The 121,896-nt window shown below is 43.6% G+C and overlaps 3 protein-coding genes across 3 annotated transcripts; all 3 read right to left on the bottom strand.

Annotated features, from left to right (window-relative positions):
* Positions 1 to 289: 289 nt before the first annotated feature.
* On the bottom strand, positions 290 to 5,133 carry LOC129863848 (collagen alpha-2(V) chain-like). Its single transcript, XM_055936179.1, has 5 exons — positions 4,972 to 5,133; positions 4,514 to 4,623; positions 3,724 to 3,804; positions 3,348 to 3,530; positions 290 to 3,138 (listed from the first exon to the last, which is right to left on the bottom strand). The coding sequence occupies exons 1-5, from the start codon at positions 5,129 to 5,131 to the stop codon at positions 2,986 to 2,988; spliced, it is 687 nt and encodes a 228-aa protein (XP_055792154.1). The 5' UTR covers positions 5,132 to 5,133; the 3' UTR covers positions 290 to 2,985.
* A 33-nt stretch (positions 5,134 to 5,166) lies between these two features.
* LOC129863255 (collagen alpha-1(I) chain-like) lies at positions 5,167 to 15,959 on the bottom strand. The gene is made up of 33 exons (XM_055935159.1): positions 15,951 to 15,959; positions 15,541 to 15,594; positions 15,248 to 15,301; positions 15,006 to 15,059; positions 14,801 to 14,854; positions 14,605 to 14,658; positions 14,427 to 14,471; positions 13,047 to 13,091; positions 12,767 to 12,874; positions 12,413 to 12,466; positions 12,122 to 12,175; positions 11,983 to 12,036; positions 11,778 to 11,885; positions 11,546 to 11,599; positions 11,011 to 11,118; positions 10,785 to 10,838; positions 10,315 to 10,368; positions 10,107 to 10,160; positions 9,944 to 9,997; positions 9,736 to 9,843; positions 9,479 to 9,532; positions 9,246 to 9,299; positions 8,935 to 8,988; positions 8,702 to 8,755; positions 8,432 to 8,485; positions 8,241 to 8,294; positions 7,977 to 8,030; positions 7,835 to 7,888; positions 6,821 to 6,874; positions 6,550 to 6,603; positions 5,941 to 5,958; positions 5,626 to 5,679; positions 5,167 to 5,307 (listed from the first exon to the last, which is right to left on the bottom strand). Exons 1-33 carry the CDS (start codon positions 15,957 to 15,959, stop codon positions 5,167 to 5,169), a joined length of 1,986 nt encoding a protein of 661 aa, XP_055791134.1.
* A 1,671-nt stretch (positions 15,960 to 17,630) lies between these two features.
* LOC129863254 (collagen alpha-2(XI) chain-like) lies at positions 17,631 to 109,967 on the bottom strand. The gene is made up of 30 exons (XM_055935158.1): positions 109,874 to 109,967; positions 96,129 to 96,276; positions 95,793 to 95,951; positions 95,137 to 95,329; positions 92,125 to 92,259; positions 88,746 to 88,832; positions 44,064 to 44,762; positions 39,481 to 39,525; positions 39,001 to 39,120; positions 37,995 to 38,033; positions 37,685 to 37,738; positions 37,310 to 37,363; positions 33,669 to 33,776; positions 30,214 to 30,267; positions 23,778 to 23,831; positions 23,437 to 23,481; positions 23,275 to 23,328; positions 23,114 to 23,158; positions 22,905 to 22,958; positions 22,279 to 22,323; positions 22,107 to 22,160; positions 21,911 to 21,955; positions 21,746 to 21,799; positions 19,473 to 19,517; positions 19,236 to 19,289; positions 18,993 to 19,100; positions 18,846 to 18,899; positions 18,550 to 18,603; positions 18,286 to 18,330; positions 17,631 to 17,772 (listed from the first exon to the last, which is right to left on the bottom strand). The coding sequence occupies exons 1-30, from the start codon at positions 109,965 to 109,967 to the stop codon at positions 17,686 to 17,688; spliced, it is 2,886 nt and encodes a 961-aa protein (XP_055791133.1). The 3' UTR covers positions 17,631 to 17,685.
* Positions 109,968 to 121,896: the final 11,929 nt, after the last annotated feature.

The raw sequence follows: 121,896 nt of genomic DNA, 5'->3' as shown, positions 1-121,896 counted from the left end.
TCATATTTCCTGTTGCTGCAGGATTATTTTCCTTCTGTAGCAACCTGGTTCAAATTAAGATTCTACATCTCTATGGCAACTGAAACATTGTTTACATTGTGGGAGGCAACATGTCTGCCCAGGGAGACTAAGCACTTGGTTCCATAATAAACTGCTTTACTACAAGAAACCTTTTCTTTTCAAGAAACCTATAGACTTTCGGGCTATAGTTGATCAAATTTGAAACAAAGCAAAGTACAGAATACTGATATGTGATTTTTATTTTATTCATTTTTATTTTATTCAGCTGATACATTTCTTTGAATGAGCTGCTGCATTATACACAGGTATAAAAATGTCCAGCATATCATTTCAAGACAGTAATAACAAAATCTCAAATGATGAGGATTTGTACAAAACAAGAACTAAAAAGCACCAATGATCAGTCTCAGCCAGCTAAGGCAATCATGTTCAATGTTGATGTTAGGCTACTAATTGCATGTGTTTAGGGTTGGATGAACCCCTATACATTGTTTACAAAAATACCAACAGCTGTAGGAGCCTAAGAAATGTCATTACCTATCAGTGATCCAAGTGTGTACAGTGAAAAATAGAATATTTAGCTGATAAAGAATAAGCCCTACAGTATACTAGAAAGGACACTGTTGTCTTCTTGTACTCCACATAGTGATGTCCACCCTTCTATGAAACATTTCTATCTGCCATGCTTGGAATGTTCTTCCTGGAGTTTGGTATGGGAGGTGGCTACTGATTGGAAGTTGAGTACTTATTAGACAGAACATTATACATAGTCCTTAATGCAAGCTACTGCATGCAAAGATACTGTATGTTCCCTGAGACCTTCCTGAATTCCCTGTTCGTTGGTTGGCCATTACACATACACTACATGACCAAAAGTATATGGACACCTGTTCGTCGAACATCTCATTCCAACATCATGAGCATTAATGTGGTGTTGGTCCCCCCTTTGCTGCTAACAGCCTTTACACTAGATGTTGGAACATTGCTGCGGGGACGTGCTTCCATTCAGCCACAATAACATTAGTGAGGTCGGGTACTGATGTTAGGCGATTAGGCCTGGCTCACAGTTGGCGTTCTAATTCATCCCAAATGTGTTCGATGGGGTTTAGGTCAGGGCTATGTGCAGGCCAGTCAAGTTCTTCCACACCAATCTCGACAAACCATTTCTGTATGGACCTCGCATTGCGCACGGGGGCATTGTCATGCTGAAACAGAAAAGTGCCTCTCCAAAACTGTTGCCACAAAGTTGGAAGCACAGAATCGTCTAGAATGTCATTGTATGCTGTAGCGTTAAGATTTCCCTTCACTGGAACAAGGGGCCTAGCCCAAACCATAACAATCAGACCCAGGCAATTATTTTTCCTCCACCAAACTTTACAGTTGGCAATATGCATTGGGGCAGGTAGCGTTTTCCTGGCATCCGCCAAACCTATCAGCAACAGGTGTGGTTGAAATCCACTCATTTTAAGGGGTGTCCACATACTTTTGTCTATATAGTGTACATATGTAGGATCTTAATTTGAGCAAGTTAGCTACAGGAGGAAAATAATCCTGCAGCAACATGAAATGTGAATTGTTATGTGGATTATAATTAATGGACATTAATACACTATAGGTTTGCAAATTTTCAGCAACAAAAGAGTGTTCAAATTAAGATCCTACATCTGTAGAGACAGACGACTACAACAGTGAATTGCTTTATGATGTAAAATATGATGGATTTTTTTTTAAATGCACTGCTCTCAATGGCCCATATCACAAAGAGTCTGAGTAGGAGTGCTGATCTAGGATCAGGTCTCCTGGTCCATATAATTATGATTAAAAGGCAAAACTGATCTGAGATCAGCACTCATAGTCTGAAACACTTTGTGAACACAGGCCAATAATGAACCCCCACCTCTTGAGCAATCCTGGCATTGCTGAGCAGCTGCAGGGACAGGGTATGCTGCTTCTTCACTTAGGCTAATTGATTGAATGAAATGATGACTTGGAAAGCAATTGCTCAGTGCTAAAGTGCTTGGGCGGGAGAGCCAGCAGTCCAACATAATGCCTCTTTATTAGAACACCTGAAATAGATCTATAGCACTTCAATTGAGTTATGTTTTGAATGCACGTAATATACATCACGTAGTGTGCACAGCAGCTTCAGTGCCATGTTGAATATCAAGACTGCACCTGAGACTGTACCACAAGAATGTTTTTTTACAAATAAAAAATAGGCCAGTAACTGTACAAATGTCAAGGATGGCTGAAATATTATTTTTTGTTGCTTCCATCACTCCTAACAGGGAGGGAATCAGTTAATTGCAAGAGATCCGGGTTTTAGAACAGGTTGGTCATTATCTAATCTAAAGAAACAAGTTCAACAACGCAAAAGCGAGTTCCTTGGCTCCTGAAGTACAAGCAGTGGTTTGTCAGTGAGCACCTTTGGGAAGGTCAGGGATGACCTATAGGACAACGTGAGCTGTGTCCAAATGGAACACATTGTTGAGAGGTTGAATCCACTGCATCGGATACAAAACAGACCATTAGGGCATAGGACTGTTCATATACAAAATAGGTTGTTGGCTATTATGGAAAGCTTTACAGCATAATAAACTGTTGCTGTGAAAAATAATGGAAAAAGATTCAAAATAACCATTTTATATAGAAATCAAAACATTATATTATATATTCATTACATAATAAACGTCTCTGTAAACGAAAACACAATTGTCCGAAAGAACTTTGGAAATTGATGCATGCTCAAAGAGAAATTTATGTGGAGACAGTCAATTAGAGAATTGATTGATCTCCACCAAAAATATCAAATGGAAAGAGGAGTGATCACAAAATGCCAGAGGGATTGATTCCCTTTGTCTTCTTGTTCTCTAGCTGTCTTAGGGTCCTGAACACAGTCTCTTATCCTCCCTCGGTGAGTCCAAGGGGGTGGGAAATGAGCCTATAGGCCCCAGGTCTCCCTCTCTAGCTGAAACACACGGGCCCGATGGTGAAGCCAAACTCGCGTGTGACATTTCCGCCCCCGAACACAGCCACATCTCTCACAGGAAGCAGGTTGAGGTCCTCAAATTCAAACACAGACTCCCGCGGCTCCAGCGAGTCCACCTCTTCTCCCGGCTGCCACAGCACAAAGACAGAAAAACAATTACGCAGTTGGCCAATAATATACATCAGCGATCATGAAAAAAAAAAAAATATTTTTCAATCCTATTTCTCCTACTTGATCTTTTGTGACATCCCATTGTCACTCTTAGCAAGGAGTGCATAACTCTAAAGTATTTGTAAGTGAAATACTTAGTCAAATGAAAAAGAAATAAAAAACTTACAATGCAGTCGTTAAGAGCTCCTAAGTAACTCTGTCTCCTTGTGTCTGTCAGGAACTTGACCTCTCTGTCTGTGTGGCCCAGTCTGTGTCCCGGGTGGCAGATGTAGGTGATCTTCTGCAAGGCTCTCCAACTCTGCAACCTCAGGAAACGCATCTGGACCACATTGGCCCCTGGATAATAGAACTGCCAGTGGTGGCAGAAAGGCAGACATTATGCTTTAGAACTCAGCTATGAGAGACTGTGAGACATCAGTACAAATATAATACACTCAATTGATGCAGTTACTATTGAATTAGCTTTCCGTTACTATAAATGGAATAGTTGACACTAGAGAAAGAGAGTATATTTCAGAGGAGAAGTAGAGAGAACAGACAACCTGAAATCCTTGTTCCTGCTTGCTGAGCCATTGGAATGAGCTGTCTGTCTCTGAATCCATAAGCCAGGCCTTCGTGGGCATCTTTATGTAGAAACCAATATTATTATGTACTATCAGTATGGTATTAAGTATGAATATGATTATGAATTATGAGTATGGTATTAAAATATGATTATGTATTATGAGTATGTTATTACGTATGAATATGATTATGCATTAGGAGTATGGCATTAAATATGATTATGTATTATGAGTATGTTATTACGTATGCATATGATTATGTATTATGAGTATGTTATTACGTATGAATATGATTATGCATTATGAGTATGGTATTAAAATATGATTAAATATTATGAGTATGGTATTACGTATGAACAGGATTATGTCTTATGAGTATGGTATTAAGTATGAATAGGATTATGTATTATGTGTATGGTATTAAGTATAAATATGATTGTGGATATTAGCTTGCAGGACCTGCTCAATTGTCAGATACACACTGGTCGATGGCATGAATTCTAAAAAGTTTACACTGATATCTGGAGGCATATTTAAAAATGTGTATGTTGACAGTCTCTGTTCTTGATATTAGCATTTAGCTCAAAGGCAAAAAAAACAAACAAATAAATTGGATTCCCGTTAAAAATTGATTTATTCTCTGCTTGTCCAGACAGCATCTCATTATTCTGTAGCCATTTGTTGCAGGATTATTCCCACTGTTGGTTTGATAGAGAGGTGTGAGGGTGAGAGGTGAGATGTGTGGGATACTGATGATGTTATTGTCTACCTGGGCGTCTCTGGGGTGAAGGCAGGTGTGTGCGGCTGTGCCAGAGAAGTTGCAGTAGGCCAGGAGAGCATCAGCAGGGCTGCCCTGGTTAGGATCAATGTAATACATCCCTGTACAGACAAACAGCAACCATCATCTCAGTGTATCCTCATCCTGACCTGTAACATTCAGGTATATTCACTAGTCGCCATACGCTATGATGTGCAACGACACTCCTAAAGAGCTATGAGATCTTCCTCTGTGAACAAGCCATACAATGGATAACATTGTCTTTCTCTACCATGCTTCTAATTTGCTTTGACAACTTGGGAGCCATGGGATTAGGATGCTGTGGCCACTCTAATGAGTATGGGAGCCATGGGATTAGGATGCTGTGGCCACTCTAATGAGTATTTTCAAGCAGCACCAAGGGCTTTGGCTCATAGATATACAATACAGGTATAGATAGGGTTTCTGACCACTAGTGTAATCAGGGTGGCAGAGCCACAGCTCCAGGCAGGTGGTGGCAGGGTGCTCCTTGCTGCCGTCAGGTGGGTCCAGCAGCAGCCTCAGGTCCTGGTGCAGAGAGTCCAGCAGGGTCTGGATCAGGGGGTAGTTGGGCTTGTCTGACAGGTACATCAGGTCCTACAATGGTGATGAGAATGATATGATCATTATGGAGTTATTCCTTTCACCACTTCATCTAGTGGCTTTTGGGACACAGTCCTACTTGCCGAAGATGAATGACTTGCCTTGAGTTGAGTGAGGGTCATATTCACTGAAGGACCTGGAAGTCCTGGGAGTCCAGGTGCCCCCTGAAACAAACGCAACAAAAAAAGAGTGGGACTAGGGTTGTAAAATTCCAGTAACTTTCTCAAAATCCTCAGGTTTTCCAGAAATCCCAGTTGGAATATTCCTCAAATCAGGTGGGAATAAGCAGGAAATCCGGGAATCCTCCAACAAGTATTTCTAGAAAATCTGGGAATTTTCGGGAACATAATCAGAATTGTGTTACCCTAAGTGGGAGGTTACTGTGTGATGGATGCAATCTTTTTTTGTTGTCTCTGTGGTCAATCTTCAGCATTTGACGAAATGTACTATTGACCATTGCATATGAAATCAGTGTCACTTACCGGCAGGCCCCTCTTACCAGGTTGCCCAGGATATCCCTCAAATCCTTTCAAACCCTATGGACATACAGGCCATATAGTGAGACGAGAGTGGATTTCTACCATTCCATACTTACTACGCCACATTCAAATGTAGTTAGATAAGGAAATGCACACTGTAGTACTATCCCACTACTTTCCCCTCTGTGTTTTCCATTGTGATGACATATGTGATTGTGAAGGTTTGCTTTTACTGTGAGAAAAAGCTAACACGCAGCTCTACATGGGGTTTGGTTTTGAAATGTTGAGAAAACAAGAAACCCATTTGTTATATCATACCTTTTCTCCAAACAAACCCTACAGATCGAGAGAAGAAAAAGGAGATGAGTTTGACTCTCAGGTCGGAAGCACACCGCTCTGCACTAACAGCTGTTGCAACCTTGCGATGCCTTGACTCACTGCATTATGATCACATTAGCTACAGCTTCAATGCTTTTAAGAGCCGAGGCAATGGCGAGTTGAACAGAGTAATAATCTACAGCTAAACTCAGAGAGAACGGCAGAATGGCAGGACAGTCTGGTGATAACAAAGAAATTAACTTATATAAGACAGTCTGCAATTTAAAAGGAATTCTAGACATTATCATAATCATCATAATAACTCACTTTTAGGCATTCACAGAGTCTTCGTCTTGATGGTTAATAGACATGGGGGTTGTCAAGCTATGTGGCTGAATGATGGACTTAGTGTTCTAGCGCTCGTTTGTCCTTGCAAAAGAACTATGATTTTACATTCCCTGTGCACCCAAATGGAACATAGATTCCATATATAGTGCACAACTTTTGACCAGGGTCCGTAGTGCACTACTTAAGTAATAGGGAGCCATTTGGGAGGATTGAAAGGGCTTGGGAAGATATTTCTGAGATGATCCAGGAAGGGTTACTTACAGGTAGTCCTGGCATCCCAGGTGTTCCTCTTGGCCCAGAAGGTCCAATATTCCCCTGGTGGGAAATAATAGATCATGAAACGTTGATAAACAGTTATCAATGAATCTTTTCAGAAAGAAAAAGAAAGCAAAAAAAACTTGGATAGATCACTATTGGTTCAATGAGCCTCATGGCTTTTGGTAACTGTCACTAATGGCTATGGTGCTATCATTGAGAGTTCTTGCTATAGATGGTTTAAAAGGAAGAGTGTGTTGAGATAATGTTGTTTCACCTGATCTCCCTTAGGACCTGTCTGTCCTGGCACCCCAACAGGACCCTGACTACCCTGTAAAACATACAGTTAGCCAGTCTGTTTGTCACGGCCCATCTCCTACTTACAGCATAGTATTTTAGGCAACGTCCTATTTCTGGAATGTTGCCAAACCTGTCTGTATGTCATTTTTCTATGGTGTTAAAACTGACACCAAGGCTTGTTTGTAGTGTCTCAGAGTAGGAGTGTTGACCTAGGATACGTTTTACATTCTAGATTGAAGTTGATGGTGTTCCTTACGTCCTTCTTTGTCAATCATTGGTTCATTGGTGAAATTAGCATTATTACAATATCTTTAATTAAAATCATTTTCAAATGCAATGCATTTTCAAATGCAATTGCAGACAGAAGTTGACAAACAGGAACATAGCACGCATGTTTCTGAGTAAGTCCTGCATCCAACAAAAGGTCTCCAGTGGTTTCATTAAACCCTAAGTCGCGCCCTGGTGATGTCACTGCCTACGTCATCATCCTCTACTCCTGGGACCAGAACCATGCCTACAAAGCTGTATAAACAGGGCCTTTATTGTTAGCTAAACACTTAGCAGTAAATGTCCCCTCCCCCCAAAGTTGATTTATTGTGGAATGTTTGCCTAGTCTTATCTCCTTCACTCCGCTGCAGAGTTCTGTCTAAGTCACACATTTCTAAGAGGGGCCTCTTTATAATGAGGCAGAAAGAGAAAGAACTAAAATACAACTGTAGAACAATACTAAACTTCTATAATGAATATATATATTGTTAATCCCTAAAACCCTATAAATGTAAGGAGGGACGGGTCTTATAACCCCCCCCCCCCCTTCTATTAATAAAACATAAGCATAATCAATTATTCATATACATCAAACATTTGTACAGCCCCAAATCATGACCGCTAGGTGAATCCTGACAATGGACAGGTGGGGACCTGATCCTAGATCAGCACTCCTACTCTGAGACGTTTTATGAATACCAGACGTTTTTCAATCAAAACGTACCTTTAGGCCATCACCCCCTGGTGGACCGAGCGGCCCTATGTCCCCTTTCTCTCCCTGTAGGGGGGAACATATATGGTAAATAAGGCTTCACAATGCAACTCTCTCTGATTCACTAGTATCAATAATTCAATTATATTCATACCTTGCTCCCTATATCACCCTGATCCCCTCCGTCTCCTCGCAAGCCTGGGATTCCCTGAGAGAGAAAAGACGTCAGCTGTATATCAATCATCAGTCGACCTAAAGCATTATCACGTAACAATGCTTTACTCTAATGAAACAATACTGTTCACAGTGAAGTACATCAGATACTATCTCTGCCTGGGATTGAATGAAGAAATGGTGAAACAGAGCGTTGATGATGACAGTCGTAATTGATGAGACAGTATCAATCTGTTGGACTTACTATAGACCCTGCCCATCCTGGAGGACCAATCAATCCCACATTTCCCCTTTTCCCCTGTAGGAATGACAGGCCACAACGTTCGTGCACACCATGATATGTATAATATACAGCATGGTTAAGAGATTGGAATGTGGGTGTGTGTGTGTGTGTGCATGTGCGTGTGTGACCCTTCACATCACCCGACCTCTGACCTTTGGTCCTCTCTCTCCTCTTGTGCCCCTGATTCCAGCCTTGCCTCTTTTCCCCTGTAAATGTTTACATTGTTGGTGAACGAGGCAAGGGTAAAACACACTGACAGATCTTGGTCGTGTCCCAAATGACACCCTATTCCCTTTGTAGTGAGCTACTTTTGAGTGCATCCCTCATCTTTCATTCATGAACCTGGATAATCTATTTTCCTAAAATACAACCCCTTTTATTCACACTGTGAAATTGAATGGATTGAAGGAGGGAGCCCTTACCCTCCTTCCGATGTGACCTGTCTTTCCAGGTGATCCATCTCTGCCGTCATCTCCCTGTTGAGCAAACACAGCATCAACAAACAGGAGGATATAATCTAGCCTCTGTGTGCACAAGTGCCCCAGAGAGGTGAGCTGAATGCAGGCCAGTGCCAGACTTGAGATTGGGTTTCACAGTACAAAGAGGAGAAGGAATGAGAAAAGGATAATAGAGAGATGGAGCATCTTGATCTCACCTTCTCTCCTTTCAGTCCCTGTTGTCCCTCAGGTCCTTGGCTTCCCCTGACACCCTGCAACATTCAACACAATAGAATGACTTTAAGAAAGATCCACGATGTCAGAGAAAGCTTATCAGGTTGAAAAAATATATGTGACCTTCTGGTAGTGCTGTTAGTTTTACATACTGAAGATGACCATTTGATACTGCTTGAGGTCATCATTATCGGCTAGACAACAAACCCAGAAGGAAACCCGCTGCTGTAGGAGCCTAATGCAGTTACATCATCCATGGCATCCCTGTGCCCCACCCTTGTGTCTGTGTACTCACCAGCACCCCAACGGGACCTTCTGGCCCCTGGGCTCCCACCTCACCCTGTAGCCCCTGTGGTGGGAGAGGAGACAATAACAAACAAGGAAGAATGAAGCCAAAGCAAATAGTATGTCTTTGAGGAAAGATTTTTCTAGCCTGAGTGCCAGACATGTTTGACTTGACAATGAGCAACAGAGTTGGCAAGTGCACAAACAGATCTGGGACCAGACTAAGATGTCGCTGCTCTTTACCTCTAAACCAGGAAGTGCTGGTGGCCCTCTGATGCCTGGCAGACCGTCGAGCCCCTAGAGAGACCAATACAAAATCAAATAGCTTGAAGACTTATCTATTTCTGATTTATTGCACGGTAGAGTATATTATGAAAATTATATTTATAATAAAACCAGACATTGAAATGGGGTTAAATGGGGCACTGTCTATTTCACCTGAACTGATGTGTTGCTTTAGGGGCCTAAGGGCCAAACTGGCAGCAACACAATGTGCTCACCTGTTCTCCTGGCTCGCCTGATCCCCCTGGCTCCCCTTTTTCCCCGTCTGGCCCTGGCTCACCTTTATGGCCCAAGTCTCCCTCAGGCCCAACCTTCCCAACTGGACCCTGCAATGTACACCACACCAGCACATGGATAATGCTATTTGTAGGGGAATCACTGGGAATATGGCTGACTTGACTAGACGGTGGTCTAAAAGACACAGACCTGTGCTCTTGGCTTCCCTGGGTCACCTCTGACCCCTGAGACTCCAGCCACCCCCTGAGAATACAACAACAAGACAACATGAAATTATACCAAAAGGACAAATGCCATTAACCCTGCATACAATATCAGTACTGTAGTAATTAGGTCATGAAGCGACTGTTACCGGAGGCCCTGTTCTGCCAGGACGTCCGATGGCTCCGCCAGACCCAGACTGGCCCTAGAGAAGGAGAGAGACAGAGAAAGCAGATGGGAATTACAGGTCTGCTCTGAAGTAATTGCTTGGAATATTTGGGGTAGTGGAAGCGTTTAGCATTTCCCTGTCCTAAATTGCTCCTCCATTTGATGTGCAGGCCAGGGAATCAATTCATTACCTTCTCTCCTTCAGGTCCATCTGGCCCTGGAGGCCCCCTGGGGCCCATGATACCCTGAGAAGAAGCAGAAGAGACCAATGAATCACCGTTACCCTGACAACACTATGTCCAACCGTCTTTCCTCAATTCCTCCCATCCTATCTCCTCGCCTCCTTCTCAACCATATTGGAGGACTAGATTCAAGGTCCCTCCCTTCAGGTCTTCTTCTCCAATCGGTTTTGAGAAAGAAGCAAAAAAATAGGATGTGAGGAATCAAGGAAAGATAAATTGAGAAAGAGCCTAACAGAGCAGAGAAGTCTAATCTATTGGGAAATATATATGCTCATTGGACATGGATCAATTTGAGTTAATGTCAACAAGAAATGTAGAACTTCGAATGACATATACTGTAGTAGTATCTGGTAGTGGTCAATACTTGTCAGAGAAAAACACATACATTTCATTGACATAAATACTGCTTCCTGCCTCACCTGTAGCCCTGACAAGCCTGCAGGTCCTAGTCCTCCCATAAATCCTGGCTGACCCTGGTGGACACAGCACAGAGGTGGAGCACCAGTCATCAAATTGACAACCCAAAGCCACATCTCAAAAATCATATTGAAAATCACTTCAGTTGATTCCATTTGATGGTTTCAATGTGTGTTGAACATAAGCTAGAATGTGCAGCTCACTATGTATTGTCATCTGAGCACTCACCATAAGTCCGATGTGGGCCTTTTCTCCTTTTGGTCCCTTCTCCCCATTCTCCCCCAGCGCCCCCCATGGACCATTCCGCCCTGTTGGCCCCAGAGGCCCCACATCACCCTGCAAATAACAGCCATGTCAGTCAGACATCACCATGATGTAATTTCAACCAGATTTCAACCTGTTTGTAATGACGTTCTTTCAACCAGATTTCAACCTGTTTGTAATTACGTTCTTTCAACCAGATTTCAACCTGTTTGTAATTATGGGTAGGCCGTCATTGTAAATAATAATTTGTTCTTAACTGACTTGCCTAGTTAATTAAAGGTAAAAAAATAAAAAAATAAAAATTCAACAAATCTTCAACCTGTTTGTAATGATGTAATTGTAACCAATTTTCAACCTGTTTGTAACCACTACCCACCCCCTCTATGGCCCTGTCAATAATTTGTGTCCAATGCAATAGATATGAATAGAATAGATATGTAGTACCGTATACGTACAGCACATTCGCATTGATGCTGTGTGCCGAAAAGTCAGTGTTTACCTTCTCCCCTTTGAAACCTGGACCACCAGCATCGCCAGTAGGTCCAACATCACCCTAAAAACCAAATGAGACATCTCAAGAGTTACACTGCAGAGTATATTGTATGGTCTGGTTGTGTGTATGATGCTTGGGTAAAGGGATATGTACTACATACAGTAAGTGCACATGTGAGAATCTACAGGTGATGGTTCAGGTAGGTAGAGTATACATCAACTGACAAAGGCACGCTCACCTCTTTTCCCATTTGTCCACGAGAGCCTTGCAACCCTTTGAGCCCCTGTAGGCCTCGATCTCCAGGCTGCCCTGGAGGACCAAACTTCCCACAAGGCCCTAGGTCCCCCTAGAATACATGCGAAGTAGAAGATGAAGTATTGAGAAGTGAAAAATATATTTAAACCATGTGTTTGTAGAGGCATCATTGTGTCAGTATCACTGACCTGTTCCCCTTTCGTTCCTGGTGGCCCCTCCAACCCTGATTGGCCAGGAGTACCCTGGAAACAGGAAACGGAAGAGAACTATCACAAAACGCACCTGCCCGAAACATTAGACTTCCTATTCAAAGTGTGTTCTACCAACCTGTTCCCCATCCAGTCCAGGAGGACCAAGATCCCCATGAGGTCCCAGCATACCCTGACATGTTCCAAAAACAATGTGGTTAAACACACAGCACATCAAACATTGCTAGATCATACATATTTAGGGTTGCAGAATTCCGGCAACCTTTCCAAATCAGTAGGGAATAAGCAGGAAATCCAGAATTCTCCAACCAGGATATCTTGAAAACCGGAACATTTTGGGGAAAGTTACCGGAATTTTGCATCCCTAGACATAATATTGTCATCATGTCATTATATTTGCTGTACTTACCATTTCTCCTCTTTCCCCTGCTGGTCCTATGAGTCCACCAGCACCTGAAATTCCCTGGGAATTGGACCACATAGAGTTTAAAATGGTGGACAACACAGCATCACACTGAAACATGGCTAAAGGGCTGTGCATGGTATCCCAAACCATGCCAAATAAGCATCCGATGGGTGACGAACCGTAAGCCATCTAATAAATTACTAATACATTGATTGATTTCACCTACTGAACCCTGACAAGAAATCCATCCAACAGGCATCAATGTCCCATACGAGATTATACAGAGGTTCTAGAGGTTACAGTCCTCAGAGGTTGTTTAGAGGAGAAGAGAGCAGCGGCTGGAAAGTACCCACTCACTGAGGTTCCTGCTGGTCCGTCAGGACCTTGTGTCCCCGGAGGCCCTCTGCTTCCCCTGGGCCCCGGCTTCCCTGTCCCTCCATCTGAACCCTGCAGACCCGGGGGTCCCTGGAACACACAGGTGAGGATTGGTCTTGTTCCCATTGTATATTGTGTCTAAACCTTTGGTCTGGCCAAGCAAGACTAACTATACATTGACAGTGTATTATAGAGCATGGATCTGTAAGAACATTTGGACTGTTGATGGAGTGGTGATAAGGCCTGTTCTGCTTTAACTCACCTGTAGGCCCTCTGACCCTGTGGGTCCCAGATCCCCCAGCCGACCCTGACGAGAAAACCAAGAGAGATCATTAAGGAGGAAAAGCATGGACTACAAAATACAGCCAATGACCATCACATTGCGGATTGATTTTTCAAAGGAGATATTTGGGAAATGTAGTTCTGGTATTGGACACTTCTTTGGACACTGTGTTAACTAACCTCCAGACGAGCTTCAATGCCATACATCTTTCCTTCCGTGGCCTCCAACTGCTCTTAAATGCAAGTAAAACTAAATGCATGCTCTTCAACCGATCGCTGCCCGCACCTGCCCGCCGTCCAGCATCACTACTCTGGACGGTCCTGACTTAGAATACGTGGACAACTACGAATACCTAGGTGTCTGGCTAGACTGTAAACTCTCCTTCTAGACTCACATTAAGCATCTCCAATCCAAAATTAAATCTAGTATCGGCTTCCTATTTCGCAAAAAAGCATCCTTCACTCATGCTGCCAAACATACCCTCGTAAAACTGACCATCCTACCGATCCTCGACTTCGGCGATGTCATTTAAATAATAGCCTCCAACACTCACAGTGCCATCCGTTTTGTCACCAAAGCCCAATATACTACCCACCATTGCAACCTGTACGCTCTCGTTGGCTGGCCCTCACTTCATACTCGTCGCCAAATCCACTGGTTCCAGGTAATCTACAAGTCTTTTACAAGTCTTTGCTAGGTAAAGCCCCGCCTTATCTCAGCTCACTGGTCACCATAGCAGCACCCACCCGTAGAACGCGCTCCAGCAGGTATATCTCACTGGTCACCCCCAAAGCCAATTCCTCCTTTGGCCGCCTTTCCTTCCAGTTCTCTGCTGCCAATGATTGGAACGAACTGCAAAAATCACTGAAGCTGGAGACTCATCTCTCTCACTAGCTTTAAGCACCAGCTATTAGAGCAGCTCACAGATCACTGCACCTGTACATAGCCCATCTGTAAATAGCCCATCCAACTACCTCATCCCCATACTGTATTTATCTTGCTCCTTTACACCCCAGTATGTCTACTTGCACATTCATCTTCTGCACATCAATCACTCCAGTGTTTAATTGGTATATTGTAATTATTCCGCCACTATGGCCTATTTATTCCCTTACCTTCCTTATCCTACTTCATTTGGGCACTGTATATAGACCTTTTCTACTGTATTATTGACTGTATGTTTGTTTATTCCATGTGTAACTCTGTGTTGTTGTATGTGTCGAACTGCTTTGCTTTATCTTGGCCAGATCGCAGTTGTAAATGAGAACTTGTTCTCAACTAGCCTACCTGGTTAAATAAAGGTGAAACAAAAAAAATAAATAAAAATTGATTGACCAATGTGATTGAGGTTGATCTCACCTGAGGTCCTGGAGGTCCTCTCTCCCCAGGAGGTCCTGATAAACCCTATAAAATACAGCCCAGTCAGCACAGACTCAATACACCCAGCACCCAAACTAACGCCAGGCTCAATGAAGTTGTCTACAAGGACTTGTCACATACAGTATGTGGACTTGTCAATGACAGCACAGTTACTTACTGGAGGTCCAGGCTTCCCAGAAGGACCAGGCAGGCCTCTCACACCGGTCTCTCCCTGAGACACAAATACACAGTCAGTCGCAATAACGACTAAACATTTCAAAGGAGCTACACATAGAAACACGTGATTCTGGTGCAGGTCTGGTATGGCCGTTTGGAATAATCACTGACTACATAACTCATATGAGTGTCCTTACTCTCTCTCCCATGTGAGCTGTTGTACCACGCATTCCCACGTTACCCGGGAAACCCTGGGGGCAAGAGAGACACGGGAGTGGTAATATAAGGACGTTGCACACACACACGCACACATGCACACGCACACACGAGGACAAAACAGAGACATTCTCAGTGTGCTGATCAAACCCTTTGCCCTATACGCCCTACAGAAGCATCACTTACATACGTGCCTACTGAGCCCTGTGGTCCCTCCACACCTTCCTTCCCAGTGAAGCCCTGATGGAGAGAGACAGCGTTACACACACACACACACACACACACACACACACACACACACACACACACACACACACACACACACACACACACACACACACACACACACACACACACACACACACACGGTTCAAAGTTGTCCTATTGAGAATCACATTAATCACTTTCTTGTTAAATGTGTCACTGACCCTCTCTCCCAGAGGCCCAGGGATACCTGTCGGTCCTATCCGTCCAGGTGGGCCCTGTCAATGAGACAGTAGTCACTCACACTGCACGCTGTGTGCAGATGGCCTCAGTCCCCAACACTAACTCTGTTCATGGCTCATCATTGCAGCTAGTAATTGATTATTTAGGCATGTCTGCCAGATCATTGTGCATGTTTATGATAGTAATATCCACAATCAATGTCCTATGATTGTTGGTGGAACACAATAACTTAAAGTGTCTGATTGGAATAAACTTTGAGGCCTTCTAGACTCACCGGAGGTCCTGAGGGGCCATCTGGACCTGGCTCTCCAGCAATGCCCTGGAATCCCTTGAGCAAGGACAAGGAAGGCGAAAGAGTGATGGAAAGAGTAAGAGGAGAGAGGAGAATGAGAGAATGATGGAGAGAGGAAGAAAGAAGAGAGCTTATCGCATGGGTGTACTCGATTAGAACATTAAAATGCAAATAAAAACGAATTGGAATTGATTACATATAATACAATTAAAATGTTTGCACAATGCTGTGAGTCGATTCAGAGTTTATAAATGTTTTGCTATTCAGCTGTTTAATCTACCGCTTAATGACTTTGTAATCATGAGTTAATTGGACCAACTATATGCAGGCTATTCAGTAATTATGCCTCTGGTTATGTACAGAGGTTAACTGTACCCAATTTAATGGGCTACCTCGTCCATCTTTGTTACCAATAATACCACCTAATAATATAAACATCAACAATGGAGCAATGTCTATGTTCCTGCAAGGAACATTAAATCAAAGAACAACTTTCAGCTATCTAAATTGGAAATCTAACATTTTTATTTTGTGGTTTTTATGGATATGTCAATGATGGCAGTGGCACATAACTTTATCAAATGGATAATCAATTGGTGATAATGCCCACATGCCAAATCATTTATCTTAGCCATCCCTCTTCCTCTGCTTCCTTCTCCTGTCTCCCCTCAGTGTTCTCTCTGCCTGGTGAGGAGTCTATATTTAAGCAATAAGGCCCGGGGGGTGTGGTATATGACCAATATACCACGGCCAAGTTTATAATACAGTATATAGCTGAGGTTGAAGTACAATACACTGGCCAGATCACAGACCCTCTGGAGGTGACTGACTGGGCTAGAAACCACTTTCACGCCTCCTCATATTGTATTATCCACACCCCACACACTCATATGTTTATGTGAGAGTGCGTGTGTGAATGCACATGTGTGTGTGTGTGCGCTCGTGCGTGGGAAACCATCAGTGTGTGTGGCGGTGATGCAATATCACTGACCTACGCCCTCACACTCCTGAACCTTTTACAGCTCCCGTTTACAAGCATGGAGAGACACCTGATATCGTTAACTAGCTCGGTAGCAAGTACTTTTCTGCCCTATTACATTTTTTGGGCCTAGTCTGCGTTTGTTGTGATTGCCTGGTCACAAAATCATATAAAACCCATCATATATTTTAGGGGTGTCCTATAAAATGTGACAAGGTGTTTTTATTTGCTTTCCTTCAGCACCTCGCACTGCCCGGTCAAAAATAGCTGAGCTGGGAGAATTACAGTATATCATTGACCAACCAATGAATTTAAACATAATGAGACTGACTATAAGAAGTTCTTAGAGTTACTAAGTCTCATGGTGACCTTTACTTGAACCACATGTATTGAGTATGAGTCTCTACGATAAGCCTATGTATACTGTTAATTAAAGTATCTTCTTGGTTTTACCTTTAGGCCTTTACTGCCAGCTATTGCCACTGAACCAGAGAGACCCTGCAACACGTGAGAAACGAGTGTCAACTCAATAGACACCAACAGAGGTCATGCACTGTATACACAAGCATTAATGTGAATAAGAGACGTAGCGCTGACCATTAGCAAATACAGTAACTCCATAACTACACATTATAAACAAGGACACAAATGCCATTCATCTTGTTATATTCATGTTAGAATGTAATGAGATGAGGTTGAAATTGAGGAGGGATGAATTAAAGTTGAGAATGCATGTTCCGGTTTGTCTGCCCCACATGCAATGACAATCACTTGTGAATATGTCACACGAAGCAGGGTTGTAAAGACTGCCATCTGCTGTTCAGCACCAGAATGACTACAGTTGTTCACAACTCATTATCTGATACTACAGAAACCCTCAGGAGTAGGGTTGCAAAATTCAGTAACTTCCAGGAATTTTCCATCTGAATTCTGGAAACACAGGACAACCCTACTCAGGAGACATTTTAATATAATCCTTTCTGATTGCACCTATACTTTTCTTCAGCAATACTTTCAAATATCTGCCAATATATGCAGTGCAGACAGAAAAAAATCAGACAAAAGAAAAACTGTTTATTGGCAGTCTATTTTGTGTACATGGCTCAGTGTATGCAGTATATACAAGCGCAGTGTTTTCAGGGGTGTGATCACTGTATTGAAATATGATATAGAATGGGAACCTGTGTACCAGGCTTTCCTTCTGGTCCCTCTGTCCCGGGAGGGCCTGGCAAGCCCTGTTGGAAACAAGTGGAAACACACACACACACAATAATAAGTGTACTGTGATTCCGTCTTTCATATTTGTTTTTAGTCAGCTCCATTAGATAAGCCCGTACAACCTTGATACCCTTTATCACCAAGCAAGTGTTAGCATCTGGAGTTTTAACACTGATATATATATATATATTACTGAGAAGACAGATCTTTGCCTCCACACACACCAGTGGAGGCTGCTGAGGGGAGGAGTCCATGGAATTTTATCAAATGTATGGTTTCCATGTGGTTGATACCATTCCATTCACTCCATTCCAGCTATTACTATGAGCCGTCCTCCCCTCAGCAGCCTCCACTGACACACACACACACACACACACACACACACAGATCTGCTGTTCTGCCAACATAGATATTGCCAATTGAGGCGTACACTTTATTTCTGATTTGTCAAGTATAATGAAGTATTTGCAATGCAAATTGATCAAGTAGATGGCTCCACTAGTGTTTGTCTGTGAATGTTCTGTGCTTACCGGTTGACCAGGCTGGCCAACATTCCCTCTCTGACCCATGCGACCCTGGGTAAAAGAGGGCAGTGCCAATCAGGACACCATTCAAATATCAAGAGCAGAACTTAAATCACGCTTTACTTAATACTAGGGTTTCAAAGTTCCAGAAACGTTCCCATAATTCCCAGAAATTACAAATCCTAGAAATGCTGGATAACCTGGACATTTTGGAAATTTTACTGGAATTTAGCAACCTTTATAAACACATTCAATGGGAGAGTGCCCTACCTTGGTTCCTCTGTGTCCAGGCTTGCCGTTGCGCCCATCGGTTCCTCTATTCCCCTTCAAAGAAACACAGAGATATTTAATACACTACATGTCCCAAATGGCACCCCATAGGACTGGTCAAAAGTAGTGCACTACACAGGCCGGGAATAGGTTGCCATTTGGAAAACACTATTTCAGGACATGAAATCCACAGTTTCATCATCATTTTGACTAATCCTAACAGGCAGACTGATGTTACTGATGTTACAAAATGTTACATTCATTATGATGCATTCCTTTCTGAAGTATTCTCTGACCTTCAGCCCCTCTCTGCCCAGTTTTCCCTGAGGGCCAGTTTCTCCATTCTCCCCCTGAAAGACAAGATCCAAAATCCATCAGTCTTCCACTGGTAAAGTGTCAGTCTATAACTTTAGATAATGTGATAAGGCAGAGAGGCTGCCTACCTCAATGCCTTTAGTGCCAGGTTGACCTTTGAGCCCTGTAAAGCCAGGGGGGCCACTGGGACCCCTCTCTCCCTGAGGCCCTTGGATACCCAAAGCACCCTGAACACCCTGAGAGATAGAAGAGAGAGAGAGAGAGAGAGACAGAAACAGATAACAGGGTAACTCACAATAGACGTAAAAACTATGAATCAACAGCTTTAGTTTTGCGGAATGTGTACAGGTCTCCAGAGACCGGGTTCTTACTCTCTCCCCCTTTGGTCCAGGGTCTCCCTTATCCCCGTCTGGTCCTCTTTTGCCCTGTGGAGGTCAGAGGTGAGGGGTCAGTTGTCAGAGAGGGGTCAGACGAGGGCAAGTAAAGTAAGTAGCTGAAAAGCATGCAACCTGGTCCTTCATAGTGTTTTGAATCACTCCAAGGACAGCACCAAAATGGATTCCATCTAATTCAAAATAAATGTCAGTAAATGCAGTACTAATACTTACAGTAGTACCAGGGAAACCCATTGGACCTTGTGTTCCCAGTGGGCCCTTCAATCAAAGAGTGACAGAGAATGGATTGAAGCGTTCATTCCTTTTAGTTCATTTTTCTCACTTCAAGTAGAGGATGGAGAGAAATCATGGCTCCAACAAATCTTCCCTTCCATGATGATCTTTTGTCTGATCTATAGCCACACTTCGGCCACACTGACTGACAACGTAAACTGACTGACACATTCTTTATGATACACCATCTGATAACAGCATAATATAAGAGATATACAGTGCTTTCGGAAAGTATTCAGACCCCTTGACTTTTTCCATATTTTGTGATGTTACAGCCTATCTAAAATATCTGAAATAAAAAAATAATTACTAATCCGCAGCAATCTACACACAATACCCCATAATGACAAAGCGAAAACAGGTTTCTAGAAATTGAGCTCATGTGCATCCTGTTTCCATTGATCATCCTTGATGTTTCCACAACTTGATTGGTGTCTACCTGTGGTACATTCAATTGATTGGACGTGATTTGGAAATGCACACACCTGTCTATATAAGGTCCCACAGTTGACAGTGCATGTCAGAGCAAAAACCATGCCATGAGGTCGAAGGAATTGTCGGTAGAGCTCCGAGACAGGATTGTGTCGAGGCACAGATCTGGGGAAGGGTAAAAAACATTTCTGCAGCATTGAAGGTCCCCAAGAACACTGTGGTCTCCATCATTCTTAAATGGAAGAAGTTTGGAACCATCAAGATTCTTTCTAGCGCTGGCCGCCCTGCCAAACTGAGCAATCGGGGGAGAAGGGCCTTGGTCATAGAGGTGACCAAGAACCCGATGGTCACTCTGACCAGAGCTCTATAGTTCCTCTGTGGAGATGGGAGAACCTTCCAGAAGGACAACCATCTCTGCAGCACTCCACCAATCAGGCCTTTATTGTAGAGTGTCCGGACAGAAGTCACTCCTCAGTAAAAGGCACATGACAGCCTGCTTGGAGTTTGCCAAAAGGCACCTAAAGGACTCAGACCACGAGAAACAAGATTCTCTGGTCTGATGAAACCAAGATTAAACTCTTTGTCCTGAATGCCAAGAGTCACATCTGGAGGAAACCTGGCACCATCCCTACGGTGAAGCATGGTGTTAGCAGCATCATGCTGTGGGGATGTTTTTCACCAGCAGGGATTGGGTGACTAGTCAGGAGCGAGGCAAAGATGAATGGAGCAAAGTACAGAGAGATTCTTGATGAAAACCTGCTCCAGAGCGCTCAGGACCTTAGACTGGGACGACGGTTCATCTTCCAACAGGACAACAACCCTAAGCACACAGCCAAGACAACACAGGAGTGGCTTCGGAACAAGTCTCTGAATGTCCTTGAGTGGCTCAGCTAGAGCCCAGACTTGAACCCGATCTAACATCACTGGAGAGACCTGAAAATAGCTGTACAGCGACGCTCCACCTCCAACCTGACAGAGCTTGATAGGATCTGCAGAGAAGAATGGGAGAAACTCCCCAAATACATGTGTGCCAAGCTTGTAGCGTCATACAGTAGAAGACTCAAGGCTGTAATCGCTGCCAAAGGTGCTTCAACAAAGTACTGAGTAAAGGGTCTGAATACTTATGTGAATGTTATTGCCGTTTTTTTTAAATTTGTAATATTATTAGCAAAAAAAAGAGAAAAATCAGTTTTTGTTTTGTCATTATGGGGTATTTTATTGTAGATGGATAAGGACTGTAACCTTTAGAATAAGGATGTAACCTACATTAACAACATTTGGAAAAAGTCAAGGGGTCTGAATACTTTCCGAAGGCACCGTAGTCTGTGTAGAATTTAGTGAAAACTGGAGGAGCTGTCAACCTAAACATCGCCTAGAAGATGTCTGGATAACAGCCAGAGTAAAACTCACATGCAAACCGCCTGGGGATGGGATCTATGGCATTCTAGCAGTTTACAACCTCTCCAAATGAGTCATTTGATATCATATGAAGATACAGTGTGGCCATCATCCAGACATAAAAGTGACCTTGACTTGCCCATTTTAAAGTGTGTTTACTTTCTTTAGTTAGAGCCTTTCATCCATTAGCTTAGACCAGCTCTACCACAACCCATCAAAGCTAGAAGATGTAGGACATGGGATACACAACGCGTATTATAATCTGTAGCCTAACACATGAGTTCTGCCACATGGGCGCACTGTGAGGTTGCTGTGTGAGTGTGTGTCTCTGGCAAAAAAAGTGGGGTGAAGGTGGTCAGTCCATTGGGTACTATGCTACTCACCATGGGCCCCTCGAACCCTAGCTCACCCCGGATACCCATCATCCCCATTGGTCCCTGAGGAAGACAGAGAAAGGACGGAAGCAAGGGGGTTGGAGAGAGACAGGTATGGTAGTTTGTTTTACTAGTGTAGAATGAACTTTACCAGTGAAGAGAGGAGCGACTTACAGGGTCACCTTTCGGACCAGCGGCACCACTCATCCCAAGCTGTCCCTGTGAAAATATAAAACCGTACAGATGACCTTTAACCCCAGATATCAGACATTACTGTGGTGAGAAATCCCTACGAAAAACCCGTTTCCAAAGACCATCATCTGGTCCCAAGTCTCTGTTAGGGAAAGTTGTGCAGCTGATTGAGACTGACCTGAATTCCTCTGAGACCTGGAGGCCCACTCTCACCATCTAAACCCTGGGGCCCCTGGTGAAATAAACAGAAATATTTCCTTTATAGTCTAACAAGCATAGAGCATGGAGTTCTGTTGAATGTGACCCAACTTCAGGCAAGAAAACTCAACAAGACAAACGTCTCCTCTTACCTGCGGGCCTCTGGGGCCAACAACTCCAACAAGGCCCAACTCTCCCTAGAAGATAAATGCAGGTTACCTTGGCAAAAACTGACATGCACTTCGTTTTTTTTTTTTTTTTATCGGCTGTCCCCATAAGAGAACCCTTTTTGTTTCCAGGGAGAACCCTTTTTGAGTCCACGTAGAACCCTTTTGGTTTCCAGGTCGAACTCTCTGTGGAAAGGGACCTACATGGAACCCAAAAGAGTTCTTCCTGGAACCAAAATGTGTTCTTCTATGGCAGGGGTGTCAAACTCATTCCACGGAGGGCCTAGTGTCTGCAGGTTTTTGGTTTTTCCTTTCAATAAAGCCCTAGACAACCAGGTGTGGGGAGTTCCTAACTAATTAGTGATGTTAATTCATCAATCAAGTACAAGGGAGGAGCGAAAACCCGCAGACACTCGGCCCTCCGTGGAATGAGTTTGACACCTGTGTTCTATGGGGACAGAGGAAGAACCTTTTAAAGTTCTAGATAGCACATTTTTTTCTACGAGTGTACTCAGAAAGAGCTACCAATAAAATACCGTAGGTGCTAAGTTTATACATGATCTAAAATAATGGGAGGACCGTCGTCTCATGGGATCGAAATGTAATCTCACCTTTGAGCCGTTAACTCCCTGAGCGCCGACAGAGCCTGTGAAACCAGCGGCTCCCTGCGCAAAACAAAAATACACACACTGAGTGATATGATGTGGGATGACTGACATACAGTAGCATTTGGAATTAGGGCCCATTAGAATACTGTGTTTTACTGTACGTTGGAATACATAGTAGGGAAAGTCCAGACTCCTGTTGCCTGTCTACTCACCATTGACCCAGGAGACCCTGGAGACCCATCAAACCCAGCCTCCCCCTGGAGAGTCACAAACACATGGACACAAGTTAATGACACACTCAACTTTAGTGATAAACAATGGCCAGTAAGTACCAGTTTATTTGTTTGTAGTATTGTTACTGTGGTTCACTCACATCAGGGCCGGGGGGCCCCTCTGGGCCAGTGGCCCCTCTGACTCCCTGAGGTCCCTGAAGAGAACACAGACACAGTAAACCTTTAGGGTTCTGGTCAGAAATAGTGCACTATAAAAGGAATAGGGTGTTATTTGGTACGCATACGGTGAGAGAAACACTTACACGTGGACCAACAAAACCGTGACGGCCTGGTAAACCAATGGAGCCCTACAGGACAAACAAAGATCAGATCCTAAGCTTTCAATTGAGAGGACTATTCACACAAAAGTCATCAGCAACATACATACTGAGCATTACAGGGATATGAGAAAAGAAAATCAAGATAAATGTAATGTAAACTAATGTGAATGGTACCAGAACAGTCAGATCTCATAGTACTTACTCTTACCACTAAGAGGCAGCATATTCAAAGTAATAACACTGACTGGTAAAGACTGGAGATCGATATAAGTCAGTCTGGTACCCTTGTAACTACGAAACAATCATACTTCAGTCAAAATTACCTTCTCGCCCGGTTCTCCCATACGGCCTCTTCGACCCTTTGCTCCAATAAGGCCCTATAAGGCATTATAAAGAATGTTAAAAAGCATTATACATACAGGAGCAGTCAAAAGTTTGGACACACCTACTCATTCCAAGGGGTTTTCTTTGCTATTTTCTACATTGTAGAATAATAGTGAAGACATCAAAACTATGAAATAACACATATGGAATCATGTAGTAACCAAAAAAGTGTTAAACAAATCAAAATATATTTTATATTTGGGGTTCTTCAAAGTAGCCAACCTTTGCCTTGATAACAGCTTTGCAAACTCTTGACATTTTCTCAACCAGCTTCATGAGGTAGTCACCTGGAATGCATTTAAATTAACAGGTGTGCTTTCTTTCCTTCTTAATGCATTTCAGCCAATCAGATGTGTTGTGACAAGGTAGGGGTTGTATACAGAAGATAGCCCTATTTGGTAAAAAACCAAGTCCATATTATGGCAAGAACAGGTCAAACAGAAAAGTGAAACGACAGTCCATCATTACTTTAAGACATGAAGGTCAGTTAATCAGGAAAATTTCAAGAACTTCGAAAGTTTCTTTAAGTGCAGTTGCAAAAACCATCAAGCGCTAAGATGAAACTGGCTCTCATGAGGACCACCACAGGAAAGGAAGACCCAGAGTTCACTCTGCTGCAGAGGATAAGTTCTTTAGAGTTAACTGCACCTCAGATTGCAGCCCAAATAAATGCTTCACAGAGTTCAAGTAACAGACACATCTCAACATCAATTGTTCAGAGAATACTGTGTGAATCAGGCCTTAATTGGGGATGGGGGCGCTGTTTAGACTATTTATGCTAATTTGGTAATTTTTGAAACGGCTTCCCACAAAATCCTTGATCGTACAATATGCATATTATTATTATTATTGGATAGAAAACAGTCTATAGTTTCTATAGGAGTTGAAATTTTGTCTCTAAGTGGAACAGAGCCCATTCTACAGCAATTTCCCTGACATGGATTCAGATTTCAGAAATGTTGGCCACTGTTCTGAAGTCAGTTAAAACGGCACTGATATTGCTATGACTATACGGACACTTCTTACGTCTTCCCCTGGATGCCTTTACGTGATGACGATTCCAATGGGGTCGATTGCGCGTTCACAGGCCCCACAAATGAAAAAACCGTGAAGCTAGTCATTCTTTTGGAGCTGCGTCATGCGCCTAGAGGACACCGGCCCGCTCCTGTTCCAAGCATTAGTGAAGGGGGTAATATTACTCGGGTCATGTTTCTACTCGTTATGGGAGTTAAAAACATCATAAGGTAGTTAATTTAAAGCGTTTTATAGCAATTTATATCCGTTTAGTGCGATTTTGGGACATTTATTTTTGCAACGATGTGAATAGTTGGGCACGCTTTTCAGTTCATCCCGAACGCAGTAGGCATTTCCACATGGCAAGAGGACAGCTTTCCACCAAAAGACGATTGCTCTCAAGAAAGGATCCTTTGCCCAAGATACTGATGGAAGAACAGCTCAAGGTAGGACATTTTTATTATGATAAATCGTGTTTCTGTCGAAACATTTTAGTGGCTTAGGACGCCATGTTTTATGACGTAGCTTCGCTAGGCGCAAACTGTTGTCACGATCGTATGGCGGATTGACGGACCAAAACGCAGCAGTTGGAAAATATGCCATCTTCCTTTTATTATGAAGAAGGCAAGAAACGAAACAAAACACTGACACACTATACAAAACAAGAAAACGACCGTGAAGCTACTAACGTCGTGCACACACAGGCTACAAACGTTTAACATAGACAACGCTAGACATCTACACTCAACACAAAACCATATACTACACCCCATAACCCCTTTACCATATAAACATCCAACACCAACAAAACATAAACATTCCCCATGTCACACCCTGACCTAACTAAAATAATAAAGAAAACAAAGAATACTAAGGCCAGGGCGTGACATAACCCCCCCTTGAGGCGCGAACTCCGGGCGCACCATACACAGTCTAGGGGAGGGTCTGGGTGGGCTTCCCTCCACGGTGGCGGCTCCGGCTCTGGTCGCGGTCCCCACGTCACCACAGTACCTAACCACCTCCTAGGCTTCCTCCAAACGACCCCCCTCCACATTAACCCCATTGTATTAAGGGGCAGTTCCGGACTAAGGGACAGCTCCGGACTAAGGTCCAGTACCAGGGTAAGGGGCAGTACCAGGATCAGGGGCAGTACCAGGGTAAGGGGCAGTACCAGGGTAAGGGGCAGCACCAGGGTAAGGGGCAGCTCCAGGGTAAGGGGCAGCTCCGGACTGAGGGACTGCAGCTCCGGACTGAGGGACTGCAGCTCCGGACTGAGGGACTGCAGCTCCGGACTGAGGGACTGCAGCTCCGGACTGAGGGACGGCCCATGGCTGGCTGACAGCTCTGGCTGCTCATGGCTGGCTAACGGATCTGGCTGCTCATGGCTGGCTAACTGATCTGGCTGCTCATGGCTAGCTGACGGATCTGGCTGCTCATGGCTAGCTGACGGATCTGGCTGCTCATGGCTAGCTGACGGATCTGGCTGCTCATGGCTAGCTGACGGATCTGGCTGCTCATGGCTAGCTGACGGATCTGGCTGCTCATGGCTAGCTGACGGATCTGGCTGCTCATGGCTAGCTGACGGATCTGGCTGCTCATGGCTAGCTGACGGATCTGGCTGCTCATAGCGAGCTGACGGATCTGGCTGCTCATGGCTGGCTGACTGATCTGGCTGCTCCTGTCTGGTTGGCGGCTCTGGCAGATCCTGTCTGGTTGGCGGCTCTGGCAGATCCTGTCTGGTTGGCGGCTCCGGCAGATCCTGTCTGGTTGGCGGCTCTGGCAGATCCTGTCTGACGGACGGCTCTAGCGGCTCCTGTCTGGCTGGCGGCTCTAGCGGCTCCTGTCTGGCGGACGGCTCAGTGGGCTCATGGCAGACGGGCGGCTTTGCAGGCTCATGGCAGACGGGCGGCTTTGCAGGCTCATTGCAGACGGATGGCTCAGATGGCGCTGGGGAGACGGATGGCTCAGATGGCGCTGGGGAGACGGATGGCTCAGATGGCGCTGGGCAGACGGGCAGTTCAGTCATTGCTGTGCAGACGGCAGACTCCTGCCGGCTGAGGCGCACTGTAGGCCTGGTGCGTGGTGCCGGGACTGGTGGCACCGGGCTGGGGACACGCATCTCAGGGCTAGTGCGGGGAGCAGCAACAGGACGCACAGGACTCTGGGGACACACAGGAGGCTTGGTGCGTGGTTTAGACACTGGTGGTAAAGGGCTGGAGACACGCACCATATAGCTAGTGCGTGGAGGAGGCACTGGTGGTACTGGGTTGGGGCGGGGAGGTGGCGCCGGAAATACCGGACCGTGCAGGCGTACTGGCTCCCTTGAACTCCGAGCCTGCCCAACCTTACCTGGTTCTATGCTCCCCGTCGCCTGACCAGTGCGGGGAGGTGGAATAACCCGCACCGGCCTATGTAGGCGAACCGGGGACACCATGCGTAAGGCTGGTGCCATGTACGCCGGCCCGAGGAGACGCACTGGTGACCAGATGCGTTGGGCCGGCTTCATGACATACGGCTCAACGCTCAGTCTAGCCCGGCCGATACGTGGAGCTGAAATGTACCGAACCGGGCTATGCACGCGTACAGGAGACACCGTGCGCTCTACTGCGTAACACGGTGTCTGCCCGTACTCTCGCTCTCCACGGTAAGTACAGGGAGTAGGCGCAGGTTTCCTACCTGACTTCGCCACACTCCCTTTAAGGCCCCCCCCAAGAAATTTTTGGGTTGTACTCACGGGTTTCCAGCCTTGTCTCCGTGCTGCCTCCTCATATCGCCTCCTCTCGGCTTTAGCTGCCTCCAGCTCTTCACGAGGAAGGCGATATTCTCCCGGTTGAACCCACGGCCCCTTACCATCCAGTATCTCCTCCCATGTCCATGAATCCTGTGTAGGTAGGTCCTGTTGCCGCTTTCCATGCCGCTTGGTCCTATGGTGGGTAATTCTGTCACGATCGTATGGCGGATTGACGGACCAAAACGCAGCAGTTGGAAAATATGCCATCTTCCTTTTATTATGAAGAAGGCAAGAAACGAAACAAAACACTGACACACTATACAAAACAAGAAAACGACCGTGAAGCTACTAACGTCGTGCACACACAGGCTACAAACGTTTAACGTAGACAATTACCCACAACCAATGAGAGCCTATGGCTACCCTAAATAAGGCTCCCAATCAGAGACAACCGAAATCAGCTGTCTCTAATTGGGAACTCATTCAGGTAACCATAGACTCTCCTAGATAACTAACCAACATAGACAACGCTAGACATCTACACTCAACACAAAACCATATACTACACCCCATAACCCCTTTACCATATAAACACCCAACACCAACAAAACATAAACATTCCCCATGTCACACCCTGACCTAACTAAAATAATAAAGAAAACAAAGAATACTAAGGCCAGGGCGTGACAACTGTATTGAAAAGTAAGGATAAATTAAAAAATGTTATTCCGCAATTGTATTAAGAATTAAATTGTCTATCAATCCCTGTCCACCCTATATTTTTTAGTCACGTTTATGAGTATTTATGTATAAGAGTAGATCACTGTCTAAGTGGCGCAAGGACTTTTTCTTTACCAGCTTGTCTACATTTCACATTGTCTAACCATGATTTTGGTGGCTAAATATAAACATTTGCGATCAAACTCTATATGGAATGTGTAATATGATGTTACAGGAGTGTCATCGGAAGAATTCTGAGAAGGTTAGTGAAAAAATTAATATATTTTGGCGATGTTTACGTTATCGCTCTCTTTGGCTAGAATCAATGCTCTGGTAACGTTTGCATATGTGGTATGCTAATATAACGATTTATTGTGTTTTCGCTGTAAGACACTTAGAAAATCTGAAATATTGTCTGTATTCACAGGATCTGTGTCTTTCGATTCGTGTATGCTGTGTATTTTTACGAAATGTTTGATGATTAGTAAGTAGGTAAACACGTTGCTCATTGTAATTATTCTAGTCCATTTGTGACGGTGGGTGCAATTGTAACTTATGCCATCTACCTGAAATATGCACTTTTTTCTAACAAAACCTATCCCATACCATAAATATGTTATCAGACTGTCATCTAATGAGTTTTTTTGTTGGTTAGGGGCTATAAATATCTTAGTTTAGCCGAATTGGTGATGGCTACTGGTGTTGGTGGACAAATAAAAGATGGTGGATTATGCTAATGTGTTTTTAGGTAATAGATGTACATCTTTACATATTGTGTCTTCCCTGTAAAACATTTTAAAAATCGGACATGTTGACTGGATTCACAAGATCTGTGTCTTTCATTAGCTGTATTGGACTTTAATTTGTGAAAGTTAAATATTTAAAAAAAATTTTTTTTTTGAATTTCGCGGCACTGGTTTTTCAGTGGGGGGGGGGGGGGGGGGGGGTGCCGCTAGCGCCACGCTGATCCTAGACAGGTTAATGGACAAATTGCTGCAAAGAAGCCACTTCTAAAGGACACCAATAATAAGAAGAGACTTGCTTGGGCAAGGACACACGCGCAATGGACATTAGACCAGTGGAAATCTTGGAAATTGGAGATTTTTGGATCCAACCGCCGTGTCTTTGTGCAACGCAAAGTAGGTGAACGGATGATCTCTGCATGTGTGGTTGTCACGTGAAGCATGGGAGAGGAGGTGTGATGGTGTTTTGCTGGTGACAGTATCAGTTACTTATTTACAATTCAAGGAACACTTAACAAGCATTGCTACCACAGCATCCTGCAGTGATACGCCATCCCATCTGGTTTGCGCTTAGTGGGACTATAATTGTTTTTCAACAGGACAATGACGCAATACACATCCAGGCTGTGTAAGGGCTATTTGACCAAGAAGGAGAGTGATGGAGTGCTGCATCAGATGACCTGGCCTCCACAATCACCCAACCTGAAGCCAATTGAGATGGTTTGGGATGAGTTGGACCACAGAGTGAAGGAAAAGAAGATAACAAGTGCTCAGTATATGTGGGATCTCCTTCAAGACTGTTGGTAATGCATTCTAGGTGACGCTGGTTGAGAGAATGCCAAGAGTGTGAAAAGCTGTCATCAAGGCAAAGGGTGGCTTTCTTTGAATAATCTAAAATATATTTTGATTTGTTTAACCCTTTTTTGGTTACTACATGAGTCCATATGTGTTATTTCATAGTTTTGATGTCTTCACTATTATTCTACAATGTAAAAAATAGTAAAAATAAAGAAAAACCCTGGAATGAGTTGGTGTGTCCAAACTTTTGACTGGTGCTTTACGTACTTCATAGAAAGTGTTAACGACTTATGCTCTTGATTAGTACGCTCCATTAGACCGATATATCAGAATTCATAATGCCAATGTTTCACTGTCCAACCCCCTTACCTCCTCCCCCTTTTCTCCTTTGGAACCGCCGTCTCCCCTGTACCCGAAGGGTCCCTAAGCAAAACGAGACAGCAATCATTGATATAATCAGAGATATAGCATCCGAAATGACACCCTATTCCATATATAGTGCACTACTTAGGGAATAGGGCCAGTAAGACCCTGGTAGGGCTGTAGCCGTCACAACATTTTGTCAGGCGGTGAAGCAAATAACTACTGGTCTTACGGCAATTGACTGTTAATTAACATAAACACATTTAGCATCTCCTAGCTTCAACACATAGCCTACAAGCCACTGATGCAGACCTTTGGAACAACTACATTTAAAAAAGTTGAATAAATCCATGTAATATAGCCTACACCGTCACAATACATCCATTATTTATTTTAGACAGGTCTAAAGAAACATGATATGAAGAAAATGTAGTCTACTTCAGAAGAACAGAATAGTATACTCTGAGTCGTCCGTATATTAGGTCCTCACCTGGCTATGTCATACAGCTGTGGGCTACAATAGCTCATTTAGGAGACAAGATTTGCATAGAATTCCGTGCCATTATTTTATATAATTTAATAGTATGAAGAATACAATTGAAAAAAGCTGAATAAAATAGAAAGGATATTTTCTCCAAAGGATTTGAGGGACTGCGCTATTCTGTGTTGAGCGGTTAACAAAGAAATAGGTACTCCTATATGCTTCATTTAGAGTTCTTAATGTAACTTTAGTTGTTCTACAAACGTTGGGCTATATGTTTAGATTTTGAATACATTGTAAGGCTGCATGATATGACTCTAATGATGATTTGAAAAAAGTTGCATGAAAGGCTTAAGCTCTGCTTTGTTTTTTTGCGCAGGCTGTACACACTTCATCAGTCTCTCATTCACAATTTGACCAGTACTTGTTAATGCCTCGAATTTCCTGGTGAAATCTCCTTTGTGTGTCTGTAATGCCCCCTAAAAAACTCCATGTCTTTTGCGGCCAGAGGCCATTGTGACCTTGAGTTGAATATAATAATTATAATTCCCTTTTCCCAGAGTGCTGTGTGCTCCGAAGCACCTCTCACTCACATGGCTCTCCATCACGTGATCGCGTCTTTCTCACAGGCTACAAGGGAAGACAGAAACATTGGGGACACAACTGCGCGGGTCCTTACCCAATTCCGTGGTGCATATTGAAGATATTGGAAGAACTGTCCACATTTACTTTTTGTCAGCCAACAAGATTAGTAGGCATTACGAACAGCGAAAGCACTAGCCTACGTCAATCTACTATCCCCGATAGTACAAAAGTTTACCTATTCTATTCTGTGCGAGAAATAAATATTCCAAACATAGTGTGGGACAATGTTTGGAATAATACAACCACTAGCATCCAAAAACTTTTTTAAGCATTGAGGCTGAAACAACAGATTAGAACGTTTAGCTTAAAATGTTGATAAACTATCAGGATATTTCTTCACATTATAAGCACAGCAATGTGCACACGGCAGTAGGCTATAAGCGTGAATGTTCCATTAGCGGGAAAACACCATTATCAAAAGTGACCGCAAATGTAATTACGCATGTAATACTTTGATTATAAAGTTGCATTGTTATGGTGAAAATTATCTTCCCCAAACGTTAAACTCACGCGCTGCTTATGAATGCCAGTTAGCCTCTACACCCCTTGTAAAGCAGATTCATGTGCTGAAATTTAAGAAGTTATTTTGCCACTTTACAAACCTTATCAAAACATATAGGCCTATGGGCTAGGCTACATGAGGTGTGTGACTATGATTTGAAAAAGTCCACAACAAAAAAGGCATTGTTTCTTGACTTACGTTGGGCATCATTCACAAGTGATAATATATACTTCACAAGTGATAGGCTAATATTGTCACCTATCAGACTATTGTTAATTTAACCTTGTCTTTACATATACTAAATAATATACAGTGCATTCGGAAAGTATTCAGAACCCTTGACTCTTCGCACATTTTCTTAGATTACAGCCTTATTCCAAAATGGATTAAATCAAATATTTTCATCATCAATCTACACATAAAAAAAGCAAACAAAGCAAAAACAAGTTTTCCGAAATTTTTGCAAAAATCGAAAATATCAAATGTACATAAGTATTCAGACCCTTTTCTCAGTACTTTGTTGAAGCACCACTGGCAGCGATTACAGCCTTGAGTCTTCTTGGGTATGACGCTATCAGCTTGGCACACCTGTATTTGGGGAGTTTATCCCATTCTTCTCTGCAGATCATCTCAAGCTCTGTCAGGTTGGATGGTCTCTCCAAAGATGCTTAGGAAAAGCTCTAGGAAAAGTATTGGTGGTTACAAATGTATTCCATTTGAGAATAATGGAGGCCATTGTGTTCTTGGGGACCTTCAATGCTGCATACATTTTTTGGTACCCTTTGCCAGATCTATGCCTCGACACAATCTTCTCTCGGAGCTCTACGAATGATTATTTCGACCTCATGGCTTGGTTTTTGCTCTGACATGCACTGTCAACTGTGGGACCTTATATAGACAGGTGTGTGTTTTTCCAAATCATGTCCAATCAATTGAATGTACTACAGGTGAACTCCAATCAAGTTGTAGAAAAATCTCAAGGAGGATCAATGGAAAAAGTATGCACCTGAGCTTAATTTTGAGTCTCATAGCACCTGGGTCTGAATACTTATGTAAATAAGTTATTTAAGTTTTGTTTTTTTATACATTTGAAAAAAATTCTAAAACCTGTTTTCGCTTTGTCATTAAGGGGTACTGTGTGTAGAATGATGAGGAAAAACAATGATTTAATACATTTTAGAATTAGGTTGTAACGTAACAAAATGTGGAAAAAGTCAAAGGTCTGAATATTTCCCGAATGCACTGTATGTGTGAAATTTGTTTTGATTTAGAATGGACCATTAATATGCACCTGTCTCGAAACAGAGGAGAAAATAGATGTCATCTATGCACTTAAATTGTGAATGGAGGACACTTGTCCCATGGTTCATTTTCATGCCAGCCAGGTTGGCTTTACTCCTGTTGTAAAGAGAAGCAATGTGCTTAATAGTAGGAAAGTTGAGATACAGTATATAGTAGGCTTATCCTATAGACAGATGATGGGAACCTCCTCTTTTTAATAGAGGTGTTTGATTAGATTTTCAATTACATTTGCATTGATGTCAGAGTGATTAGAGGGACAATAGAGTGCTGAATACCAGGCAGTTAGCAAGTTTGTACAAATGACCATCAGCAGCATCAGAGCTTGGAGAAGCCTAATTACTGTGACTAAACGGTTTGACTGCCTTCATGACTTGTGACCACCGGTGTGGCGGTAATATGGTCGAGTAACAGCCCTAGGCCCTGGTTAAAATTAGTGCACTAAATAGGGAATATGGTGCTGTTGAAGGCTAGAATGGTTGTTTCTGAGAACAGAAAGTAATCACATAATAAGTCACTGAGTGGTGCCCTCACCTGTCGCCCGGGATCACCCAGCGTCCCAGGCTGACCGTCCTGCCCATTCGCGCCATCTTTCCCATGGAGCCCTGCTCTGCCCGCCACGCCATTTGGCCCCGGCTCACCCTGCAATACAATAGATACCATCACCCAATCAGAGGCTGTGGACTGTGACAGAAACGCCACCACCCAATCAGAGGCTGTGGATCTGTGAAAGAGACAACATCACCCAATCAGAGGCTGTGGATCAGTGACAGAGACGCCACCACCCAATCAGAGGCTGTGTGGACCTGTGACAGTGAAGAAGCATCCCAAATGGCACCCTATTTCTATAGGGCACTGGTCAAAAGTGGTGCACTATATAAGGAATAGGGTGCCATTTGAGGAACCCCCTGGCACTATTCCTGCCCAACAGGGTGGCACTGAGAGCTTATCAAGAGGATGAGAAGCTAGACTTCAGACCTCCTTGTCATCAATAACACTGCTCTGCAAACAGGTGGAGACCATGTACAAATCTGAAAGCTTAAACACCTGTTAGCAGTGTGGAGTCTGAACTGTTATATTTCTGGGCCTGAACAGTGATTGATATTGTAAAATTATTTATTGTATTTAACACTTATTTTACCAGGAAAGTTGACCGAGCACACATTTGCATTTACAGCAACAACCTGGGGAATAGTTACAGGGGAGAGGAGCCATGATGGTATGAGGGCCAGATTGGGAATTTAGCCAGGACACCGGGGTTAACACCCCTACTCTTACTATAAGTGGTATGGAATCTTTAGTGACCACAGAGAGTCAAGACACCCGTTTAATATCCCATCTGAAAGGTGGCACCCTACACAGGTCAATGTCCCCAATCACTACCATGAGGTATTGGGATATTTTTTTTAAACCAGAGGAAAGAGTGCGTCCTACCGGCCCTCCAACACCACTTCCAGCGGCATCAGGTCTCCCATCCAGGACCAACCCAGTTTAGCTTAAGAGGTAAGCCACCAACGTAATGCATTTTTACATATACATTTTACATACACATTTTGCATACACATTTTACATACATACTTTTATGCGTACTTTTATATAAAGCAATTACACAACAATAATTCATTACCAAACATAAACTCTTTAATCCCGCCGCTCAGCCACTCTCAGCCCATCCCACCTATCACCATAGACCACCCTGGTTTGGTTTCCATGTGCCATATATTTGTCAATTGTGCTGTGATGTTTTACATAAATGTTGAACCTTTCTAATCGTATAGTATCCACAGATTGTGAGCTAATAATGAAACCTTTCCTATGAGTATTATTATGTTATTTATATAGCGCAGCTATCAACATTTTTGTCCTCAAATGAAACTGGTATATATTTCTATTCATGCCAATTCCTTTCAGCCAATTTGTATCTTTAATATACAGCAGGCGAACAAGTTCCCTACTTTCTCGCTTTTTCCACTTGCCTCCATTTTTGTGGTAGTGTTGCAATCAGGTACTTACCTCTCCATGGTTGCAGAATCATATCTATTTTTGCTAACTTTCTATCGAAATTTATTGTGGTAAGTTCCTTTATATTTTTTGAGATGTGAATACCAAGTACGTCTACTTCACCATCCGCCCATTTTATTGGTAAACTCCAAGGTAGTGTAAACAGTGTCTTTTAACGATCCAATACTTAACATGGTACACTTGTCATAATTAGGTTTTTAGTCCATAGACGCTAGCAAAGTGATCAAGATCTTCAATGAGACAGTACAGGGAATCTAGATTGCAGACTTATGAAAAAATTTCAGTCATCGGCATACATTGGCACTTTAGTTATTATCCCCACGATTTCTAACTCCTTGATGTTCTAATTGTAATAGTGAGAAAGACTTGCCACGATGGTCATTCACACACACACACACAACACAGCCATTCTCCACGCCACGTGTGTGCCACACAGTCCAGACACTGTATTGTCTTGTATTGGGGAGGGAGAGGAAGTGTTTACAGCTGTGCCCAAAACCTCAGCAGTCTTTGATGTGGGCCATCTTGTTAGGCCATAGCGTCTGTGCTTTACTTTATAGCTCAGTCAGCTAAGGTCTCTGACAGGCTAAGACGCAACACGGCAAAGACTCTCTGCACCCAAAATGGCACCCTAATTCCCTATTTAGTGAACTACATTTTACAGTGCCTTCAGAAAGTATTCAGACCCCTTGACTTTTGCCACATTTTGTTACGTTACAATCTAATTCTAAAATTGATTAAATAAATACAGTCTACACACAATGCAGTCTACACGCAATACCCATCAGCAGTCTACACACAATACCCCATAATGACAAAGCAAAAACAGTTTCTAAGAAATGTTAGCAAATGTATTAAAAATAAAAACAGAAATAACTTATTTACAAATATTCAACCATTCAGACCCTTTGCTATGAGACTCAAAAATGTAGTTCAGGTGTATCCTGTTTCCACTGATCATCCTTGAGATGTTTCTACAACTTCATTGGAGTCCACCTGTGGTACATTCAATTGATTGGACATGATTGAAAGTGCATGTCAGAGCCATGAGGTCAAAGGAATTATCTGAAGAGACAGGTTTGTGTCAAGGCACAGACCTGTGGAAGGGTACCAAAACATTTCTGCAGCATTGAAGGTCCCCAAGAACACAGTGGCCTGCATCATTCTTAAATGGAAGAAGTTTGGAACCACCCGGCTAAACTGAGCAATCGGGGGAGAAGGGCCTTGGTCAGGGACATGACCAAGAACCCGATGGTCACTCTGACAAAGCTCCAGAGTTCCTCTGTGGAGATGGGAGAACCTTCCAGAAGGACAACCATCTCTGCAGCACTCCACCAATCATTCGCTTTCTGGTAGAGTGGCCAGATTGAAGCCACTACTCAGTGGAGTTTGGTGTTTGCCAAAAGGCCCCTGAAGGACTCTCAGACCATGAGAAACAACATTATCTGGTCTGATGAAACCAAGATTGAACTCTTTGGCCTGAATGCCAAGCGTCACATCTGGAGGAAACCTGGCATCATCCCTGCGGTGAAGCATGGTGGTGGCAGCATCATGCTGTGGGGGTGTTTTTCAGCGGCAGGGACTGGGAGACTAGTTAGGATCGAGGCAACGGTGAACGGAGCAAAGTACAGATAAAAACCCATCCAACCTGACAGAGCTCGAGAGGATCTGCAGAGAAGAATGGGAAAAACTCTCCAAATACAGGTGTGCAAAGCTTGTAGCGTCATACCCAAGAAGTCTAAAGGCTGTAATCACTGCCATCAACAAAGTACCGAGGAAAGGGTCTGAATACTTAAATAAATGTGATATTTCAAAATGTCTAAAAACTAGTTTTGCTTTGTCATTATGGGGTATTTGTTGTAGATTGATGAGGGAAAAACATTTCGTATTTATTTATTTTTTTAGAATAAGGCTGTAACGTAAACATTTTTGGAAAAAGTAATGGGGTCTGAATACTTTCCGAATGCACTGTAGGATGCAGCCTTGATTTGATAACAGAATGGCCCGCATACTCAATATGATCCAAATTACCACTTTAACGACAACGTTTAGATCCAGAAGTTTTTCGTCAGGTCACCTTCGTTCCAAATACAGTGTGCAGACTTTTCTGTATTTTTCATGTATCCTTTATGTACCCTGTCATTAGTACTTACCATTTCTCCCATTACTCCTGGAGGCCCTCGTTGACCAGGATCACCTGTTGGCCCCTGGGTGAGATGTGAGAAGAGATGAATAGATAGAGAGATAGAGACAGACAGATAGCAACAGATAAGACAAACGTGTAACACAACACAGAGGTCAAACAGTATAAATCAACACTTTTGCTGAGTGTGTAGACTAGAGAGAGAGAGAATTATCAGGCGTTCATCTCAACTACATTATGTCATGTAAACCAGTATTCATGTCATGTAAACCAGTATTCATGTCATGTAAACCAGTATTCATCATCTGGGTATACTACCCAGATGATGAGACTCTTCACCACACCTAATGTAGGACCAAATATGCAGGAAAGGGGTCTCACTCACCTGTGGGCCTGGCTTCCCCATCTCCCCAGCTGGTCCTGGGGGTCCCTGCTCCCTCTGCAAGCAAACAGAGAACAGAACAGTGTCAGGAAAAACCATAATGCACCCTGCTGTATTCTATTACCGGTATACTCTATAAGACCCTAATTGTGTCCCAAATGGCACCCTATTCATGTTATAGTGCAGTATTTTTGGCCAGGACCCATATGACTCTGGTCGAAAGTAATGCACTATATATAGGGAATAGGGGGCCATTTGGGATGCATTCCCAGCCAGTCTAGTCCCAGTCATGGGAGCGATGTCCATTACTTACAGGCCAGCCAGCGCTGAGCAACTGGTAGAAAGAGGTTTTCTGGAAGAAACATGGAGACATGGCAGATTATTTCAAGTTTCACAAAGTCAGAATTCATAAAAAAAAAGAAAAAAAAAAGGAAATGTATATGGATTTACATAACAATTTTATTAATGCCTATGTTCCATCGTTCATATCATTGCCATCTTAAAGGGACATTTCACTCATAAATTAAAAGTGCCTATGTTTTCAGATGCTTTCACAACATTGGTTGTGAACTGCAGATCCAGCTATACGCCTCATCCCAAATGTCAAATTTCTTGGTTTTCCTGCTTTTATTCAGTGCCATATCCTCTCAAAACAAAGCACTGGTGCTAAAATAAAACATATTTTCATCATCCTCACTCAATAGATACTGCAGCACAGTATCAGTTCAAAGCCCAGTGTAACAAATCGCCCATCACTACTTTACTCTTACAACGCATCTTTATTCAATAATGTCCATGCAGTTTTTCAACACGATGATCATCATGCCGTATTACACAGCCTGCAGCTGTGTTCAGACTCAGAGCAGGCAGGAAGATCAAACTGATGAGGGATGGCTGGAGCACGAGCTCACACGCACCAACAGTGTGGGGTCAAAGACTGTACAGCTAATCTGGGAAAACCTCTGGGGGAAAATAGGGTTGCAAAATTCAGGTAACGTTCCCCAAATTCCCAGGATTTCCAGAAATCTAAAACATTTTCCAGAAGTAACTGTCAATTTAGGGAAAGTTACCCGTATTTTGCAAACCTACACAGGCAGTCTATAGGTTCATAGCATTAGACTGAATGTCCCCCTGGAGTTGGGGTAAGGCTAAGATGGGAGTTGGGGAGAGGTTGTGTTACAGCTGGGGGTTGGGATTTAGGGGTGGAGTTGAGGTGTAACAGATTTCAGTTGGGTTTGGAGTGAGGTTCAGGTTCAGGTTAAGCGAGATAGGGTGACGTTGGGGTAGGATTCGGGGTGAAATGAGGGTTGTCAACTCACCTGAAAAGTAGCCCACTCCTCAACAGTGTTCTTCCACAGGTAGAAAGAGGGCAGGCCAGGTGGGCCGGGGGGGCCTGGATCCCCCTGTCGCCCTGCACGCCCCTCAGACCCCAGCTGGCCCTGTAAGAAATATAGTAGGTATTAGTTACAATATCTACACCTAGAATAAACTGAAATGATACAGTCAGTCCTATTGGACTGTGAGAGAAAACAAATGTACAGGAGGACTTGGAGTCAAAGAGAGGCTGCAGAGGCTAGGGGTTTACAACTGTAAACACATTCATTATTATCTGTACTTCAGTCGTAAAAAAGAATCTGTTCGCGCTCTGATCCTATTGCAATTCCATAATTTAGTAGGACACAGTAAAGGTGCATTGAAATGTGAGTAGGTCAAGCAGACTAACCCAACATATAATCATAGGCCATGATGCTATCAATTAAAACCACCTCAAGCCATTCCAAAACGTCAACTCCTCTTACCTTGTCACCTTTGAACCCACGCAAGCCAGCGTGACCAGCAAAACCCTGGAGAACGTAAACAACAACAGAGAGAAAGAGAGAGAGAGAGATCACAGAACATGTGAGACATTCATTCAAGTTAATTCAGGGATGCAGTGGGGTGCAGAGGGACAGCCCTCTCAACTTCTCATATAGTTCCTGTATCATACAATCAAATGTGATGTAACCGATGCCCTAGTAAGCTCAAGCACAACAACAAACAACTCATTGACTAACAGATGAATCCTAAAATCCAAATGAGTGTCGACAAAGAGCCCCCGAGGCATCATATCCATCTACAGCTTAATAGTACTGTAATAAACATTAACTACCAAATAGGTTACAACATCCGCCCTGTCCACTATTAACAGACTGAGACAGGCTGCAAGTCAGAGGAGAGCAGCTGACCCCAGTAAACATTCCCTTTACCAGGGTTTCCACTGCAGCCCACCTCCTATGAAAGCCAAAAGTCAGTACCTTTTAGAGGTCTTCCTGCCCACAGTTTAGATACTCATTAAGCCAGCTAAAAAGACAAGCTTTCAGAAGCCTAAAGAGCACAGCAATATGGCCATGCATTTAACCTTGGCCCCGCTGCCCTGTGGAAACTCTGGAAGCTGCAAAGTATACCACCGCAACCAACAAAATGGCTTCCTCTTAGTGGGGAGAAATAACAATCCAGCAACATCAACCATCACCAATCAACCACAAGGAATATGGTCCAGTACATTCAACACAAAAAAAAGGAGATTAATGTTTCTGGTCTTTTTAGTCAGCTATCATATGCAGTGCCCTCGGAAAGTATTCAGACCCCTTGACTTTTTCCATTTTTTTTCCTAAAAGGGATAAAAAAAAATAAAAAAATGCTCAGCAATCTACACACAATACCCCATAATGACAAAGTGAAAAAAGGGTTTTCGAGATATTTGCTAATTTAGTACAAATAAAATACAGAAATACCTTATTTACATAAGCATTCAGACCCTTTGCTATGAGACTTGAAAATTCATCTTAGGTGCATCCTGTTTCCAATGATCATCCTTGAGATGTTTCTACAACTTGATTGGAGTCCACCTATGGTAAATTCAATTGATTGGACATGATTTGGAAAGGCACACACCTGTCTATATAAGGTCCCACAGTTGAATGTGCATGTCAGAGCAAAAACCAAGCCATGAGGTTGAAGGAATTGTCTGTAGAGATCCGAGACAGGATTGTGTTGAGGCACAGATCTGGGGAAGGGCACCAAAACATTTCTGCCGCATTGAAGGTCCCCAAGAACACAGTGGCCTCCATCATTCTTAAATGGAAGAAGTTTGGAACCACCAAGACTCTTCCTAGAGCTGGCCGCCCAGCCAAACTGAGCAATCGGGGGAGGTGACCAAGAACCTAATGGTCACTCTGACAGAGCTCTAGAGTTCCTCTGTGGAGATGGGAGAACCTTCCCGAAAGACACCCATCTCTGCAGCACTCCAACAATCAGGCCTTTATGGTAAAGTGGCCAGACGGAAGCCACTCCTCAGTAAAAGGAGCATGACAACCTGCATTGCTTTTTCCAAAAGGCACCTAAAGACTGTTAGACCACGAAAAACAAGATTCTCTGGTCTGATGAAACCAAGATTCAACTCTTTGGCCTGAAATCCAAACGTCACGTCTGGAGGAAACCTGGCACCATCCCTACGGTGAAGCATGGTGGTGGCAGCATCATGCTGTGGGGGTGTTTTTCAGTGGCAAGGACTGGGAGACTAGTCAGGATTGAGGCAAAGATGAATGGAGCAAAGTACAGAGAGATCATTGATGAAAACCTGCTCCAGAGTGCTCAGGACCTTCGACTGAAAATAGTTGTGCAGCAACGCTCCCCATCCAACCTGACAGAGCTTGAGAGGATCTGCAGAGAAGATTGAGAGAAACTCCACAAATACAGGTGTGCTAAGCTGGTAGTGTCATACCTAAGAAGACTCAAGGCTTTAATTGATGCCAAAGTTGCTTCAACAAAGTACCGAGTAAAGGGTCTGAATAATGATATGTAAATATGAAATATATATTTTTATATAAATTAGCTAAACTTTCTAAAAACCTGTTTTAGCTTCGTCATTATGGTGTATTCTGCTCAGATTGAAGAGATTTTTATTTTATTTTTTAAATTCATTTTAGAATAAGACTGTAATGTAACAAAATGTGGAAAAGTCAAGGGGTCTGAATACTTTCCGAAGGCACTGTACGTCACGTCATGTCAGCATGAGTCCGTAAAGCTTAGATAACACATAAGATTTACATGCAACAAGGATATAAAAATTCCATGGAATGCCATCTACGTCAGGGGCTATAGCCAGACCTATCATTGTCGCACGCACGCACGCACGCACGCACGCACGCACGCACGCACGCACGCACGCACGCACACACACACACACACACACACACACACACACACACACACACACACACACACACACACACACACACACACACACACACACACACACACACACACACACACACACACACACACACACACACACACACACACACACAGCATGTTGTCAGTGAGTACAAGTATCTGGGGTTGATTACTAATGTTTATTTTATTACAATGTGTCTGTTAAGTAAATAGCTAACCATATGAATCGTGCCCTTGGCCCCATCATTGCAAAGTCTAAAGCCATGGGTGGCCTACCATTTAAATGTTTCATTAAACTGTTCCATTCATTGGTGCTACCTATTATTACGGTACTTGTGCTGCAACAATATGGGGGCACCGAAATTATACTTGTGTTAATGCTGTTTTAACCATGCCTGCAGATTTGAACTTGGTGTAGGTAAATACATGACAAATGCTGCTATTCAAGGCGATATGGGCTGGAAAACTATATGGCATCACCAGTCGCTATATATATATTTTTAAATTGGCAGATTAACGTCAAATGAACATCTATGTAAAAGTGTATTTTTTTTAACGGTTTGCGATGCTGCTACTGCAAATATTTTTTGTTCATATACCATTTCAAAGCCTTTTATTACTTCATCCATATGACTCGACACCGATACAGACAAAGTGTCCTCTAGAAATGAACGTAGTACTTTTGAATCAGAACTTTTAGAGAGCAATGAACTAAAATGTTACTAACGGATAAACAATCCTGAAAGTAAAACTGTGCAACTACTGCCTTTTTAAATGCACTTTTGGGATATAACCTTATGCACGTACTGTTTAATCCAAGCAATATAGAAGCGCGTTTGCTAAATTTAGATGTCAAATGGCCCCTCTCGCTATCGAGACTGGGCGATACACAAACACTCTCATAGATAAATGTGTATGTACTTTTTGTAACTCTGGTTCCATTGATACTTAAGCTCATGCCTTACTGTGGGTTATACAATGAAATTAGGGATTACCTTTTTTGTCAGCTGTCCAGCCAAAATGAAAATTTTAACGGTCTTGATGAACATAATAAACTATGTGAAATGTTATCAGGTAACTATAATGTAAATGTAAATGCCTGTGCCAAAGCCTGTCATCTTATCCTCCAACGGAGACATTTTTAGTGCCTAATTATTAGTGCTATTGTCCTTTAATCCACTGTATTTTGGGGGGTTTATGCATACATGTTTATAGATTACAGTACCAGTCAAAAGTTTGAACACATCTACTCATTCCAGGGTTTTTCTTAATTTGTACTATTTTCTATATTGTAGAATAATAGTGAAGACATCAAAACTATGAAATAACACATATGGAACCATGTAGTAACCAACATTTTTTTAAACAAATCTAAATATATTTTAGCTGTCATCAAGGCAGAGTTTGCAAAGCTGTCAACAAGGCAAAGGGTGGCTACTTTGAAAACATTTCAAATATAAATATATTTTTGATTTGTTTAACACTTTTTTGGTTTCTACATGATTCCATATGTGTTATTTCATAGTTTAGAAAATAGAACAAATAAATAAAACCCCTGGAATGAGTACGTGTTTCCAAACTTTTGACTGGTACTGTATGTCTGTACTATTATAGATGACCACTCAATTTGAGTGTATGTGTACAAATGTGTACAAAAAAAATCTGTATTTCGTATTATCGTATCATTGTTCAAACTCTAAACTCTATATCACCATGGCCAGGAGCCCATGAGACCATAATGTATTCTTGCTTTCCAGGAGAAGGTGCTTCATTACTGTAGTCTTCCCCACTGCAGAGCCTTTTACTCTTCATTCATGTTCTCTACAGCCGGGATTAATCACAGTAATGGTGTCGAGTGATCCCAGGCCTTTATAACAGACAGATAGCCAGGCTGAAGCTCCAGGACCAAGCCAGACTGGGCCAGATGTTGCTCCATCTGGGTCTGGTTCTGAAGGATCTAAGTGGTCCGGCCCGGTCTTGTAAACCAGGCAAACTTCTGATTGGGCCGGATAGCAGAGCTTCATGCCCCCTCCACCAATTAAAGAAGCTTGTTGATGTGATTGCTGTGACTAATGCGGTAATGAAGACATTGACACTTGGTGCCATTTGGAGCTGTGGAGTTGCTAATGTGAAGAGAGGAATATGAAAAATATCAGAAGACTCTTACCTCCTTTCCTGGGGGCCCCATTCTGCCTGGGGGCCCTCTCTGGACCCTATACATCTGGCCATCAGAGCCCAGAACCAGGTCCCCTTCTCTGGATACGATGGTCACAGTGCCTGGGCGTTCTGGTCCTCGTTCCACAGTGATAGCACAGTCAGGGTTTGGGTCAGGCTGGGTGGGGATGTGTGTGGTGGGTCTCCTCTCCTCAGTCACAGCTTCTAGAGGGGGGGCAGGGGGCACTGAGGTGGGGGCGAGGGCGGTCCGTAAGGGGGTCTGGGGCCCCTCCACCTCCTGCCTCAGCAGGTTAAAGTCTGGGTGCTCCGGGTCCAGGGGGGTCTTTATTGGAGTCTTAACAATGGAAGGCTTCTTCGAGGAAAACTCAGGATCCAAATCAATAATGCTGTCATCCGAGGGTTTCCCGGGAAACAGGCCGATGCCCCTCAGTCCAGAGTCTGCCGTCTTCTTGTCCATGGTGATGTTCTCGTCCAGGAGTTTGGAGGAGGGCTCAGGCTTGCCCTCATGGCTGCCCTTAGGGCCCTGCCTGCTGGGTTTCCACTGAGGATTAAGGTGCCCCCCGTGGAGATTTGGATCAGCCAGATCTGTGTCTTCATCCACCACAAAGACGTCTCCTCGTCCCACCATACCTTTCTGGTGGGGACCCCATGTCCCGTCCCCACGCTGACTCCCAGTCTGCCCAAACACATCCTATGGAGACACAACACAAACATAATTTATGAATTCTGGTGCTGAATAGGATTATACACTGAGAGTACAAGTAGGTACACCTTCGTAATATTGAGTTGCACCCACTTCTGCCCCCCTTTTGGACCCCCTTTTGCACTTGTTGTCCTTTGGCTGGTGGACCATTCTTGATACACATGGGAAACTGTTGACCGTGAAAAGCCCACCAGCATTGCAGATCTTGACATACTCAAACCGGTGCAACTGGCACCTACTACCATACCCCGTTCAAAGGCACTTAAATATTTTGTCTTTCTTGTCCATTTACCCTCTGAATGACACACATACACAATCCATGCCTCAATTGTATCAAGGCATAAAATGTTTTTTTTTTTACCTGTCTCCTCCCCTTCATCTACACTGATTGGAGTGGATTTAGCAGGTGACATCTGTCACGTTGTTCGTAATAATGATGGTCGGACCAAGGCGCAGCGTACGTAGAGTTCTACATACTTCTAATGAATGAAGTGAAACTTAAGCAAATACAAAACAAATAAAGAATAACCTAACCGTGACGACAATGCAGTGCTAACAGACAACTAAACATAAACAATATCCCATAACCCAAAAGTTAAAAAAATGCTACTTAAGTAGCAGACCGTGGACCGTCTCAGGAGGTTCCGGACCGCGGACCGTCTCAGGAGGTTCCGGACCGCGGACCGTCTCAGGAGGTTCCGGACCGCGGACCGTCTCAGGAGGTTCCGGACCGCAGACCGTCTCAGGAGGTTCCAGACTGTAGACCGTCTCAGGAGGTTCCGGACTGTGAAACGTCGCCGGAAGCTCTGGACTGGGAACTGTCGCCGGAAGCTCTGGACTGGGAACTATCGCCAGAAGCTCTGGACTGGGAACTGTCGCTGGAAGCTCTGGACTGGGAACTGTTGCCAGAAGCTCTGGACTGGGAACTGCTGTTGGAAGCTCTGTACTGGTGATCGTCGCAGGAAGCCTGGTGCGTGGGGCCGGCACTGGTGGTACCAGGCTGGTGACACGCACCTCAGGGCGAGTGCGAGGAGCAGGTACATGATGTACTGGACTGGGGAGGGGCACTGGAGGCCTAATGCGTGGGGCCGGTACAGGTGGCACCGGACTAGTGACACGCACTTCAGGGCGAGTGCGAGGAGCAGGAACAGGACGCACCTGACTGGGAAAGCACACTTGAGGGAGAGTGCGAGGAGCAGGCACAGGACGTACCGGACTGGGGACACGCACTTGAGGGAGAGTGCGAGGAGCAGGATCAGGACGCACCTGACTGGGAAAGCGCACTTGAGGGAGAGTGCGAGGAGCAGGCACAGGACGTACCGGGCTGTGGAGACGTACTGGAGACCTGGTGCATATAGCCGGCATCAATGGTACCAGAATTTTAACACACTTCGCACGGCAAGTGCGAGGAGCTGGCACAGGACGTACTGGGCTGTGAAGGTGAGCTGGCACAGGACGTACTGGGCTGTGAAGGTGCACTGGAGACCTGGTGCGTATAGCCGGCATCAATTATTCCGGAACTTTAACACACTTCTCAGGATGAGTACGGGGAGCTGACTCAGGTGGCACCAAACTGACAACACGTTCCTTTAGGCAAAATCCGTGCATCCTCCACCAACTCACCAACTCTCTCATTTTTCTCTCCTCCAAATTCTCCTTCTTCTCCCAGACTGGCTCTGGTTCACTCCTCGGCTCCACCGACTGCTCCATGTGTCCCCCCCCCCCCCCATTTTTTTTATTGGGGTTTCTGTGGCCTTCCTCCCCAACTTCGTCGCTGTCCCTCCTTCGCTGCTCCGCCTGCTTCCATGGCAGGCTCTTCTCTCCTGCCATTATGTCGTCCCAAGTCCAGGATGTTCTCTACCTAATCTCCTCCAAAGACCAGGATGCCATTACATCCCGGGCTTGGTCCTTTGTAGATGGGATATTCTGTCAAGTTGTTCGTAATAATGATGGACATATATGTTTTGCATAAGATATGTGAAATACAGTGACTTCAGCATCCATATCTAGTAAAAAAAAATCTACTGCAAAATACATATATTTAAAAAAAAAAATAATTTCAATTTTTTTTGCCCTTTTTCCCCCCCAATTTCGTGGTATCCAATTGGTAGTAGTTACAGTGTTGTCTCATCGCTGCAACTCCCGTACGGACTCGGGAGAGGCGAAGGTCGAGAGCCATGCATCCTCCGAAACACAACTCAACCAAGCCGCACTGCTTCTTGACACAATGCACATCCAACCCGGAAGCCAGCCGCACCAATGTGTCAGAGGAAACACTGTTCACCTGGCAACCTGGTCAGCGTGCACTGCGCCCGGCCCGAGTCGCTAGTGCGCGATGAGACAAGGATATCCCTGCCGGCCAAACCCTCCCTAACCCGGACGACGCTGGGCCAATTGTTTACCTCCACAGCATCCAGCCAACTCTGCTGCCGAGTCGGAGAGAGCTTTTTAATTTCTGCCCAAGCATTGTGTCGTTGGGCCTGTTGTCTTGATTCCATTTTCCATTAGACAGACCCTTCTTCTCCTGGCCACTTCTCATAAAAGCACGTTTTCTTTTTCGACATTCTCATTGCCAGTGACCAGAAATTCCGCAATAATGACATACACCAGGTTTCTCTTTTACTGAACGATAATGTTGTTGGTTTCACTTGGAACCGGCACAACTTTGATACCCACGTCTGGTGGATGCTAAAACGTTTTTGACCATTCATCCAGATGCTGATTTATGTGTGATTACGGTCTCTAGAAGTGTATCTTTACTTCCTTTTACAGCCTGTGTTCTGGTTGGCCTAAGACATCGTTTGTCACTGCTGTCAGAATCTGTTGACTCAAAGCCAGGCAGTGCTGACCAGATGCTTGAAACCTGATCTGCCTTGCACAACTCAGTGTGAGAATAGATAGATTGGAGAACAGAATTTCTCCTTTTAAGGCTTTCAAACTATCCTTATCTCTCTGCAATGTCATCATATTATTATTTATCCCCAATATTTACAGTTGACGTTCGGAAGTTTACATACACCTTAGCCAAATACATTTAAACTCATTTTTTTACAATTCCTGACATTTAATCCTAGTAAAAATTCCCTGTCTTAGATCAGTTAGGATCACCCCTTCATTTTAAGAATGTGAAATGTCAGAATAATAGTAGAGAGAATGATTTATTTCAGCTTTTATTTCTTTCATCACATTCCCAGTGGGTCAGAAGTTTACATACAGTCAATTTGTATTTGGTAGCAATGCCTTTAAATTGTTTAACTTGGGTCAAACGTTTCAGGTAGCCTTCCACAAGCTGCCCACAATAAGTTGGGTGAATTTTGGCCCACTCCTCCTGACAGAGCTGTTGTAACTGAGTCAGGTTTGTAGGCCTCCTTGCTCGCAAACGCTTTTTCAGTTCTGCCCACAACTTTTCTATAAGATTGAGGTCAGGGCTTTGTGATGGCCACTCCAATACCTTGACTTTGTTGTCCTTAAGCCATTTTGCCACAACTTTGGAAGTAGGCTTGGGGTCATTGTACATTTGGAAGACCCATTTGTGACCAAGCTTTAACTTCCTGACTGATATCTTGAGATGTTGCTTCAATATATTCACATCATTTTCCTCCCTCATGATGCCATCTATTTTGTGAATGCACCAGTCCCTCCTGCAGCAAAGCACCCCCACAACATGATGCTGCCACCACCGTGCTTCACGTTTGGGATGGTGTTCTTCGGCTTGCAAGCCTCCTCCTTTTTCCTCCAAACATAACGATGGCCATTATGGCCAAACAGTTCTATTTTTGTTTCATCAGACCAGAGGACAGTACGATCTTTGTCCCCATGTGCAGTTGCAAACCATAGTCTGGCTTTTTTATGGCGGTTTTGGGCAGTGGCTTCTTCCTTGCTGAGCGGCCTTTTGGGTTATGTTGATATAGGACTCGTTTTACTGTGGATATAGATACTTTTGTACCTGTTTCCTCCAGCATCTTCACAAGGTCCTTTGCTGTTTTCCGGGATAGATTTGCACTTTTCGCACCAAAGTACGCTAATGTCTAGGACTCCTTCCTGAGCGGTGTGACGGCTGCGTGGTCCCATGGTGTTTATACTTGCGTACTATTGTTTGTACAGATGAACGTGGTACCTTCAGGTATTTGGAAATTGTTCCCAAGGATGAAACAGACTCAAAAAAATTCTGAGGTCTTGGCTGATTTCTTTGGATTTTCCCATGATGTCACGCAAAGAGGCACTGAGTTTGAAGGTAGGCCTTGAAATACATCCACAGGTACACCTCCAATTGACTCAAATGATGTCAATTAGCCTATCAGAAGCTTCTAAAGCCATGATATAATTTTCTGGAATATTCCAAGCTGTTTAAAGGCACCAACCTTCAAATAGAGTAAGGACTCCGACCTTTTAATAGAGTAACAAAGGACTAAACTCTGTAATAAAACAAAGGACTTATACATCACAGATACATATCACTCATTGCATGCACTATTTTAACCAGATTTGGTTATTTTAAAATTATATTGGGCTAGACTCACCCAGCAATTCTGCCATCAATCAGGAGATTAAGAGTTGACTCCCCAAAGTGGGTTGTGCACAGCCTTCTCTCTTTAATCTGGATCATCACACAGTTAATACGTTTTTCTTGTTCTTGTTGTTCAGACCAATTCATCCGGGTCACGGCACCAAGTATTAGCAATTGATGTTATTCAATAACACAAACTCCAAAGCAAATCAGGAGGAGAAAAATATGTTTATTCGAGAAGAACAAATCATAGATTGTTACATACCCCAGTTTCTGTGTTGTTGTGGGTTTGTATGTGTGTGTATTTCAGGATGGCTTCCTGGATTTCAAAGCAGCTGATTGGTCGGCCCATCACTAGTTGGAGCTCTGACACCGCCCTCTCGTCAGCGGATATAGCTATCTGCAATTACGGACTCCTTCAGCAGCTTGAAAAGGCAGTGTTCCTTTGTTAGGAGAGAGAACTTCTTCGTATGTCCTGTGTTGATTGTTGGTCTGGAAAATTTGTTGAATGTGTTTTTGTAGCTGCTCCTGAAGAGGTAAGTGTATATAGTACCTAGTGTTTTTGGTTTATTTAAATTTGAGTTTATTTTATTTATTTGAGTTTATTTTATTTTTACAGGGACAGTGCACATTAATCAACGTTTCAGTAAATGTGCCGGTTTTAGCCAGCCGGCTAATTTTCAACCGCAGTCCCTGGGCAGGTTATTAAAAACAATTACAATATAGACAATAGCAACATAGAACAAGACATAGCATACAGACATAGCAACATAGGACAAGCAAGACATAGCATACAGGCAGAGCAACATAGAACAAAAAGCAGCAAGACAAAATTCATAAAAGCAACAAAGTGTTTCCACACCTCACAAGTTACAGACAACAGACATGGACAACAGACAAATTGTTCCCTAAGTTTGAATAATTCTATTTAATTTGTTCCCAGGGGGGAAGGGGAAGGCATCTTGGGAGTGTTTAGGCAAGAGGCCTGCAGGCATACATGTTAAGTTCATGTTTTAAGTATCCCTATACTTCTGTTATTACGGGGCTATCACTCGGTCAAGAGTGCGCCTGCGCAGGGAGTCGGTTGGTTGATGGACCTAGCCTTGAGTGTAATGGCTACCTTGTAGTGTGTTCATATAGTATAGTAAACTTTGTTAAGCTGGAACCTTGTCGTTGTGTCATTTCGAGTTAACAAAACATATACCCGTTGTATTTACTCTGTCTATGTACACAAGGTAAGACCTGGGCGGACCACCCTGTGTATTTTGGTTAGCGCGCCAGGTGGTGCTAAGAATAGGTAACCAATGGGTAGACAGGTAAGGTGGGAGAGGGGGAACTTTAACTTTCTTTGTTTTGGTTTCGTCCAACCCCTTTTCCCCACCTTACCGTGTGAAGGAAGAATAAATTCCCTGTAAATGGTAATATTCTCTGCCTCTGTCATCCTTACCCGCACCTACAATCACATACCTTTTTTCACTCCACGGGGAGTTGAGTTGTAGCAGGGTATTGCGTTCCCTCCTCCATGAGGCGTACGTAACATGTTATGCTGGGAGCTAGATGTTCTGTCTCCCCTGTCCTCAGCTTTTCTCCACCGAACAAAGGAACAAGATGCCAATTATAATCCCCCACCATAGCCTGGGGTTGACCTATCAGAAGTCCTTGCAGTACAACTGCGCAAATGGCCAAATAACACGTATCCTGCTCCCGACTCAATGTACAGAACGTAGGACACGTAGCTCTGAGTTCAGGACTGACATTCCATAGATTCTAAACAGCTGTTGAACTGAAACCCAACTCCTATTTACAATTCCCTATTGATCATTAGTTAGGGTTGCAAAGGGTTGGAAACTTTCTGGTAAATTTCCGTAATTTTCCCGTAAGCTTTTCATGGGAAGTTAAGCCTAGGAATTTGGGGAATTTTGCTTAAATTCATTAAAAAAAGTTCGCTTATAACAGTGAACCTTTTTTTGTGGGATACACAAGGCAATTCTAGGTATTGTGGCATATTTTGGTTAAACTATCCCCAATTCAATGGAATTGCAACCCTCTGCATGCAAAGTGCATTCTTCCATTACATGTGCAGTGCACTATTCCATCACATGTACAGCTGATTCTCAAGATCTTGCACACTAATGAGATGCTATTGAGCCTACACTACTACACTGTCTGAGCCAAGGAGTACATGCTTTCTGGTAAGTTTTGATTACAATACTGGGCGGGGTGAATATATTTTATGACATACATGATTTTTTGTTAACAAGTAAATAGTAGCCTACAGCAAAGTGTTTAAATCATTTCTAGCTTGTTAACCATTTCTGCTAGTTAGTTTTTGCTACCATGTGGGTTTTAGCTTGCTTGAGCCTGATAACTGAGGAGTGTTAATTCACTTGTTTCCATACATGTCTCATTTAACAAAAAAATCTTACAAAGGAGTCGTTTAATCTAACTGTTTAACTATGTATCTGTACATGGAATTGTGTTTGGTATTTGTTTACTCATTTTTTTCTCATCTTTACAGGAAAATGCCATGGGCACTAAATGTGTGGAGACATTTCACTGCAGCTAATGTAGAAGCAAAAGCTGTGCACATTTGCAAATACTGTGCCAAATCATATGTGAAGAATGCAACAAAGATGCAGAATCATCTGGCCAAGTGCATAATGTTCCCTCAGCGCTCACAACAAGCAACCTCTGACAAAAGTACCTCTACTTCTATTCGAGGTGAAAATGATGAATCAGACACCTTATCGACAGCTCATGGTTCTCCTGGAATCAGACGTTTTTTTTGACTCAATGGAGGAATGTAGTCAGAGAAATGCTGATGAATGTCTTGCTTGAGCTGTGTATGCAACTGGTTCACCTCTGATTCTCACAGGAAACGTGTATTGGAAGAGATTTCTGAATGTTCTTCGCCCAGTATACCCCCCTCCAACCAGACATGCTTTATCTACTCATTTGCTGGATGCAGAGTTCAACAGAGTTCATGTGAAGGTCAACCAAATAATTGAGAAAACAGACTGTATTGCAATCTCTGATAGGTGGTCAAATGTTTGTGGGCAAGGAATAATTAACTACATCTCAACCAGTATTCTACAAGAGCACAGACACAAGGGACAACAGACACACCGGTCTCTACATAGTAGATCAGCTGAAGGCAGTCATCAATGACCTTGGACCATAGAAAGTATTTGCACTGGTAACAGACAATGCTGCAAACATGAAGGCTGCTTGGTCTAAAGTGGATGGGTCCTACCCTCACGACACACCCATTGGCTGTGCTGCTCATGCATTGAATCTGCTCCTCAAGGACATCATGGCACTGAAAACAATGGATACACTACAAGAGAGCCAAGGAAAAGGTTAGGTATGTGAAGGGTCATAAGTTATAACAGCAATCTACCTCACCAAGCAAAGTGAGAAGAATAAGAGCACCACATTGAAGCTGCCCAGCAACACCCATTGGGGTGGTGTTGTTATCATGTTTGACAGTCTCCTGGAGGGGAAGGAGTCTCTCCAAGAAATGGCCATACCACAGTCTGCCGATATGGACAGCCCCATCAAGAGGATCCTCCTGGATGATGTATTTTGGGAGAGGGTGGTAAGCAGCCTGAAACTCCTGAAACCTATAGCAGTAGCCATTGCACGGATTGAGGGAGACAATGCCATCCTGTCTGATTTTCAGACTCTGCTTGCAGATGTAAGAGAAGATATCTGTACTGTCCTGCCCACTTCAATGTTGCTCCAAGCAGAGGAAACTGCAGTTCTGAAATACATCAAAAAGCGCAGACTTCTGCCAGAAGCCCATATACAAAGCAGCGTACATGTTGGACCCCAAGTATGCTGGCAAGAGCATTCTGTCTGGTGCAGAGATCAACAAGGCCTATGGTGTAATCCCTACCGTGTCTTGCCACCTTGGCCTGGATGAGGGCAAGGTTCTTGGCAGTCTGGCGAAGTACACTTCCAAGCAAGGGCTTTGGGATGGAGATGCAATATGGCAGTCGTGCCAACATATCTAATCAGCCACCTGGTGGAAGGGACTTTGTGGATCTGAGGCTCTTTCCCCTATTGCCTCCATCATCCTCCAAATCCCACCAACATCAGCCGCCTCAGAGCGCAACTGGTCCTTGTTTGGGAACACACACACCAAAGCACGCAACAGGCTGAACAATACAAAGGTTGAAAAATTGGTGGCCATCCGGACAAATTGGATTTTTTTTGAGCCTGACAACGAGCCATCCTCAACGAGGTTGGAAAGTGACAGTGATGTTCAAGAGGTGGACATGGAAGCCTGAGCAGAAGACAACCAAAGCTTTAGATTCTAGACTATCCTTTTACAGATGTTGAAAACGTTTTTGGGAGATGCAATGGATCAGTCAAAATTCCCTTTCTTTTGTTGTTCAGTGAAATCATCCCATGTGAAGAGTCAACTAATTTAATTAAAGTTCAATTAGTAACTAAATCATTTAAAAAAATTGTGATTGGAAGGATTTAATAATTTGCAATTATGTCTACTTATGATAAGGTAAAACATTTATGTTTCTGTCTCCATTTGGTAAATATATCCAATGCAAAAAACATCTACATTTAAATGGTATTAATTTGCATATATGTCCGTTAATTCCCATATTTTCCCACGGGAAATTTCCACCTCTGAATATTTCCCAAAAATTAGTACTCTATTTAGTTTAGTACTCTTGTCCTCTCATCCTCTGCATTGTGTATTTATCTTCAAAATATTCTTATAGTTGGATGACAAACATATTTCTCAGAGACACAAGCTATTTGTCTGTTTATTGTTTTGTATGTCTTTTGGGTAAAATCTGTTTATTTCTTGTTGTGTATACATAACTTGTGGTGAACTGTGGAATTTGGTTTTACAAAACCACAAAATATTTCTCACAAGACAATAAACAACCTTGACCCATCTATCAATCATGCTGGTTGAATTGGTCTTGGTCCTTATCAACAGGGAACCAAGCAAACTGTAAAACATTCATAAAGTTAGAGTTGACAGCATCCTGAACTGCAGTGCTATCTGTAGACTACCATCATGCCCCATTGACTCTCCTATCTTTCTACACCTTTCGCATTCAACAACCTCAGTAAAAACATCACCTCTTAAGAACTGTGTACTTCCCTTCCCATTTTAACACATACAATACCATTAGCAACGAACTGCCTTCCGAGGTAAAAGTGAAAACTCCTACACCAGAACACGCCCACAACAACCTGAAGTTACATTGGCTTCCCTCCCTTCCTGTGCACATATCTAGCCCAGGAGAGGGTGTTGGGCTTGGGGGAAAGTACAGAAGAGCTGGATGTGTGTGTATGTGTATTTCAAGTTTCAAAGTTTACTAGCAACGTGCACAGGATACAACAGGTGTAAAAGACTACAATGAAATCTTTCTTGAGAGCTTTTTCCCAATAATGCAGTGACGATAATACAGATAATAATAGAAAATTGAATTAAAAAAAACACACAAAGTACAATAAAAGTAACACGAGAATGAAAGCATACACAGGTCAGAGCGACTGTCACACCAGCCTTCGCTTTGGCTCCTCCTCCTCCTGTCCAGCTCAGGCATTCGGCATCGCCGGCCTTCTAGCTGCTGCCGAACTTGCTGCTGGCAAACTTCACTCATCAATCCCGGCCTTGGGTCGTTGTCACGACTTCCACCGCAGTCGGTTCCTCTCCTTGTTCGGGCGCCGTTCGGCGGTCGGCGTCACCGGTCTTCTAGCCATCGTCGATCCACTTTTCATTTTCCATTTGTTTTGTCTTGATTTCCTTTACATCTGGTTTTCATTTCCCTCATTAATTGTTGTGTATTTAACCCTCTGTTCCCCCCATGTCTTTGTTTGTTGTAAGTGCTTGTGCACATGTTTACTGGTGCGCGTCGGGTTTTTGTACCCATGTTGGTTATTTCTTTATGCCATTGGTTTTGCAATTAAACTGCTCCGGCTATTACCTAGTTCTGCTCTCCTGCGTCTGACTTCCCTGCCACCAGTTACGCACCCCTTAAAGAATTCCATACCCAAACATATGGTGTCAATAGGAGCAGGTGCCGCTGGTATAGGGGTCGATGAGTGCGTCCAGGAGCAAGCGGCGATGATCCACCATCTCGGCGCCGCCATGGAGTGCGTCGTCCAAACCATGGACCGCTGGGAGAGACAGGGAGTTCCTCCAGTGCCTCCACCAGCACAACCAGGGCCTCCACTACTCACCTCCTCTTCACCCGGTCCCAGTGGGTTTTGTCTCGCCCTTCCCCGGGAGTATGACAGGACGGCTGCACGCTGCCAGGGTTTCCTATTGCAGCTAGATCTCTACCTGGCAACCGTCCACCCGGCTCATTCGGGCCATGAGAGGGTGTCCACCCTCGTCTCGTGCCTCTCAGGGAAAGCCCTGGAGTGGGCCAACGCCGTGTGGGGAGAAGGAGTTGCACCGCCTGACCATTTCAAGGATTTTTATTGCCAGGACCGGCCGGGGGAGTGGGTGGCGTTCGTGCCCTGAGCAGAGATTGCCCAGAACTTCCTTCCGCCACTCCTCCACTAACCTCTCCCCCTTCCACTGCGTACTAGGGTATCAGCCGGATCTGGCTCCTTGGCATCAGAGTCAGACTGAGGCTTCTGCGGTGGACGACTGGTTCTGGCGCGCGGAGGAGACATGGGACGCTGCTCATGTTCACCTTCAGCGCGCCGTGCTGCGCCAGAAAGCCAGCGCAGACCGTCACCGCAGTGAGGCCCCGGTGTTCGCACCGGCTCTCGACCCGAAACCTGCCCCTCCGTCTGCCCTGCCGGAAGCTGGGTCCGCGGTTTCTGGGGCCATTTAAAGTCCCGAGGAGAGTGATCGAGGTGAGGTACAGGTTACAGCTTCCCCCCAATTACCGTATTAACCCATCGTTCCATGTGTCTCTCGCTCCAGGAGTGTGAGGTGCAGGAGGTTCATCCGCCCCCTCGACATCGAGGGGGCTCCGGCGTACTCTGTTCGATCCATACTGGATTTGGGCGAGGGGCCTTAAGTACCTCGTGGACTGGGAGGGGTACGGTCCGGAGGAGAGATGCTGGGTTCCAGGGGAGGACGTGTTGGACCCTTCAATGCTGCGGGAGTTCCACCGTCATCGTCCGGGTCGCCTTGCACCTCGCCCTCTGGGTCGTCCCCAAGGCCGGTGTTGGCGCGCTGCTGGAGCCGTGCGTCAGGGGGGGGGGGGGTACTGGTCACTCTCCTTGTTTGGGCGGCGTTCGGCGGTCGGCGTCACTGGTATTTCTAGCCATCGTCAATCAACTTTTCATTTTCCATTTCTTTTGTCTTGTTTTCCTACACACCTGGTTTTCATTTCCCTCATTAATTGTTGTATATTTAACCCTCTGTTCCCCCCATGTCCTTGTGTGGAATTGCCACCAGTCACGCACCCCTTACACTCGTCACCATTACACACACCTGGTTCCAATCCCCACTCTATCACTGTATAAATACTCTGTCATTCGTCTTTGTCGGTCATTGTATATGTTGCTTGTTTTCTTGAGAGGAATCTCTCCTACTATTTCCTCAGTACTTATTATTTTGCACTTTCAGTTTCGACCCGCGAAGCGAGGCGCCGACAGAGATGGCCGCCTCACTTCGTGTTCCTAGGAAACTATGCAGTATTTTGTTTTTTTACGTGTTATTTCTTACATTGGTACCCCAGGTAATCTTAGGTTTCATTACATAGTCGGGAGGAACTACTGAATATAAGAGGAACGTCAACTCACCATCAGTACAACCAGGAATATGACTCTCCCGATTTCTCCTGCAGCGTGACCTCCACCTTGCCCGTCATGCCGGCACGGCCTCCGATAGGGACAAGGTGGCCTTGATGTTCTCGGTGCTGACAGGCCGGGCTCTGGAGTGGGCGCACGCCGTCTCGGAGAGGGATGGTCCAGAAGTGCAATCCAATGAGCGCTTCACCCAACTCTTCTGTGCCATTTTCGACCACCCTACAGAGGGCCGAGAGGGAAGTGAGCGTCTCCTCCGTCTACGCTAGTGGTCAAGGACAGCGTTGGAGTTCGCTCTGGATTTCCGGACGGTAGCTGCGTCCACTGGCTGGAATGACCAGGCCCTGTTGACGGTTTTCCGCAGCGGGCTACAGGCAGACGTCCAGAGCGCGCTGGCCTGTCGTGATGAGGACCTCACACTGGACCAGCTCATCGCCTGGGGGTTCGGGTCTCTCCCAGGAAAGTCCAGCCAGACTGAGCCCATGGAGGTGGGCACGACACACTTTTCCCCAGAGGAATGTCAACGCCGCTCTCAACAGGGTCTCTGCTCCTACTGCGGGGAGTCGGACCATGCCTGGAATACCTGTCCCAGAAGAAGAACCAGGCGAGCAAGCGACAGGCTGAGGAGCGTTCCTGCACCTTTCCAGGTAGTCGTGGATTAGCCTTGCTCCTCTCTGTCCACCCAGCCCGTCCTCCTTCCTGTCACCTTCCCGGACTATCCTGCCCCCCCGGGTCCTGCCCTAGTGGACTTAGGTTCAGCAGGAAATTTCCTAGACCGGTCAGTGGCCTTATCATTACGCATTCCTCTAATCCCTTTACAACCCCCTATCCCAGTCCATGCCCAGACAACTGTCCCCTAGGAACAGGACTGGTGTGCCAGACCACGATTCACATTTCCCTCACAGTTGCTCACAACCACCATGAACGCATCACTTAGACTCTCCTGCACACCCCGTAGTTTTAGGTTTCCCCTGGTTACAGTTAGATAACCCCAGGATATCGTGGACAGAGAGGAGGTTGTGGGTTGGTCGCAGGAGTCGCAGGGGAGGTGTCTCTCTGTGTCTATTTGTGCCACCTCCTTGGAAAGTCCAGACCAGGCCACCCACGTCCCTATCCCGGAGGAATACCGGGACCTACAGGTGACTCGTGTCACGTGCCTGACCCTTCATCACACATGGGACTGCACTATCGATCTACTGCCTGGTTCTACTGTGGGGGCACATCTACCCTCTCTCGCATGCAGAGACCGAAGCGTTGGAGGTCTACGTCCAGGAAGAGCTGGCAAAAGGATTCCTCTGTCCATCCACCTCTCCGGCCTCCTCCAGCCTCTTTTTCGTGAAGAAGAAGGACGGAGGTCTCCGCCCCTATATCGATTACCAGACACTGAATAAGGCAACTGTTAAATTCATTTTCCCCCTGCCTCTCATACCCACTGTGGTCGAACAGATGCACGGTGCTCAGTATTTTACCAAATTGGATTTACGCAGTGCCTACAACCTGGTGCGCATCAGAGAGGAATATGAATGGAAGACCGCCTTCAGCACCAGCACCGAACACTACGAATACAGGGTAATGCCCTACGGCCTGATAAATGCACCCTCTGTGTTTCAATCCTTCATTAACGAGGTGTTTAGTGATGTTGGGTCACTGTGTAGTGGTATACATAGACAACATCTTAATCCTGACTATCTCCACAGCATGATGCTGCCACCACCATGCTTCACCGTAGGGATGGTGCCAGGTTTCCTCCATACGAAACGCTTGGCATTCAGGCCAAAGAGTTCAATCTTGGTTTTGTCAGACCAGAGAATCTTGTTTATCATGGTCTGAGAGTCCTTTAGGTGCCTTTTGGCAAACTCCAAGCGGGGTTTCATGTGCCTTTTACTCTACCATAAAGGCCTGATTGGTGGAGTGCTGCAGAGATGGTTGTCCTTCTGGAAGGTTCTCCCATCTCCACAGAGGAACTCTGGAGCTCTGTCAGAGTGACCATCGGGTTCTTGGTCACCTCCCTGACCAATATCCTTCCCCCCAATCGCTCAGTTTGGCAGGGCGGCCAGCTCTAGGAAAAGTATTGGTGGTTCCAACTTCTCCCATTTGAGAATGATGGAGTCCACTGTGTTCTTGGGGACCTTCAATGCTGCAGAATTCTTTTGGTACCCTTCGCCAGAACTGTGCCTCAACACAATCCCGTCTCGGAGCTCTACGGACGATTCTTTCGACCTCATGGTTTGGTTTTTGCTCTGACATGCACTGTCAACTGTGGGACCTTTATATAGACAGGTGTGTGTTTTTCCAAATCATGTCCAATCAATTGAATTTACCACAGGTGGATTCCAATCAAGTTGTAGAAACATCTCAAGGATTATCAATGGAAACAGGATGCCCCTAAGCTTAATTTAGAGTCTTATAGAAAAGGGTTTGAATACTAAGGTGTTTCTGTTTTATATTTTTAATACATTTGCAAAAATGTCTTAACCTGTTGAGGCTGGGGGCGCTGTTGTCACTATTTATGCTAATCGTGTAATTTTTGAAACGGCTTCCCACAAAATTCTTGATCGTACAATATGCATATTATTATTATTATTGGATAGAAAACAGTCTATAGTTTCTATAGGAGTTGAAATTTTGTCTCTAAGTGGAACAGAACCCATTCTACAGCAATTTCCCTGACATGGAGTCAGATTTCAGAAATTTTGGCCCCTGATCTGGAGTCAGTTAAAAGGCCACTGTTATTGCTATGAGTATACGGACACTGCTTACGTCTTCCCCTGGATGCCTTTACGTGATGACGATTTGAATGGGGTCGATTGCGCGTTCACAGGCACTATAAATTAAAAAACCCTGTAGCTAGCAACTCTTTTTTTGGTGCGTCACGCGCGTGGAGGACACCGACCCGCACCTGTTCCAAGCATTAGTGTTGGGAGTAATCTTTCTCCGGTCATGTTAAGACTCGTTATAGGAGTTAAAAACATCATAAGGTAGTTAATTTAAAGCGTTTTATAGCAATTTATATCCGTTTAGTGCGATTTTGGGACATTTATTTCTGAAATGCTGTGAATCGCCGGGCACGCTTCCAGTTCATGCTGAACGCAGTTGGCATTTCCACATGGCAAGAGGACAGCTTTCCACCAAAAGACGATTAGACCCAAGAAAGGATCCTTTGCCCAAGATACTGATGGAAGAACAGCTCAAAGTAGGACATTTTTATTATGATAAATCGTGTTTCTGTCGAAAAATGTTAGTGGCTTAGGACGCCATGTTTTTTGACGTAGCTTCGCTTGGCGCAAACTGTATTGAAAAGTAAGGATAATTTTAAAAATGTAATTCCGCGATTGTATTAAGAATTAAATTGTCTATCAATCGATGTCCACCCTATATTTTTTAGTCACGTTTATGAGTATTTATGTATAAGAGTAGATCACTGTCTAATATGGCGCACGGACATTTTCTCACCAGCTGGGCTACTTTCCCCATTGTCTAACCATGATTTTGGTGGCTAAATATGCACATTTTCGAACAAAATGTATATGCATGTTGTAATGTGATGTTACAGGGGTGTCATCTGAAGAATTCTGAGAAGGTTAGTGAAAAAAATAATATATTTTGGCGATGTTGACGTTATCGCTCACTTTGGCTAGAATTAATGCTGGGGTAATGTTTGCACCTGTGCTATGCTAATATAACTATTTATTGTGTTTTCGCTGTAAGACACTTAGAAAATCTGAAATATTGTCTGTATTCACAGGATCTGTGTCTTTCGATTAGTGTATGCTGTGTATTTTTACGAAATGTTTGATGATTAGTAAGTAGGTAAACACGTTGCTCTATGTAGTTATTCTAGTCCATTTGTGACGGTGGGTGCAATTGTAACCTATGCCATCTACCTGAAATATGCACTTTTTTCTAACAAAACCTATCCCATACCATAAATATGTTATCAGACTGTCATCTGATGAGTTTTTTTCTTGGTTAGGGGCTATAAATATCTTAGTTTAGCCGAATTGGTGATAGCTACTGGTGTTGGTGGACAAATAAAAGATGGTGGATTATGCTAATGTGTTTTTAGGTAATAGATGTACATCTTTACATATTGTGTCTTCCCTGTAAAACATTTTAAAAATCGGACATGTTGGCTGGATTCACAAGATCTGTGTCTTTCATTAGCTGTATTGGACTTTAATGTGTGAAAGTTAAATATTTAAAAAAAATAATCTTTTTGAATTTCGCGGCTCTGCCTTTTCAGTGGGGGGGGGGGGGGGGGGGAGTGCCGCTAGCGGCACCCTCATCCTAGACAGGTTAATCCATTTTAGAATAAGGCTGTAACATAACAAAATTTGGAAAAGTGAAGGGGTCTGAATACTTAACGAAAATACTGTATATACTAATGGTAATGGACATCAATAATCAATTAACAATGAATATCAGTGTAATGGTAGTAATACATCGAATCAAAAATCTTTTTAGCGGCAGCGTAGGTTTAAGTGGGGTGTGAGCGTATGGGTGCAGGTGTGTGGCGTCAGTAATGAGTGTGTGTATGTGACGGGAAATGGCAAGTGTCTTCACTGACACTTTCAACCTCTCTCTGACCCAGTCTGTAATACCTACATGTTTAAAGCAAACCACCATTGTCCCTGTGTCCAAGAATGCCACGGTAACCTATCTAGCACTCACATCTGAAGTCATGAAATGCTTTGAAAGGCTGGTCATGGCTGACATCAACACCATTAACCCAGATTCCCTGGGCCCACTACAAATTGCATACCGCCCCAACAGATCCACAGATGATGCTATCTCTATTGTACTCCACACTGCCCTCTCCAACCTGGACAAGAGGAACACATATGCTAGAATGCTGTTCATTGACTTCAGCTTAGTGTTCAACACCATAGTGCCTTCCAAGCTCATCAATAAGCTAAGGACCGTGGGACTGAACACCTCCCTCTACAACTGGATCCTGGACTTAATGATGGGCTGCCCCAGGTGGTGAGGGTAGGCAACAACACATCTGTATCTCTGACCTTCAACATGGGGGCCCCTCAGGGGTGTGTGCTTAGTACCCTCCTGTTCACCCACGACTTTGTGGCTACGCACGATTGCAACATTATAATTAAGTTTGCTGACGACATGACAGTGGTAGACCTGATCACAGACAACGATGAGACAGCCTATAAGGAGGAGGTCAGAGACAGTGTGGTACCAAGACAGCAACCTCTCCCTCAACGTCAGCAAGACAAAGGATCGTGTACTACAGGAAACGGACATCAACGGGGCTGTTCTGGAGCGGGTTAAGTGCTTCAAATTCCTTGGTGTCCACATGAGTAAGTATCTATCATGGTCCACACACACCAACAAATTCGTGAAGAGGGCACGACAAAGCCTCTTCCCCCTTGGGAGGATGAAAAGATTTGGCATTGGCCCTCAGATCCTCAAACAGTTATACAGCTGCACCATTGAGTGCATTGTTGTAGCATTTGCTGTCATTAAATGTGAAGACTTATATTATCAAAGTTATTCTCTATGTGTAATTATTCCGTGATTAAACAAATAACGGAATAGTAATTAACTAGGAAGTCGGGGCACCACGGGAAAATGTTGTTTATAGAGTTACAATTTACCGAATATAACTCTTCAGATATTTTATTATCTTATCGATTACAGTCTTCTATTAATGTATTATTACCTCATCAGTCTCATTCCTGAATGTCGTAAACCCTTGGATATCTTCACGAACCCTAGCATCATAAATCATGAATCAGAGATATACAAATTGGTTTAATTATTTATTTACTAACTAACTAATAAATCACAGAATTACATAGACACACACATGGTAGGTAATACATTGGTTAGTAACATGACACAAAGAAAAGTCCCTAGGTGACAAAACTGATATGACGGCTTGGTAGACAAAGGAAAGGGGTGGGGACAGCTCAAGAGCGAGAAATTCAGAGTTGATAACTACACTCATGGAAATGCTAATACTTTGAACATGAATAACGGCTCATTCGAAAATAAATTGCAAAGGCATACAAGTGTATGCCTTTGTTGTCTCTCTCTGCGATCGCCGGTCCGTCTGCTGGATAGATTGTCGACAGAAAGTCTCTGATTTGTCCACTAGAGATCAAAGTCTTCGTACTTGCAGCTTGTTATAACGGATATGTCAGAGTACCTTTCGGTCGTTCGACTGGTTGCGTTATTGTTCTTTAGTTTGTAGATTTCTATGCCATTTCACCATGGGAATGATCTCCACGTTCTCTGGTTTTGTCCTTTTGGTAGAGTTGCCAACCATTTCAACATGCGACATCTTTCATGTTTTCTGGTCTAATGTAAATTTTGGCGGAAGTGGGTTTTACACTTTAGCAGAAAAGGGGGCATTCCATTACGCCGTGTAATGTCTGTGATCACGGGGGCGTGACCACTGACTGGTCCTAAGTTACTAGGAAAAATAATTATAATTTAGGAGACTAAGACCACATTGTTATCTTTCTAAAAGTATTCCTACACTCAATCATTTATTTTATACAATATTCAGATGCAAACCCCATCATTGAGAAGTGTATACAAACAACGAAACAGTAATGTGTGTCTCCTGTCCTTCATGAGGTCACCAAATGAAACAAGTGTCCATGGACCACTCCAACTGCTTGGAATACAGAAATACTGTTAAATTATTTGATGTCCAAGTGTCTCTCTTTGTTTCACCATCACATTCCAATCTCAATATTACAAAGACCAGAAGTAGAGATGTTTACGACGGCCATAAAGCAGCCCCCTGCACCTCTGCAGGAGAGAGAGGGCGCTGTAGAGCGGACCCACTGTAACCTGATCCTTCAGATCTTCACAGGAGAGTTATGACAGCATCTTGACTGGCTGCATCACCACTTGGTATGGCAACTGCTTGGCATCCGAACACAAGGCGCTACAGAGGGTAGTGCGTACGGCCCAGTACATCACTAGGGCCAAGCTCCCTGACATTCAAGACCTCGATACCAGGCGGCGTCAGAGGAAGACCCTAAAAATTGCCTAAGACTCTAGCCACCCAAGTCATAGACTCTCTCTGCTACCGCACGGCAAGCAGTACCGATGCACCAAGTCTGGAACCAACACGATTGCTGAACAGCTTCTACCCCTAAGCTATAAGACTGCTAAATAGTTAAATATTTCACCAAAAAGCTACCCGGACTATGTGCATTGGCCCTTTTTGACTCATCACATACGCTGCTGCTACTGTTTATTATATATTTTGTTGCCTAGTTATACACTGCCTATAGAAAGTCTACAGCACCTTGAACTAAAAAATAAATAATCTGCCTTAAAATTACATCTTCAATATTATGAAGGTGTCCTTAATGTTTTGTACACTCAGTGTATATCCATTGTTTTTGTCATTAAATTTGGTTCAGAATCATTGATGGACAGCAATATTCAAACGTTGTCTCTGCTTTTCAAGCAAATTTAAGTCAGGACTGAAACTTCCCCAATCAGGAACACTCAACACCTCTTGGAAAGCCATTCTGGTGTGTCTTTGGCATTAAAATGTGTGTAATTGTCTCGCTGAAAAATAAAACTCTATCCCATTCTTAGGTTTTCAGAAGACTGAGGCGGGGTTTCCTCTAACTCTGTACCTGAGCTTTATTCCATTGAAATGTATTTTGATCCTGACAAACTCCCCAGTCCCTGCCGATGACAAGCATACCCATAACATGCTGCTGCCACCACCAAATGTTATGCAAAAGACACACCAGAATGGCTTTCCAAGAGGTGTTGAGTGTTAATGATTGGACAAGTCTCAGTCCTGACTTTTTTTAAACATTTTTTTATTTAACCTTTATTTAACTAGGCAAGTCAGTTAAGACCAAATTCTTATTTACAATGGCGGTCTACCCCGGCCAAACCCGGACGATGCTGGGCCAATTGTACACTGACCTATGGGACTCCCAATCACGGCAGGATGTGATAAATCTGCTTAAAAAATCTGAGAGAAGGTTTAAATATCGCTGTCCATCAATGATCCGCAACCAAATTTAATGCGCTTGAGCAATTTTGACAAAAACAATGGATATATGTTGCCCCAAGAGTTGTGCAAAGTTGGTAGAATCTGAATGAAAATTACTCACCGCTGTAAGGGCTGCCAAAGGTGCTTCCACCAAGTATTAACTCTGGGGGGCGGAGACATATTCAATTACAATATTTCTGTTTTTATTTATATTTTGTATTATTTGTAAAATGTTCTATAACTTTCTATGGATGTGTAGATCTGTAGGAAGAAAAAATAAAATCCTCAGTGATGTGGACACCGAAGAACTTGAAGCTCTTGACCCTCTCCATTGTAGGCCCCGTCAATGATGATGGTGCAAAGCTACCACAAGGTACATGTACTGTCTCTCATCAATACTCATATGACACTGAGCTTCAGAGATCCAAACTCAAGGGCTCTCGGGTGACAGAGCAGGGGGGAACAGAGGGGGGCTATGAGGGGCCCGGCCAGTGAGGAGCTGGTAAGGGTGCTCCACCTCTGGAAACAAAGGTCCTTTCTCCCTCTGCCTGGCCCACAGCCGGCAAGTCAGGCCTCTCGATAAGCCGACATGGGATCTGCCCCTGGCCGCTGCCGCCTGCCGGCCCTCCAGCTTATCTACCCTACAGTGCCTGATATCCCTCTGACGCACGGCCTGAGAGGCTGTGCTAACCTGGGGTACCATTACACATGAACGCACACATGCACACACACACTACCCAGTCAGAAAGGAGCCAGGGGCACTGAGCTGCTGTGGCACTACTATGTCAACTCACTAGGGGGCAGTCAGCAAAATTATGCTTTCCAGTATGGTCCAGCAATGTCTTGGAAATCTCCAACTAAGTGACGTTATCCAATACCTCCTTATGGCACATCTATCACCATGTCAAGAGCTTCCATAAGCAAATCACATCATGATTAATGCTTTGGGAATCACAATATGCAAATCTCTTTATATCTCCAGTGCCACGACAAGAGGCTTTATTTGCCCTCTTTAACAAAGTGGCCTCCGGCGCAACAGGCTCAAACAGGCACTGTATGTGTCATCAACAGTAATGTTTTCAACCAGCGTGCTGAGACAATAAGAAAATGTGAACTCAGCACAAACGGAGGAATAAGGGGAGAGTTCATGTTCAAGAATATCTACAGTAAGTGCAGAAAGCTGCGTTTGCATGAAGTGACCTCATGAGAGAAGTTCTGTTTGTTTTTAATATACATTTTCCTGGTGTGTTTTGAAGCAAATTATACATATAGTACCAGTCAAATGTTTGGGTCTTCCTTTCCTGTTGCGGTCCTCAGAGTCATTTCTTAAGATTTTAAGGATAGACTGACTTTCATGTCTTAAAGTACTGATTGACTGTCATTTCTCTTTGCTTATTTGAGCTGTTCTTGCAATAATATGGACTCAGTTTTTTACCAAATAGGGCTTTCTTCTGTATACCAACCCTAACTTGTCACAACCCAACTGATTGGCTCAAACGCATTAAGGAAAGAAATTCCACAAATTAACTGTCACGGATCCCTCCGGATCTTTTATTATGCACACCTGTCCCCTATTCCCACTGATTAGTAATTTAATAAGTGTGCCCTTTGGTTTCCATTGGGGTGTCGATTATTGTTACAATGTCCGTTGGTGCATGTGAGTACTTGTGCTGTGTGTTTTGGCTTTCGTGACATTGTGGATTGCGCAGATGATTACAGGTCTCATCCCGTGTGTTAATCATTGTGCGCGTGTGTTATTTCTTCGAGGTACTCCTCGCTCTTTACACGGCACACCATAATTTGGGTACAATCCAAAACCCTATTACGCATTCCTGCGTCTGTCTCCCGAATCATTCATACCAACATGATATTAACTTTTAACAAGGAACACCTGTTAACTTCTTATGGCTGGGGGCAGTATTGAGTAGCTTGGATGAATAAGGTGCCCAGAGTAAACTGCCTACTACTCAGGCCCAGAAGCTAAGATATGCATATTAGTAGTATATTGTGATAGAGAACACTCTGAAGTTTCTAAAACTGCTTGAATGATGTCTGTGAGTATAACAGAACTCATATGGCAGGCAAAAACCTGAGAAAGAATCAGGAAGTGGGAAATCTGAGGTGTGTAGCTTTTCAAGTCTTTGCCTATCCAAGATACAGTGTAAATTTGGTTTGATTGCACTTCCTAAGGCTTCCACTAGATGTCAACAGTCATTAGAACCTTGTTTCAGGCTTCTACTGTGAAGGGGGAGCGAATAAGAGCTGTTTGACTAAGAGGTCTGGCAGAATGCCATGAGCTAAGTCATGCGCCCGGCCCGTGAGAGTGTGCTGCGTTCCTTTCATTTCTAAAGACAAAGGAATTGTCCGGTTGGAATATTATTGAAGATTTATGATAAAAACATCCTAAAGATTGATTCTATACATCGTTTGACATGTTTCTAAGAACTGTAATGGAACTTTTTGACTTTTCGTCTGGACTAAGTGCCTGCGCCTCGTGAATTTGGATTTGTGAACTAAATGCGCGAACAAAAAGGAGGTATTTGGACATAAATGATGGACTTTATCGAACAAAACAAACATTTATTGTGGAACTGGGATTCCTGGGAGTGCATTCCGATGAAGATCATCAAAGGTAAGTGAATATTTATAATGTTATTTCTGACTTCTGTTGACTCCACAACATGGCGGGTATCTGTATGGCTTGTTTTGGTGCCTGAGCGCTGAACTCTGATTATTGCACTGCTTTTTCCGTAAAGCTTTTTTGAAATCTGACACAGCGGTTACATTAAGGAGAAGTATATCTTTAATTCCAACACTATTTTCATCAACATTTATGATGAGTATTTCTGTAAATTGATGTGGCTCTCTGCAAAATCACCGGGTGTTTTGGAAGTAAAACATTACTGAACGTAACACGCCAATGTAAACTGAGATTTTTGGATATAAATATGAACTTTATCGAACAAAACATACATGTATTGTGTAACATGAAGTCTTATGAGTGTCATCTGATGAAGATCATCAACGGTTAGTGATTCATTTTATATTTATTTCTGCTTGTTGTGACTCCTCTCTTTGGCTGGAAAAATGTCTGTGTTTTCTGTGACTTGGCGCTGACCTAACATAATCGCATGGTATGCTTTCGTCGTAAAGCCTTTTGAAATTGGACAATCGGGAAATCGGGATTAACAACAAGTTTATCTTTAAAATGGTGTATAATACTTGTATGTTTGAGGAATTTTTATTATGAGATTTCTGTTGTTTGAATTTGGCGCCCTGCACTTTCACTGGCTGTTGTCAAATCGATCCCGTTAACGGGATTTCAGCCGTAAGAAGTTAATTGAAATGCATTCCAGGTGACTACCTCATGAAGCTGTTTGAGAGAATACCAAGATTTTGCAAAGCTGTCATCAAGGCAAAGGGTGGCCACTTTGAAGAATCTCAAATCTCAAATCTATTTTGATTTGTTTAACACTTTTTTGGTTACTACATGATTCCATATATGTTATTTCATAGTTTGATATCTTCACTATTATTCTACAATGTAGAAAATAGTAAGAAATTAAGAAAAACCCTTAAATGAGTAGGTGTGTCCAAACGTTTGACTGGTGCTGTTTATGAGAGCCACATTAATAGGTGATTGACAGGGCATTATGTACTGTACATCGCATATTTGTATGGTTGTAGGCCCAGGCAGCCAGGCATGGCACTAAGAGCCAGGCATGGCGCAAACAGCCAGATAGTGTGAAGGTGAACGGAAAGGCTCTGGAGCAACGGACCGCCCTTGCTGTCTCTGCCTGGCCGGTTCCCCTCTCTCCACTGGGATTATCTGCCTCAAACCCTATTACTAGGGCTGAGTCACTGGCTTACTGGTGTCCCTAGGAAGGGTGCGTCACTTGAGTGGGTTGAGTCACTGATGTGATCTTCCTGTCCGGGTTGCCCCCTCCCCCCTTGGGTTTGTGCCGTGGGGGAGATCTTTGTGGGCTATACTCGGACTTGTCTCAGGATGGTAAATTGGTGGTTGAAGATATCCCTCAAGTGTTGTGGGGGCTGTGCTTTGGCAAAGTGTGTGGGGTTATACCCTGCCTGTTTGGCCCTGTCCGGGGGTATTCTCGGACGAGGCCACAGTGTCTCTCGACCCCTCCTGTCTCAGCCTCCAGTATTTTTGCAGCAATAGTTTATGTGTCGGGGGGCTAGGGTCAGTCTGTTAGATCTGGAGTATTTCTCCTGTCTTATCTGGTGTCCTGTGTGAATTTAAGTATGCTCTCTCTAATTATTTCTCTCTCCTTTTCTCTGTTTTTCTCTGTTTTTCTCTTCTTTCTTTCTTTCTTTCTTTCTTTCTTTCTTTCTTTCTTTCTTTCTCGCTCTTGGAAGACCTGAGCCCTAGGACCATGCCTCAGGACTACCTTGCCTGATGACTCCTTGCTGTCCCCAGTCCACCTGGTCATGCTGCTGCTCCAACTGTTCTGCCTGGGGCTTTGGAACCCTGACCTGCTCACCGGACGTGCTACCTGTCCCAGACCTGCTGTTTTCAACTCTCTAGAGAGAGTAGGAGTGGTAGAGAAACTCCAAATGATCGGCTATGAAAAGCCAACTGACATATACTCCTGAGGTGCTGACCTGTTGCACCCTCGACAACCACTGTGATTATTATTATTTGACCCTGCTGGTCAAATCTTGGCCATGTTCTGTTATAATCTCCACCTGGCACAGCCAGAAGAGGACTGCCCACCCCTCATAGCCTGGTTCCTCTCTAGGTTTCTTCCTAGGTTCTGGCCTTTCTAGGGAGTTTTTCCTAGCCACCGTGCTTCTACACCTGCATTTCTTGCTGTTTGTTTTTTTTGGCTGGGTTTCTGTACAGCACTTTGTGACATCAGCTGATGTAAGAAGGGCTTTATAAATACATTTGATTGAAATGAATGTGATATAAATTTGATTGATATGGAGCAAACAGCCAGGCATGGCGCAAAACACCCAGGCACGGCGCTAACACCCAGGCACGGCGCTAACACCCAGGCACGGCGCAAAACACCCAGGCACGGCGCAAAACACCCAGGCACGGCGCAAAACACCCAGGCACGGCGCTAACACCCAGGCACGGCGTTATTTGACTGACAATCACTGGCTTACAAAATTTCATGACCCCCACAACCCTAGATACAACTCCCTACTATACTCACTATTAGTTAAATAAAGGTTAAACAATTACAAATAAACTATTATGAAGGTGTTCCTAATGTTTAACCCTACATCCAGTTTATGACCCATACCTTAGCCCTGCTCTACTTGCTTTACTGCCCAACTTCCCCCTCAGGCAAGCAATGTAAACATGTCTCCAAGTGTGTGTGTGTGTGTGTGTGTGTGTGTGTGTGTGTGTGTGTGTGTGTGTGTGTGTGTGTGTGTGTGTGTGTGTGTGTGTGTGTGTGTGTGTGTGTGTGTGTGTGTGTGTGTGTGTGTGTGTGAGTGTTTGTAATGCATGTGAGGGTGAACATTGATATTTTCATTGGTAAAACAACTGCACAACCTCCCCTAAAGGCAAACATGCATGTTCCAATGCATAGTGCAATGAAACAGAACCACGGTTGAACTAATCTCCCCTGTACTCAGTGTTGTAATGGTGAACTTTAACTCAAACAAAGAGGTACTTTAGGTTAATACAGCTCACTGATGATGGTTTTCTGAGCTAAACAACAAAAAACCCTGTGAACATCTTAGATCTGAAACTTCAAAACCACAAGCAGCATTCAAGAGAAAATTAGTAAGTGTGTTAATCACACACACACACACAAACAATAAACACACACTTAAACACAACCTACTATCAAGCCAATCCGTTGCACAGTAATTAACATGAAACTGAACTCAGTTAAATCATGATCAAGCCCTCTTTAACAGTGATGCTATTGTGTTCAATACTGTATGTGTATGTTTCCCTCACGTCCCAATGTTACTGAACATGCCCTATCTAGGACATACACATCTACGGCCCTGTAGTCTTGCCATATTGAGGACCTATGGAGCATAATCACTCTACATCAACCCAATAGAAACATCTGTTTTTAGATGAGGCCCTACCTTCTTCCTCTTTGTCTTTGGTATCCTTTCCCCCCACACACAGGGTCCAAGTAGTTCAAGTAGCAGGCACCCAAGAACCAAGTGCCATCCAACATGGTAGTCCATGACTGCAGGAAACATGGGTCTTTCTGCTCCCAGTGGTTTCACAATACCCCCAGTCACACACACTCATTGAGGAGGAGGAAAGGCTGGTCCAACACAAATCATACACACACACAGTCCCACACACTTTCCGGATACACGCCAACACACTGATACATCTTACACAGGACAATGTTTATCTTTAATCCTACATCCAGTTTATGACCCACCCACACACTCATATTATAGCACATACCTTAGACCTGCCTACTTGCTTTACAGATTCTGATCCTGCCCAACTTCCCCCTCAGGCAACCTATGTAAACAGGTGTCTCCAAGTGTGTGTGTGTGTGTGTGTGTGTGTGTGTGTGCTTGCATGTGAGCATGTGTATGTTTATGCTTGCGTGTCTCTGTGTGCGGGTGTTGATGTTTGCTCGATGAGGGACACAAACACTCAAAACTCAACCAACGATTTACACCCAGCATATATTGGACTCATGCAATGCATGTGTTCTAAACTCTGAATGAAGACTCTGTCTACAACATAACTCACTCAAGGCCTAACCAAGTTAGATTGAGGGTAAAAGTAAACATGTGATTATGGACATCCATTGGCACAACAATAGAAAAAGCTGATTTATGGACAACCAAATGTCTCCACTTCAGTGAATCCCTTGACAGACTGCAAGCCACAGCTGAGGGGAAGAAGATGAGGAGGCCCAGCAGGGACTTCCCACTGTTTCCAGAAGTGCACGGTTCTGGTCGACCTCCAGGGGCATGGATGGGAGTTTGAGAACGAGGGAAGCCACAGAACCCACATGGATTACATGCTCTGGAGGCAGCAAAACTCTCCCGGCACAAGAGGGAAATATTTACTGGAGAATCTTAGAGGTTCAATTGATTTACATGAGTCGGAGAAAGAGGAGACCTACAGCACATTGAATCATAGGCCGTAACATAGCGAGGACGTTCCCTAACACAGAAATAATTACTTAATGCCTATGGGAACAAAGAAGAACCACACCAATGCAACAATAAGCCATTTTATAGCATGAGTTAAATTTAGAGGGGGAGTTTGAGTTGGGGTGACAGCCCCTCCTGGAGATTCTCTGAGACTGTGCATGTATGAGCAGGGGGTCAGTGGTTTCCTCCCATCCAGCCTAGCTAATAGCTTCCAGAGAACTCTACTGTCTTCAATAGGATAGTATTCCCCATAAAATACTGGCCTGGTGCAGAGCTATGGCTGAGTGGTAACAGTCCCCGCTCTCAACACATGTGCAACCCTGCCGGAAGACCAGGTTCAGTCCCTGACTTGACCCTTCTAACTCCTCATCTGTATCCCTGTTCAATTTCTACTCAGTCTGAATGAAGCATCAATAAAAAAGAACACTGGTCTGGACCTGTTGGAATATGGCTATCCTACAAACCCCCTCAATCTACCTTCGGGACTCCATGACACAGGTATGGATGGGTGAGAGAGGCAGAAAGAGAGGGCCAAGCATCACTTTGCATTTAATGTATGTGATTTATCCTCAGTGCTTATCTCTTGTCATCTAAATTACAGTGTCCGAGAGCATAATTATAAGTTAAAGTGCTGGGTGGCTCAGGCCACTGACGACAGGCTAACACTGCTGAGGGACAGAGAGATAGAAACAAGGCAAGGCTGTCTCATCCTCCTTCCTTTTCTCTCTGCATTCTCCACCTCCTCCCCTTGCACTACTACCTTGTCCTCTTCTCCTCCGTCTCCTCTCCTCCATCTCCCCTGCTCCTCCATCTTCACCCCCTCCTTTTGCCCTACTTCCTCGTCCATGATATGAACGCCCTCTGTCTGCTGTAATCACCCCACTACAGATTGGAGCCAGTCTAGAAGCATTCAGACTATTGTTTATCACAAGGGTAAATACTTTAATCGCAAACCCTTTGGCTGTAGCATTAAATCAAAAGTTGACGGTACACAGAACCTTCCTGATGAGAGGAAATACACAGGGCAAAAGCCTAAAGCCGTTTTACATTTAAAAAAAAGTAATATAGTTTCCCCTCTTGCGGTGTTTGTTATTTACTAGAGTGGTTTTAGAGTGGGGGTGAGTTCCCTTTGGCTTTCCTCTTCAACCTCTTAATCTCATGTTGCCCAAAGGAGAGATGGGTATGTCCCTAATTACAACCTATTCCCTATATGGGCCCTGATCAAACTTAGTACACCATATATTGATAGTGTGTCATTTAGGACACAGACATGATCTCCAGCCCCTTACGTATCCTAGCAAACTCAACCTGGATGGAGGGCTGTTTTGGGTTCTTATATGAATTGAGAGTCAAATTGTAACGGCTGTCGCTCTCCTCATCCTCGGACGAGGTGAGGAGAGAAGGATCTTCAGACCAAAATGCAGCTTGAGGGAAATAAGCCATCTTTTTATTTATAACGATAATAGCAACACGAAAAAACAAAACACTTTCAAAAATACAAAACAAGAAAACGACGTAGACGAAAACCTGAACATAAACTTACATAACTACACGTAACACTTACGGACAGGAAACATACTACATCGAAACGAAACGAAACGAACAACCGAAACAATCCCGTATGGTGTAAGACATAACACAGACACAGGAGACAATCACCCACAACGAACACTGTGACAACGCCTACCTAAATATGACTCTTAATTAGAGGAATGCCAAACACCTGCCTCTAATTAAGAGCCATACCAGGCAACCCAAAACCAACACAGAAACAGAAAACATAGAATGCCCACCCAACCTCACGTCCTGACCAACTAACACACATAACAACTAACATAAATAGGTCAGGAACGTGACACAAATATGTGTTCCTTCCCTCCTTTATATGAGAGCGCTTGATGTTGGATGGAGGTTGGCTCCGACTTGCCCTGGCTGCTGTGTCATCTATCAGGGGTTCTACGGGGCATCAGAGATAAAATACACTGAGATTTACTTCCGTTCTGTGCTACCCTCTCTAACCTCCTTCCATTTAATGACCAACAAATCATCCCTTACTGAGGTTTCACTGTCCTTAGCGTCAACAAATTACAAATCTGTCCGAATAATGAAGCGGGGTATATTGCAAGTGATCGTCATCAATAACAATCCCAGGTATGATGAGAATGAAGATTACAGTGCTAACATAAGCCTGATGATGGATTGCCTTAATGTAAACTATGTACTATATGCCACACCTATCAAACAAACATTGCAAATGCCAAAACTCACTCATGATCAGGCAGGTGAGTATATATAAGAGTGTGCATGCCTGTCTTTCAGTGTGTGCGTGTGTGTGTGTGTGTGTGTGTGTGTGTGTGTGTGTGTGTGTGTGTGTGTGTGTGTGCAGGTTTTATTTGTGGTGGATCTGGCTGATCTTTCAGCAGGGTAGGTAGAATGGAGAGGTAACAGATAATGACTCTAATTATATAATAGGCTTCATCACTACCTCCAATTATTTACCACTTTCTCTGCCTCAGCAGTCGTAAAGCAATTCGGTAGCAGTGACATCCACTTAATCATCCCATCAGAGGCAAAGAACAGCCAAAGGAGAACAAGACCAGCCAACAGATACACAGTACTGTACACATTCGGCAGATTAGGGTCGTATTCATTAGTGCATTTCCGTTCAAAACGTAGCAAAAGGAAAACAAGCGTATCTAATTGGACAACGCCAAGTAGGTCCCTCCCTGTTTCAATCAACTTTCTTCTGTTTGGTGCATAATGAATGACCCAGGTCTGATCATCTCTGAGCTGAGCGCTGAGGTGTGTCTGATATATTATGTCAGGTTGGCAGAGCACCATATACCATCATACATGGGTAGGATCTGCAGCGCTGATACACAGGTCACCCATCTACTAAAGCAGGGCCTTGCTAGTGCTGGCTGAAAACATTATTCAAGGTGCCTTGTGTCTGAACGATAAGAAGCCTAACCCGCTCCGCTCGGTCCTTGTCGCTAGGCAACCACACAAACCTTTCTGTGTTTTGCAACTTCATCCCCTCGCCTACTGAACTACGGGGAGAAAGTAAGATTTAGAGGCAAACGTCAGGATCCGGATAATGCAACTGAGGGGGAAAAAGAGAAAAACCCTGGAAAGTGATCTGTGGTATGTATGACAAGGGAGAATGTAGGTCTTGGCTGGCTTTGCAGAGTTTTTGGCCGGTAGAGTATGTACATATCTTACGGAGGCATAGAAAAAAACGAGTCTCCATTATCCCATTCATAGCACATTAATATAGGAATCATCATATCCTGACAGGTAGATCTGTAACTAGAGACAATGTATGACTAGACATAGCTTATACACCGAGTATACAAAACACTAAGAACACCTGCTCTTTCCGTGACATAGACTGAACAGGTGAAAGCTATGATCCCTTAAGGATTGTTAAGCCTTGAGACAATTGAGACATAGTGTGTGTGTGTGCCATTCAGAGGGTGAATTGGCAAGACAAACGATTCAAGTGCCTTTGAACGGGGTATGGTAGTAGGTGCCAGGTGCACCTGTTTGTCTCAAGAACTGCAACGATGCTGAGTTTTTCACCCTCGACAGTTTCCCGTCTGTATCAAGAATGGTCGACCACCCAAAGAACATCCAGCCAACTTGACACAACTGTGGGAAGCATTGGAGTCAAGGTGGGCCAGTAGCCCTGTGGAACGCTTTCGACACCTTCTAGAGTTCATACCCTGATGAATTGAGGCTGTTCTGAGAGCAAAAAGAGGGGGGGGGGTGAAGGTGTTCCTAATGTTTATTATACTCAGTGTACACAGTATGTAGACTACAAATAGAGGTACAGTAGCATATTAGAGATAGTGATATGTAGATATGTAGACTAGATATAACATATTAGGCCAGAGGTAAGCCCAAAGATAGTGTTTGCGTGTGTGTCCCAGTTAGACAATAACATTCGGAGAACGATATGTTTCTTAGAGCTTGTTTCTTAGTTCCCACAACCTTTTGGTAATGGTGCTGGATAGTTGTTTGGCTTTGGAAAATTCTCAGCACATTTAAGGAACTTGACAACAAAACATGTTGGTAATGTTCTCGGAACGTTCTCTAACTGGTTTGACATTGGTAATGTTCTCAAATAATTTAGAGAACATTAAGAAACAATGTTCTTCTGTGGGAATGTCAGTACTTCAGCATAACGTTTCCTACAGGTTTCTTCATGGTTCTATTTAAAGTCATGTTGTCGCATTGTTCCGAGAATGTTAAGAAACAACATTTTTCTGTTGGAATTTCAGTACTTCAGCATACGGTTTCCTACAAGTTCCTTCAAATTGTTCTGAGAATGTTGAGAAAATTTTCCATACAAATCAAAAGAAAACTATAGTAACGTTCAGAGAACGTTCTAAGAATGTTATTTAAAATACACTACATGACCAAAAGTGTGTGGACAACTGCTCGTCGAACATCTCATTCCAAAATCATGGGCATTAATATGAAGTTGGTCCCCCCTTTGCTGCTATAACAGCCTCCACTGTTCTGGGAAGGCTTTCAACAGCATTGCTGCAGGGAAAAGGTGTTCGATGGGGTTGAGGTCAAAGCTCTGCACTGGCCAGTCAGGTTCTCCCACACCAATCTCGACAAACCATTTCTGTATGGACCCCGTTTTGTGCATGGGGGCATTGTCATGCTGAAACAGGAAAGGGCCTTCCCCAAACTGTCGTCACAAAGTTGGAGCACAGAATCATCTAGAATGTCATTATATGCTGTAGCATTAAGATTTCCCTTCCCTGGAACTAAGGTGCCAAGCCCGAACCATAAAAAACAGCCCCAGACCGATATTCCTCTGACCTCCTCCCTATAGGCTGTCTCATCGTTGTTGGTGATCAGGCCTACTACTGTAGTGTAGTGTCGTCAGCAAACTTAATGATGGTGTTGGAGTCGTGCTTGGCCACGCAGTCGTGGGTGAACAGGGAGTACAGGAGGGGACTAAGCACGCACCCCTGAGGGGCCCCCGTGTTAAGGATCAGCGTGGCAGATGTGTTGTTGCCTACCTTTACCACCTCGGGGCGGCCTGTCCGGACGTCCAGGATCCAGTTGCAGAGGGAGGTGTTTAGTCCCAGGGTCCTCACACACCTGTGTATGTGCCTGTATGCTGTGTCTACAAGCCCAAGGGCACTCTTTCTCTCTCATGTCTGCCAGACTGTTTTTTTTTCAACTTAATCAGTAGCAGAACTAACTGACCTTACATTTTAGGGACTCGGATCAGTGACATCATGCATTCCATGGTGGTAGCACAATGTTCACACAGTGCATCTGTAAGTTAGTTATTTGTGCATGACAAACATGGATTAGAGTAAGGAAACGTACACACAAATTTACTAACCCCACAGCGTTAGAGGGATTTCTACTTTTACAAACCAAACTTAAAGATCAAGTCATTCAGATCTATTCAGTATATACACGGCTTCTGTGATAAAATCACAACACTTTTTCTGTTGTTGCTTAAAATCCTTACCTGAAATACAAACGTCTCAATGCCGAGCCCAAACTAAACTAGACTATGCAAAGACATGAAAATGCTAGCTGGGTAAAGTCATTTAAAAAAAGGAAAAAACGCCACCAAACATATCTTTATAGAGAATACTGTACAGTATGAAAGCGGTGGCTTTACACAGTCATGGAAAGTGTCAAATAAATGATGGATATTTTTTTCCACTCATGTCTTGACAGTTGAAAGAAATAATTTATAAAAGATTCTTCCCAAGAGATTTGAGGGGAAAACACAGTTGGGTTGTACGACCCTGTATATTGTGTAATATTTCTTAACCGCAGAAATGTGTCCATGTTTCTCTCTGACAGATGTAGCCTTAGGGACAAAGTGTTAGCTAGATCTAAACCATTTATAATACCACATGGCTTCCAGCCTGTTGGACTGGAACTTGTCTGCCACAAAACGTTGCTGGCATTAGGCACTCACCACACACACACACAACACCCACGCACGCAACACACAGACACACGCAGACGCACACACACATAAACATTGTCATGCACCGTCAAGCAGAAATTGTGAGGCATGTAATCCTAAACACAACAGGCAAAATTTTAAAATTAGGATTGCATCCCCGCTTGGGACTAGAACAGTAGTGAAGTTGTGAACAACTCACAGTGACACAATGGGAAACTCCAATTCAAGAGTCTCAGACTGATGTTTGCTGATGTTAAGAAAGGGCGGGGGTATGAAGGTTCAAAACCATCAGCTAATGTTAAACTCCTTGCTTTGGTTTTTAGTAATGATGTCTTTACCCAAGGTCCCTGACCTCCAGGACCTTTTCATTTTTTAGGGTGCATTGTGGGAGTTTATGATTAGCTAGGGAGCAACTCAGGGAGCATCTGTCAAGAGAGCCGAGGTCCCAAACGGAACATGCATCAAAGCCAGGAACAGCAACAACAGAACAGGCCCCAACAATCACAGACCACAGAGGCCTCGGCTTCAAAGAGCGGAGAGAACAGAGAGGCAGGCAGACGGTCAAAGAAAAAACAGATGATGGTAATGTGGGTTGTGTCCCAAATGGCACCCTATTCCCTATATAGTGCACTACTACTATGGGCCGTGGCCAAAAGGAGTGCACTATGTAGGGAATAGGGCGCCATATGGAAGTCTTACAGGTTTTAGGGCTGGAGCCTTCAACATGTGCTGCCTTAGAAGCAGTGGAGGCTGCTGATGGAAGGACGGCTCATAATAATGGCTGAAACGGAGTAGATGGAATGGCTGTATTTGATACCATTCCACCAATTCCACTCCAGCCATTACTACCAGCCCGTCCTCGCCAATTAAGGTGCCACCAACCTCCTGTGCTTAGAAGTAACATTCCTTCTAGCAGAAGGCCAAAAGAGGGGAGGAAGTGTAGTAGATGTAGTTGGCATGGTAACGCTGTTCTGCTGACTTCAGTTAGTGCCAGGTGCAGCGGGTGGAGACAAAACATGGCATAGCATGATTTTAAATGTTTTTGAAAGTTTTATTCTTACACGGGTAATCTGCAGTTCAAACAATAACAAAGTGCTTAACCAGACACTGTTTCTGTAAACAGTTGAGGGATGGGGCTAAAGAAATGAGCCACTCTCAAATTTATAGACAAACTGACCATCCATGATATCAAAATTATACAGAATTTTTAATCATGTTTTGAGGCTATATAGTGCTTGTTTAGAATTACATTGTTTACAAAAAAGGAGTAAAACAAGTTTATATTGTAGGTTCCAATGAGACATTTCAAAGTTATAATCTTCAAGAATCAATTAATATACACTACCGGTCAAAAGTTAATAATAATAATTCCTAATAATTCAAGGGTTTTTCTTTATTTTTTTTTACTATTTTCCACATTGTAGAATAATAGTGAAGACATCAAAACTATGAAACAACACATATGGTTTCACCTACCACAGCATTCTGCAGAGATACGCCATCCCATCTGGCTTAGTAGGACTATCATTTGTTTTTCAACAGGACAATGACCCAACACACATCCAGGCTGTGTAAGGGCTATTTGACCAAGAAGGAGAGTGATGGAGTGCTGCATCAGATGACCTGGCCTCCACAATCACCCGACCTCAACCCAATTGAGATGGTTTGGGATGAGCTGGACCGCAGAGTGAAGGAAAAGCAGCCAACAAGTGCCCAACATAAGTGGGAACTCCTTCAAGACTGTTGGAAAAGCATTCCAGGTGAAGCTGGTTGAGAGAATGCCAAGAGTGTGTAAAGATGTCATCAATGCAAAGGGTGGGTACTTTGAAGAATCTAAAATCTAAAATATATTTTGATTTGTTTAACACTTTTTTGGTTACTACATGATTCCATGTCTTTTTGTTTTGATGTCTTCACTATTATTCTACAATGTAGAAAATAGTAAAAATAAAGAAAAACCTTTGAATGAGTATGTGTGTCCAAAATGTTGACTTGCACTGTACAAAAAAGACATGGTTACTATTTGTCTGATGCCATTTCATTTGCTCCATTCCAGCCATTATTATGAGCCGTCCGCCCCTTCGCACTGGGGTGAATGTAGCACATATTGATGGTTTATCAGCTGGTGATAATCTAGTGCCATCGATGGTTTTAATAGGCCCCTTGTTATTTGATTATATTCCAGTACATTCTTCATGCTACCCATTAGCCTATTCATTGTCAAATAATGAAAGGTGAAAACTGATAACAAGCTACTGTTTGTTTTTCCCCGGATGAGTTGATGCGCTGATTTGGGCCATCAGTTGATTGACTGCTGATTGAACAACTTGTTGAACAGCTGATTTCACCACCCACATTGTTGCAATTCGCACCCACCCTGTCTCTTTAATCATGCGACAATAACCGTGTTCGAATGCTCATACTAACCGCACTAACCATACTTTTTGTGACGTAAATTGAGTATGTAGTATGTTTATTAGTCATAGTATGGATATAGTTAGCATGCCAAAAGTTCCCAGATGTCGTACTACATTCGAAAAATATGAATTATACAAGCAATGGACACTTTCCGTGCTTTAAGGGTCCATAATGCAATTCTTCCGAAATGGGCGTGGCTTCACAACATTTTCAGATTTGAAGAAAATGGAGGAAAATATTACACCCGTTGAATGTGGCCGGTGTCAGTAAACGTCGTCAAAAAAACGTAATTAAATTGTTGCCAGCAGCACAGTTACAGTCACCAACGCTCTGGATAACATGAAAACTGCATAACCAGCACTGCTAGAGTGAGTAAATTGGTCAGAGTGATCTGTTCTCTCATTTGTGTCTGGAAGTAGCTAGCAATTTAGCCAGTTAGCTTGGGTGCTTGACTGCCGTTGTGAGGTCAGAAGGTCAGAACGATCGGATCTACCCTACTCCTCGGCCAGAGCGTCTAGTGTGCGCTCTGAACGCTCCAAGAGCGAAACGCTCTGAATTTACGAACTGACAATCTGACAACGCCCTGAATTTACAAATGCCCAGAACGCACTCTGGCACTCCAGATTGAATTTACAAACACACCAGAAGTCTAGCTAGTAATTTGTTAGGCTATCAAGCTAACAATAGGTTGTATAGCAACAGCATCAACTCCCGGTAGACAGGCGAAGCGCTCGTACACTCAACTGGAAGGAAACTGTTTGTTTACAGTATACTAAAATGAACTAATAATATATTGTATGTAGTATATATTCTTTAAGTATGTAGTATACAGTATGTTAGTATGGGTATTCGAACACAACTAATGATTTGGTCATTATCATTCAAGAATCTGGCACTTTGCCACACCCATTTGTTAATGTTAAAATCGTCCCACTAAATTACATATTATTAGGCTTAGCCTCTATCGTTATTATACTGTATGATCATAATACTATACAAGCCTATTATTATTTAAGGTCTTTTTTAAGGAGTGTGGCAGTCCCCCTAGCCTCAACAGCACTCTGTAGGGTAGCACCATGGTGTAGCCGGAGGACAGCTAGTTTCCATCCTCCTCTGGGTACATTAAATTCAGTACAAAACCTAGGAGGCTCATAGTTCTCACTCCCTTCCATAGACTTACACAGTAATATGACAACTTCCGGAGGACGTCCTCCAACCTATCAGAGCTCTTGCAGCATGAACTGGCATGTTGTCCACACAATCAATAATCAGAGAATGAATCTCGTACTGAAAGTATACGCTACAGCTAGCTAGCACTGCAGTGCATAAAATGTGGTGAGTGGTTGACTCAAAGAGAGAGACAATAGCTGAACAGTTTTGAATAAATACATTTCTTCAAAAATGAAGGAGAAGAGCGAGAGAGAGAGCGATAGAGAGAGAAAGAGAGAGCTAGCTATATTTTGTTGTATTTTTCTTTCACTTTCACTTAGCTAGCCGAATGTAGCTAGCTAGTTTAGTCTACCCAAACACCCGGCTCAAACAGAGAGGGATGCTATGTTAGCTAGCTGGCTATGGCTATCCAACATTGGAACTCTTCCATGTCAAGGTAGGCTTTTGGTTTTATTCATTTATTGACAGGGGGTCCGCTGGTGTAACTGCTAAACTGCTTGCTGACTGTACGCTCTACTGCATGATTGTAGTGGGTTTACTAACATGTTAGTTCTAGTAGCTATGTTGACTATGACCTTAGCTAATATGTATTTGGTCTCCACAATTCATTATTCCGCTGTTAATATTAATATTACAGAACCTTTGTTTTTGATTCAGAACTTAATATATCCATTTAATTCAGAAAATAAACAGAAATGTCTTTGACAAAACTATTGACACCTTAGACTTAATATTTGGTAGCACAGCCTTTGGTCAAAATAACTGCAATCAAGCGCTTCCTATAGCCATTGATGAGCATCCTGCACCTCTGTACCGGCAGTTTGGCCCACTCCTTTTGTGAAAACTGCTCCAGTTCTCCCAGATTTGAATGGTGCCTTCTCCCAACTGCTGTTTTCAGATCTCTCCACAGAGTTTACCATGGGATTTAGATTTGGACTCATTGCTGGCCACTTCAAAACAGTCCAGCGTTTTGTCTTGAACCATTCCTGTGGGCTTTTTGAAGTGTGTTTGGGGTCATTGTCCTGCTGGAAGACCTATGACCGTCAAATCTAATTTCATTGGTCACATACACATGTTTAGCAGATGTTATTGCGGGTGTAGCGAAATGCTTTGACGGAGAAGCAGGTTTCTGACAGTGGGTCCGACATTGCGCTCCAAAACGTCTCAGTATTCTCTACTTTTCATGATGCCATGCACATGTTTAATGCACCCAGTGCCAGAGGCAGCAAAGCAACCCCAACACGTCACTGAACCTCCTCCATGTTTGACTGTCGGGAAGGTGTTCTTTTCGTGGAAGGCTTTATTTTGTTCTCTGCAAATATAGAGATGGTGTGCCTCACCAAAAAGCTCTAATTTGGTCTCATCTGTCCAGAGGATATTGTCCCAGAAGGATTTTGGCATGTTCAGGTGTGTTTTGGCAAATTGAAGTCAGGCTTTCTTATGTCCATCTCTCAGTAGTGGGGTCCTCCTGGTTCTACCATCATATAACCCCCTTTCATTGAGTTGGCAACGGATGGTGTGAGTTGATACTTTTGTACCTTGTGTCTGAAGGTCAGCTTGAATCTGTGTGGCAGTTGATCGAGATCCTTTCTCCACCATTCGAACAATCCTCCACTGGAATCTTCCATCAAGTTTTCTCTTGCAGCCACGCCCAGGGAGGTTGGCTACAGTGGCATGGGTCTTGAACCTATTGATAACATTACATACGGTGGAAACAGGAACATCAAGGTCTCTGGAGATGGACTTGTAACCTTGAGATTGTCCATGCTTGGCTACAATATTGTGTCTGACCTCCTCAGATAATTCTCTGGTTTTCTTTCTTTTCTCCATGCTCTTTGCGTACAGACAGTGACACAAAACAGGAGAATGAGTCTTTTTCTCTATTCAAACTGCTTCATCAAGTGATTTTTATATTACAGGCACCTTTAACTCACCACAGGTGTGTTCAATTCCAAAGTAAAGGAAAATCACTTGCTTGAAATCTTCTAGAAGGTGCCAATAATATTGTCCGAGCAATTTTATGATTTCTTTGTGGGAAAAGCTAACATTTAGTACATTTTTGAGAGGTTTTTGTTTTGTTCAACTGCAAACCAAAGACATACATATGTGGATAGCAAACAATTTTTTAATTTCAACAGTTTTCTGGAAGAAATTGTGCATTATTTGGAAAAATTATTTTTGGCACCCTTATTAATGTATCATCTCATCAACGAGTAACTTTTTCCCCCGCTCCTCCCCTCCGGCGTTCGACGTCACCGGTTAACTAACCACCAGTCCTGGCATTCATCATTACACGCACCTGCGTTTCATCATTAGGTACACCTGGACTCCATCACTTCACTGATTACCTCCCCTATATCTGTCACTCCCTTAGTTCCATTCCCCTGGCAGTATTGACTATGTGTTTCATGTCTGTTCGCTACTTGTGTTTCATGTTATGTTCCGTTTATTATTAAACTCACCACCTGCACTTGCCTATTTCGTACCTACTTCGTAAGCACCACGACCAGCTGGCGTAACTGAGGACGGCTATGGAAGAGGTTCTTCAACATTTCGAACATGCCCGAGAGGCGTTGACTTCCACTAGCGGAGGATACTTTGCCACCAGTCGACCCAGCGAGCGAGCACATCAGTCCATTCAGCAGTCCGCACAGGTCAGCGATGCCTGTTTGTCCCTCCCAGATAAATATGACGGAACCCCATCTAAATGCCGTGGCTTCCTACTCCTGTGCTACCTCTATTTTGCGCATCAGATGGGAGCTCCCACCACCGAGAGGTCCAAGGTTGCCACGGTTATTTCCCTGCTGACTGGGCTGGTGTTGGAGTCGGCTACGGCCGTCTGGGAGAGAGGAGAGGACGCGCTGGCTTCGTATGAGGGATTCATGGCTCTGTTCAGAGGTATTTTTGATTATCTACAGAGAGGGGGGTGAGCGCCTACTCCAACTACGGCAGGATGATCAGGCCGAGTTCATTCTCACCTTCCGGACAGTAGCATCATCCAGCGGATGGGATGAGCTGCCGCTCCGTACGCTATTCCGAAAGAGGACTGCGCGAGGAGGTCCAAACGGAACTGGCATGTCATGATGACAACCTCTCCTTGGCACACTCATCGCGATGGCCATCCGTTTGGATAATCTACTTCGGGAGCGTCGGTACCCACATCACTTCTCTCCCTCCCCCCGTGAATACTCTGTAGCAGATCCTGAACCTATGTAGGTAGGGGTCACACGCCTCCCCACGACGGAGCGATGCAGATAGAGACAGCTGAGGCTCTCTCTAATGTGGTCAAGGGGAGCAACAGCTTCAGCAGTGTCCAGTACGTCCCAACTCGGGATCCACGAATGCAGAGGGACGTTCACGTGATCATCCACCTCCTGGGGCAACTGAATATCTCATCTTTATCATCTAATCTTTATCTTTTTCTGTTAAACTCTTTTTGTTGTCGATTACACTAGCTGGCTGTCCCTCATGTACTGTTTTTACAGCGCTAGTGGATTCTGGTGCCGCGGGGAACTTTACTGACCAGAGCCTTACCTCCCCTCCTCTCCTTACCTCCTCTCCTCTCTGAACATACCCGCTGTCCTCTCCGTTTCTGGTTCAAGCCCTTGATAATCGGCCACTAGGATCTGGAACCATGGCACACATCCCCACATCACTCACCCTCATCATGGAGTCCATTCATCAGGAAAACATCCCATTCTTCATCATTAGTGCACCAGCTCACAAGATCATCCCATGGTCTCCAATGCCATAACCTCACCATCTCATGGTTTAGGATGAGAATCACAGTCTGGTCACCCAAATGCCGGAGTACCTGTTTTCCTTTTCCCTTTCGTGTTGTAGCCCCTGTGGTCTGGAATGTAGATGTGGACATCCGCCAGGCTCTGGAGAGGGAACCCGCTCCCACTACCTGTCCTTCTGAGCGCATCTACATTCCCATGGGGATAAGGGATTGGTGGCTGACCTGGGCAAACACCGCTATCGTCGCTGGACATATTGGGATCACCCGTACTATACAATCACCCTGTGAAAAGTATTTAGTGGCCAACCTTGGCGCAGGACGTTATATGCTACGTTCTGTGTGTGCCCAAACTAAGTCTCCCCAGCACGCTCCAGCAGGAAAACTCCTTCCGGTGCCTCAGCGTCCCTGGTCTCATCTGTCCATTGACTTTGTTACCGCTCTCCCCTCTGATGGTTTCACCACCATTCTTGTGGTTGTGGACAGATTTTCTAAATCATGCCGGTTTATTCCTCTCTCTGGTCTCCCAACCACTCTCCAGGTTGCTGAGGCATCAGGAGGTCTTCAGGAGGTCTTCCAGCACTATGGCCTTTCGGAGGGCCTTGTCTCCGACCGTGGCCCCCAATTCACGTCACTGGTATGGAGAGCTTTCATGGAGAAACTGAGGGGTCACAGTCTGCCTCACTTCCAGGTACCGGCCTCAGTCCAACGGGCAGGTGGAGAGGAGGAACCAGGAGCTGGGGAGAGTCCTGAGGATTCACTGCCAGGACAGGCAGGGGGAGTGGGCCCGATTCCTTCTCTGGACGGAATACGCCCAGAATGCATTACTTCACTCCTACACCAGGCTTACTCCCTTCGTGTGTCCTGGGTTATCAGCCCTAGTCAGACTGAGGCCCCTGCGGTGGATGACTGGTTCCGGCACGCAGAGGAGTTTTGGCGTGATGTTTATGTGAGGCTCCAGCATGCCGTCTGTCGCCAGAAAGAGCAGGTGGATCGCCACCGCAGTGAGGAGTCCGTGTTCCATCCTGGTGATCGCGTCTGGCTCTCCACCAGGAACCTACCACTCCGCCTGCCCTGCAAGAAGCTGAGCCCCCAGTTTGTGGGGCCGTTCAAGGTTCTCCGGAGGGTCAACGAGGTGACGTATAGGTTACAGCTACCCAGTGACTACCGTATCTCACCTTCGTTTTGTCTCCCTTCTCAGGCCAGTGGTTCCTGGTCCCCTGGCTGATGCTGACCCAAGTATAGACCATATTGCCAAGTATAGACCATATTGTACAGACCATATTTCCTACAGGTTATAGAAAAGAGCAAAAGCTCTGAACTCTTAGTTCTGAACCCAGTCCTAGCTACCTACAGGTTACAGAAAACTCTACTGTGCTACAGTCTGCAAAAACACGAGTAAGAACTACAGTCAGCAAAAATACTACAGTCTGCATAAACACTACAGTAATTACTAAAGTAAATACTACTCTCTTTTACTACATTATTTATACTATAGTAAACAAAATACTACAGTATTTTATTTATAAACATACACAGCAACAACATAGACACATACAAAAAATTCACAACACTTCCCCTGCCCAGACCCACCTACTTCAATCTGCAAAAACACTACAGTGTGGGTAGTACACTTATTAGCCTATTAAATCACTGTCCTGCACAAATCAATGAACCACCACGTGTTCTCTCCCAGCTTCATGGTTTGAAAGAGGTGCCTAATTCCAGTACATATAATAGGCATAGCCGAATCACAGATACCATCCTATATTTAAGAGTCATGCCCCCCGGCACTGCCCCTTTTTTTGCGCGCTGTCGGGACCACCATTGGAGTGGTATGAATTGTTAGTTGGGCCATGGGGTGGGGCTTTCCAATGTGTTGTTTCTGGGGCTGTTGGAACCGAATCTGTTGTATTTATACCCAGCTTAAGGTACAATGTAGATACGGTACTGCATTGTATATCATATAAACACCGCTTTCAGCTGCCCCTTGGTGGCGAATCTAAATATTCATTCAAATCCTTCTGCTGCAGGATTATCGAAATGGGTCAAATTAAGATCTGACATAGTTGTGATATACTGTAATTCTTAGGATCCAAGTGAAAATGATTTAGGCAATTTATGTATGTAGGATGAATTGTTGAGATAAGATCTCCTTGTGTTCCCATATATGCACATTTTAAATTCCCCCCCCCCCCCCCCCCCTGATGCATTTGTTATTCATCATAACGCTTACACAGAGTGTAAAAAACTTTATGAACACCTGCTCTTTCCTTGACAGACTGACTGGTGAAAGCTATGATCCCTTATTGATGTCACTTGTTAAATCCACTTCAGTCAGTGTAGATGAAGGGGAGGAGACAGATTAAATAATAATTGATTAACCTTGAGACAATTGAGACATGGATTGTGTATGTGTTCCATTCAGAAGGTGAATGGGCAAGACAAAAAAATATTGAAGTGCCTTTGAACAGAGTATAGTAGTAGGTGCCAGGCCAGCAGTTTGTGGCAAGAACTGCTGGATTTTTCATGCTCAACAGTTTCCCGTGTGTATCAAGAATGGTCCACCACCCTAAGGACATCCAGCCAACTTGACACAACTATGGAAAGCATTGGAGTCAACATGGGCCAGCATCCCTGTGGAACGGTTTCAACACCTTGTAGAGTCCATGCCCTGATGAATTGAGACTGTTCTGAAGTCAAAAGGGGGAATGCAACTCAATATTAGGAAGGTGTTCCTAATGTTTTGTTCACTCAGTGTATAATGCTTTCAGTGTGCCTATAATCTTAAAACGCAAGCAGGCACGCATGCACACACATGTGCACACACAGACAGCAGTCAGCCAAGGTCAAGCAGGGCTGGTTGGGGCCTCAGACCCACAATGCTAATTAACCACAGTCCTCCCTGTCTATGATGGAACAAAACAGAACAATCGTGTTTATAATGAGACAAATGAAAAACCAGGGCAGGTTTGGCTGTGGCTGCCGCTACAGCTGGGGCCTATTCTAAAATCTACACCGTGTAGCCTATACTGCTGGCCAGTTGCCTTGATTAAACCAGCAGCATGTATCACGGTAATGCAACAAAGTGCATCCCGTGCCAAGCCAAGCCCAAGAGAAGCCCCACATCTGTGAATCCAGACACAGGGCTGTTTCTCTCTAAATCATGGCAGGTAAAACAGCATAGTGCATTTGCCAGGTCCCCGTTTACAAGAAAGGTTTCTAACCTCAAGGGTATTTTCCTGGTTAAATAAAGGTTTAAATACATCAATACATAAATACATTTGGCTGGATTTAGGATAGAGCATCATACTCACAGTCTCCCCCACCTCCACATCCAAGAAAGAGGAATCCTTGGATCGCTCTAACAGGTCTTCCAGGTCATTTGAGGACAGCAGGAGCTCCTGGGTGGAATGAGAGAACATTTAAACAGTACAGTGGAAAACTAATGAACAAGGAAACACCCTGGCAACGTCTGAAATTGCACCCGGTCAAAGGTCGTGCACGACACAGGGAATAGGGTGCCATTTGGGACACAACAACTCAAGAGAAATTAAATTAATCAACTGGATCAAACCACAGAAGGAGTGCCACTTATTGATCCTCGTTTGATATTATCACAGGGTGCTGTACAGGGAGACTTTCGTCAGGGTCTTAACTCCTGGAGTCTGTGTGTCTGCACACAGCCCTCTGACAGACACCTGGCACCCTTTAACTCCAGCACACTATAGTACTTCTACCATCAACATTACCTCAATCTTTCCTAAGCGTTCCCCTCTCCCTCCCTTTATGTTGTTTAAGGCCCAGTGCAGTCAAAATTATGTTTTTCCTGTGTTTTATATCATATTGTGCAACACCTGATGAAACTAACACTGTAAAAGTGTTGAGAAATAGTTTTTGGGATAAATCACCTCTAGCCTCTGTTCTGTTGGCGAATGTGCAAATGCAGGTAAACAAACTGGACGAGCACTGCTCGAGACTTTCCTATCAACAGAACATTAAGATCCGTAATATACTATACTATTCATGGTAGAACAAGGACATGGATAATATACATCTAGCTGGTTTTTCTATGCATTGGCAGGACAGAGCGGCAGAGTCCGGTAAGATCAGTGGTGGCGGTGTGAGTCTCTTTAATACCAGCCGCTGGTGCGCAATCTCTGATATTAAGGAAGTCTCGAGGTTCTGTTCACCTGAGTTAGAATACCTCATGATAAGCTGTCGACCATACATTGTAGAGCATGTATTTTTCTTAGCTGTCTATTTACCACCACAAACCGACGCTGGCATTAAGACCGCACTCAACGAGCTGTATAGGGCCATAAGCAAACAAGACAATGCTCATCCAGAGGTCGGCGCTCATAGTGGCCGGTGATTTTTATGCAGGGAAACTGAAATCCGTTTTAACTCATTTCTACCAGTATGTCACCCGTGCAACTATGTACTTCACACACAGAGACTCATACAACGCTCTCCCCTGCCCTCCACATTCCGGGATTCATCCGATGACATTGAGGAGTTTACCACATCAGTCACCGAATTCATTTATAACTGCATTCACAACGTTGTCTCCACAGTGACCAAACCAGAAGCCATGAATTACAGGCAACATTTGCACTGAGCTAAAGGCTAGAGCTGACACTTTCAAGGAGCAAGACACTAATCCGGACACCTATAAGAAATCCCGCTACGCCTTCTGACGAACCATCAAACAGGCAAAGCATCAATACAGGACTAAGATTGAATCCTACTACACCAGCTCTGACGCTCATCGGATGTGGCAGGGCTTGTAAACTATCACGGATTACAAAGGGAAACCCAGACGAGAGCTGCCCAGTGAAACGAGCCTTGATCGCTTCGAGGCAAGCAACACTGAACCATGATTGAGAGCACCAGCTGTTCCGGACGACTGTATGATCACGCTCTCCGTAACCAATGTTAGACCTTTAAACAGGTTAACATTCACAAGGCCTCAGACAGATTACCAGGATGCGTACTCAGAGCATGCGCTGATCAGCTGGCAAGTGTCTTCACTGACATTTTCAAACTCTCTCTTACCCAATCTGTAATACCTTCATGTTTCAAGCAAACCACCATGGTCCCAGTGCCTAAGAATGGCACGGTAACCTGTCTAAATGACTACCGCCCCGTAGCACTCACATCTGGAGCCATGAAATGCTTTGAAAAGCTGGTCATGGCTCACATCAACACCATTATCCCAGAAACCTTGGACCCACTCCAATTCTCATACCGCCCCAACAGATTCACAGATGACACAATCTCTATTGCACTCCACACTTCCCTTTCCCACCTGGACAAAAAGAACACACTCATTGACTACAGCTCAGCATTCAACACCATAGTGCCCTCCAAGCTCACTAAGTTAAGAACCCTGGGACTGAATAGCTCCCTCTGCAACTGGATCCTGGACTTCCTGACTGGCCGCCCCCAGGTGGTGAGGGTAGGCAACAACCCATCCACCACGCTGACCCTCAACACGGGGGCATGTGCTCAGTCCCATCCTGTACTCCCAGTTCACTCACGACTGCAAAGCCACACACGACTCCAACACCATCATTTAGTTTGCAGACGACACGGCGGTGGTAGGCCTGATCAAAAAACACGATGAGACAGCTTATAGGCAGGAGGTCAGAGACCTGGCAGTGTGGTGCCAGGACAACAACCTCTCCCTCAACGTGGGCAAGACAAAGGAGCTGATCGTGGACTACAGGAAATGGAGGGCCGAACACGCCCCCATTCACATTAATGGGGCTGTAGTAGAGCGGGTCAAGAGCTCCAAGCTCCTCGGTGTCTACATCACTAAAGACCTATCATGGTCCAAACACACCAACACAGTCGTGAAGAGGGCATGACAACGCTTCTTCCCCCTCAGGAGGCTGAACAGATTTGGGATGGGCCCTCAGATCCTCAAAAAGTTATACAGCTGCACCATTGAGAGCATCTTGACTGGCTGCATCACTGCTTGGAATGGTAACTGCTCTGCATTTGACTGCAAGGTGCTACAGAGAGTAGTGCAGCACATCACTGGGGCCGAACCCCCAGCAGGACCTCTATACCAGGCGGTGTCTGATGAAGGCCCTAAAAATTGTCAAAACCACCCAAGTCATAGAATGTTCTCTCCACTACCGCACGGCAAGCGGTACCAGATCACCAAGTCTGTGACCAAACTGCACCTGAACAGCTTCTACCCCCAAGACATAAGACTGCTGAACAGTTAATCAAATGGTTACCCAGACAAGTTACTTTGACCCCCTTTTATTTATTTATCTTCATTGTTTTGCACTGACTCCCTTGCACTGGCTGTATGCACACTCACTAGACTCTACCCACACACTCACACATACTACACTGGCACTCCAACACACACACACACACAGACACACGCTGCTGCTACTCTGTTTATTATATATCCTAATTGCCTAGTCACTTTTACCCCTACCCACACGTACATATTGTATTACTTCAATTACCTCAACTACCTCATACCCATGCACATGGACTCGGTACTGGTACTCCATGTATTGTTTTTATTGTGTTACTCTTTCCTTTTTATTGTTTTTATTTAGCAAATATTTGCCTTGCTTTTTAACTCTGCATGGTTGTATTTGGTGCATGTGACCAATACAATTTGATTTGATTTGTGAACGTTACTGTGAGTTGAGAGCTGCAGCATACCTCCATGGTGTGGTCGGTCCGTAGTGAGCGGGGGGCCTTGGAGGCAGCCCCCCCACACTGGACAGGGTGGAGAGTGCAGTGGTGGTGGGCGGCGTCTGGGTCGCCCATCAGGAACGTCAGCTGTCGGAGTTGGCCCTGTGGAGACAGAGCCGTCAAACACACTGATCTGACATCCCAGAGGTCACAAAAGGTCACCGTGTGCAGACAGAATCCCCAGATGACCCTTCCTCAGTCAGGGTCTCTGAGACACTGAGACAAATATGACCGACAGACTGGAGAGACATCTACAGACATCGATCTACGCAAGATAGTTTTCTACTGCCCCCAAGCTACTGTATGTTTAGAAGTGTGAGTCAGCGTGTGTGGTTAAATGTTACACATTATACCTAAAAAGCAAGATGGAAATTGCTCCATTTGCCGCCGACAAAGAGCACCAGAGGTCATTCGTCTTTTTGAAGAATGTAAACATTTTGCATTCAGTGTAAAATGCAAATGTTTCTGTGTTTTAGCTACAGACTCAGACCACACATTCCTTAAGTTTACGCAACAAACTTTTAACGATGACAAAATCCGACTTATAATTACAGAGCCAAACCAAACAAAGAACTTTATCGCTTGAAATATGGACTCAATAATTCTGTTGAAAACTTGCACTGCCCGAGAGAATGAGAGGGAAGCAAATATATATATAGAGAAAGAGTGTGTGTGAGTGTGTGTGTCTTTTTTGGATCCTAATGTGCCATGACTAAACTAATATGTGTTGTAGACTAAACTAAATGAACCAATGTAGAAATGAAAATGTATACGTCTGAGTGTCTGAGTGTGTTGAATGGGGTCCTGGCAGGGCACTGGGCTCTCTACGGCTCTCTGTCTTAACTTCCCGGTGCATTAACTTTTCCACCCACTTTACCAACTAGACTAGCACTCTCCTTATCCACCCACTTTATCACCTAGACTAGCACTCTCCTTATCCACCCACTTTATCACCTAGACTAGCACTCTCCTTATCCACCCACTTTATCACCTAGACTAGCACTCTCCTTATCCACCCACTTTACCACCTAGACTAGCACTCTCCTTATCCACCCACTTTATCACCTAGTCTAGCACTCTTCCTTATCCACCCACTTTATCACCTAGACTAGCACTCTCCTTATCCACCCACTTTATCACCTAGACGAGCACTCTTCCTTATCCACTCACTTTACCACCTAGAAGAGCACTCTTCCTTATCCACCCACTTTACCACCTAGACTAGCACTCTCCTTATCCACCCACTTTATCACCTAGACTAGCACTCTTCTTATCCACCCACTTTATCACCTAGTCTAGCACTCTTCCTTATCCACCCACTTTATCACCTAGACTAGCACTCTCCTTATCCACCCACTTTATCACCTAGACGAGCACTCTTCCTTATCCACTCACTTTACCACCTAGAAGAGCACTCTTCCTTATCCACCCACTTTACCACCTAGACAAGCACTCTCCTTATCCACCCACTTTACCACCTAGACGAGCACTCTTCCTTATCCACCCACTTTACCACCTAGACTAGCACTCTCCTTATCCACCCACTTTACCACCTAGACGAGCACTCTTCCTTATCCACTCGCAAAACCTGCTCCTTCAGCATGACTCCATATCTCATCTTCTCATCCAAAACCAATCAACTCCTCTTCCGGTAGAATAATCCTCTTTTTGTATGGGATGGATGTAAACCTAGAGGTAGCAAGGTCAGTGTTAAGTCTCACCAAACCCTGTGCCATTTAGACCTAAAGGATGAAACACACCATGCTGAAGAATGGTTAAAAGCAGCAGCCGTCCTACGGCCTCTGACCACGTAACATCAGACACCATTTTCTTAAAATTTCCTGACGATTCTACATGTTGAATCGCCCCCGTACGCAGAACCCAGCAGGTGATCTACTGCGGATGGCCAAAATTCTTTACGGTGTGTCTTGTCCTTTTAAGTAACAAAATACTGTAAAACTGGTTTGAAAGCCTGTTTAACCTTCACGAAAACCCAATAGCAGAGGCCACATCTACAGTATCGCAGTCTTCAGTGTGCTGTAACTGTGGACAAAGGAAATGGATCGACTGACAATAAACACAAGACACAGACAGGAGAAGGTGTTTTCCTCCCCTGGTCGTCCTTAAGTGCACTACTGAAGAATGGAGGTGTTAAAGTTCCAGTACAGAGGACCCTAGCGGGAAAAGACTGTCACCACCTCCGAGAGAGGAAGCTCGATCCTCTGAGGGGTCGTCAAAGAGACCTGTCAACAGTGGGAGACGAGGCGATGGAGAATCCATCTTGGCTCTAGGCTGAGCTGAGCACAAAGCCAGATGCTGTCTGTCCTGTCCTGTCCTGTCGTGCTCTCCTACTCTCCTCTCATCTCCACCCCCCTGCTGCTCTGCACTCGTACTGTACGCTCTAACGCTCATCCTTCAAAAACACTGGCACTGGCTGCTGCCTTGGACAGCAAAGGGATGTCTTCATATGTCCTGGGGAGGGGGGATGGTGGTGGGAGCGGGGGCCGATGAGATGATCTACAGGAGCCCCCATCCCGTCTCATCTCCCTAAACATCTCCCGTGTAGGGGGCTAACTAGACCATTGGTTTCCTATACAGTGTGCTGATCCACAGTGTTACTGGGCTACAAAGTTTGACAGTACCTACATCCTGCAGACCGGTACTGCTCTTCTATGTAAAGTAACCCACCATTCAACAGCAAGGACACTCCGTTAGGGACTCACTCAGCACAGCAGGTGGTGAAGCTGTATAGCCTATGTTGCATAATGTGCTGCTGATATATTGCACAATGATTTAGGCAGAGACCTCCTCGTGTGTGTATGGAAACAGGCAGGAGAGGGGGAAGTGAAGAGGGAGAGGAGTGGAGAGAGTAGAGGAAAGGAGAAAAGAGGGGAGGAGAAAGGGAGAGGACAGAGGAAAGGAGAATGGAACTGGTGAGGAGAGGAAATTAAGAGGTGGAACGGTAAGTCCAGAACTTACCTCAAAGGGTGTCTCAAAGCCCTCTACGATGCCCCCCACCATGAGTAGACCGTCAGGGGTAATTCCCATACCCTGGTACACCCAGTCCACACGCTCCACCAGGGCACAATCCACATACAGCGCCAGTCTAGCGGATGACACACTCACAGCCACATGGTGCCACTGGTCGTCAGACAGACTACTGACTGGGAACCTGGGAATCCGGTCAAAACAATACAATTGGTAATATCATACAGTATGGCAAACATTACTGAGAAGGAAGTGTATGTCACTGTTATGTATTGTTTTGGCTATAATGTGAAGTGTGTAGTGAATGTTGGCCCTGCAATAGTAGTTTCTCTCAAAAGGTTTAACTTCCATGACAGTTCAATGAAATACAGTAACACTACAAATACAGATCTCATGCACTGTAAAAGTACCTAAAAAAGTCAACAAAACGACTCTGTCCATCTTCGGGCTAAGTCTGTTGGCTTTCTTACAGTGATGTATTGCTTCAAACCACCGTGGCTTATGAAAAGAGGAGCAAGCAACCTGTCACTAGGCTTTAGAAAAACAGACCTTAAATCGCTTCACCCTCAGTCAAAACACACATGCATGTACACAAATACACACACACACATAATGATGGGCAGACAGACAGACAGAGACAGGCTTACTCGTAGAGGCGCTGTTGCGTCCCGATGAAGGTGAGTGTGTACGCACTGATGCGCAGCTGCAGCAGGATGTGGCTGTCGTGGCTGAGCAGGGTGAGCACACTGTGTTCGTCTAGCTGAGGGCTCCGCAGCTGCACCAATAGGCTGAACTCATCTGCAAACCTGTACAACACAAAGCCGGTACACAGTGTCGGTCTAAGTGTGTGTGTGTGTGTGTGTGTGTGTGTGTGTGTGTGTGTGTGTGTGTGTGTGTGTGTGTGTGTGTGTGTGTGTGTGTGTGTGTGTGTGTGTGTGTGTGTGTGTGTGTGTATACATGCATGCTTAAATGGGAAGGTTTACCCATTAGTGAAGAGTTCTGCTAGGGGCAGGGCCAGGGTGGAGTACTGTCCCACCTGCAGCACCGGACACCTCTTAGCATCCAGAGACATGGAGGCATTGCTGCTGTTGGACACCTGCAGCGAGAGTTCTTCTAGAAGGTTCACCTCCTCTGTGGAGGGAAAGAGAAGACAGACACAGTCAAATAAAGCTGTGTAGCAGTCATGGCGGGTTCAAGCGTTAACTGTCAGTTCACAATTCTGTTGTCCCTATGGAGGCAGACCCCTATCTACTCATCTGTGACACTCAGCTACCATTCCAAAGATCACCCTGTGAAAAGAAACTCCCTTTTACCACCCTGAATGGACTTCTGACCATAAAGTACCACACAATTTATTTTCTGTGAAAAGAGAGTCAAAAACAGCCACCTCATTCGATCCACTTTGCCCATCAATGAATATACTAAATTGGTAAAGACTATTTTGTGAACCGCTCCTTCTGGGTTCCCGAGGGCTAGTAAAAATACCACCAGTTTACAAATGGTGCTACTGTTGTGTGACCCATAGTACCCTCCACTGTTTAGGATCTCCTTCATGATCTAATTTCCTGTTTGCGGACGCAGGCACAGAAGGCCTTTCTGTTTACGTAGCATGCCATGGGTAAGTGCCATTCGTCATGCCCTGCCATGATGGTGGAGCCTGTGGGCTTTTAATGAGGAGCTGTGGGCTGAGGAGTGTCTCCTAAAGGCTTATGAATACAGCGATTGATCATTGGTGGAGAAAATCAGTGAGCACTGAAAGAGATGTATTGCTGTGTTTTGATTGGGTTGTACCCAGCAGTGCTTGAGCTTATTCCAAGACCAGCTGGGAACTCCACTATCTAAGAGGAGGAGGGCTTGAGGCCAATTAGACAAACAGGAAGTGCATTTGCCCAGCAGGCACTTCAGGCATGCAAATCAATTAGCCTACTGTTCATGTCATAATGTACATATCATTGCTACAATAACCTAACGTAGAAGGTGTGGAAAGACCGGGGAAACGGAGGTTAGGTTGAAAATACTGTATCCCTGAAAACCAGAAACATCCGCTTTCTGCCAACGGCGCTAATGATGGTGCTACAGTAGCCTACCTGGCGGCTGTAATTTCAATGCTGAAGGACCGAGACAATGTATATGTTCGAATCAATCAAGGTTAGCACTAGGCCTTAATTAACCAGCCACTATCTATTACTCAGCCACAGACGCAAACCTTTTCCCCCACCCGTATCTACTGAATGCCTGTCAGCCCCTCTAAGTTGAATGAGGCCCTTCTGCACCCCTAGTACAGTACCAGACATATATCATCAGAAGAGTCAGTGTAAGATACAGTATATGGTCACACTGTCTTGCCCTCTGGAATGGAGCTGAAGGACCATAACCCTATCTGGTGTCACAGTCAGCATTCCAGCATTCCACTGGTCCACACACACACATACATACAGTGCCTTCACAAAGTATTCACACCCCTGTACTTTTCCCACATTTTGTTGTCTTACAAAGTGGGATTCAAATTGATTTAGTTGTCATTTTTTTTTGTCAACGATACACAAAATACTCTGAAATGTCAAACTGGGAGAATTAAAAAAAAAACATTTGTAAAAAGAATCTGTGAAAATAAAACACTCATATTTCTTGATTAGATAAGTATTCAACCCTCTGAGTCAATGCACGTTAGAATCGACTTTGGCAGCGATTACAGCTGTGAGTGTTTCTGGGTAAGTCTCTAAGAGCTTTGCACCCTTGTATTGTACAATGTTTGCACATTATTCTTTAAAAAATCATTCAAGCCTTGTCCAGAAGGTTGTTGATCATTGCTAGACAGCCATTTTCAAGTCATTTTCAAGTCCATTTTCAAGTCTTGCCATTTTCAAGCCGATTTAAGTCAACATTTTAACTAAGCCACTCAGGAACATTCAATGTCATCTTGGTAAGCCAGTGTATATTTGGCCTTGTGTTTTTGGATATTGTTCTGCTGAAAGGTGAATTTGTCTCCCAGTGTCTGTTGGAAAGCAGACAGAACCAGGTTTTCCTCTAGTATTTTGCCTGTACTTAGCTCTATTCTGATTATTTGTATCATAAAAAACTCCCTAGTCCTTGAGCATGGGCGCAAGACTTCACCTGAAAGTGGGGGTGCAAAAAAAAAGAAAAAGGAAAAAAAAGTTTAACAAAATAATAATTGGGATTTTTTTAATCCATTTCCGACATGGGGAATCTATATTTAGGAACAGAACACAACAATTGTTTTACATTCTGCCACAATAAATGATATTGAACTTGAGTACTCTAATGAAAAACAATAAACTATGTGTGCATTTATCTAAGCCTTTATGCAAACAGCGAGCAACAACGCCTAATTTATCATAACCCTGCCAACCCTACTCCTGCTCCCTCTATCCAGGGCTCAACGGCTCAACATCGCCAGTCCACTAACCACCGGCCCTGGCAACAATCATTATGCACACCTGCTCCCCTAGATTTGGCATGAGTCCCCATTGTACTCAATTTCCAGCGAGACTATTCAAGCCATCGACTCATTGATGATTGAAGATGATTGAAGATGATGGGCGATCGGCAAATGCAGTCTGAACCTGCTGGCATCCTGGCACAACATCAACATCGCTCTAATCACAGTCAAAAGACAGTTGAAGCAACTTGAGTGGACTTATGTAAAGACTCTGTAAGACATATTATATATATAAATATACTCTACCGTTCAAAAGTTTGGGGTCACTTAGAATTTTCCTTGTTTTTGAAAGAAAAGCACATTTTTTGTCCATTAAAATAACATAAAATGTATCAGAAATACAGTGTAGACATTGGTAATGTTGTTATTGACTATTGTAGCTGGAAACAGCTGATTTTAAATGGAATAGCTACATAGGCGTACAGAGGCCCAATATTAGCAACCATCAGTCCTGTGTTCCAATGGCATGTTGTGTTAGCTAATTAAAAGTTTATAATTTTAAAAGGCTAATTGATCATTAGAAAACACTTATGCAATTATGTAAGCACAGCTGAAAAACGTTGTTCTGATTAAAGAAGCAATAAAACTGGCCTTCTTTAGACTAGTTGAGTATCTGGAGCATCAGCATTTTTGTGATCGATTACAGACTCAAAATGGCCAGAAACAAAGCACTTTCTTCTGAAACTCTCAGTCTATAATTGTTCTGAGAAATGAAGGCTATTCCATGCGAGAAATTGCCAAGGAACTGAAGATCTCGTACAACACTGTGTACTACTCCCTTCACAGAACAGCTCAAACTGGCTTTAACAAGAATAGAAAGAGGAGTACACCAGTCTCAACGTCAACAGTGAAGATGCTGGCCTTCATCACTTGCTGCTTATATTCAGTCAACACATATATCTCAAGAATAGCATGGAATATAGTAGAAAAAAATGTGCAGTTTCCAAAAGCATAATCTCAAAACTTTCAATTGAGGAACCACTGTAGTTGCCCTTCTTTGCGAGGCATTGGAAAACCTCCCTGGTCTTTGTGGTTGAATCTGTTGACTCAAGGGGGTTGAATACTTTGAATACTTATTGACTCAAGACTCAGCTTTTCATTAAAAACAAATTAAGAACATAATTCTACTTTGACATTTTGGGGTATTGTTTATAGGCCAGTGACAAAAAAATCTAAATTTAATCCATTTCAAATTCAGGTTGTAAAACAAGGTGTGAATAGTTTCTGAAGGCACTGTAAGAGGCGCACGCACAATCTGTTTGGTAACCAGAAACACTAACAAAGCCATTAATTTGAGTAATGGCCGTGTCACTTCTTTCTGCTGGCAGGTCAAAATGGAGCAAGATGTCAAGTTAGTCTGAAACTAGTTTGTTTAACATCTGATTTCAGGTCAGGACAGTTCATAATGGCATATAGCCACAAATGAGCGTCCCAGATATACAATAGCTAATTCACTCTCTTTGAGATGAAGTCCACATGTGGCGATAGTATCATCTTAGATTTCATTTAGCCTAAAATGTTTACAACAGATGAGAAATGGAGCAACTTCAGATAGCAAATAATGATATTACAGTAGGTATGTGGAGACAGAACCCATGCTTGTGGATTTACGATTGTTCAAACGAATTCCACTGTCTCTTGATGGAAACTATGAAGTTGCCTCAGGCATGTTTTAATGTGTGAACAATTGAATTAAAAGGACTTCACTTAGACCTGGCTTCATGCCAACACATCAAACTTACGGTACCCTATCCCTCCCGGCCCCGCCCCGTCATCTGAACTGTATGGCCAAATCCTTTTAAAGAGAGGCTGATGAAAAGTTGAGGGCATTGTTTACTTCGCCCAAAATCTGTCCACGTGAGATAAGCCCTTTTTTGTTTGGATGTCGATTTACAAATCAAATGAAATTGTATTTGTCACATGCGCCGAAAACAACAGGTGTTGACCGTACCGTGAAATGCTTACTTACAAGCCCCTAACCAACAATACAGTTCAAGAAATAGAGTTAAGAAAATATTTACTAAATAAATCAAAGTAAAAAATCTAAATGACATAACAATAACAAGGTTTGATGAATTGTTCAGTCTTCTTAAAGCTTGGGGGTAGAAGCTGTTAATAAGGAGCCCTTTGGACCTAGACTTGATGCTCCGGTATCGCTTGCCGTGTGGTAATAGAGAGAACAATCTATGACTTGGGTGTCTGGAGTCTTTGACAATTTTTTTGGCCTTCTTCTGACACTGCCTAGTATATAGGTTCTGGACGGTAAGAAGCTAGGCCCCAGTGATGTACGTGAGGCTTATTTGATCGAATAGAAGTATCAACGTTTAGGCTATTACAAATTTACTGATACTGTATAAGTGGATGCACATGGCTTTGCCGGCAACTTTGAGAAAAACAACTTAGTAACTGTTGTTCACACACGTATCTTCCCTCTCATTGGCAGGAATGGTCCCACCTGATCTCGCCTCCTCCCACCTGCCTTCAATCTTTGAGGACATGTATTTCCATTGTTAGAGCGGTCACTTGACTATCTTGTCAATATAATAAATCATCTTTGTTTACACTTTGTCCTGGGGAGATATATCCAGACCCTTGCATGGGAGAGAGAGATTCTCACACTCTGGGGCATTCCTCTCAGACACTTCATGTCTTTGCTGAACACACACACACCACACCACATGCTTTGGAGGCCATCGGGAGGGATAGGATATGGGCGCTCCGGGAGGGCTGCAGCAAGAACCTTGTTGTTCAAGCTAAAGCTCAACACAAAGTCCTTAATGGGGGACAGAGTCATAAAGAGTCATGTGATAAGCTTAGCCAGGTGTGATCCAGCTGCATCCAATCAGTACCTTGTTTACAGCTGGGGGACAGGGGAAAGTGACCTTCTCCTCCAATGATGTTTATTCATAAAAAAATGAATTCATTATTGGGCTGGCCTGGGGCACAATGAAAACCAGCTGACCATTTATTGTTAAGGATTAAGACTCAGTTGTAGTTGACACACTGGGAGCTGAAAAACATTCTCACACACGTATTAAACCACTAAGGATTTAAACCCTTGGGGCCTCATTTATAAACTGTGCGTACTTACAAAATATACCCCAAAATGTGTGTGGACCAGTTTCCACACAAAAGTTGGCATTTATAAAAAGTAAACTTCATGTGAGAAACTTTAGTGCACATCTGTGCTAGTGCACATCTGCTAGTGGTTGACATATTGTATTGCAAGCTGGCAAGTATTTTGTGCAAATGGGGGGTATGATGAAAAGCTTATTCATAAAAAATAAAAAAATTAAACAGGAAAACATATTAACAAGAATGCAAACATTTGCCATTAGTGAGAAAAGCTCAAATCTCTGTTTCATTTTTAGAATCTAAAATAATAAGACATTGGAATCTTATACCGTAATTAGACAGGAATATTTTTCCAATTTATTTTATTATCCTAACCATTGCAGAATATATATATATATATTACCGAAGGAGCCATACAAAAAATTACCATGCATTTTTTGGAGCAGCCAGCACTACAAAGTTTCAGAATTCACAGGCAGTCCACCATATTTAGGTTGGGATCAGAGCTGATGAAAAACATTGTTGAATTCAAATATTCTGCTGACAGGTCCACGACAATTTGCCATTGTTTACTCTTTCAGGATCTGACACGCTCCTTTTCCAGATAGAGCATAAATGACTGTTAAAGATTAAAACTTCTCATCAATACAGTAAATAGACTGGTAGGGTATGACAGTATGGGTAGGCAACAGTATTGCTGTGCAATAGGAGTGCGACATCATTGCCTATTTAATCTCAGAGCCTATACCAAGGCAGGACATATAAACCAAATAACCTATTGATAAATAAAATATTGGACAACAATTTGTCTTTTGCTTGACGTGGCCTAATGCCAATAGTTCCAAATTATACAGCAAATAAAGGGAAGGGGAAAGGGGATATCTAGTCAGTTGAACAACTGAATGCATTCAACTAAAATAAACCAAGCAGTCAAATAAGGAAATGGTTCCAACATTTTCCCATATGGGATTTTAGAAACAATTAAAATAAGGGCTGTGTTTTGTGTAGGCTCACCCTGGCGTGACGCTTTGATAACCGTGTAAATTTCTCTAGGACAAGGTGACTTTTATCAATATATTTGTCTGTATTTACCCATGAAAAATGAAATGCTGATTAGCTGCTAATGTGGCTATCATAAAGAACTACAAATGCCATGATGATCTGGGTGAGACTTCCGAATCGAGGAAAAGGAAAGAATGTCTGGATTAACTATCTAATGTTAGCTAAATGTAGTAATGAAAAATTGGCAACATTTCTTTAAATTGATAATTCTATGAACGGTCTTGTGCAAGTTTTAAATTGACACAATACCTGTTTAGCAATGGTTTTAGCTACAGATGATATGCAGGAGCTTGTAGGGATTTGTAGTCTTGCAAGATGTTCACTAATAATGGTAATTAGCATTTTCAAATATGAGAGTAAATAGAGCCGAATATATTGATGAAAGTAATCTTGTCCGAGAGAGATTTACATGGTTATCAAAACGTCATGCCAGGGTAAGCCTAACAGGAAACATCCCTATGTATGGCGTGCGCCAAGTTTATAAATCTCAACATTTTTGTACAGACTTTTCAGAAATGTCGCACGCAGAAATTTAGTGGGATATTTACATAATGGTTATATATGAGGCACCTGATGCACTTCGTTAAGCCCCCACTGGTGGTATTTAAGAAAGAAAATGTTCTGTTACCATCTTGTGCCCTAGAGGGAAAAAAACAGAACATTTTCATGTGCTTTCTTCCGGCAGCATAATCAAAGGATCAAACCATTACTGTGAGGATAACGGGGGGTGGCTGCCAGTCACGTCTGTTCTATTCCCCGCTAATGAAAGTGAAACAGATGTTGTTCAGTAGGAGACAAGTCTGCATCAGCAAACATGGTAAGAGAAGGGGGGGAAAGTGGTGGTATTGAAGTGTGCATGTAGGAAGAGAGAGAGAGAGAGAGAGAGAGAGAGAAAGGTATGTACAGTATGAGATATGAGGGAAGAGCGGTATGGAGAAGAGCCAGGAAGACAGCAGACTACAGCTGTATAACATCATCATTAAGTGGCTAAATCAACATACAGTACTGTATCTCTCCACCTTTTCTGAGAGTACCCTGTCTTCTGCCCCCTTCCATAAATCTCCCAGGGTCCCCTCTCGTGAGGGGAAGGACAGGGAGGAATCCACCATGTTCACCAAGAGCACCCAACTCAACGGTAATACAGACACTGCATACTAGTGCTGCTGGTGGTGGTGATACATAGGAAAGGCTTCAGCCTGGTGGCCAGATATGTTTGTGCTTTATCCAACTGTCATTTTTAGTAAACTTGTCGTGCCATGCCTATGGCAAAAAATAAATAAATGGCAACCAAGCTAGATAAGCTCGGGAGAGTTCATTCAGAAAAGTGTATGAGATGTACTGTTAGCATCACTCTCGTTAAGGTGTTATGACTTTAAAAAAAATTGTATAATTGTTCTGTAAATTATCGCAAGATTTTAAATGCCCACACCAGTAGAAATACACTTTTTCAAGCTGAAAGAATTTGGCCAAAGCTTACCCATGATGATGCACAATGATTTTAGTCAATAAGGTATCGTTTTAGTCGAAGTATTACATTTACATTTAAGTCATTTAGCAGACGCTCTTATCCAGAGCGACTTACAAATTGGTGCATTCACCTTATGACATCCAATATTTGGGCTTGAAGTGACAAATACGAACCACCCACTTTGTGCCAGTCTATGTGAATCCGGTGTATGACATACACATTATTTTTAGTCTACGTTTTGTTTCAGGGATGTGCTTTATTTGAATATTACCAGCATGGCATTGTTCATTAATCAGAAACAGCTGCAAAGTTATTCCTCTTTGTTACTGAGGTGAGCCAAACAGCCTTGTGTCCAATTGTTTTTGCACTTCCAATTTTAACTTATTTTTGTCTGTATTAAAAATATATATCTGACCATTTTATAAACGGTATAATTGTGTGATATGATAGCATTTTGCACACCCGCTCACCCCCCGTCGCCCCAAGATGAATGGGTTTGACTACTAAAGTTTTGCCTCACTACACTGTCCACTGCTTTGATTGGTTTAACGTCAGCTAGAAACCCCAAGTGTCTATCCAGATAATGAAAAGGCACCCACAAAAGAAAATTCAATGAACCTATAGATAAATGTCACTTACGTGGATGATCATGAGCAAAGTCATTGTCATTTGACTTCCCCTGTGAGAACGATGAGCATGGACTGACTTGGCTTTGCTGTACCGCAGCCGAAGCCTGCCTGCAGCCTACCAAAGGTTGTATCGGGTCCATTACAATGTAGCAAAAAGCATATCAGCTATCTTTCAATAGTTATCCATATTACCAGACCTTCATCTTATTCTTTCTAACTATTTCTATGGTGGATTCGTGGCCACAATTCATGGAAGATGCCAAAACTTTGGAGATAACAATAGATGGTGAAGTCAAAGATAGACCAGTGGTTTCCATCTGTGGTTTCCACCTGGTTTCCAGCTAGCTAGATATCAACTCCATGTGGAAATTCCCACAACCAATTCATGAATATGTATAAGTAGACTTCGTCATTCTACTGAGGTAGAGCCTAAATGTGCATTTCATCTCTAGGACAGGAAATTACGTTGTGGCGGCAACTTCCTTTTGGGGAGTCCTTTAAATGGCAGACAGCTAATCCTTAAAACAGAAAGACTCACTGTCAACCAACCTTACATATTAGGCCTGATGTCTCCTGTACTATATAATTGGAAAAGCTGTAGTTCTGTGAGGACAGCTACATCCTCAGTCTGTCCTCTGACTATCTGCCTAAGAATGCATCATTTGTTTAAAGCACACGTACATATGGCTCTCTGTATGCTGCATTACAGTAAAAGACTATACATTCCTGAATTTGCCACGCATTGTGCGGCGCAGGTGTTGATGGGTCTCGATGAGTCTTTCCCAAAGTCCATATGACAAGGTTTGTTTGACCAGTTTGAGGGGTGACTTTCTGGATATTACCATTGACAGCCCCACATGTACTGTCCCAAGCAGACCTGACCGACCCACTCTCTCTCTCTAATGGGCTATTCCTGCTCTCTGAGGCATCAGAGAGCCGTCAGTCGTCCTCTACTCCTCTCCTCTGGCCGTGGCAGCAACTCTCACATTCACACAGGATTGATGGGCTGTGATAGCAGAGAGGCAGAGACAGAGACTTCTTAACAGACTAAACAGCTCAACATGAGATCACACGATACTCCCAGGCTGGGGGTAGGGGGAGAGGAGGATAGGAGGAGAGAGGGTGTGGGCCACAGGCTCTGAACGGCAGGTTGGGACACTAAGCTGGGGGTGATGGGGTCCGTCTTGAGCTCATGTGCTGTATAATGAGAACAGACAGCTGACCCTGGCCATGATGTCCTAAGCTACGAAACAACATCTCCACTTTCGCTGATCCTCAACACTGGGGCCCCACAAGGGTGCGTGCTTAGCCCCCTCCTGTACTTCCTGTTCACCCACGACTGCGTGGCCACGCACGCCTCCAACTCAATCATTACACCAGTAGTATGCTTGATTACCAACAATGATGAGACAGCCGACAGGGAGGAGGTGAGGGCTCTGGGAGTGTGGTGCCAGGAAAATAACCTCTTACTCAACATCAACAAAACAACTGAGATGATCGTGGACTTCAGGGAACAGCAAAGGGAGCACCCCCCTATCCACATCGACGGGACCGCAGTGGAGAAGGTGGAAAGCTTCAAGTTCCTCAGCATACATATCACTGACAAACGGAAATGCTCCACCCACACAGACAGTGTGGTGAAGAAGACGTAACAGCGCCTCTACAACCTCAGGAGGCTGAGGAAATTTGGCTTGGCTGTATCACCGGCAGGTATGGCAACTGCACCGCCCGCAACCGCAGGGCTCTCCAGAGGGTGGTGCGGTCTGCCCAACGCATCACCGGGGGCAAACTACCTACAGCGCCCGATGTAACAGGAAGGCCAAAAAGATCATCAAGGACAACAACCACCTGAGCTACTGCCTGTTCACACCGCTATCATCCAGAAGGCGAGGTCAGTACAGGTGCATCAAAGCTGGGACCGAGAGACTGAAAAACAGCTTCTTTCTCAAGGCCATCCGACTGTTAAATAGCCATTATTAGCACATTAGAGACTGCTGCCTATATACATAGACTTGAATCACTGGCCACTTTAATAAATGGAACACTAGTCACTTTAAAAAAAAAATATATCTTCCATTACTCATCTCATACGTATATACTGTATTCTATACTATTCTACTGTATCTTAGTCTATGCCGCTCTGACATTGCTCATCCAAATATTTATATATTCTTAATTACATTCCTTTACTTAGATTGTGTGTATTGGGTATATGTTGTGAAATTGTTAAATATTACTTGTTAGATATTACTGCACTGTCGGAGTTAGAAACACAAGCATTTCACTATACCCGCAATTACATTTGCTAAACACGTGTATGTGACCAAGAAAATTTGATTTTGATTTGATTTGAATGTGTTTAAGTATTTTATTATTTTGAAGTACAGCCATTGAGCAAGACGCAAGCTATTGAGAAATATGCATAAGTACGTGTATTAAACATGCACAAACACACACACACACAAAAGCTAAAAGCCCACCACCCATCTGATTTGCCTCAGGTACTTGACATAATTTTAATAGTCTTGACATAAGTAGCTTTGATATCGTTCATCTAGAAAATAATGAAAATATTTGGAAACAAATTTTACTTCAGCAAGTTACTTCAGCCAAAGCCTCAGTAGCCAATGAAGGAAACATTTAAAAACATGTTCAACATGTTTAAAACCCCCAAAATTCAGTCTCATTCTAGAAGTGTGATGCTATGCAGTGTAAATATGAACACAGACCTTCTGGAATGGGTTGTTTTTGTATGTGTGGTTCTGGCACAGTCAGGAGAGGAAGGCAGTGAAGAGGAGGCCAAGAGGAAAGCCTTACAAACCATTGCAGAACAAAGTCAGAAATCCCAACTCATCGCCCCCTCTCTCCCTCTCTGCTCTGGCATCACCTCTCCAATCTTCAGGTTCAGACAACATTGAAGTGTGTAAAGAGATTAGCTCTACAGATTAGCTCTTGCCAGTCTCCTACAGTAGGTCCTACAGCTCAGCTCTCATAGGAGCCCTACATGGAGACTTGGAGACTGGCGTCCGTCCAAAAGTATAGCATATTCACATCCAGTCTCCAGTGTGATAATGGCTATCAGACTTGGCAGAGGCCCAGTCTACCAGTCAGGCAGTCAGCCAGCCAGCCAATCAGATATACAGACCTATTGCAGAGCCATTTCCTGGTTGATAAAATTCTAATAGTTTGCCTAATTTCAGTTTATGTGACAAAACAACAAGTCATTGTGTAAGGAATCAAGGTACCATCTAAACTACTGTCAAATATATTTTACATAACAACAAATATAGTATTTTCAGTTGTTTGAAGCTGGTGTACAAAACCGAAAGTAAAAGATGCTAAAACTAAACTTAAGAATGGGAAGCATAGCAATAGTGCACATAGAACATATCTACTGCTTCTTAGACTTGCTTTCAATGAGAATGACAAATCTATAACTCACATTTCTATGTGGATCTGTTCGGTCGCCCAAAAAGTTACATATTGTAGCTTTAATATTAGAGTTATTTTACAATACTGATGGCAGATCAGCTCCTAGAGAGATATTACCACCTACGGCTGCAAATATTGAGGGGGCTTAATCCAATGCTTACCCAATAAAAATGCACTAAATCACCGATTTGGCACATAATTGTGTACGTTAGGCTACATATCATGAAATATGTTGAGACAAATTTCAGACAGTAGCAAAATAGAACTGAATTGATTGAACATGACATGTATTTCAATATGAATGAAATAGGCCTAAAGCTTACTGTTTATATTTTAACGCAGTCATCTCGGTTTTCATTTGAAGCATATTTGTACACATTGCTTGTTTGTATCAAACATTGGCAACTTTAGTCAACTTTGTTCTGAAGTTATCGCGTCCAGAGAGCGACGGATAAACCACGTGATTCCATATTTATCTTCTGTGTATAAAGTGACACGGGAGGGCAAAAAAGCATCTAAAGACATACTTAGCTACAAGTGGTCTGAGGCAGGTGTTAGATAGCAAGCATTTTCAAGTGCAACTTTAATAACGATGGTTTTGGGAAACAGCTTGGAGGTTGAACTATGCTACAATGCTACAAAAGGTTCTAACGATGAACCTAGCCTTAAGACGCTTTTGGGATACCGGCCCTGGTTGGTATACAGATTCATTCAAACGACACAAAACACTGTTGATCATATTGGAACCACCTGTTGGTTTGTCAGTTCACTGGTACAATTAAGGATACAGTAGGTGTTGAAACTATGAGGTTGATAAAAATGGAGAAGACAGAACTTTCCTCGTAAATTCAAAGCCTCCAGGAGCATCAGAAAATCTCCTTATTCCTTCCCTCCCGTCCTTTGAAGGTGCAGCAGCTGTCACTCAAAGGCAGGTTCAGACCTGACGCGCAGGCGAATCGTGGGTCACTGCCTTGGGACACAAAGCCTGAATGTTCTCCTCTGACCTGGCCTCTCAACTCTGGCTACGCCACATTGGCTTTATGAGCTGGTCACTGATGCCCTTCCACTGCTTCAGACAGCCAGGCACGTTTTTACTGTTTATATCTCCCTCCATATGGTACGCACCATAACCCTGTGGGATATCCAGAATGCACCGCTCATAACTATTTGTGCTCGTAAATATCCTGCATAATAGTCCATAGAGCGGCCTAAGAACAAAAAGGAAACAGTCCTGGTGCTTCATTTCTCTTTTTGGGGAATTTAGGGATGGTTGAAGACTGTATCACATCAATTATTATAGATGGTGACAATGGGAATGAGAGCAGTGTGTCAGAGGTCAGAGTGCAGGTGTGAAGGGACCAGTGTGAGAAAGGTCTTGTGTGTTTTTTTTACCGTGATTCAGCCTTGGCCACATACAGTAACATAAGCAAAATCTGGCACAAGGCCAGCAATCTGCGATGTTTGGTTCCCAAACTGTGTGGCGCAGTTTGTGTCATTAAAGTTTGGGAAGCCCTGTCCATTTTCAGTACTGGGGGTATTCCCCACGGAGCCAGTGGTTAGCAGTGGACGCTATTAGCCATTAGCCCTAAATCATAAGCAAACCCACGTCATCCCCAAACCCCGCCCCCCCCTCCTCATCCTGCATCCCCTGGTATGGACCCCCTCCAGGCCCCCTAATCAGGAGAAGGCCTGCCATGCCGGCCTTCCCTGGGATCACGTTACTGTAATAGGCCGGGATGGGCCAGTGGATATCCCAATTACTCTAGTCCAATTACTGGGCCCTGCCTGGGGAGGACGTAGGCCTAATAGGAACATAATTAAAGACTTCCTCCTGCCTCAATGAAAAAGCAGTGGATTCACCGGCAGAGATAAATGTACAGAGCAGGAGAGAGGACCATTCTCTATTCTCTTCTCCAGATCACCCACTTCCTCATCCACAAAGCTGTGGATGTTGAGCTGGCCTGAATGGTATGGCAGGAACATTTAGTTTTCACCTGCAGACTTTAAAGTATGTACATCCCAAGCAAGAAACCAACAAATATACAGTATAAGCGATAATGTTTTAAAGTCAAAAGATATCGGAAAGACAAATGTGACTCATTTCGGTCCAAAATTTGAAATTGTTTTTTACATTGGATAAAAGTAGAGACTCCGAGCTAGAAAATTGTATATCATACACTGCAGTTGAGGAACAATGAGAAAGTTATTCTGCTTTGAAAGTTGCTAAACTTGTAACCCCAATGGCCTGTGAATGTTTTGGTTTACCTACTGGAGAGCTCTTCTTTGTCTACACCCATTCAGCATTATTCACACCCTCTTAAGCCTAACAGCCTAACAGTACGCTTTAACTTGCAATGAAAACAACTTTCTGACAAAATTGAAATATATCTGAAAATGTAGCTAGACTCTTACCTGTATACATGGATGAACGCTTCTCCCTCTGTCATGGATGCCATGGTTGCCCTTAGTTGAATATGTAATCCGGAGACAGGTGTTTTATAGACCAGCCTTCTTTCTGTGTTCTCTTTTTGGACTTTTTGCAATCATCTCTCTGCTTCCACCGGGCATTCCTCTTATTTCAAAACTCGGTCCACTTCTTCCGTGACAACAACACTGTTACCTTCCCCCACCATTGTCATCAGAAGACTCTACAATGTCTGGTTCAATGAAAATGTTTTAACCTAAATCAGGGATTTTCTCAGCATGGCACACTCATCCTCCAGAAAGTAGTCCATCACAACGTTTTCCCACTGAGCTTTGTCGATAACATTATTAACTTCAGGGCAGCAATGTTGAAAGCAGTAGCAAAACATCTTCATGATATCTTTCAAAAAAGCCGCAGTAGACAGGATTAAACACACATACTTAGCAGCTCATGTTATAGACAAAAGCATACTACATGGCAGACCAATCCGAACTCATCTCTCGGCACGTCGAACCCATTCATTATCTCAGCCAATCATGGCTAGCGGGAAGGTTTTCTGTGGCTTTTTCTGTGGCTAAACCAACTGGGCTTGTTATTTAATAATTGTATTCGTATTTACAGTTGGCACACCAGTTTGTTATAAAGGTACATGAAAGTTCACATGTTCCATAAGTCATTTCTGTATTTTGAAAATAATTTGTGACCTGTGTCAGGAAACTAAGCATATGTCGCGGGTCACTATTTCACACGAGAGCCATTTGAACGTAATTTTTTTTTTTTTAAATCAAAATGTCTTAATTTGGCAGAAATGCCTTCTGGAACATGTGGAATTTCATGTGCCTTAATAACAAACTTGCATGCCATCTGTAAATACGAATGCAATTGTTAAATTACGAGCCTAGTTGGTTTAGCCACAGAAAAAGTCAAACTTCCCGCTAGCCATGATTGGCTGAGATAATGAGTGGGCTGGACATGCCCGAGAGCTGAGTTTGGATTGGTCTGCCATATAGCTCGCTTCTGTCTATTTGTGCTGGTTAGTCGTTAGTCAGTGTAGGTAATCATGTCTAACACAGCTTTAAAAAATATATATTGCTTAGTAGAACTGCATAAGTGTTGCTCTCCACATTCTGGAGGACTTAGAGTATGATAGCTAAGGAGATGGAGAAAACACATGTCTCCGGCTTACATCTTCAAACTAAGTGGAACCATGGCATCCGTGACATGGAGAAGAGTCCAACCATGATGTATACGGGTAAGATAGTCTAGCTAGCTACATTTTCAAATATTCTAATTTTGACAGTCATTTTCATTTCAAGTTAAAGTGTACTGTTAGCTAGCTGGCTAATATTAGCTGGCTGGCTTGCTAGCTAACGTTACGTGTATGATCTTATTATTTGTATCTCAGAGCCATTTGCTTGGCTAGTTATAGCAAAATGTTAGCTAGCTAACCTGGTTGGTTAGCTACCTGCAGATTCACGCAGGGTAGTAACGTCATTGGTTGGGATTATGGTTCATTGTTTAGCTAGCTAGCTAGCTAGCTACATGTCTTAACAAAAGACTCCACTATGCAAGTAACAAATTTGGGTGTGTTCGTAAATTCAGTCTGGCTATTTACTCCGATTTCAGAGCACTCTCGACTGAGTGTGCCAGAGCGCAGAATAACTGCTGAACTTCCGAACGCTCAACACCCGTTGAATATGGCCAGTGTCAATAAACGTCGGCAAAAAAGCGTGATTAAATTGTTGCCAGCAGCACAATTACAGTCACCAAAGCTCTGGATAACATGAAAACAGCCTAACCAGCTCTGCTAGGGTGAGTGAAATGGTCAGAGTGGGGTGTTCTCTCATTTGTGTCTGGAAGTAGCTAGCTTCTTATGGCTGCAGTCCCGATATCGGGACCAATATGACAACAGCCAGTCCAAGTGCAGGGCGCCAAATTCAAAAACCAGAAATCTCATAATTAAAATTCCTCAAACATACATGTGTCTTATATAATTTTAAAGGTAATCTTGTTGTTAATCCCACCAAAAGTGTCCGATTTCAAATAGGCTTTTCAGCGAAAGCACTACAAACGATTATGTTAGGTCACCACAAAAACAAAAATAATCACAGCCATTTTTCCCAGCTAATGATAGCTTCACAAAAACCAGAATAGAGATAAAATGAATCACTAACCTTCGATTATTTTCATCAGATGACACTCATAGGACTTCATGTTACACAATACATGCGTGTTTTGTTTGATTAAATTCATATTTATATAAAAAAATCTGAGTTTACATTGACGCTACAAGATTTACTAAATGCAAAAACATCAAGTGACTTTGCATAGCCCATCGTTTCAACATGAATACTCATCATAAATATAGATGATAATTCAAGTTATACACATTGAATTATAGATATAGCTCTCCTTAATGCAACCGCTATGTCAGATTCAAAAAAACTTTACGGAAAAATAATTGCACGCTATAATCGACACGGGGCTCAAAGTAGCATACCACAGCTGCAAAGATAGCGTCACTATAAACAATAAAATACATGATAAATATTTCATTACCTTTGTTGATTTAGAACAGAAAGCACAGCAGGAATCCCAGGTCCACAATAAATGTTTGTTTTAGTCAAAAAAATCCGTTATTTTTGTCCAAATACCTTCTTTTGTTAGCGCCTCTGGTTTACATATCCAAACGCTAATTCTGGTCAGCGTTATATCGGACAAAAACTTCAAAGTAATGTTCAGTGAGCTGTTCTCTCATTTGTGTCTGGAAGTAGCTAGCAAGTTAGCTGGGTGTTTGACTGCTGTTGATAGGACAGAATGCTCAGATCAACCCTTAAAGAGATAGGTGGGGCTTAAGCTTAAGAGTGTGAGAACGATGCTGAATGGGTATAGACAAAGAAGGGCTCTCCAGTAGTAGTACCAAAACATTCAAAGGCCATTTTCTCAAAATTGAGTTTACAAGTTTATCAACTTTCAAAGCAGAATTACTTTCCCATTGTTCCTCGACTGTAATGTATGATATACCATTTTCGAGCTCTGAGTCTCTACTTTTATCCAATGTAAAAAACACAATTAAAAATGTTGCTACATAAGACCGATTTGAGCCGGTCGATCAAATGCCTCTCCTGTGAAGTAGTGACATGCAAAATATGCCTAGCTTCTTGAAACGGGTCACAAATGACATTCATTGGTCAAGGGTGAATAAGGTAAAAGAGGGGAATGTCCTTTTAGAGATAACGCATTTCACGAACTTATTTGACATCTGTGCTTGCATGAAGAAGCCTTGTTAACTGGCGCTGCATTCAGTGAGTACCCAGGCTGGGATTTGAATGGACTGAATGGATATCACAGCAGTCTTACAAACCTCTCCTACAGACCCTGCAGACTCATAAGGAACCAGGCCCATAGGCCAGCCCATGGCTTGGCAGACCAAGACAGATCCGGCCCCCCCCGATCCAACATTTCCTCATCTGGAAAAGCAGGAAGTGTGCAGGCTCTGGAGGGGTGAACTAACCCTGCCACCGGGGGCATGTTCAAAGGAGTGATGTTAAGCAGGGCACTGCTGTAGGGGTCGGGGCTCAGACTGACATGACAGTTAGTTTGCAGTTAAAGTTTGCTTACTGTATGCACCTCTGAATTGAATACTGAAGCAAATAGCAATGAATGGACTTGGTTGACATTCTGCAATGTGCTGTGCCCATTTCCCCCAAGCCTGACTCCAGGCCCTGCATTTGTTACCCATTTAATGGCCAATTAAGCTTTCGTCCCAGCATTGGTTGTGCTTCCCTTGTGCATTCAGAGAGCCCAGGCTTATCCAGAGGATCTAATCACAGTTAGGAGGCTTAAGGGGGGCATAAAAACTTCCTGCACTGTTTTCCTGACATGTAATTGTGGGTTTAATAACATGTGAGGAAAAAGAACACTGAAACCAGTCAGTGGCAAAATACAGGGTATACAGTACATGCAGGGTTTGAAATCGGATTCAATAAGTACAGCCTCTGTGCACAGATGTGCATGCCCCTGTACGGTGCTGTCGTGTCTTTGGCATCATTAAACTGAAGACTTATTTATCAAATAACTCTCTGTAATTATTATTACGCGTTTAAACTGATTAATCATGTAACTGTAATTAACTAGGAAGTCGGGGCACCAAGGAAAATATTCAGATTACAAAGTTATAATTTTCCGATTTTTTTATATCTGATCAATTCTTCGAATTAATGATCAAGTCTTCGAATTAATGAATTATTATTTGCCTCATGTTAGTCTCATTCCAAACGTCGTAAATTGTTGGTTATCTGCACGAACCCAGTCTTCACTATGAGTCATCCATACATTAATTGTCTTAAATCATTTATTTACTAACTAAGTAATTCACAGAAATGCATAAACAAACAGTAGATAGTTACAAGGAAATGATAACAGGGTTTCCCTAGTGGGATAAACCGGTATCGCGGCTTGGTGGACAAAAAGGGAAGTGGGGGTCAACTGAAATGAGACACTACAAAGTTGATAATTATAACAATTGAAATGCTAATCCTTTGCACATGAACGCTCACTCATTCGGGAATAATTGCAATCAATCAATATATTTACGCTCAGTGTGTCGTCGGGATCTCTGTTGAAAAGTTTGTTTCTGTTGGAGAGTCTGTCCGCCCTCTCTCTGTCTCTGTCGTGGTTACAATGGATAGTTCAGAGTGACATTCATTCATGTCGTTATAGATAGATGTTTCGGCGGTTGTCGGTCTTCGCGTTCAATGATACCGAATTCCTAGCTGCAGACTAGTAATTAATATCAAAGACTTGTTCTTATTCTGTCGGTATCGATAGTCTAAGAGTTTAACCATGTGGTATGGTTAAAAGATTCAGCCATATACTCAAACCTTAGCTTATACTCAGGTTTATGGTCTCCTCTCAAACCTTGGCCCTCTCGTTATCGAGGTAAGCTGGTTTCCTCTCAAACCTTGGCCCTCTCGTTATCGAGGTAAGCTGGTCTGGTGATAGAAAATCCGGGTGGGTTTTTTTTCCGGAAGAGCAGAAAAGGGCCTGTCCCAGGATGCCCGACCATAACTGTGCTCATGGGCGGTCCTCTGATTTAGTTAAACTCCAAAGGGAATTGGAGTTTCCTTCATTAAACAGTCCAAAATCACATTACACAATTTCACAAACAGTATCAACCTCACTCATTCATCTTATACAACAATTAGATGTAAGCCTCATAACTGAGGCTATTATATAAACAGCCGTATGGTAATGTGGCCGTATTGTCTCCCATGAGTTTCACAAAATTGTACCAAATGGACCAGTTCGTAGCTGGATTCTTCACCAATCTTTTATACATTCTCCAGAACTTAAATACTGTTCGGACCTCCAGTTCTGTGAGGTGGAAGAAATTCCTTTGTTCTCTCTATGAAAACTCACTCTCTCTCTATACTGTGGCCATGAGGAGATAATCTCCTCCAGGAATTTACGACCTGAGGTCGCAGCAGCCTGAGTGTAGGAGACAGAGAGAGGGGGATGGTGCTCGCTGTGCCCAAAGAGGGCAACGTCATGACAGTGCTTACTGCACACTGCAGCGCAGCATGCACTCCATCTGCAGGTCTCCACATCAACCCTGACGGCTTAATTTATATCCTATAGACTAAAGGCAATTGTTGGCAACTGTGTGATCTAACATTACCGTTACTATAGTTGTTCATAAGGAATGTCTACCAGGCCTTATATGTCAGACAATGCATGTCTGGTTATTTGATCTCTTGTATTTTATTACTTTAAATGGAAACCCTCAGATCTACAATTAACAGGTGTGCCTTGTTAAATGTTAATTTGTGGAATTTCTTTCCTTTTTAATGCGTTTGAGCCAATAAGTTGTGTTGTGACAAGGTAGGGTTGGTATACAGACGATAGATAGCCTTATTTGCTAAAAGACCAAGTCCATATTATGGCAAGAACAGCTCAAATAAGCAAAGAGAAACGACAGACCATCATTACTTTAAGACATGAAGCTCAGTCAATCTGGAAAATTCCAAGAACTTTGAAAGTTTCTTCAAGTGTAGTTGCAAAAACCATCAAGCGCTATGATGAAACTGGATCTCATGAAGACCGCCACATGAAAGGAAGACCCAGAGTTACCTCTGCTGCAGAGGGTAAATTCATTAGTTACCAGCCTCAGAAATAAATGCTTCACAGAATTCAAGTAACAGATACATCTCAACATCAACTGTTCAGAGGAGACTCCATGAATCAGGCCTTCACGCTTGAATTGCTGCAAAGAAACCACTAGCAAAGGACAGCAATAAGGAGAGACTTGCTTGGGCCAAGAAACACGAGCAATGTGATTTTTGGTTCCAACCGCCGAGTTTTTGTGAGAAGCACAGTAGGTAAACGGATGATCTCCGCATGTGTGGTTCCCACCGTGAAGCTTGGAGGAGGAGGTGTGATGGTGTGGGGGTGTTTTGCTGGTGACAGTCTGTGATTTATTTAGAATTCAAGGCACACTTAACCAGCATGGCTACCACAACATTCTGCAGTGATACGCCATCCCATCTGGTTTGCGCTTAGTGGGACTATCATTTGTTTTTCAACAGGACAATAACCCAACACACCTCCAAGCTGTGTAAGGGCTATTTTACCAAGAAGGAGAGTGATGGAGTGCTGCATCAGATGACCTGGCCTCCACAATCACTCGACCTCAACCCAATTGAGATGGTTTGGGATTGGACCTCAGAGTGGTCCAAAGGAAAAGCAGACAACAATTGCTCAGCATATGTGGGAACTCCTTCAAGACTGTTGGGAAAGCATTTCAGGTGAGACTGGTTGAGATAATGCCAAGAGTGTGTGTGCAAAGCTGTCATCAAGGCAAAGGGCATCTACTTTGAAGAACCTAAAATCTATTTTGATTTGTTTAACACTTTTATGGTTACTACATAATTCCATATGTGTTATTTCATAGTTTTGATGTCTTCACTATTATTCTACAATATATAAAATAGTAAAAATAAAGAAAAACCCTTGAATGAGTAGGTGTGTCCTAACTTTTGACTAGTACTGTATATTATACACACTGCCCTGAGATGACACAGTGGAACATTTGATCCGTGTCATTCTGTACCAAGCCACCTCAATCATGACAGACTGGGAGAACCACAGCAATCAGAGCCGGTTTGGCTCCTCATTTAGAATGAAAGGAGCTCCAGGAAGAGGTGACTCACTTCCTGATGCAAGGTTTCAGCAAATACTTATGGGGCATTTAATTAAGCTCTACAGGGAATTTGCCCCGGTGCAAATTATGCAGATTGGGGTGTTAACAACCTACAAATACAAAGGTATTAGTTTCCATTTGACTAGGTCATGATCAGCCCTGAGCAAAAACACATTGACACCTAGTTGATGTAGTCAACGGACAGTGTTTATATGTCCTGCACTAGTATTGGATTATCTCATGGTCTATACAGCTCAAGTCATGATTGCAGCCACAGGTACCAGCAGAAGTCTTTGAATTTCCAACAATTGATTTGCCCTCCTCCTCTTCTGTACTTTCCCTGAAATATAATTTGTTACACTATCCTTCAACTTTCATTTGTCAACTGCACCATCTGCTATAACCATCCACAGCTGAGTGCCATTTTTTCCAGCGATTAGAATGAACCAACGACTAAGGCCAATTGTTAAAGGCTGATACTGTACATTTATAAACTGCAAACTGAGGTTTGGCAAAATTAAAAACGATTTAGATTTGGATTAAGGAGGAAAAGAAGGAAAACGTCTTAAAGGCAGAGCCAAGGGGGGAGAAGTGAAGTATTTTCCCAAAAGAGAGAAAGGGGAATTTCTCCCAGCCATGGACGAGATCCCAGGTTATAAAAGCTCAAATACCTGTGCTGTGTTTCACCGCTTGACTTGAAGCAGGATACAATGAGGAGCGTTTAACGATGGCAGACTCTGGAAGCCGTGACAGATACCTTACAGACCATCCCCAGCCTCACCCTTAACCTCAAAAGCCCTTTGGAAATATAAACCTACTATCCAATAACGAGACTTTTCAGAGGGCAGTGCCCAATTGGCTGTTGCGTGAGGTTAACTATCAGGCCGACACTGACTGAAAAGTGGGCTCTGAACAACAAACTCAAATTTGACAGAAATATACGAATTATGTGTAAATCTGAAATCTGAAGAACAAAAATCTATAGAAAATAATTAGTCTGTGTGCAAATATGAGCCAACAAAGTTTGTTCAACATCCCAAGTTATGAACAAACTGTTTTTATCACAGCTCTTAGGGGGTCTTTAAAGTATGACTGAACTCGCTCCACGGTATGATGACAAAGTTCAAAATTCTCTACAAGTCTTTCACACACACGCTGAGTTGAACCCTACTTAAAAATATATAAATATATATATATTTAAGAGTGACAGAGGGAGTAATCCAACCCCCCCTGGCCTTCTACAAGTCTGAATGGTGTGTTTCTAAACAACCAAGGTTTGGTGGAAAATGACTGAGCTTATAGACTTGCCAAAGCTTTCAGCGGAATGTTCCTCAGGACAATAAAAAGGGTTTCCTTTTGACAATCTTCCTTTTAGGAGAAAGAAAGTCTAAAAATGCACCAGTCAACACTTGTCTAGGTCTGTGTCTGAACTCAACCCTTTGGATATTCATCTGAGAACAACAAGGGAAGTGGATAGAGAGGGGAAAGTGGCTTCAGGTCAAATTCCCTGCTATTTTGGTGCAGGAATTAATAGAGTTAATTACAAGGTTATGAGGGTCTATAGTTGGCAGGCAGAGCTGTACAGCTTAACAATGCAGACGTGGTGTCATCGTGTTGTCTACTCATCTCTATTTAGCTCAAAGATTTAACATCAGAGCAGGGGAGAAAGTTAATTATACAGGCAACATGCCTGCATCTCAAATACTACACTGACTGCACTTGGGTGGCCAGTCAACTTTGTGCTTTGTTCCAGTTTTGAAAATACATTTTTGACAATCAAATAAATGGTACCAATTTTTCAGTGTGAAGCAGAATAATGACAAAAACATACAACAAGGGAATGGTCCGCACGGTCTAAGTAAATTAATCCCACATCCACCACACAAATCTGGAATCTTTTCTTTGGAAATATATATTTTTTCTCACACAGTTCCAATCATAATTCATGATTCCCAATCATCGTCCCTTTGGTAGTTCATAGTTTGACTGAACCTGAAGGTGTTGAACTTGAGACGCAAAGGAAGCAAATGAGAACCTGTGATGGCAGCAGTAGAACATTAGCTTATTCTGTTGTGGAGAGGCAGGGCAGGAGGGGAGGTTAAGTTAGCATAGTCAGGGTTTCAAGAGGGGCATTCCATGTTATCCATCAGTGTAACGTCTCTCGTCGGAAGGCATGGACCAAAACGCAGTGTGGTAAGTGTTCATGATTCTTTATTACTCAAAAACACTCGAACAAAATAACAAAGTGAAAAAACTGAACAGTTCTGTCAGGTGCAGACACTAAACAGAAAATAAATCCCCACAAAATCCAAATGGAAAATCACAACTTATATATGATCCCCAATCAAAAACAACGATAGACAGCTGCCTCTGATTGGGAACCACACATGGCAAAAACAACAAAGAAATAGAAAACATAGAATCTCCCACCCGAGTCACACCCTGACCTAACCAAACATAGAGAATAAATAAGGATCTCTAAGGTCAGGGCGTGACAATCCGATCCCTGTCCCATCCTGCAATGTGTCTCTCCGTTAGCAAGGTGAGCCCAAGGTCATCCAGGATAATGTTAACCTAGAAATGCTTTTTCAATAATATTCCTAGTTAGTGAATGTGCATTAGCTGAAGTATAAGAACACAAATATATCACAATACTGATGTATCAATAACCAATGGTGTGCGTGTTAGCAAGAATGCACACAACTGTTAGAAACCTTTGCGAATCCTAATACCCATATTTTCCAGGAAAAAGTACGGGAACTTGAAATGCACTTGGAAAGTGCAGAGAAAATCAAAAGGCATGTTTTTTTAATAGATGTGAGCATGTTACCGTGCTGCAGTCTGCAAAGCACCCTCCCCCCATGGGACAGAGTACATCTATCTCAACCCCACATTCTCCGGCCGCAAACCAGATGAGAGGGGATAGAGGCTACATCCCATTTGGAGATCTCCCCAGATCCTCAAAAAGTTCTACAGCTGCACCATCGAGAGCATCCTGACCCGGTTGCATCACTGCCTGGTATGGTAACTGCTCGGAATTTGACCGTAAGGCGCTACAGTAGGTAGTGCATACGGCCCAGTACATCACTGGGGCCAAGCTTCCCGCCATCCAGGACCTATATAATAGGTAGTGTCAGAGGAAAGCCCAAAAAATTGTCAGAGACTCCAGTCACCCAGGTCATAGACTGTTTTCTCTGCTACCGCACGGCAAGCAGTATCAGAGCGCCAAGTCTAGGACCAAAAGGCTCCTTAACAGCTTCTACCCTCAAGCCATAAGACTGCTGAACAATTAATCAAATGGCCACCGGACTACTTACATTGACACTCCTACCCCATTTGTTTTTTACACTAATGCTACTTGCTGTTTATTATCTATGCATAGTCCCATAGTCACTTCACCCCTACCTACATGTACAAATTACCTCGACTAACCTGTACCCCTGCACATTGACTCAGTACCGGTACCCCCTGTATAAAGCCTCGTTATTGTTATTTTATTGTGTTACTTTCTAATTATTTTTTACTTTAGTTTATTTGGTAAATAGTTTCTTAACTCTTTCTTGACCTGCACTGTTGGTTAAGGGCTTGTAATTAAGCATTTCACAGTAAGGTCTACACATGTTGTATTCGGCGCATGTGACAAATAAAGTTTGATTTGAGTCCACAGGTAGTCCCCAAAGTTAGGTTCTAGCCACATGAACAGCACCTGTGGAAGTCTAAAAGCTATAAAGTCCACTAAACTACTAAAATATCAAATATGGGGAGAAATGAATGTGCAAACAGAGATGGTGCAAAACCCTTCTGGTGCAGTGTGTCTAACATACCAGTTAGAAAAACAAGGCTGGAAAGGGTGGGAGGGCTGTAACTTGGTGTTTAACATCAGATGGATAAGCCAGATAGGGAGCAGTGGAACAGCCCTGGGAGTTGGTCTCCATGGTAATGATCGTGTTGGAACCTAGGAGGAGAAACACATCTAAATTGGAATGGGAAAGGGGGGCA

This window comes from Salvelinus fontinalis, chromosome 10 (assembly GCF_029448725.1).
Source record: "Salvelinus fontinalis isolate EN_2023a chromosome 10, ASM2944872v1, whole genome shotgun sequence".
Classification (NCBI taxonomy): Eukaryota; Metazoa; Chordata; class Actinopteri; order Salmoniformes; family Salmonidae; genus Salvelinus; species Salvelinus fontinalis.
The sequence above is the reverse complement of the archived record's forward strand: the minus strand, read 5'-3'. Positions and strand labels throughout refer to the sequence as shown.

Bases quoted from the DNA above. Each gene is read 5' to 3' on its own strand.
- LOC129863254 (XM_055935158.1), bottom strand. From the start codon at position 109,967: ATGGCAGGCCTTCTCCTGATTAGGGGGCCTGGAGGGGGTCCATACCAG. The intron at 22,161-22,278 runs GTAAGAGGAGAC...TTATTTCACCAG, and splicing joins TTGGCCCCAGAGGCCCGCAG to GGGCCCCAGGGTTTAGATGG. The intron at 18,331-18,549 runs GTAGGGCACTCT...TCTTTTACCCAG, and splicing joins CTGGACACAGAGGAACCAAG to GGTCGCATGGGTCAGAGAGG.
- LOC129863848 (XM_055936179.1), bottom strand. From the start codon at position 5,131: ATGTACCTGTCAGACAAGCCCAACTACCCCCTGATCCAGACCCTGCTG. The intron at 4,624-4,971 runs GTCAGAAACCCT...TTGTCTGTACAG, and splicing joins CCACCCTGATTACACTAGTG to GGATGTATTACATTGATCCT. The intron at 3,805-4,513 runs GTAGACAATAAC...TTCTACATAAAG, and splicing joins TTCACCCCAGAGACGCCCAG to ATGCCCACGAAGGCCTGGCT.
- LOC129863255 (XM_055935159.1), bottom strand. The intron at 8,989-9,245 runs GTGAGTACACAG...TGAATGTTGCAG, and splicing joins AAGGTCCCGTTGGGGTGCTG to GGTGTCAGGGGAAGCCAAGG. The intron at 7,889-7,976 runs GTATGAATATAA...TCCCCCCTACAG, and splicing joins AGGGTGATATAGGGAGCAAG to GGAGAGAAAGGGGACATAGG.